The sequence below is a fragment of the Micropterus salmoides genome, unplaced genomic scaffold (genome assembly GCF_014851395.1).
Source record: "Micropterus salmoides isolate LMB-PRFRI ecotype aquatic unplaced genomic scaffold, ASM1485139v1 Ms_hic_scaffold_2, whole genome shotgun sequence".
In the NCBI taxonomy this organism is placed as follows: domain Eukaryota; kingdom Metazoa; phylum Chordata; class Actinopteri; order Centrarchiformes; family Centrarchidae; genus Micropterus; species Micropterus salmoides.
This window is the reverse complement of record NW_024041150.1, coordinates 14546146-14668041: the sequence shown is the minus strand read 5'-3', so window position 1 is coordinate 14668041 and position 121896 is coordinate 14546146. Positions and strand designations below refer to the sequence as shown.

Here is a 121896-nt window from a genome sequence, read left to right as displayed (position 1 = left end):
AGTCCATGAATTATGCATGTATTCAAATACTTCAATCAGTTAAAACTGAAATGCAAACTTAGTGGGGAAAAAACTGCTGACAAGGTCAGATCAACTGAATTTTCCTGGCAAATCTCTACATTTACACTTTTATCCAGTAGTGCCATCTACTGACTTCAATTGAAAATAACATTTTAATTAACATATTTATTTCTCATTGGATCTGATCAAATGATGGAACTTCATCTTCAGAATTGATTTGAATTTGCACTCAGTGCCATAAAGGCTGAGAAAATAGGCCTACATATCACTTTAATGTCTTCAGAATGGTGCCTGTGCCAGATGGTGATTAGCTTAGCATAAATAGCTAGCTTGGCTCTGTTTAAAATATGTTGAAACTATAAGCAAAAAACCCTCCTGCCAGCACTTTATAATACAATATCTTATATTGACTAACTATGTTTGCCAAGAAATAAACTACCCCTAAAACATTTTCTTTATGTATTTTTTATTGAGAGAAATACATTTACAATGTTACATCTCAATTTGTCTTTTTTTTATCCACACAGTGAACAGACAGAAGAAAAATAAAATAAAACAGCTCAAAACAAAATAAAGGTAGACAAGAGTTATTTTGCAAAATAACCTACAAATAATCTGTATTGTTTAAAATCAAGACAACTAGCTAACTGTCAAGCTAGTGTTCAACTGTTAACTGCTAATTCCAATTAAGAATCACCTCTAAAGAAGCTAACAGAAGATTTTGTTAATGAATTATTCATGAAGACCAGAAGCCAAATTTAATAAATCAGGTAAACTGTACATAGTTAATTTTATTAATCTGTCAGAATCCCCTGCCTTGATATCTGTATGTAAGTGAAAGTGTTCTGATTTTATTTCTCAGTTTGAATGAATGCTGGATGCCTGTTGCCATTTGGTTTTTGTCTGTTTGTGTGCTCCTGCTTTCTCTCACTCTCTGGTCTCTCCTTGCAGTGGAGTTATGGGCGTCACTGCTCCTGGGGTTGCGGCTCTGACCTCATCTCAAATACCCACCTGACACTAAACCGGCAGCAATTAAGGAAGAGCCTGATATCCATTTGCCGCTGGATTGTTGCGTCATCTACTATATTACTCCTGACTATCCAGCCTACTATTGCCAACCTGCTAGTTTTTGCCTGCTCGTATGCCACTTTGCTCATCCGCTCTGAGAGGGATAAGTGATCAACCGAAGTGATAAAGCTCTCTGTTAACCATTTTGTAGTAAACATGTAAAGAAGAACACTAAAACAAAGGCGGTACCTTCGCACACCCAAATTTTTACTTTGACTTTACCCATGTTTGCTTAAATCCCTTTTAAATTAAACATCATGATTGTATAGGCTTTTAACAATGACTTTATCATCATAGATTTTACAATAATGCCAGGATCTGGGCCTTGTTTCACAAAGATAGACTTTGACCACGGAACAGGAGGCAGGGCTCAGTACTTCAGCAAATTCATCTGTCAGACTCAGGATAGCTTCCTTAGTTAAACGAAACCAACCAAGGACGTCCTCATTGTTGTATATTTCTAGTGGGTTACTGCGTCCCTAAAAACTATTTTTCCTTCTCAGAACTCTCTCCACAATATCAGCAGCAAACCACAAATTATGAGCCATTTTCCCTTTTTTGGCTGTTTGTAATGTAACTGACTGTTACTGATGGTTACCAAGGTAACATAGGATCTTAGACCTAGCCTGGGGGTAAGGTGTCTAATAATTTTTTGGTCTAAACTTATTCAATCTTTGATTTTGTGAAACAGTCTAACTTGCATTAGACTAGAGCAAATTTCAGACTGGTCTAACACTACAGACCAGCAGAACAAATAGTGGTTAACATTGTGAAACATCACAATGTGGTTAGGTTTAGGAAAAAAAACATGGTCTGTGTTAAAATTACAATGTTACTTACGTGGCTTAACTTAGGTAGCGTTTCTTGCTTAACTTATGCAATTTACGCAACCTAATGTTGGATTTTTGTTTTACATTGGAAACAGACACCAGTCTCCTGGGTGAAAGTCCGGTTGATACACCCCAGCCACCTCCTTACTTGGACTATTGCACTAAGGGGCTCCCCAATGCGTTACAAGCTGACGCCAACAGGTCTTGACCATATGTCCAAATGTGATACTTGGGAGTGAATACATGTTGACGCACATAGGATAAAACTACACACTGCAAGGCCAGATGCTCATTTTCATTCCTGATTTTTCTATGTTGAATCTGTCCCGAGCTGCTTCCTCCATCTGCCACAGCTGAAGACAATCTCAGCTTGCCGGCCCTTGAGATTCTCCAGTTGTTCTTCTAGGTGCTCGGAGTAGTCCACGGTGTCCTCAAAGTCTTGCAGCAGGACCCTGTTCCCAAGCAGTCCACAACACTCCTTCAACCTCTGGTTGTCTCTCTGCAGGCTGTTGCGTGCCTGCTTAGTCTTGGTCAGCAGGCCCCTCATCCTGGCCACCGTGGCATCCACCTTGACCAGCTGCTCTCGCTTGGCCTGGACCTCCGTTTTGCTCCAGAACAGCTTCTCCTTTACGTTTGACAGGACCTGATAGAGCATAAAAACAACAACTAACTAACTACGCCTAACTGAAAATCATATTTTGTGAAACAACTACAGACTACTTTTTCAACCTACCTCCAAGCTGCTGCTGATCTTTTTCTGCATCTTTAACGATTCCTCATTTTGCTTTTCCGTGTGTTTTTTCAGCTCCAGCCTCTCAGCCTGCAACTGCTCAAACTGGAGCTTCAGAGGGTCCCTGGTGTGTTCCTCTCTGTTCCAAAGCTCTGCCTCCAGCCTGTGAATCTTGGTCCTCAGCTTGATGTGGTTGAGGCGCAGCTTGATCAGCTCGTCCTGCCGAAGCTGCTCTGCTGCCAGGGTTGACTCCACTTTGGCCTGAGCAGCTTGTTTACCCAGGCTTAGAAATGTCACAGCTAAATCACGCTTCAGTGCCACGAAAGCTCGCCATTCATTTTCCACCTAGGAACAAAGATGAGACAGTCTGATGACCAGCACACCATAACACACACAATCAACACTTAAGGCCAATGTATGCATCTGCGTTGAGTCTACTCCGTAACAAACGGCGTAGCCACGTGCTGTCATGAGCATTTATACTTGTGCGTTGGTGTCTGCCTCACTCTGTAATTACTTTCTATGTTCCACTGTGTTGAGTTGGTGTAAAATACTACAAACAATGGCAACTGAAACTGAGGTATCATGTTGGAGTTGGAGCTGATCGATGTTGAACAGCAGTTACTTTTAGTGAAACTGCTAAAATGCAAAAACGAGAGAAGGCGGAGGGAATGGTATGGATGGGTTGTGGCAGAACAAGGACAGGCCGGAAATGCAATGCTACTAAGCCAACCTACCAGAGTTCTTGCAGTCTGCGTCACCATGACGTGTAGTAACATTTTTGGGGAGGTGCGCGTCAGTAGGGCTCCAGTTTACAAGAAGGCTATGGTGGACCTACGGCATTGATTCAAGGCAGAAGTATAAATTGGTCTTTATTGGGCACGCTTAGGGTTTTTTGGAAGTCATATGAAAATGCAGGCAAGGACTAATGTCTGTAAGAGTACTTGCAACAGTTTCAACTTTATTTTCTAATAAGGTACACTGGGTTCCAAATGGTTTAAAATTTCACAGTTCTTTACAGACATTTTAGTTGTATTTTGCAAATTGCTTGTTCCTAAAGCATTACCCTGTTTGCATATTTCTGAGAGCAGTGTTTATATGATTAAGTATGCATGTCACATCCACCCAGCTCACTGCATAACAGCATCTGTAGACCCCTTGTACTCCTTTTCCTTAGAGAAAAAGGAGACCATTTACAGCCCCTGGAAACATGGTTTGAAATCTTAGGTATTTCTCTATTTAACATTGAATATCCTTTACTAAATAAGAAGCAATCAAAGTTGAAGTTAAAAAAAATACGTCCTAGTTATTATCATAGTATTATCATAGTTCATCATCATCACAGTTGTTATTTAATCTACTTCATCAGGGCTGTGTGGGTGTGATTTGATCAGATTTGATTGATAAGAGCTGGCAACATACTAGGGCTGAACAAAAATAATAAAAAAAAAAACTAATTGCGATAATTTTGACTGATATTGCAATTTCGATATGATTTGCGATAATCATTTTTACATCATTATTCTAATTTTCATTGAAAAACATATTTAAAGGTTCAATGTAGGTTTAGTGGCATCTAGTGGTGAGGGTTGCAAATTGCAACCAACGGCTCACTCACCACTCACCTCTCCCTTTGCAAGCGCGTAGGAAAAGCTACAGTGGCCGTCACGCTCTGTACACTCTTGTGCTAAATAACACGCGTGGTCTTCTGTTTGTTCAAATTTCACTTCTCTTCTTACTTCTAACAAACTGGACGACTACTACTACTACTTCTTGTTCGTGTTCTTCTTAACTATCCAACCTAGCGATGAAACGCATAACTAGGTTTGTCATGACAGTATTTAATTAAAAATGGTATTTTGACACACATTCTGCCTTTAACAAATATTGCGCCTCCTGCAATTTGAAAATTGCAGTAGGCTATATTGCGATTTCAATATTATTTCAATTAATTGTTTAGTCCTACAACATACACAGACAACCACACGACAGAAATAACATATGTGTCATGACATTCTTCCAACTGAGCCCTGCCCACTTCAAACCAGTAAGAGGAGCAAAAGTGAGATCAGAAATACAGAAATCTCGCATATGAAATATCACTCACACAGCACTTTTTTTTAGTATGGATAGTGACATTTTTGGGTGTGAATTTCCCAGTGAGAACTTACAAGATAATCAAAACCTGCTTATAATTCTATAAATAAGTATATTTTATGTTTCAATTCAAGTATTTACTTATTTGTATTTTATTATATGAATAAGTCCTTAAAATGGAAATGTAAATTTATGAATAAACTCATTTTGTTAGCGAAATGGAACTTTTACTATACATGTTACTTTTTCCGTATTCAAATTACACTTCTGCCAAAGGTGGCTTCTTGTAAACTATGCATATACTTCAGAAATATTATTACTTTCACTTCAGTTGATAATGCTGCATTGATATACTAATACATCACCTCTTAGATTAGTAGTCCTAAACTTTTATTAATGCTAGCCCTAATGTTTTTCTCCAATTACAATACTGCTTATCTGTTTTATTTATTTAGCTTATTCAATATTATATTCTTAATCTTGTTATATCATTTGATTATAATATTTTGTATTATAACAACACTTTTGTGCACTTTCCAACATAGGAAAATTTTTAAATTCTTTTGTAGAACAAGCTGCACAGGCCCTGACAATAAGACCAACCATGTCCAGCTTCTCCTGGGACTGTAACCTCAGCTCCTCTGCCTGCTGCTGAGCGGTCTCTGAGTCAGTGGTGAGCTGCTGCTTCAGGTGAGTCAGGAGGTTAATGTACTTCTCATACTCCTGCTGCTGCTCCGACACCGGCATCATCCTCTCCAGCTGGGCGTCCTCCCCGGCCTTCTTACGGAAATACTCTGCCAGCTTCATCTGCAGGTGGCCGCTGTGTTGGCTGGCTTTATCTCTCTCTTCACACAGCTCCTGGAGGAGCTGCATGTATTCTTCATAGTCGGTGTCGACTCTGTCTGCAGGAGCAGCGGTGGATTGCTCTTCTTCCGCCTTGTCCTCCTCTTGTGTAGGACTGGTGTTCTCTCTCTCCGGAGTCTGATGCAGGCTGGAAGGTCCACTGTAATCATGACTGTTGATCTCAAAAACAACACTCTCCTCATGGGACATTGGCTGTTCATTGACTTCATTTATCTTTACATCCAAGTCTTCACTTTTGGTGATGTTGTCCACACCAGGAAGCTCGTTTCTACTGCTCTCTTCTGCTTCTCCAACAGGGGCCTCTTCATTAGATTTCATTCTTTCAGAGTTTTCTTTATCAAGATCTGATGCAACCATTTCAGCTGGGACACCTTCTTTTTCCTTTTTAGCAGTAACAGGAGAACTGTCTTCCTCATTTGATGAATCCACTAACACCACCCTCTCTGTGTCATTCTTCACCTCATGTTCTGGTTTTTCGTCCATTTTTCAATAGTACCATAACCCCCAAAAGTATTATTTAATTTGTCTTTAGCTTTAGGGCTCGTGCACTTCTCAAGTCAATGAAAATGTTCGTTTTGTTTCGGTTGTCCTGGAAACTGGATTCGGGAGCCAATCAGAGGCGCCCTGAACCCTGCTCATGAATATTAACGAGCAGGATGTGAGTAGGTCGCGCTGCAAGGCTCGCGCTGCGCAGGCGCGCAGTTCTGCCTCCAACAACAAGAAGCAGGAGCCAGGCAACATGGCCGACCTGGGGAAGAAGTACTGCGTGAACTGCCTTGCAGATGTTACGAACCTGCGGCTTCGCTGCACCGACTGCCCCGATATCGAGCTGTGCCCGGAGTGCTTCTCGGCGGGCGCAGAAATAGGTAATCACCGGAGATGGCACGGCTACCAGCAGGTCGACGGCGGTCGGTTCTCTCTCTGGGGTCCCGAGGCAGAAGGAGGATGGACCAGCAGGGAAGAGCAGTCGCTGCTAGATGCCATCGAGCAATATGGATTTGGAAACTGGGTACATCACATTTTAAGTTACTTAACTTATAGAGTCGCTACTATACACTAACATACACATACAGTACTGTTATTTAAAGTACTTAAAAGCTGGCTGGTAGCGATAATAATAGGATAACGTTAACCTTTATGACAATGAATTTTCCCTGTAACGTTACCGTCGTAAAAAGTTGTACGACTGAGCATTAACACGATAATAACGAGCAGGATAAAAGCTCCCACAGTATTTTTATGCAGTTTAAATTGAAGGCACAACGAGGCTTAATGGTGTCACATTAAGAACAAGAGCTCACAAGTAGTAGGCCTAACCAAAAAAGAGTGCGCAACGTTAGTGACTTCAGATAGAGAATTGATAGCTTAATAAATGGGAAAATGGGTTATAACAGCAGCCAACTCACATCAAACAACATACGGACACTCCAGGTGGAACATAATAAATGTAACAAACTAAAATGTTTTACAAGGAACTCAGCTAAACTCAAATTTGGACCATACTCTAAATGTTTGCAGTGTATACTAATAGTGTTTGAGGTTAGGTAGTTAGTTGTAACCTGTTACCCTATATTGAAGGGTAACAGTTTATATACACCACGAACAAATATAAATCCCTGTAAATGGAATTTATGGCCTACATAACATACTTTAACATTAGACATTAGATGTAAGCTTTATGAAAACAGTGTTTTTTAACAATTACTTACTGATGAATTCTGTATTTTATTTTTTTCCTTGCAGTTTACTGGATAGAATTTTAATTTGATAGGGAAAATGCAAATTTCCCTGAAAGATTAGCTATATTTAAACCCAAGTGAACATTAATTCATCATTAGTTGAGTTGACTTTACTGCACTGGTGAGCTCATAGTGCAGGACAAACAGGACAACATTCAACACAGCAAAACATATTGAAGTACACAAAAAATACCATGAATATTAACATAAACTAAAAACAAAATGCACATTAAAGTGATAAAAGGTTACGATTCAAGATTTGAATAATGGCGTATTGAACTATGCTAAATACCAAAAAGAATTACCAAGTAAAACATAAGCCTAACTTCAATTCAGTTTTATTTATATATCGCCATTTCATAACAGAAGTTATCTCATTGCACTTTTCATATAGACAACACTGTTTTAGGCTGACAAATGTCACATTTCATGCGTCTTCATTAGAATTTATAGTAACTATCAACTGAATACTGTCTCTTTCCCTATTGATGGTATTAAATAACATATTTATCTCCTGGAAACTTAAACACTAAATTTTAAATTTTTTTTAAAACAAAAACAGTTCAAAGCTCAAATATATGAATTTAGATATTAAAGACAGAAAAGCACTTGAGTATTTGAATGATGAATGAATGAATTATATTGATGAAAATAATATTGATTATCAAATTCTTTTCTTGATTAACTCATTTATGACTTTTTCAGCACTACTCTGGTTTGTAGTCCAGTAAATAAATTTATGAACAGCGTACTGTTGTATTTCTTACACTGTGCTCATTAGTAACAACTTCCTATTCATGTTGTCTTTCAGGAAGACATGGCCGCTCACGTCGGAGCGTCCCGAACTCCTCATGAAGTCATGGAACACTATGTCACCATGTACATCCACGGGAACCTGGGTAAGGCCTGCATCCCGGACAGCATTCCCAACCGTGTGACCGACCACACCTGCCCGAGCGGGGGGCCCCTGTCGCCCAGCCTCACCACCCCTCTCCCTCCGCTGGATATCAGCCTGGCTGAGCAGCAGCAGCTGGGCTACATGCCGCTACGTGACGACTATGAGATTGAATATGACCAGGATGCAGAGAAGCTCATCAGCGGGCTGTCTGTGAACTATGACGACGAGGATGTGGAAATTGAAATGAAACGCAGCCACGTGGACATGTATGTACGCAAGCTCCGAGAACGGCAGCGACGTAAGAACATTGCCCGAGACTACAACCTGGTACCGTCGTTCCTGGGCCGGGACAAGAAGGACAAGGAGAAGGACAAACCTGGAGCGCTGGGAGTCATAGGCGGTGCTGGTGGCGTGGGTGGGGCTGGAGCTGGTAGTGGCACAGTTGGATCAGGTTCTATGGCAGCAGCGGGATCAGGTTCTGTTCCAAGTACACCCAAAAGAAAGATCACCAAGGAAGAGAAGGATCAGCGCGTCAGGCTACGGGGGCTCTGCCAGTTTATGGCCCATCGAGAATTTGAAGAATTTTTTGAGAACATGCATAAAGAGCGTGTGCTGAGGGCCAAGGTGCGGGAGCTGCAGCGCTACCGCCGCAACGGCATCTCCCGCTTGGAAGACTCTGCCGAATATGAAGCAGCACGACACAAACGGGAGAAACGCAAGGAGAACAAAAGCGTGGTCACTTCCAAACGGGGCAGCGGCGGAGGAGGCGGGCTTGGCTCCGGGATGGGACTCGGGAGTGGAGCTGGAGGGGGAGGAGGCGTTGCTGGAGGGTTGGGGGTTGGAGGCGGGATCAAAGAAGAGAGCAAAGATGGGGAGTTTGCCGCCATCGAGAATCTGATGGGCTTTGAGCTGCTGTCAGACAGGGAGAAGGTGCTGTGTAACTCTCTGAACCTCAGCCCGGCACGCTACCTGACTGTCAAAACCATCATCATCAAAGATCACCTGCAGAAAAGGCAAGGCATCCCGGCCAAGAGCCGGCTGCCCAGCTACCTGGACAAGGTCCTCAAGAAGCGCATTCTCACTTTCCTCACAGAAAGTGGCTGGATATCCCGAGACGCCTCTTAGTCGTCCATCTTTGGTCAGGAAGTCATAAGTTGATGAGCTGATAGCTGGCAGACTGGCAGAACTACTGGTTAGTCACCATTTTTCAAAGGTGACTATGTGAATATGTACATTGCAAAGAATGAAGATGACCCACTGGAAAATAGTATATTTTCATACCAGGGTTAGGAACAAAAATAAGCCTATATTTTTACATTTCGCCAGGGATAGGGGTGAAAACAACTTGTATCCATATTGTTACTAATGATGACAACTACAATGCAAACACGTATTTTGTAGTTGCAGAGATATTTTAGTGTATTGCAACAGGTTCAACGAAGATGTCTATGGAGAAATCTTATTTTAAATCCAAACAGCAACTGGGCAAAAGCCATTTCATGCTGGAAAGCATTACACTTCCTGGAAATGTTTAAGAGTAGTTATTTTGTGGGTTAGTGTTTGAACGTATGGCACTGATGGGTGAAATTATCATGACCTAATTTTGTCAGTTTTGTTAGGTTTCATCAGTAAAAGCTGGACTTTCCAGCAAGAGCCAGCTGTTTGAATATGCTGTCATTTTAAGGCCATCATTTCCTAGAAATTGTCATACACTATCAGTAAACTCTGATTTCTCTGACCTATTTTTTCCCTTCTTACTGTCTACAAGTAATTTAAAGAAGAAAGGGTTCAAGCATCATTTAGCTTTCTCTGGAAAAAGTACCTACTGCTGCCTGAAGGCAGTTTCTAGCGGAGCGCAACAGACATAAGACATAGAGCTAGACCAATAAATCAGCCAGGCCGATATATTCACTGTTACCTTATCACAAATATCAGTATTGGCACATATTTCGGCCACAAAGTAACAAAAAATATCAGTACAGAAATGCCAAAGAATATGTTAAGAGATCATTTAGAAAAAGTGTTTCAGGTAACACTTTTCAGCTGTATCTTGGTCGCATCTTGGTTAATAGCAGAATTTTAAGGATCCTAAAGGAAATCTGATCAAATAACCTGCCATCTGTCTTCACATTTGCAACATTGAAATGTTGCTAAATCCTGATGTGAAATAACCAAAACTGTTTAAACTTTGTTAGCAAATAGTGAGTTTATATAAGATCCTTTTTACTCATAGTGTGAAAGTGACTCAGGGTCTTTAATATTTCCATATAAGTATTAGCCTTAAAAAACTGTATTGGTCATACTCTGATATGAATGTTATTTACAGGTTTTAGTTCGCCTCCTGCCGTTAGTATGGAGGAGAAAGGAATTTGGCCTGGAAACCCTTTTAGTTCCACAGAAACAATGTAGTGCAGCTTAGCACAGCTTTAAATGTTTTACTGTCCGCATGGAACAACACAGTTAAAGAAGCTGAATGTTTAAGGGCATTAACCAGTGATACTCAAATGCCGATATACAGTTCCAAGGTTGTTATTTTTTGTGTGTATGCATGGTGGGCTAATATTACACCTCTTTATCTTTTACACTTTCTCCTCATTGTGTGCTCAGCAGCCCTATGGTTGACCACTTCACATGCACACAGCTTCCCACTACCTGCTCCCCCTCGGTTGCTTATTATTTTACATTACTTATTGTTTGTCAGAGGTAGCTTCACTTTGTCTTGAAGGCACTACTGTAACAGCAGCACTGATCACTCATTATCATTTTCCATATGAAGTTATTGAATCAGCTGTCGTGTGACGGCAGGAGCAGGAGCTCTGATATCCTACAGAAGAAAGGCATGTGAATGTGTGGATGTTACCAAAGTGGAATATGTGCTTGATTCATATTCCTTTGTCTTTTTTGGGGGGGTTGTGGGATGTAAGTCATGAGTGGAATTGGTTCTGTGGTGGTAGGCGTTGCCTTAAAAGTAGAGGTCATAAAGAGAATTGGGGCTCATCAGTCTTTCTTAGTTATATTTCATCATCGTGGTGTACCATTCAAGTCAAACACCAGAGCTGTTTTTTAAAGGTTTACTGGTGATAGTCAATTATTGCAAACAAATCCCATCAAAAGACCAAAACCAACAATGAGTTGATTCTACTATCACATTGTTGTCTGGTTATCCAAAGCCTGATACATCTTCTTCCTCTGTGCCAGGGCGCCATTGTTGTCCAAAATCTATTACGAACACATGACTGAGCCACACTGTTGCACTGGATGTTCATTACCATTAACAATAGTTTATTTTGACTCAGTCCCAGATACACCATCTTGCTGCCATAACCACTCACTAAAGCAACAAATGTGGATTCATCCGTGGCTTAAAATAGTCCCCACATCAAATGCACGTTTTCCTCCTGTTTGAGTAACGTTTGATTAAAAACTACAGTGACCAGCAGTTTTAGAAAATGAATGAGCCGCTACATTTACATGACCCCCTCTTCTAGATTTACGTCTTCCATAAGAAACCAGTGGGTTTGAGGGGGACTAATATTTTATTTTCATGGGATTTGTTAACAAGATAAATATTTAATATTACAAGCTTTTTAATAATAGAACCCTTTTATCTAAGTGTTTTTCAGTGAATTCAGCTTTTGTTGTGTTACTTGACGCTGGGCCTTAGTGGTAGATGATTTAGAGAACTGCTGACCTAAATTATGTGGGAAACGTATTATCATCTTTCCAACATTCGTAGTGCGTCACCGCCGGTGCATAGATCTGCTTCTTGGACTCTTTCTGCTGCACATTAATCCATTAACATGTTCCGATTGGAGTTAGATGTATTAGTCAGCTGTCGTTGGTTTATTGAAGATGCTGATTGAGCAGTAAGCCAAACATTTAATTTTGAAGCTGGGGGGGGGGGGAGTATGAGCATCCTGTTTAGCATTGTAAAATAAGACATAATAAGCATTTTTTTCAGGTCAGAGGTCAGCTCAAGATGCCGAAGCGCCTCTGAACCAGAATGTTCTAGAAATACGTCGCTAATTTCCAGGCTGTAGACCAAACAGCGATGACCTAGAACTGTGAGTGGAATTTGATGGTTCTCCTTTGTTTGAATATCACCTTTTGTTTATTCCTTTAGATAGATATATAATGTGATTTCTTTTCAATTCTTCTTTGAGATTTTGACAGTGGCATCGTTCTCCATGTGCCACCAAATTTTCCACGTTGTTCCAAAATTGCGTGTTTTGGTAAATATGTCTCACAGGAAAATATAGGAATTGGATTTTTTTTCAGTATGGGGGGTGGCAGGGTTATTTTTTATTAAGGGGATTTTGCTGACTTTACGTCACCAAATGTAAATAATTTTGTAAGATAAATTGGAAAAAAGGAAATATAATTACTGACCTGTGAAATGTACAGTATTTTGTGTCATGGACATTTTTATAGCTTTTGTAATAATAAAAAAAAAAAAAGATTTTGGATAATAAGATTACAAAGAAGAAGCATTTTCTGAAGCTTCGGGTGTAGTGATGGCATGCTGTTGAGCTGTCTTTAATCTTGTTACTGGTCTGATTCTGTAGAGCTGTTTTGTTCCGTTACTTTGTTGACATGACAAGGTATGTATCAAGATTTATTAAAAGTGCAAATACTTTATAATTCTAAATAGTCCTGTTTCCTCTTTAATCATTTGCAGAACGTGCAAACTTTAAAGGGAAAAACTAATCATATCACCAGCATGTTAATGTTATCCTTTATTTTTTCTTATTGTCAGCAAATTCTGACCAAATCATAACGGTGACAAACACTTTATCACTGCAGACGTCTGATGTAAAATAAACAAAGGGTTTATTTAAAATGTACAGCCTTGTCCATCTCAGAAAAGTGAGTACACCCCTCACATTTTTGAAAGAAATGATACTTTGCTACAATGAAAAGTAGTGAGTGTACAGCTCAGTGTAAATTTGCTGTCCCCTCAAAATAACACATCACACAGCCATTAATGTCTAAACCGCTGGCAAACAAAGTGAGTACACCCCTAAGTGAAAATGTCCAAATTGGGCCCAATTAGCCATTTTTCCTCCCCGGTGTCATGTGACTCGTTAGTGTTACAAGGTCTCAGGTGTGCATGGGGAGCAGGTGTGTTAAATCTGGTGTTATCGCTCTCACACTCCCTCACACTGGTCACTGAAAGTTCAACATGGCACTTCATGGCAAAGAACTCTCTGAGGATCTGAAAAAAAGAATTGTAGGGTATAAGAGAAGAACCTGAAACTGAGCTGCAGCACAGTGGCCGAGACCATAGAGCGGTTCAACAGGACAGGTTCCACTCAGAACAGGCCTCGCCATGGTCGACCAAAGAAGCTGAGTGCACGTGCTCAGCGTCATATCCAGAGGTTGCCAGCATTGCTGCAGAGGCTGAAGGGGTGGGGGGGGTCAGCCTGTCAGTGTTCAGACCATTCGCTGCACACTGCATCAAACTGGTCTCCATGGCTGTCGTCCCAGAAGTCGCCTCTTCTAAAGATGATGCACAAGAAAGCCTGCAAACAGTTTGCTGAAGACAAGCAGACTAAAGACACGGAGACCAAGATAAACTTATTTGGTTCAGAGGGTGTCAAGCGTGTGTGGCGGCAACCAGGTGAGGAGTTCAAAGAGAAGTATCAAGCATGGTGGTGGGAGTGTTGTGGTCTGGGGCTGCATGAGGGCTGCCGGCACAGAGGAGCTACAGTTCATTGAGGGAACCATGAATGCCAACATGTACTGTGACATACTGAAGCAGAGCATGATCCCCTCCCTTTGGAGACAACATGATAACGACCCCAAACACACCTCCAAGACGACCGCTGCCTCGCTAAAGAAGCTGAGCAAATTTACACTGTGATATATAAATGTACACAGGTTGTACTCTCACTGCTTTACATTGTAGCAAAGTGTCATTTCTTCACTGTCGTCACATGAAAAGATATAATCAAATATTTACAATAATGTGAGGGTGTACTCACTTTTGTGAGATACTGTATGTATTAGTGAATAAAAGGGGGGGGGGGGGGTTGCATTCTCTCGACTATTTTCAGCTATGGATTAATCTACATTTTGTACTCTAGCAAGTATTTCTGGCACCAGGAGTGGCATATATTTGATTGAGTCAAAAGAAACTGTGTGTGGTTATAAAGGAACAGTGCAGCAGTGTGGCTCGCTCAGAGGAATAAGATGTATCAGATTTTGGATACACACACACACACACACACACACAGTACTTGTTACTGCTGGGTTTGATCTTCATATGGGATTTGATAGGATATACTGCTTACGGGCTTTATTTATAGTCAAGATAATGTGTAAAACACTATTTTCATTGTTCAAATCTGTCTGTATGACAAAATTGATACAGAATCTCACTCAAGTCCAGTCTTGGTTTTATTCAACATTCAATACTGTATATTTAATCTAAGTATATTTGAAAAAAGCAATTTACAGTCTTCTCGTGCCAGCAAACATGAGAGAAACATTCGTTAGACTCTTGGGGTGGTTTTTGAAAGAAATATGTTGCAACTGAGCTTTCTTTTGTCACTGCTTTGATCAACAATTTAGAAGTCATCATGAAGGAATTTTGACACTCTTATTACTCTGTCGTATTTCCAGTTAGGGGATAATCGGGCTTTGGGTGATATATAATGTTGCCACTGATTCAGTACACTGGGCTCCAATTTAAGCATATTTGTTTACATTTTGGCAAAAAAATCTCTTACAGGTTCCTGTTGACAGTGTACACATTATGATTATTTTGCTACCGAAAACTCAAAAAAGGGGTAACTAATACCTTTATTGCCTCCATGAGCTGTCACAGCCACTGCTGCTGACAGTGTACATACTACAATAACTAACTTTGCAGTACATTTATATTTTTTTTATTTCAAGGTGTGTGTAAAAGACAACACTAAACCAACAAGATTTTATCAGTTTATTCTGATTCTGTGACAGTTTGGACAAAAGGTCCATAATAATTATTCTAATTGTTTACATATGAAGCTGTTCATTGTCCAGAACTACTGGCATCCAGATATTACCGGAGTCTGACAACATCCAAATGAACAAGAGAAAGAATGTATAGGCTTTGGGACGTCCACCTCAGTACAAAGTAACATCTCAACTTTTCTTCAGATCCTCAAGTACTGTTCCTTGCTTTCTTCCCACAGAATGAATTTAAACCTCACAAACAAGAAAAGACAACTGAGTAAAGTTGAAGACTGTTAGGGTTTTAGGGCCAGCAGTTCAGAATCAGAATGGCTAAATTTGTGGATATTTGACTTCATAGCTCACCAGAAAAACTTAAAATTAGAGGGGTTTATGATCACTTGTTACTTTTTTTGTGAAACATATTTCACCTGCTTATCTTCCAGTTAACAATGAAAGCCTCTGCATGATCCGGTGAGTTCTCTTCCCATCTCTGTGAGGCACCTTAGGGTGGGGGGTAGGGCGAAGACAGACTTGTGGGAAAAGGGTGAATTGACCAGTCTCCTTTATCTGAGGCCATCCATTCTGCAGCCAAACAAATCCCACTTTGTCATAGTTACATCATCATTTCTAGGGGGCTTTAGCCACTCCCACCAATGCTGGCCTGAGGGTGCGGCCGTGAAGCTTGTAACCCACTTTGGTTACTACGGCAACGGTACCGGGCTCCTTGCCCTCTACGGGGGCGTGGAAGAGGGCCTCATGCTCGTAGGGGTCAAACTTCTGGTTGTCTGGGTTGAGCTTGACCAGGCCGTGCTTGGTGAACACCTTCTGGATCTGGACTTCGGTCATCACCAGGCCGTCGTACAGGTTCTTCAGGTGGGGGTTCTGGCTCGTCACCTCCTCCTTGGGCACGCTCTCTGTTGCCTTCTCCAAGATGTCAGCCACCTCCAGCAGGTCCTTACAGAAGTCCTGGATCCCTGGTGATGGAAGGAAGTTAGAACATTATTCAGCATGCTATAAATCTCTGACTGCATGTCATAAATATGACGCATCTATTCAGTCTGGTCACCTAAGTTTCCACATGATGACACTTAAAGACTAGGAAATGTATATGCTCTTCTACGTAACGCTAACCCTATTTTAAGCAACCCTAACCCTCTAACACTATGAAACTGCTGAATAGTGGCCACAAGTGACAATTATAATGTATTATATCGCGATAATTATTACAATTTTATTGCCAAGCCCTAGGTTTACCTATGACATGCTAACATGAGTTAACACAGAATTAAGCCATGAAGTCAATGAAATGACTCAGTAATGTCAGTTACACAGCAAGTTTATTAACATTAGCCACCTTAAGCTACAGGTCATACCAGACCACGCAAGCCTGCAGTAGCTAAACCCCCGAGTGTATTTGAGATGGTGATATTTCTTCTTTCAAAGGTTACACTGTCTCTTTAAAGTCAGAAGCAGGCACCTTACCTATTCAGTGACAAGCAAAGTGTGGTATAATATAAAAAAATGTGCCTGCAGAACGTAAGTGCAGGAATGGCATTTCAAAGGACGTTTTTCTGAAGTTTTTGTTTTTACTGTAGCTAAAATAATAAAAAATAAAACATTGCCAGGTTGATATCTGACATTTGCAATATATAATACAGAACATTTAGTACCCCCAGTATCCGAAATCTAGAAATAAAAACAACTAAAAGTTACATCGCCTCACTTTAAAGCTTATGTCTAATAACAGGAATTAAGAAAAAATTACTCTAATAACTTCCTAACACTGAAAAAAAACCCTCACAAGCTTCTTATAAAAAAATTTATCAGGTGCATTCTGCCATTCAGTGCAACAGGTTTTAGGTAAAGACACAATTTAGTCAAAAAGGCTACTGTTGCCCATTTGTGATATCTGGTGGCTAGAACATGCAACAGCAGAATATTGTCTCTATTACACATTATTCTCAGTAGGATTTATTCATGGTTAAGAGCCCAAGTTTGGTGGTGGATCCTGTTGAAATATAGAAACCTGTAAGAGCTAAAAATGGAGAGAAGTCTTTACCGTATAATTTAGCATCTTCTATCATCTTCTGACTCCTTCTCCTGAGGTTCTCTGTGTCTGCTAAGGCCCGCTTGTACTTTTCCTGGAAAGAGCACACCATGGCTTAAAAAACACAACAATATGCAATGAAGTTCTGGCTACAAACTGTGATTAGCTACGATGTCTGTTAAGTACTTTTTTTTAAAGGTGGTATTGATAAAAAGGGAACACAATGTCAAACAGTTGTCTTCCATTTACAAATGAATGCTGTGTGCAGCCACATTATATAAGATACTCTTCTAAGACCTTCAATTTGAGATATCGTTAGTTTAGCTTGAACAAAAAAATAGCTCATCTGTATATAAATTTGTGGCTCAAACCACAATGAGGAATCTTTCCAACGGCCAGCTCTCTCATTGCATCCATTTTTTTAAAATCAAAATAGGGCTCCTGTTATTTTATTGCCAATTAATCTGTCAAATCTTTTTTTCTATTAATCTAAATTTATATATTTTGTAGGATCTCCCACTTACATGGATGTAGAAGCTTCACAAACATGGTTATGGTCAAGAAAATAATGCTTTCTGGCAAGTTCTTCATACTACTGTCATTATAAGATTAATATCAGAATAATGCAGTAAAATGATTTAATAGTTCTCCCTGCATGCTCAACTCAAATGACCATGCTCCACTGGAAGTGACCCCATCTGCAGCCATCTCTGACTTACTGTCATTTCCTTGAGCTGCTCCTCCAGCTGGGTCTTCTCCACCAGGGCTTTCTCTGCTGCAGTCTGCTCTGGCTTTTCAGCCTCCTCCTCTGACCTATGACCATTCTTCTGCTGGGTGGCTGTGCATAACAATCGCGGACACGCCCTGGGTGGGAAGGACACATAACAACAACAATAATAATAGTAATGCCTCACTTGCCTTACTTAATTATGTTATGACCAATATTCAGACCTTGAATCAAATTATTAGCCTCTAGCGTAGGTACTCTCACTATCCAGGCTTACATGGGCAAGTCAAACATTTATCTGCTGTTTGCTAACTATTTCAGCCAACTTATTATTTCTCCTCACATACAGTTTACCTTCAAAACATACATTATCCATCTGTGAGATAAAACAAACAGTATGTCTATTATCACGGCTTGAACATTGTCAGTTGCCTACAGATATGTGCATGTGTATACAGACGTCTGTTGACCTGAGACTAACAGTCAGTTTAATGTAAATTAATTTGCAATTTTGATAGTTACTATAACACTGCATTCGTGAAGAGTAAAAAACTGATGGATCCCGCTGAAGCAGTGTACACAGTATAGTACTGAAAGATAATAGTGTCCTCAGCTAAGTGAGTCACTAAATTGTATGATTATATACTATATTGTACAATATATGCATTATATGGTAGGGGGGAAATTATTAATGAGTGGAGAAATATAGCAAATCTGTTGCTCCCATTCAGAAGCAAGGCTCACTGAGTGCTTTGAGGATTAAGACTGATGTGAATTATTCAATGTGGCTTTCACAGTCACAAAATCCTAACATAACTCCTATAGGAGATTTTAGAGGAGGATATTGATCCCATCTGCAACTACTGTAACGTTACACATTATTTTACTTCTCCAGAAATCAGGGTATTTTGGTTCTTTGTCCAGACTTGCTAATTGATACCACAGACAGCTTAATTAGCCTAACACTACTGTCAGAAGTAACATTACTTCCTAAGAATGTTATGCAACTACCCTGCGTGACATTCACTGATAAACGCCCACTTAGCACATAAGTTAGCTCAACAAGTGTAATTTTGTTAGAATCATTTGCTGTAAGTAGTAGAATAGCCTACTTATGTCATCATACAGTGTACCTACCGAGGCATGACGCCAAACTCCATTCACAGATTATTCATTTCTGGTAAAAAGAGTAAGTCGCTCGCTAACGATAAAAGGAAACGTCAATATATCACTTTTATGAATAGAGTTTAGTTCTCTCCATTCAAGGAAATACTAACCGAAGTCAACGCATTATAACACGCTCTTTAGCTAATAAAAATTAAAAACCTGAGAAACACCTAGCAAGCAGCCTGAAAGTGAGCATGTCTCCCTCTCCTCATCATTTAACGGTATGCTACGTGACGTTATGTCATCATCCTGTTTCTGTCATGCTGGCAAAGACACACGCTGGTTAGGCTTTTTTTTTTTGCCAGGTTATCCCCAAAACACACGCCTCAATAGTCATTTTAAGTCTGTATTTATTTCTGTATAGAATGAAGGACCACGGTCGGTTAACGTTAAAGATAACGTCGCTAGCTGCTTACTAAGCCGTACACTGAGATGACAGGAGCGCTCCACCAAGCCGAGCATTGCTGTAACAGGCACATTTCACTCAACACAGTCGATAGTGAAGTAAGTTACCTTATTAGCGCAGGCGAAGCTACACATGAGTAGCTCTGTCTCACTGCTTGTAGACACCACCGCGCCATTTTCCACTGTGCTGTACTGCTGCTAAAGCCTCCTTGCAACACACGCCGAAGACCCACAACTGTGATGGCAGCAGCGTGAGGTCTGAACCAATCAGGAGCCAGTCAGAAGAACACATCTTCCAGTTGACCAATCAGATTCACAGAGGAGTTGTAGTTTGGTTGAGTAGAAGTTAAAGGTGAATGTTACACATGTGACCAAGGACATTTTTTTTGAAAAGCTTTATCTAACAGAAGGTTACTCCTCCCTTGGTTATTCAGCTCGAGTCGTGTTGTAATATTCTACTGACATGGGGCCTCATTTATAAAACTGTGCGTAGGGTTAAAAGCTCATCACAGCCACATACTGGCACACGCGTTTAGCTCTAATGCATAGGCAACGAACATGTGATAACAATATATGAAACTATGCACTTATACTTGCTCGACTGAGGCATCAAAAACGGCATCAGTGTAAACGCCATTTGCCCTACTGTTCACCTGATTTATGAGAATACATTTTATAGCATGCATTGGTTAGGCTACAGATCAAATGAAATATAATTTCAGATTAAAGTGTAGAACATAGCCTATTTGAGGTGTTCTTTTGCAAAAACAGATATCTGTGTTTGTGTTTATTATCCCAAATCATGGTTCTTTTTGTGTGCAGGGAGTATCAATCAGACAGGTGTTGGGTTGTTCTGGGACAGAGGGACTCCATCAAGCCTCTTAATGTCAGGTTGTTCGTCCCCCCAGCGTTTATGTATGTAGAAAGGCAAACACTCAGGCATGAACAGGCAAATAAATCTCAAATATGCATACATACACACACACACACACACACACACACACACACACACAAAGTTACAGCAGGCTCCCCATGCAGAGCGAGCATAATTAGCACACTCGTTAAGCTCATCTGTATCTCTCTTCAAAGGAGATTGATGCTAATGGTTAGGATTTAGCCACTGGCACCAATTAGGCCAAAAAAATATCCTAGCTGGAGAAATTAATTTACAGCAAGTCAAGGGAATAAATGCATTTTATGCCCCTGCTCTGAGCACAGAATCCAAAACGAATGCTTTCATTTACTCTCATGTCAAATCAAGTTCTGTTTCATCACGTTCAGTACCTGCCTCCTGGTCATCACATGATCCTGGGATTTAAAGGAGAACAAAGCCAACTACCAAAGGCTTCATTCACTGGGCCCCATAAATGTCTGAACCAAATTTCATGATGATTCATCCAACAGATATTTCAATCTGGACCAACGTGGTGGTCTGACTGAAAGGTTGACATTGCCGTCCCTACAGCAAAATGCAGCTAGTGTGGTTTTTCAGGTTTTACTGCCGAATCTCGTGTTACCTCTGACAGAAATACAGTCACTGGAAAAGGAAGACGGTGGGTTTAGATTAAAGAGCATCAGACCTTGTGATGATCCACAATCCAGATCAACCGGACCACAGCAGTCACGCTTAAAGTTTAAAGGAGAGGAAAGAGACCCGGGACAGGAGCCATGTTGGCCCAGCTTGGACTTAAGGCTGCTGCTAAAGGTGCGGTTTGGACGAAATAGGACTCACGTTGTCCAAACAACGGAATTTAGCGAGACTGTTGTGCCCACATCTTTACAGAGACCTGCCCCATCAGCATCCAGGATCAAGCACCTGGCTGTTGGTCCGTGTTCTGAGCTTTCAGAGCATGAGGACTCCGGCAAGATGAGAGGAGGTGAACTCTACATAGGTGATGCTAGGTGTTCAAACGCAGTCAAGATGGACACTGTTTCCCAAAAGTCAGACTTTTGTGTGTTGCTGCTGTTCAAAACATACACAAAAAAGATGTTCTGGTTACATTGTAATACACATTTAATTAAGTTCTGTGTGTAGCAACAAACTTTATTTTCGTTATACAACCTTGTGTTGTATAATGACAAATAAACAACATTGAACCTTGCACTTTGCAAAAGAATTTAGTTGACAAAATGTCTCCACAAGCTCCATTCAACTTGATGGTGATGGTATCACACCATCTTCCCCAGCATATAGAGCAGTCGTGGTATAGATGTTCAAATTACTATTCCTTTGAGGAATTTTGATGACATTGGCTTTACTTTTTGTTAGCTGTTAATTCAATTCAAAATTTAAAAATTTTTTTCATACATTTCATTAAATAAGTTAAAAAAACGGTAAAAGTTGTTTTTGTTAATAAAAAATAAAATAAAATATATAAAATATAAAAATTACATAAAAATAAATATTAAAAATGAAAGTAAATAAATAAAACCGTAAACAGCCCATGAATCAGGCCGCTGTAGTGCAGACGCTAAGCAGAAGAGTTTTAGATACAGATCCAAACTGAGAGAGGCAAGGAGCTGCTAAGTTAGTCAGCAATTTGCCAATCTCAGCTCTGGCAGCTTTACACTTGTCTTCCAGCCCTGGTTCCTCAAGGAGGAACTTCAGAGTAGTGTCCACCACCTCTGGCACCAGGTTTTGTATTTCTGGCTCACAGAACAGTTGCAGCACAGGAACTAACTCTGACTGGACAACATAGTCTCTGGGCTGCTAACCAGCATAGTCTTGCTAGTAGACAGAGTTTCAGAATACCCCGTATTTGATTGAACATAGCACAAAGACAACTTAATAAATGTTGAAGCTTGAAATTTTAATGTTTTTTTAAACAATTAAGCCCATTTTGAATGTCATGCCAGCAACAACTTTCAAAAAAGTTGGGACAATGACAACAAAAGACTGGAAAAGTTGTGCAATGCTACAGGCATAGACCTGGTAGAACATCTCACAATTAATAAGGTTAACTGGCAACAGGTTTGTAACACGATTGGGTGTAAAAAGAGCATTCCAGAAAGGCTGGGTCTTCATGAAGAACTCTGTGAAAAACTGTGCTGCCAAATATTGCAATCATTTAAGAATAATGTGTATCAATGTAAAATTGCAAAGTATGCAGAGATTTCATTGTCTACAGTACATCATAACATTAGGATTCAGAGAAACAGAAGAAATCTCTGTACTCAAGGGACAATGCCGAAAACCAATAGGCTATTGGACGGCCGTGGACTTTAGGCCCTAAGACGGCACAGGGTTCTGTAGTGGACATCACTGCACAGGCTGAGGAACACTTCCAAAAACCAGTGTCTGTGAACAGTGTTTGTTGCTGCATCCACAAATGCAAGCTGTTACTCTACCATGCAAAGAGGAAACCGTATATAAACCAGAACCAGAAATGCTGCTGCCCTCTGTGGGCCCAAGCTCATTTAAGATGGACTGAGGCAATGTGGAAAACTGGCCTGTGGTCTGACAAGTCCAAATATGAAATCATGGACCTCACGTACTCTGGACTAAAGAGGAGAAGGACATCCAGTTTGTTATCTGTGGCCAGTGTAAAAGGCAGCATCCGTGATGGTACGGGGGTGCATTAGTTGGAACAGGTAACCTGCACATCTATGAAGGCATCATTAAAGCTGAATGATATATACAGATGTTGGAGAATCATATACTGCTAAGTAGAAGCTGTCTTTTTCAGGGACAGCCTTGTTTATTTCAGCAGGATATGGGGTTTCAATGTTTTGCATATGATTACATATTGTTTCTGTTTACATTTCACACAGCATGCCAACACTCAAGCTTCCTCCCACCATCCAAAGACATGCAGGCTGGGTTAATTGGTGTTTCTAAAATTGTTATTAGGTGTGAGTCTGAGTACAAGTGGTTGTTTGTATATGTGTGGCCCTGGGATGGACTAGCGACCTGTCTGTGGTGTACCCTGCCTTTCACCTGATGTCAGCTGGGATTGGCTCCAGCCCCCTGCGACCCTGTACACAGGATAAGAGGTTGACAATGGATGGATGGATGGACAGTGACAGCATGCCAACTTTTTTTGGAAACAGGATTGGACTTTGCTTCCATTGCAAAGGTATTTGGTATTCACCTTGCGCTAAAGAGGCTCTTTTTCAATTCCTTTGCCCTAATCTTGATGACTTTCCAGGCTGGTTTCCAGCTCTGAAACTTCATAAGATGTTCAGTTTTGCCCTTGACCTTCTTGTCACAGAAAATACAATGATTAGGAAACAACAAGGTATAGTGCCTTCAGATCAAACTGTCTGAGATTTGTGCAGGCATAGGGAGTCCTTTATCGATGATGATGATTCACCACTGTGGAAGCGTTTGATGCTTGTAAATTAACCAATGAATCTTTTAACAGTTTTGATGAAGCCAGTTGTATCCAGTTGTGTCTATAGGCAAGCCCTCCAATGCCAATGGTCTCTCGTCACAAATATCCTTCATACATTAGTGTGATGTGACAACTTGCTTTGCTCCCCATGCATTTTACACTACGGTGCACTGTGCAGTCATATTATTAAGGAAAAAATATGCAGATAATTAATTTGAAAATGCATGAGATTAAACTATGTATGGGCACTTAGTACTTAAGGACTCAGATCAGGTAGTGAAAAAACATGACTAGGAAATCCTTCAACAGACACAGTTTAATGCTTTCCAGGAGTCATTTTGTGATCTATTGATTTCTGTTGCCGTTTGTCTAGCGCTTCGGTAGCACTGTCATCTCACACCAAGACCAAGTCCAAGCAGGTCAATTTAATGCAATTATTTTTGTCTTGTCCCCATGACCTTCAGCAGGATAAACATTTATCAAAAATGAAAGTTACTTTGCAGAGAAATGCAGAGGACATTTACACTGAGATTATATTAATATTCCAACACTAATACATTTTTTCTTAGTCAACATTTTGTATTTTAAATTTGAAATTTTGAGAGGAAGGAATTAGAAATCTCCACTCCAAGTTATCTATTAATCTTTTATAACAGTTTTTATGAACCCAGTTGTGTCCAGTTGAATTCTAGATAGGCAAGCCCTCCAATGTCTACCATGTGAAGGGTATTTGTGGGTGAAGGTGCTGCTTCAGAGTCTGTTATCGCAAGTAGCATGTATATATGATCCCCTCTCCCTTTGTTCCCGCTTCAAGGCATTGAAGGAAGTAAAATTACCATGTGGAAAGTTTTTACAAAAGTTGTGCCCTCTGAGGTAAATAAAAAGACAAATATAGCTGTGACCTAACATTGTTTGGCTTTGTTTTGCTTTTTTTTGTCCTGAAACAGAGTCAAGATGTGTTTGAAACCGCATGGGACATTATATCAGCTTGTTACCTGGCAGAATCTTAAAATAAACACTTCAAGGATTAAGAAAAAATCAGTGGAGAAAAAAAAGCCACCCTATGCGTGTACCTATGTTACCATCTATTATATAAGTCATCAGTGTCTACTTAAACAATGTTTTAATTAGCATAATAACTGGAAAAAGAAAACGACCAGCCTATCGAAATTTGACTCAAGATGAGTAATCCAATAACTACAACAATAATACGCGTGTTATTACTATTATCTTCTTGGTTATTTAAACCACCAAAATAATTAGTTATAAGTTTTTTTCCACCAGTGACTGAAGTTGGGGGTAAAAAATGAAAGGCTAAATATGTTATATATTTTTTAAAAACACTGTATGACGCCATTGCTGCGCGACGGACCTGTGGTTGACATGAGAGCAAAAAATCTGCAGTGATCCGGCTCAACGCATCCTTCCTACCTGTTCAAATCGACATAGATTATTCCTGTCGATTTCACGCAAATCATTGACTACAATCCACCGTTTCTTTTAAATATTTGCCTTTTATTTCTCTGAACCGGAAGACCTTAAAGAAATCAAAGTTCGCAAGGAGGTGACATCTGGCTGCTCGACACCTTACTTCATTGAATGAGGGTTAACACCAATTAGCAATTGTTTTGGTTCGATACCCACACAAAATTAAACACGCCCAGCTTTCAGTCGGAAGCAACTGGACACAGTCATTTAAATCTGCAGGTTAACGGTAAGTATACAATTGCGACATCTACGTTAGCTATGAAAGAAATGCAGTAAGCCGGGGTTTTTTATTTTGTTGTTGCTAACATGGTTTCTGCCTACCTAACGCGTAACGTTAGCTAGCAAACGACAACATGGCTAACCAGCTAACCCAATACGTTAGCACGGATAGACAACGGATTATTGAAGACGTCTGGTTATTTCAGGTTGTTGCTTATAGTGGTGCAGTGGCTTTGGCATACCACAGTTACTGACAAAATACCAGTTGCTATTATTATTTAGGTTTAAGTGGTGAAACTATGACGGTGACGCTGCTAGCGCTCAACGCGCATAAGCTAGCTTTGGTAAAGACTATTTCCTGCACCGGAAAGTATTGTTCTCATCATAGAGCAGCTTTTCTCAAATAACTATCTCCTGCACAGGACACAGGTCGCATCAGATGTTTCACTATTAGAAAAGCTATGTCACACAGTAGCTCAGTTATTCTCGTAGCTTTTCTTTAGTACACTAATTTAAATCCACTGTGTAGCTAGCAAGCTAAATTACACATCCGCTCTCCGACCAGGTGCACATGGTAACAAGAGTCCCGGTGTTAACGCAGCGGTTCTTGTTGTGCATGTGAAAGGACAGAAACATGCTGTTTTTAAAAAATAAATAAATACTGAAGAACGTAGTTAAGCATGTGGTTTGCTAAACGCGTGAACTCTGTCTCATTAGCTAATAAAACGAGAATGATTCAATTCCCACCATAGCAACCCAATGGTGTTGTGAATGAACAGATATCAGTGTTCCGTTAGTAGGCCATCGGTCTTTATCATCTTCATGTTGTGTATTTCTTGGAAAAGTGATGCCAGGGCATTTAGCCTGCCACAGGCTGCTTCTGTGAAAATATTACTTTTAAATTAAGGCATACAGGTTGTCATTCCTGGCAGACAGTAGACATGTTTTTCACATGACAAACTACATTTGACGATGCAGTCCACTGCTGGATTACAGCTAAAATATTAGTGTTCACATCTTCTCCTGGTTGGTTTTGTGATTACTGAATCACATAGTAACTGTTGGAATGTCGAGGTCAGACACAGGGCAGAAACTTAATCAGTGTCAGGGCTTCTTGTCCCCACTTCCTCACATTTAACATAAGTTAATGCAGTTTTGATAATGGTTTCCCTAAAGGCAGCCGAATTTACATGATTTTCTGTCCTTTTCTGTCAATAATTATATCTTGTTTAATTAGGGATGCGGCATAGAAATGTGATTATACACATTGTGGTTACATGTTCATCTAACACAGTTTATTAACTATTTATTAATATTTATACTGTGTGTGTGTGTGCGCTCTTTGTCCTTATGTGCAATTCTATTGTGAAAACCAGTGGAGGACTATGGAAGTGGGAGACCCTAGTACCTAGGCCACTCTGCATGGGCCTTAAAATATAACGTATGTTTTTGGGGGAATTTAAAAAAAAAAAAAAAATAGAAAAAAAGATTACTCATCACAGAAAACTCTACCGTGATTGCCATGATGTGGCGTGTGGGACACGTAGATTTGGAATGATACACCAGCACCACCCACGGCACACTTTATGTAAACAAGATTATTGAACATTATCTATAAGAATAGCTTCAGTAAAACAGATGTAAAACAGAACAAGGGGAACGTGTTGCTCTCAGGAGGAGGTGGCAAGAAGGAGCACATATTGGCATCCTGGCTCTGGCTAAATCTACATCTGTCCACTGCAGAGACACCATCCACAACCTGGATGAGTGACTTGTTTAAATTAGTGTATTAGTATTTTATAATTGTAACATTAAATAAAAAGTATGTTAATAGTATACTGGTAGTATAATGTTCAAATATTAATTATATGATGTACTCTATTCATTATAATTTATATTAATAATTTATTAATAGTATACTATATAGCTTACCACTAGTATAATGTTGATCCCCTAGGAGTTTCATTTTTGAGTTCTTTTCATTAATTCAAACCTTGTGCAAGAAAAAGGGCCTGTATAATGGTTAGTCTCTAATTTGTTAATGCTAAGTACTAACTTGCTGATAATCACAACCCCTCATGCAGAACAATACGTTCAACATTTGAAAGTTTGCTGTAGCATGTTAAACTGTTTTTAAAAAGGATCTATTATGCTTTTCCATATTTTCTAGCACATCTATAATGTTACAGTGTCAGATGTCCATGTTAAACCTGGCCAGAGCTTTACATTATGAGGTAAAAGTATTTAAAAGAAATCCCCGTGGGCCAAAACCTCCTGTGACATTGACGAGGTCATCTGCTATATATAAAGTTGACCATGTTTCAACAAAAGGTACCCGATTTATAGCTAAATGTCCAGCTTGCCAAACCCAAACCTTCTTTTTCTTATCCATATTGTCTTTTGTTTTATGGCTTCAACTGCTGAAGACGCATCTCTCCTGCCAGTCCATCTATATTTGAATGATTAGCAGCAGGGGTGGGAGGGTGGAAGATTACGCACACTGTGCTTGTAAATAATTCTTCCGGTTCGTACATATCTATTTTTAGGGTAATATGCGCGTGATATACTTGCACTGTAGAGCAATGCTTCTGAGGTATTTGCACTGTCTTTAAGACACAGAATCGATGCTGGTTTAGTTCAGGCTGACGTTACTGTGACACCGCAGACTAGTGTCCAAGCTTACAACAAAACTTGGTCACTCAAAGCGATGTGTGAGCTGACTGTATGGTTACACCTCCACTGTGGTCTGTTTGTTGTTTGTAGGTGACGAGCTGGCGCAGGTCGTGGGTTGTCCGTGGATAATGCGAGACAGTGGCGGTAGCCTGGCCCAGAACCGCTGGCAGGGAGATCTGGGTCTGACTGCTGTGGGGCAGGACGACACAGGAGGAGGTAGGCATTTTGCTTGTGCTTAATATTGTTTACATTCTAGCTAGGCTTATAGTATTAATCATATTATTATCGATATATCTATAGCACTCACTTCAACATACATGTTATTTGCACTATTCAGGCACAGACTACAATATTGAATGTTACCTATAACCGTGTGTGTGTGTGTGACAGCAGTGTTGTGACAGTGGTCCAATAGACGGACAGAAAAATACTGTTACACTGCAATTCAGCTGAGGACCACAGTGATTTTAGAAAGCTAAGGTTCAAAAAAATGCTGTGATTTTTATGCTAAATGTGTTAAGGCTATTAAATTACTGGTGTTTCATGGGAGCGGTGGTTAAAATATAATTCATAAATAAGGCACTTGCCAAGCATAGAACACAAAGGGCTTTCCAAAAGAAACAAAAAATAAATAAATTGAAACATAGCAATAAAACAAGGCAAGATCAGTTTGTCATAATTTCTATGCATGTAAGAGATGATTCATAGATAAGTTATAGCCATAGACTGCGCGTCTTTAAAATCAGATTTCTGCCGTGAGGAGCTTATTTGTGTATGACATTATCGCTGTCTGTCATACCAGCTAGATCATCGCTGAAAATGTCCCAAAATGTCCTGAGAGTGGGACAAGAGTGGGAACCCTGAAGATATAGCATCTGTATAAAACACTACATTTCTGCAACTAATGGTTGGGTGCTAACTACTCTGCGTAATGGCGATAGTTGAATGTAATCTTATATGAATCATTTTTGCTGAACTTCACAAGCATTTACTTCTTCAGTTCACTTGCCTGGAGCAGGTACAAGCAATGGTTAAATATGTGTTTCAGTCCTCTTCCAAGTGAACTGCATAGCACTCTGTAATCCTGTGATGAAGTCATGGGAAACCACCTTAACACAATCCAAGGAGAGATGGATCGAGTTTAGCTGGACTTGAATGAAGATGCTTCTTCAGTTCTAACTGACCACCTTTAATAGTCGAGCATATGTACTGTTCAAACCATGTCAGTGAACAATGAGGACAAAAAACGAAACAACAAAATAATCGTTCATTAATTGTAATTGAGGGAAAATTTTCAATTAGAGGTGGGCGATATGACAAAAATATCTTATCACAATTCATTTTCATGTTGGTTTTTAAGACTTTTTTTTAAGTTATTGGTTTAAAAGAGAAAAATAACAACTTTATTAAATTGTATACAATGTAGCCTAATGATTCATTCAAACAACAAATAACTGCTTCGTTTTGTTCTTATAACATTTTAAAGATTTTAATATGCAAATGTTTTAAAAACACAAAGACAGGGAAGGACTTGAAGATATTGACTGGCGTTTACAGTAGCCAATAGCGCTGTATGTGTGTTACGCCCCCACCCCATTCTGAGCAGACTGGTTCAGCTCTCATTAGCCATGTTTCCATCGTTAGAAAAGGTTGATGGAAACAGCAAAATTCAAACAAAATACTTAATTTCGGTAAAACCTTTTTACGCTCGCTTGAGGTGGTTTTTGCCTTTGTCGAAAAAGATTAAATGGGAGATGGAAACACTTTTCTGATGTAGCGAATGCACCTCTGATGTGGCTGGTTAACGTTCATTTGTGCTGAGAAAAGAGGTGGATGCAAATCTGGGCAGGTAGCCTTCATCATCTGTTCTGCCAAATTATGCATTCACCTCTTAAAGGTAGCAACTTGCCTGCTTGAAACACATTCCTGAGGACCCCTCTCCATTTTTCTTAGATCAGTGGCCATCAGGTTCATGCAACTAGTTTTGTTTCTGGTTTGGAATCAAATATAATATTATAAATATAATATCTTGTTTATTACAGCCATGTGTAATGTCAACTACTGACGTAACTGCGCTTGCCGTAGCCTGGCTTATTCGCTCCAAACCAGCTGATGGAAACGCACTTATTTCCCAATGTCTTATTTTTTCTTTTTATGCGACATTTCAAAAGTACGCTTAAAATTCGCATGACAATTGGATGGTAACAAGGCTACTGAGTGAACTCTATGGCCGGACCGGGACCCAACACAGCCTCCGAGACTGGCAGAGGCCAGTTTAAGCTGACTCTGGACAGCTAGCTTGCCCGGCTAACAGAGCTAATTAGCTACAGATACAGTTAGTAACGTTAGCTGTTTGCGGTTTAGCAAAAAGTAAATGTATCTGTTCTTAAAGAAATGCTTTAAATCACCTCTGCACTGTATTCCCTGTTGGTCTATGGGTTTGGTCTTGTTCATGCCGTGTTCACTGGGAGACTGCTGAGCGAGGTTTCATTGACCGCACTCACTGACGTTACCCTGGCCTAAAAACCTACAGTTCTTGAGTAGAGGTGTAATTTTAAACACTAAAGCTGATGATACACGGACTGGAGAAGCCTCTTGGATGAGAGTCGAATGTATCAAGTAGTCAAGTCCAGTTGCCCTTGAATCAACCTTCCTTGGATAGCTATGACTCGGATGACTGAGAATCTTGACAGACACCTTCGCCCAAAAAAATAATGGGAAGAGATGGGAGGCATAGCATTTATGATTTAATTTTGCCTGATGAAGGTCTAGCACTGAACTGTTCTGAGCATGTATAACCTGTTCAGATATTCAGGTAGAAATCATTTAATGAGTAGTTGCTCAGGTGAATTGAATTTGTGAGGTGATTTTACTTGAACACTTTACTAATTGACAAATTGTTTGGTATAAAAAAATATCAAAACATTGAAAATTTTCTGTCTGTCAACTTATCAGTGTAATAAATGAATTGTTCCAGCTCAAGCTGTGTTCTGCAACAGTGCTTTTTACGGTAATGTTTTGAGTACATGAGTACATACTTTTAATTACCTTTTGCTTACTTTTTATCTGGTTCATGACCAAGACAGGATGTATTCGTTGTGTCATCTGACTTGCAACACCATCTAGTTTGCAAAGGTGCCCAAAAAAATTTCACCATCTCAACTGATGCTCGCATTTATCTTTAGGTTATCTTATGTGAATATGAATATTAGAAAATGAAACATTTAAATTGTAACTAATACAGACACACCCACAGTTAAAGTTATGAGGAGTATAAGGGTTAGGGTTTGATGACATTTTATCCAATCACATCTGAATCCTTTTCAATCCCTTATCAAATCCCTGGCTCCTCCAGGCTGCATGTCGAAGTGTCCTTGGGCAAGATACTGAACCCCAAATTACCCCTGGTGGCTGTTCCTCCAGTGTATGAATGTGTGTGAATGGTGAATGCGATGTAGTGTAAAAGCGCTTTGAGTGGTCGCGAAGACTAGAAAGGCGCTATACAAATACGGAGCATTTACATTTACGTCTGTTGCACCAACCAAACTTAAGCCTAGGCTTAACTACGCCAAGCAATCAAATTCAATAACTAACAAGAAGAAACAAACATGGAGACAGATAACTGAGGCAATCTATCTAGGTTTAGCTTTCAGAATTCAATTCAATGTGCTTTATTGGCTTGAATGTTTCAGTTAAACAATGTTGCCAAAGCCGTTTGCAGCAAAATCACAAAGTTTTACATTTGAACATAGCTAGAATTAATCCAATCATGACCATTCAATTTAGCAATTGTAAGTTATAACAAAAATAAAAATACAGAAAGTAAACTACAAACAAGAATTATCAAGATTTAACCTGACATGCAGCGAACAGTGCAACAGTTCGCTGAGACAGTCGCTGTCTCTCAGGTTGTGAAACATCCTTATCCTTAACTAAAGTAACTAAACTAGAACTGAAATGGTCAAGTCACTTAATCATTTAGTCCATCAACAGAATCATAATCTGCAATTATTGTAATTGATTATTTGTTATTGGTTTATTGAGTTGCTTTACAACCAAACATTTCCTAGTGCCAGTTTTAATGATGATGATATGCTGTTTGAACTTTATCTACGAACTGTCTGCTCTTATGTCTAAGTGCAACCATTTGTTTATTTGTATCTTAACTGAACACAGTACTTTGTTACATGAAATGAACTCCAGTAGTATTTGGGTCACAATGGCACATAGTTGTACACAGCTGATAAGTAATCATATCTCATGTTTGTGTTTAGGTGGGATCCCTGGAGACCACCTCATAGTCCCAGTGTCAGGCCACAGTGTACCCAGCCCCATGCACCTCAGACTGGGGCAGAAAGAGAAGGCGTGGACAGGCGAGTACGTAGACAAGGAGGATGGGATGGGTAGGATTGAGCCAATAGGTGACGAAAACTATCTGGACGGGGAGGAGGAGGGTGAGTTTGAGGGCGAGGTTTGGAATAACAATGAAGATGAGGAAGAAGAAGAGGAGGAGGAGTTGGAAGAGGATGGAGACCAAGTGGAGGTGGAGTGTGAGATCCCAGACTTTCCCTCCCAGTCCGCCCAGCACCCTCATTCACAACAATACCAACATTATGGACCACAACAGAAGCCAGAAGAAGGCGGTGATGTCCCTGTAGAGGATACTGTCTCCCAGGCAGGATCAGGGAACTTGTTCAGGTCCCACCTCAGCAGGTACAGGGCTGTGAAGAGGCTCAGGCGCTGGCAGCGTTTGCGATCTGGAGGCCTTGGATTTCGGCTCACCCAGCACTGGAAGAGCTGGCGCCAGCGGGCCCAGTGGGTATGCTCCCAAGGGCACCGGTGGAGCCGGAGAGGGCAAAGGTACAATCTGTACGGCAAGCAGAAGAAGATAAAAAGGTTTCAGCAACCGCCGTACACCGATGGAGAGGACGAGGGCAACCATGGGAGGTTCATTGAATCTCAGAGAGGTACTGACATAAACTGCATTTACTTATAAAGGCTAGTCGATGTGGACAGAATAGATTGACTCTTCTATATTTCTATTAACAAATCACATGAGCCTCTTAAAATACTCTCATCATAGTGGGTTTGCCAACGTTACACCCTTCAGAAAGCTGAGAAAAGCCCAAGTGGCTTTTGGGTTATTGTGACTAGATAAATATAATGAAGTTGGAGTTTGTGAAGGTTTATTTCTTTACTTAATAAAATAAATATTGCTCTTATGTAACGTCTAGTTTCACCTGTGTTAAAGTACAGCAACATTAGCAAACTCATGTCCTCCTTCACAGCCCCCAGTGCCTTTTCCCCCAATTTTCTTTATGGAGATTTCACAGATTTTAATCTGGGTTGTCAAAGTATCGAGTTTGATACTTGAGATTATACCATGACACAACATTTTACCTTCACCAGATTGCTCACTTGAAGTCTAAGAATCTTCACAGACTAAAAAATTTGTGTGTGTAATTTCTTTTTCTTTTCTCTGGCAGATAAACAGATAAATGGCTGCTCACCAGACAAGCAAGAGGACAGAGGGAGACGGGAAGTGGAGGTCAAACCAATGGAGCTGGCCCTGACTGAGGAACACGTGACTTGTGTGACAGGTATTCATCAAAGACTGAGGCCTGTTAGCTTATGTTCGCTATTGGTCAGATCGATTTAAAGCTGTTGTTTGTTTTGTTTCTAACAGGATTTTGTCCAGATTAGGGTGTTCACATAATTTGTTATACCTTTTGATATTCACTCTGAAAAAACAAAACACTAGTTAGACAAACAGCACTATGCCAGTGTGGCTATTTTTGGTTATTTGTTTGCTTGTTAGCGTATTTTTATTATATATTTGCTGTTATGTTTCATTTTATATTATTTATTAGCACGTTAGGCCTAGACCCAACGTTAGCCCCTGATGGTTCCATTTTCTTTTTGCTAAGATAATATTAATAAGGCTAACACTGTCATAACCATGATGTAATTAAACTATTTGCTTTTTGATTTGTTAGCTCAAATTGACCTAGGTTATACTTATGATGTAGTCGAAACAGAATGCTTGCTACAATAGCCTAATGATGTCGCTTGAGAAGCGGGCAAATACCAAGCTCACTGGAAATGACAGCTGCATTGCAATTACCTTGTGAAAGTTTTTCTTTTAGTTGAGTTATGAAATCAGTTATTTGACAAAACAGCACCTGCAAAAGCTGTAAAGAGCATAAACCACATTCATATTTACTAGCCCCCGACACCCCTAGGGGATTCATATCTTTCTAACCCCTGATGACTTTGCGTCCCTGAATTCTTGTCCTGCTGTTTGTGAAGATGATGGTTTAATTAAAACGTCTTACGGCTTTCTTGTGTCTCGAAGGTATTCTTGAAGAGTCTCTACAGCACTATGGCAGTTTGATCCCCATCCATGTGGACGACATTGTGGAGAAGCTTCAGGACATCTTCAACGAGAGCTTCTCACAGCCACACAGGTCAGTGTTGTCCAGTGTTCTCCTGTGGGTCATGTCCTGCTAAATGGGCCATAGAAAATAATGGAGCGACACCAAAAATGCACTTAAATTAACTGATTTTATCTACCAACACAAATGAAAATGCAAAAGACATGAGATGTAGATGACAGTATAGTCAGTGGGTGTGGGGAAGTGTGGTGTGGTGGGCAAACTAATAAAGGAACCAAGCAAAACTCATGCAGCTTTAATAGTGACTGGGAGTACTGGGTCCAGGTGCTCCCAGTCAGCCCAAATGGACAGCCCCTCTTACCAATTACACAAACCTGCAAGAGAGGAACAAAGTCCCAGTGGGATCCACAGCAATAACTAAAATACAACCAGGATAAAGTCATGTGAAAAGTAAACAATATGACTAATAGATAACATACTTGCCATCAGGATCCTGTGATGTAGCTATGCTGCCCATGGATAAAGAGGCAGAAAGGACATAAAACTTTAACACAACGATACATCACACAAACACACAGGGCAACGAACCCTACGATATCTCGTCTCACATGTAAAATGTTAAGAACAAAGTGACTGCAACACAACAGACCAACTTATCAAGTGTGGGCATTTCAGGGTCTTTATGGACCTCCACAGGCATACCTGCACTAACATTCACAAAGAGACTCAAAACCCAAATCAGAGCCAACACACACGTACACATACATTTTGCTGTAGGCCAAGATGGAGGCCAGGGGTCGACAAGTGAATGCTCAGCTGGTTCCCCATTCACAGGTTTTTTACATACAGGTGCATCAAAAAGTTGATTTATTTCAGTAATTCCATTCAAAAAATGAAACTTGTATAATGTATACATTGATTCCACACAGACTGATATATTTCAAGTGTTCATTCCTTTTAATTTTGATGATTATAACTGACAACTAATGAAAACCCCAAAATCAGTATCTCAGAAAATTAGAATATTGTGAAAAGGTTCAATATTGAAGACACCTGGTGCCACACTATAATCAGCTAATTAACTCAAAACACCTGCAAAGGCCTTTAAATGGTCTCTCAGTCTAGTTCTGTAGGCTACACAATCATGGGGAAGACTGCTGACTTGACAGCTGTCCAAAAGACGACCATTGACACCTTGCACAAGGAGGGCAAGACACAAAAGGTCGTTGCTAAAGAGGCTGGCTGTTCACAGAACTCTGTGTCCAAGCACATTAATAGAGAGGCGAAGGGAAGGAAAAGATGTGGTAGAAAAAAGTGTATAAGCAACAGGGATAACCGCAGCCTGGAGAGGATTGTGAAACAAAACCCATTCAAAAATGTGGGGGAGATTCACAAAGAGTGGACTGCAGCTGGAGTCAGTGCTTCAAGAACCACCACGCACAGACGTATGCAAGACATGGGCTTCAGCTGTCGCATTCCTTGTGTCAAGCCACTCTTGAACAAGACACTGCGTCAGAAGCGTCTTGCATGGGCTAAAGACAAAGGACTGGACTGCTGCTGAGTGGTCCAAAGTTATGTTCTCAGATGAAAGTAAATTTTGCATTTCCTTTGGAAATCAAGGTCCCAGAGTCTGGAGGAAGAGAGGAGAGGCACAGAATCCACGTTGCTTGAAGTCCAGTGTAAAGTTTCCACAGTCAGTGATGGTTTGGGGAGCCATGTCATCTGCTGGTGTTGGTCCACTGTGTTTTCTGAGGTCCAAGGTCAATGCAGCCGTCTACCAGGAAGTTTTAGAGCACTTCATGCTTCCTGCTGCTGACCAACTTTATGGAGATGCAGATTTCATTTTCCAACAGGACTTGGCACCTGCACACAGTGCCAAAGCTACCAGTACCTGGTTTAAGGACCATGGTATCCCTGTTCTTCATTGGCCAAACTTGCCTGACCTTAACCCTATAGAAAATCTATGGGGTATTGTGAAGAGGAAGATGCGATACGCCAGACCCAACAATACGGAAGAGCTGAAGGCCACTATCAGAGCAACCTGGGCTCTCATAACACCTGAGCAGTGCCACAGACTGATGGACTCCATGCCACGCCGCATTGCTGCAGTAATTCAGGCAAAAGAAGCCCCAACTAAGTATTGAGTGCTGTACATGCTCATACTTTTCATGTTCATACTTTTCAGTTGGCCATCATTTCTAATTCATTCCTTTTTTTTGTATTGGTCTTAAGTAATATTCTAATTTTCAGAGATACTGATTTTGGGATTTTCATTAGTTGTCAGTTTCAATCATCACAATTAAATGAAATAAACATTTGAAATATATCAGTCTGTGTGGAATGAATGAATGAATGAATATAATATCGAAGTTTCACTTTTTGAATGGAATAAATAAATCATGGAATAAATCAACTTTTTGATGATATTCTAATTATATGACCAGCACCTGTACAATTTGCCTCAGCCTGCTGTTTAAGTACCAACTCTGCGTTGGGGACAGAAAGTGGGCAGACAAGGTTTTGCAGCGGAGCAGTTGGAACAGACAAACACAGACATAGGCACCTGTGTCCGTCAGGATGAAAGGAACCAAAGATTTTTCACAGGCACGTGTTTTATTACTTTCTGGAAGAGAAGCAAACCACTTTCTTAAAAAAGTTGCATAGGTGTCCTCAACCAGGGCTGGAACTTAACACCCGCAAGCGCCAAATGTGGGTAGATTTTCCGTTTGGCGGCTAAATGTTGGAAGGCTACTTGTCACATTGGCGGCTAAATGTATTTGATACGATATCCCCAAATAATATCTATTTGATGCAGCCTAACAGCAGATCAACGTTGTTGTTTGTTGTGTGTCGCAGTTAAATTGGTCCCTGCTGTACCAAGGGATCTTTAGGGCCCGTGTCCACCAAAGCTTTTTTTGCCACCTGAAAACACCAGCTACTCTTCTGAAAACGCCCAGCAGGGAGCGCTAGTGGGTGTTTTTGAGACGCAGGGTTTTTACGTTTGGTTGCTATGATACATTTGTTGCAAGTGGTTCTACCTCACTTTACCGGATGTAAAAATGTCAACACAGAGTAGAGTCCTTCCTCTGTCTGAAGAGAAGGCTGAAGCAGGTAGAGAGCGAGAGGACGGACTTGCCCTATGTGGGTTCATGAGATTTTGTGGGCGAGGAAACATCTCTGCGAATACCACCGCTTAGTCCAAGAGCTGAGGTTCGACAAGTCCGGTTCCAGGATAGTGATCATTGCTACAGTGTGGTATTTGTCCTGCCCCTCCTATTTGTCCTGTGATTGTCCAGCTGAGTAAAAAGTGACAGTGACAAACGCAGCATTTTTCCCAAAGTTCAAAATTTTTAAACTTCCGGCGATTGGGGGTTTCCCTTATTTTTAAATCCCATTGTTAACAGGTATGGTAATGTTGGACATTTACCAGGTTTAGTAACCAAACCAACAACACATAAACTTCTGACAAAAAGGAGGCTCAAGCAGAACAATTATTAATTGTTGAGGAGACTTAAGTTCAATGATTTAATAAGCATCTTGTAAGGTTATAAAAAAAATTACTGTTATGTCTTAAGTACATTTAATAGCAATAAAATCAATATGGCATCTTCTTTAAATTTGTATTCGACATATTACCTTATTATCTCAATTAAAGGACTGAAACAAATGTGTACGTGAACGTAAAAAAGGCAAGTTATTTTGGCGGGTAAACGATAAGCTTGGACGGTGTATTTTTTTTTCGTCTAGCAGTCCCTTTGGCAGACGAGCCAAAAAGTTAATTTCCACCCGTCTTCAACGCTCGGGGGGGCCCCTTCTGACCCTGCATACAAGGAAACTCACAACCCACTTTTGGCAAAGGAGCGTCGGCAGCAGCAGGTCTTACATTAGCAGGTCTTACATTAGCTTGTTTTTTTTTTTAACTGCAGTGCACATCAGCCAGCTTTCCAGTGCTGTTTTTGACAAAAGTTAGATATTTTCTCACCCTACGGTGTGACCTCCTTGTTCACATGTGTCCCTTCTGTGGAGGCACTGCTTGCCTGCCTGTCTGTTCACACGTGGAGTGCCATGTGCCACTATTGGAGCCAAGTTTCCCAGATTCTGATAGGTTGTTAAATGTCATTTCAGTGTTGATTAATACCAGTGGTTAAATTAAATATTAAAAAACGTTTTCAAATAAATTCAATGAAACAGATGAGCTGCAGCGAGACTAAACTAGATTATAGTCAGTTGACCACTAGAACAGCACACAATTTAAATGTTTTTAAGCCTAACTCTAGCACTCTTGAAGGAAGATACCCCAAGAAGTCAGAATGCACGCTGGAACGTCTCTTAACTTTTCATTCATTCCATATGCATATTTGACATTGCAAATGGGAATTAAATTATAAGTCGCATTGTAGGTTATAAAAGGCAGAATAATTCTACATAGTGATGGCGAGATGAAGCTTCATGAAGCATTGAAGCTTTCCATCCAGTTGGTTCACTCATGGGCCGAAGCTTAATGGTGCTTCATTTGCTCTAGTGTGTCATCAAGTGGACAATCAATGTAAAACAGGAAAAGTGATTATAATGGAACCACGGCTTTGGTGTGTGAAGCTTTGAATTGAATAAATTAATGAATGATGTTTGATGCCAATACATAAATGATTAACTTTTTTAATTAATAAGGTGTCTGTGTTTATGATACAAACCAAGTAACACAAGCACAGTCACATCATAACCCTCTCCCTTGTTTCCACTTTCCCTTTTGACCTTGTCATTGTGACTTTAGATAATACAGACAACATTTAATTCATTTTTATTTAAAATAACTTTTAAGATGGTTTCTTTTTTGTAGATTATTATACCTGCTTTAGAAAATAATTGTTAGGGTAATATGGGGTAAGAGCCCCTAGTTTAATTCTTACATAAAACACAAAATGTCAAAACTGGCGCTAGTCTTACTCAACTAAAAATGTCCTCTGTTTCATCACAATTTTTGAAGTTATTTGATCAAAGCAATTCTGACATAAGTTGATCAAATATCAAAAGTCCACAAAATGTTGTGGAGGGTCCGTTGCATTTTGCTGCTCCTTTGGAATCGCATGCCAAACTCTCAAACCATTTCCTGAATCAGTCACGTAGTACGACTGGCTCGCGAGGCTTCGAACGTCACCACATATGTCACCAACACAGGCTGATATGGTGGGTGTGTCACAGGTGTTACCAAATCAGTGGCAACAAGTTTGTAAACACAACAGTGTTAAGAAGGCAGGGAAATGCAGCGTGCTTGCGTACAAACAGTGTGTTCAGGGAACCACCGTTAAAGCAACAGATGTTTTGATAACATGCAGCTCAGCTGGAGGAAAAGTCCAGAAGACAAGTTGTGTTTTTTTTTCGGTGACTTTATCCAGCCTAGCCTACAGCTACTGATGGAGAAACTCACTGAAGCGGACATACAGGGAGAGAGAGACGGTAAAGCCCCTTTTCCACTGCAAGGTACCAGCTCTACTCGCCTTCTTTTGGTTTTCCATTGTGTAAAAGTTGTACTTGTACCTACTACCAGGTACTTTCTTCGTATCACCTCCGTCTTATCTGTCTTTACATCCTGAGTAATGTTGAAACGTTTTTAAAAAATCAAGAGACAGCTGTGTGTGCGTCCCTGGTGTGTGTGTCGCATTGAATATTACACCGCGGCAGTTGTTTGTGGCGTCGCTATGACGAGCAGCTAGATTGAGGGGTACTATCTGCAATGGAAAACGGAGGACGGCCAAGTTGAGGCAAGTTGAGCTGGTAATGGAAAAACGGCATAAGAAGCGGGGAACGCTGACGTGTTTGGAGCGGAGACGTTAGGTCTGTGAGAGGGAAGAGAACTGAGGGAGGCGAGTGAGTGATACTTAATACCCCCCCCAGCCTGCTTAGCAGAAAATGCCAATATATTTTATACTGGAATTCTGCCTAACAGTACCGGAATATGACTTTTTGGCCATATCGCCCAGCCCTACTATGTACGCGAATGAATTATGTAAATAACTTTCTAATGTGTCCATGTGTTCGACTTGTTCCTCTTTAGGAAAGCAGTGGTCCAGCACCTAATACAATCCTTCCAGCGTTCTTCAGGATCGGCCCTGGCGAAAACATTCAGAGTCAACTACAAACGCCATGTTCTGACAATGGATGACCTAGGCACTCTGTACGGACAGAACTGGCTCAACGACCAGGTACAAAAGTACACACTCTAAAACACTATGGCCTTAAAACAATAGACCTTTTTCATGGCATTTTGACTTGTCATAGCACATAGAATTCATGTACTGCTACTTGATCCTTAGGCTCCTAAGGATTATTAAAATGTGTCTGGAAAGCAATGACGTGCCAAAGAATATGCTGTCACTTAAAACGTTGTCCTGGAACTATGAAAGATGAATCAGTTGTTCATAAAAGTAAACTGCATCCATTTGGTATCCCCGCTCATCCTTTGGAGGGTTGTAGCTGACGAGAGGGCAAGATGTACACCCTGGTCAGTCAGTCAATTGGCTGACACGCAGAGATGGACAACCATTCACGGCAATAGAAAGTTCAGTTTAGAATGAACCTAAACTGCACGTCTTGTCTGGGAGGAAGTCAGACAAAACCCACAGAGAGAACGCAGGCAGGATACATTTACATCATTTCTACTTTCCCTAAAACATTTGCGCTATTATAATAAATAATAATTGTCACATATACAGTTATACACAGTACAAGGTGTTTGAAATCCATTCTCTGCTTTTAACCCATTCTAATTAGCAGCAGTGGGCAGCCACTGTGCAGCACCCGGGGAGCATTTAGGGGTTAAGGGCCTTGCCCAAGGGCACCTTTGCTAGTGCCCAGGAGGTGAACTGGCACCTCTGCAGCTACCACTCCACATTCCGTACGACTGGTCCGTGCTGGACCTGAGCTGGCCATCCACCTGTTCTCCACGGACTGAGCAATTGCCGCCACTTAATGTGGCATTGCTGAAGAATTGATGATGTTTTGAAGGCAAAGGGTGATCACACCAAATAATGATGTGATTTAGATTTAACTTTTTTCTGGCTCACTTTGCATTTTGTTAATTGATAAAAAAATCCATTAAAATGTCTTTACAAAAAATGGGTTACAAAATGGGTTAAAGACCCATTTTGTAATTGCTGCTCACTGATCAGAAAAGTTGTGAAAAGTTTCAAACTGCCTTTACATATGGAATCTTTCTTTTGCTATTGTTTTTATTCAGGTTATGAACATGTATGGTGACCTGGTCATGGACTCAGTGCCAGAGAAGGTAAGGAAATAACCAATGATGTATTATAGGGGCTCTTCACTGATAAAGGGAGCTTTCCAACGTCTGAAAAATAGCCCTATCAGGTTGGGCTTGAGACATCAAATTCTTGAAAGGTTAGCTTATATTACAAACTCAGGTTGTGGGGTGTCAAAGATGTGGGCATTTAGGATGCAGGGGATGTGTTGGAAATGGCAATCCAGCATTTCTCCATCTTGACTTGCGGTTTAAGTCAGATTAAAGCCACATGCTGCATTTTCTGGGTTCCAAGCACATCGTTTGACATAAGCTTTGTACAACTTTGTTCACACATGATGACACTACTGCTTTAAGACATTACAGCCCCTTTTCAAATGAATGTAACTCATTTGATTGTCAGTGTGTCTCACCTGGAATTACATGGAAGTGTGACCGCAGTACTTACAACCTGAGTGTGTTTTATTGCTGGATACATTTACGTTGATACATTTGGCTTTTATCTAAAGTGACTTACATTTGAGGGACAACATACATGCATCAATAAAGTAAGAGATCTACAAGAGACAGGAAGAGCAGCAATAACTACTACTAAGAGCGATTGGCGTGTAGGTCTCAATACCCAGGGGAAGCAGTGTTTCCCACAGGATTTTAAGGGGGCTTTCACACCTGCCTCATTTAGTTTGGTTGAATCACACTAGAGTTCGTTTTCCCCCTTGATGCGGTTCGTTTGGGCAGGTGTGAATGCAGCAATCGCACTTGGGTGCGCACCAAAAGCGGACCAAACAAGCTTCAAACACTTTCAAACAAACTCTGGTGCGGTTCGCTTGTGGTGTGAAAGCAAACGAACCAAACACAGGATTTTATGATAGCAGAGATGTGATCTGAGCATTATTTCCAAAGCTAAACCACTAATAAATCCATCGTCTGACCGTGAAATGCGTTCAGCGATCTTATAATTGATCTGCATAAGCCGCTATGTTTCTGAAAATCATTTTGTAAGGTATAGTCTACTTGTCATGTTTTTCCAAAAACCCTAAATCAAAGAATAGAATAGGTAAATTCCCTAACATGTTGTTGTTGTTGTTGTTGTTTTACTTATAATGGACACATGTAATATGTTTTATACTTTAAGTGAATTTCATCCAATTAATTTTATTTCCATACTGTTTAGATACCTTATTTTGAAAACCGGGCCTTGTCACATTTGTATCCATGCGCTAAGTTCATTAAGTCTAGAGTCAATTTGATAAATAATGTTGCATGTGGTTCTCGTATCGCATAACATGGAGACTTCACAGCTTCTCTTCAGGTAGAACTCTCAAACTGCAACACTTGTCTTTGTAAAGAGAGAGAAACTGACAGGATAAAGTTGCTAACCTGCCTGTCAGCTCGCTCTGGTCCGTTTCAGTGGATTTACCATGAAGGCTTTAATACGTTTGCACTCCAAATGTAGGCGCCGCTTGCTTAGTCGCCTTCTCACAAACGAGTGACAGAAACAGGCCGTTAACGACACCGTAGTTACCTAAGAATAAAAGTGGTTGTCTCGAGTCAAATGCCAAAGTGTGCGAGCTTACAGTAGCAGCGGCGCAAAACACAACTTTAGAGGTCTGAAATGTAATTATGAGAAAATATTTTTGGTTCATTTCTGAAACTGTGGCGGAGCAAATTAGACTATGGCGGGCCGCCGTGGTCTCGTTAATTAATGGGAAGCACTGGGAAGAAGTAAGAGTCAACAAACAGTGCAACCATTACAAGAGAACTGTAAGGAGATAGAAAAAGAAGAAGATGGGATTGGTGAAGAAGCATTAGTGACTTGGGGGGCCATGGGGAGCCAGTGTAGGTTGTTGAGTTAATCGAAAAACAGAAGCGCTGCCGCCTTCTCAACCATTTGTAGGGGTTTCACTGCACAAGCTGGAAGACCCACTACAAGTAGTTCAGAATGAACAGAAGGATACATGGATCGTTTTTGGATGCATTTCGAGAATGCATTATTTCAAACACGGGTGGGTGGAAAAGTAGCAAGACACAATATGAACATCTGGGCTTATTGGGATATGTGGCCCTGCTCGTGTCACAGTCACAAGGTAGATTTTAGAATCGCGTAGTAACAGAAGGATATCTAATTGACAGTGGCTTTATTGAACTACATTGAAACCCAAAAATAGTGATCACAGTACCAGGCAGAGTTGGCCCTGTGTGTCTCTAATCTGTGAAGATGAGCCATGTTTTATATGCTCTAATGTCAAGACAACGTGCATTAACTGATTCAGGTATTTAGACCTAATTTCAATACAGCTACAGTAAATGGTAACTCACTTTGTGACTTACAATTTGTGAAACCCTGCCTTTAAATCAGTTGTTAATTTAGAAATTGGGGATTTAAAGTAGTTTCATTATGTTTCAGTTATTTGAAGAAACACTGTCTTCAAACATTGTTCACCATTTTACTATTTTAAAAAGCTCCCTATTAGACATTAGCTGTTGAAGAGTTCATGATGCCATGTTTTATCTCATGCATGTTTTATCTCATGCTGTCATCTACTCTATATCTTTTTCCTCTGTTCTCTTCCTCAGGTTCACTTTTTCAACAGCTTCTTTTATGATAAGCTAAGGACAAAAGGCTATGAAGGAGTCAAACGATGGACAAAAAATGTAAGTGGCTGTCACAATCTTCCTGCTCTTTAAACTTTTCAATTAAGTTGTTCGAAGAATTTTCTTGAAGTTATGGGTAGTGCTTAACACATTGTCTTTTTTTATGTTAATATATAGCTATCTTTTAATTTTAATTTAGGTCCACATAGAGATGTAAAATTACTGTAATGGTAGTGGGATTGATACAGACACGAATAAAAAATAATAGTAATAATAATGATAGCAATAATAATGAAAATAATAATATTAGGACTAAAAATAGTAATTTTAGCAGCTAATATTGAGGAATGCGGTGCAGCAGGAAGCCTGCAACCACAGATCCAGACCCCACACCTCCGGAGGCAGAAAACTTCTGCACAGTAACATGCATTAATGGGATACAAATACAAACAAATCCAGAGGGAGAGGAGAGGGAGGCTCAGTGCATCATGGGAAGTTTCCTGGCAGTCAAAGCCTATAGCTGCATAACTAAGGGATGGTTGCCCACCTAAGTGTGCCAACAGACATGGCATCTGTACCAGCTCTTTCTCATCTGCATGGTTGATTACATTGCAACGGCTATGTGGAACAATGCTGACTCCACTTTCTCTGTATTTTTAAGTGGTAGGAGGTGGTGTGGAATTAATTTATTATATAAATCTATATTATATATGCATAGCATAACACAATTTTATTTATATCTGTTGTCTCTCATTTTACTTATTTGTCCCTCGTCTCTTCTCGCCATACTTTCCTACCGTCAGGTTGACATCTTTCAGAAGGATCTTTTGTTGATCCCTATCCACTTGGAGGTGCACTGGTCGCTGGTCAGTGTTGACATACCTCGTCGAGCCATCACTTACTTTGACTCTCAACGGACCCTCAACAGACGCTGCCCAAAGGTAGGACTGGACAGCAACACCAAGCTTGTAGATAATCTTTAGAAATTAAGAGACCCTCTGTGACTGGACTATTGTAATGTGATTTACAGGTAAGCTTTCTGTCCAGGCTGCCTTCATGTAACTGATCTGATCTACAGATACAAGATCAATGGGACATTCAAACGATTCCCATCTTAACCTTAAAATAAAAAATAAAATAATGTCCCAGCAAACAGTCCAGCTGTAGCCCTGGTTCAAGTGGGTTTAACTTAACATGATAATATAATATAGTACTTTGGAGCAGTCTTCAGTCTGTTTAATTGTCTTAATTTCTAATCATAGTGGGTTCACTTGTTTTTATGTTATCAAAGTGTTTTCTTTTTTTTATAATGAAATCTTTAGTATCATCATTTTGTGTCACTGTTAAAAATAAAAAAAACAGGAGCCTGTGCCCTCTGTGAATCCTTTTCTGTTGTTGTTTCCAGCACATTTTTAAGTACCTGCAAGCAGAGGCCATCAAAAAAGACCAGCAAGACTTTTTGACAGGATGGAAAGGCTTTTTCAAAATGGTGAGATACTTTTTTTATTCGACTTTGACACAGATTTAGGTTACTCATTTCACAAAGAGTTACGTTAGTCACTTTGAGGAAAATTGGGTTTCTGCATGTCATACATTATTATGGCTGTGTTTTGCATTTCAACAATTGTACCGTGTGTATGTTGCAGAATGTGGGTCGTCAAAACAACGACAGTGACTGTGGGGCTTTTGTGCTGCAGGTGAGTGCGTCATGTCTTTGCCCACCACGTGCAGATGAATGTGAAACCTTGTGGTTTTTAGCCTCACATTCAAATGAATATTGTGTAAGGGCGGCACAATTAATTATATTAACATCTTAATTCAGGCCTCTATGTGATCTCATATCCATTCTCCCAACTTCACAACACATCTCCAGCCACTCCAGAGGCTACGGCTTTGACTGTGCAAGCACTTACCCTACATCTTGTGGTATATTTAGCTAACTCAACCAACACTGACATGCCAATTTGGGGAAGTGTGCTTTCCCTTCCTAATGGACCACCATGTTTCTGTTTGTGGGTAGGCCAGCCTACCCCAGTGAGTGGCCCTTCAGTAACTTTGTCAGCCAGCAAGCATGTTAAGCATCTATGGAGCGGGTCGCTCAGCACTGCAGAAAGACACACGTACTGGCTTTTTTTGCGGACTGTGTGAATGCACTATTACAAATGTGTTGTTGTGAATCTGTTCTTCCTGTAGCACAAAAACTTTATTTTTTTTCTTTCCCTCCTCATTTCTCCTCGATCCACGATCCTGTAGTACTGCAAGTGTCTGGCATTAGGGCAGCCGTTCAGCTTTGGCCAGCTGGATATGCCCCGGCTGAGGAGGCAAATGTACAAAGAACTGTGTCACTGCAAGCTCACCCTGTGACCCATCACCCTCATCCCAGCCCACCATCTCCACCTGCTCCCACCCCTGACCCTAACAAGATGGAGGGACAATGATGTAACAAGAAGAGGACACGGGGAGCAAATGATTGACTGGAAAAAGAGAAAACTTTTCAAAAACTTTTGTTTTTCTCTGCCAACATCCAGAGAAAGTACTCCTTCTGTTGTAGGTGGTGTCATTGTTTTGCTTTGTTTTGTCTCTCTTTACTTCCCTCTCTCCACCCTTTGAAAACTTCAATTTAATTTCCATGTCATTGTTATTCCTTTGTGGTTGACAGAGGCCAAGACTAGCTTCCGTTTTGGGAATGTGCTAATCATCCAACCTATCGTAGTCCAGTTGTGTTTTTCTGAATGGGAGCATGAAGAAATATCTAAATAATCCAGTCCAGATTAAAGCTTGGTCAAACCTGATTTATTACGGTCATGTAAGATGCCTGAGCACTGACTGCAGGGGTAGCATGGTTGGATGGCAAAATTATTTGAACCAGTCTGTGTAAGCTTGTGGTTAAATTGTACCAGTGGATCTCCATGCCTGCCATCCATCCAGTCCATCCAATATGTTGTGACTCATTCCAAACATCCAAAGTATGAAAGCCGACATCTTTAAAAAGCAACATAGAAACATAAAAATACACTCCCCCCATGCTACAGCCAATCTTGTGTTGACAATGCTATCCAGTCAGCACTTAATCATTTCCACTGTAGTGATGTGACATTTCCAATGTATAATATTTGTTTAACAATTTCCTACAAGCTATTTAGATGTCAGAATCAGAATTTACACATCTGTGGAACACACCACATATTTACCCCTTAGCCCGGAAACGTCCTCTGCCTCCATCACTCTTCCCAGTTATAGATATAAAGAAAAAAAAAAAGAAATCTTCATGTGTGGAGACTGGATCTGCATCTGTGGATCACCACCTAAACAAGCCAGAGTGACACATTGGCCCAAAGAAGGGGTATCTTTACATTGCATTAATCTTTTTCCGTGTTTTATCTCCGTCAGTAAATGTGTTGATATGCTTATTGCTTTAAACAAACGGTGTTAAAAGGAGGACTACTAATTTGAGTTATTTTCAGAGTTAAGTACAAAAGAGATCCTCTGGTTAGTATTTCTTTGAACGTTTTAAGAGCCATTTTGGTGAGGACCACGACTGCTACACACAGATCCAGTATGTCCACAGTGGAGTTACAGTACCCTCCTCTTCTTTTTATAATGAAAGAAAACTTTCTTGACAGCTGTGTTTTTGATTTTTTTTTTTTTTTTTTCGAACAGGAGTTGATGCAACAGAGTTGACAGTTTTATATATCTTCTACAATGCATTATGGTTGCTAAAAATAAAAATACACGGCAAACAAGTGGTTGTGCATTTTATCACTGCTAATCCATGGGCATTAGCTAGGTATGCTGACATGATTTACATGTTCTCCTGTGTAGTACGTTTGCCAAAGTACACAATTAGGGTACTTTCACATTGAAATATTGTACATTTTATTCACTTCATGTATCTGACACGTCTAGTTACAAGTTACTTTGCAAATTAAGATTTGATATAAAAAGCACTTGATGGGCTTGAAAAATATGATGCATTGTCATTGATTAAATTATCCAACAATATATTAAATGGTTAAAATGATCTCTCACACAGTGGGCTGATACGTGAATACCACATACCGTCCGGCCAGGAGACTCTTTGTTGCATGTCAGGACCCCCCTCCCCATGTTTTGTTTTCTACACTGACTTTCAAATGAAGGCAAAATGGCTGTTGTCCTTTTTGTTGTCCTTTTTTTTTTGTTTAACAGCATAAGAGTAATAGGAAACAGAAAAAGAGAGAGGGTATGTCATGACATATGACAAAGGTTCCCATTGTAATCAAACTGTGAAAGTGGCAGTCACACATGCGTCTTATTCAACCTCTAGAATATTACTGAGCATGCAGGAATGACTTTCTTTTTAAGGTGACCCACAACTTCTAGTTCATCATAATGACTGAGTATGAATGAAGTGCATGTCCTTTAAGACAAACTTTTTTCCCCACTATCATCCCCCATCAATGCATTTATTCAGCATTAGCAGGGTTGGCGTCAGGGCAGGGCAGACCACTCAACTGCAGTCACCGAGAAACTTCACACAGCCTTTCTCCTCTGTCATCGTCTTGCTGGATCTTTCAGCAGGTTTGCTTGCATGTGCCATCCGGCCTCTGCAGTGCATCCAGATTGCAGCAGCCGAGCTGGTCTTTAAACTACCCAACTTCTACCACTCTACACGGCTACTTGAATCCCATTCTAGACCCTGGTACTTGCCTACCACGCTGCAAATGGTTCTGACCCCCCCTACATACGGGACATGGTCAAACCATACACCCAGCTCCGTCCACTATAAGCTCTGCTACTGCCAATCGGCTTGCTACTCCCTCACTGCGACCCTCGTCAGATTGCACCATGGTCTGTTAGAAAACTGTCTCTTTCTATCTTTTATTGTTTCTAAATGGATTACTTGAAGCAGCGTTTTCGATGAAGTGGGTTTACTTGCATGATTCTTGCAATTTGTTGTTTTATCCACATGGTTGAATGCGCTTGTATTGTAAGTCACTTTGGATGAAAGTGTCAGCTTGTTACATGTAATGAATAGTACGTACGCAGACTGGTGACGACAACAGGAGATCATTTATTTAATTTATTTTTTCACCTTTGTTAGTCTGGGAAGCTTCACTGAGAGCAATGCTCTCTTCTTTTAAGAACACACTGATTATACTCATAGTGTTGCACATTCACGCCTGAAGCCGCCAGGTTCAACCACCTGATGGCTGGCAGACTTTGCAGCTTCGCTGGAGCTGTTGGGGGTTAAGGGCCTTGGTCAAGGGCACTTCAGTAGACTGGAAAATAATCCTGTCGATCTAGGGATCGAACCGACAATGTTCTGGTCACAAAGTTTAGGCCACCACTGCCTAAAGGTTAGAGAGATAGGAAAATGGACTGCACTTACAGAGTGCCAGACAGCGCTACGCCATCTCACATTCACTAGTTCTCATACACTGAGCTAATATTTATACACACTAACAAATTGGGAGCAATTTGATGTTCAGTATCTTGTTCAAGGACACTTTGACATGAAGATGGGGACTGAACCACCGGCTTTCTGATTAGTGAACAACCTGCTCTTCATTCTGAGCCATCATCAGGAACCGCTATGCTATGACCTTTACAATCACCAGTGGGGGGTAAATATTGGGGTGTGTCCAAAGTTCAAGAATCACATAACTGTAACTCATACTTATTGTAACTACATAACTGTAACTAAGTATAAATCCAGTCAAATGACATGACTGGTGGGGAACATGTTCTGTCATGTTAGTGTATGGATGCTGTTTCTTCTCCTAAAGGCAGAGAGGGAAATGACAGATAGTCTGAACGACTGGTATTCTTTGTATATATTTAATATATTCAAATGATACCGCTCTTAGTCCAACAGAATTATTAATAAAAAATGAATAAATCAATAAAGTATTCAGTAGTTCTGGATGTGTGGAGAGGGCTTTGAAACAGAATTTAGTCTTAATGTTGGGACATAACATTTACAGAAAATATAATTAGGTTTGGAAACTAAAGCTGGGTACTTCTTTGGTACTGACCAAAATGTATTGGTCTTTGATCAGATAGTTTGTGATTTAACTCATTATTTTGCCGTTTTTAGACAATTTTATATTGTGTGTCTATGGGCAGCTTACTTTGACTTCAATATTTCTAAAATCCTGGTTCGTACTGTAAGTGGAATCATTACGCTACAACATTTATCATTCATAAGGCTGGCAGCAGTCTAATGAATACCACCTAGGAACAACTGTATCATATTCCAAGATGTTCCCTGCTCCCTTCACACGAAAAACTGCAGGAAATATGGTTCAACAAACCAGAAGAAAAATTCTACCCTAGGGTTCCGCCTTTTTTCTACGTTGACAAATGGCTGAACTGAGAATGGGAGACCATTAATAGTACGTCCCGGGGCATCCCGGGTGAAAGGGGCTTGCTTACCTCTTAAACAGTTTGGTTGTAAAATGTAAACTCCGCCCGTCTGGCATGCTAACGGTAACACAATCGTACGTTACTACGGACAGTACGACCCGCCTACTTTTATTTGACGTACACATAGGCCAATCACAAGCCTCTGTGGGAGGGATTATAGATAAATGACGGCGTTCTGTTGCAATGAGAAAGCCTCTTTGTGTGTTGTCAACGTATATAAGACATTTCTGCCGCAGTTTCTTTCTTTGGAATAATGTCGGCTGAATATGATAATAGGTGAGGAAACGTTTTTTATGGTCGTATGGGTGTTTTGTGTTTCAGCGTTGGATTTACTTGTATGCGTCGATATGTTTGTGTTTGAAATGTTGTCTTCGAGATGTAACGTTAGATATTGACCGAGGTATTCCGGTGTTTCTGTGCTCGTCTAACGCTAAGGCCTGCCGATAGCCTGCCTCATACTAACGTCACAGGTCTTAGCATTTAATAAACCGACACGGTGAACTCCGGATAAGTTATATTTAGTTCTGTAATTTGTAACGTACAGGTTTGTTTCGGGTGGCACGAATGATGGTGTTCGTTGTTTTTAGTCTTGAACGTAACTGAAGCAAATTAAACGGCAACCGGCGCCTCTGGTAGCACGTGAGGGTATGGTATAATGTTAACTAGGCCTTCCTAATTTTTACATCAGATGCTGCTCTCGTTAAAAACTTAACATTAAATATAAGGGTATATAAGTAAAAAGGAAATCTCGGCTTTTTAGAGTGGACGAAAGCTCCGAGTCGGTTGTATTAATTTGAAAGATTTTCGTTATTTTCGTACGACGCACATGGTCGTAGTAGCGTTAATCGGCGGCTTGGACAATGCCGGTAGCGCAGCAGTAGGCCGCTAGGTGCTGTTGGAAGCCTTTGGCCCGAACACTGCTCTAGGTGAAAATGTGTACTACCTTTTTGGAGAAACAAATACCGGGTTTATGTCGGTGTACGGTGTCAATGGGTTCCGCTGACAAGGCAAGTCTAGTAAAAGGCCACATAAAGACGCGCAGGGCCTGTTGGCTGTGGCTAACGTTATAGCGGGCCGGGGCTACAACCAGCCGAGCGTTTCTCTTGACGTTAATCGTCATAACGATAGCACGTTTAAAACTGGAGTAAAAACTCGAAATCAACAATTCACAGCCAGGTCACGGTCGGTCGAAGATCAGTCTCATATTGTGAGGTAGCAAGCTTAAATCGTTGTGGTTAGTTTTTTTCCCCCCGTCTACTCGCTTCCGACTCTCCAGCCCTAACAGGAGAAACGACCATCTTGAATGTATGTAACGTTAACGCTTGTAAAAATGGCGGACTCCCGAAAAGACGCCTGCTTCGAATCACTCAGATAAAACGACAAATATAATAAATTATTTTGTTGTTGTAAAGTCACAATCCTGTAGCCCAAATGGGGCGTTTGTCGTGTTTAGGCGGTAACGTATAACCATGAAATAATAACGGCGACATCCGACAACAAACTAAAGATATTAACCAGAACACATGTACTGTGTGGGTTTTGTGTCAGGGAACAGTGGAGATAAAGGGGGAAATGGAATTTTTATTCATCCAGTCATCACAACATGTCAGTAATCATGAAGGGAACAGACTGTCCTAGTGTTTCTGGGTTGGCCTTAACTGTCTAAATCAGTCCCTCAAAGCTTAGTCTTTTTGATAGGACCTCTTTAAATTGTGTTCTGATGTGGTGTAAAGTAGTAAGAAGTCAGGGAATGATGCCATGACCTCTTTTGTCTCTTCATTCACAGAGACAATGGCCCAGAGGGCATGGAGCCAGATGGGATCATTGAGGTGAGTCCCCTGTAACTGCTAATTAAGATAATAAACCCCTGCCCCACTTCAGTACAGTAAAGTTTCCTGCCAGTTAATGGCCTACATGTGGACCATATGAACTTCTGTTTTCTAAAGAGGTGTCTGAATTCGTTTTGCCCTGTTTATCTTACCCCCTTCAGAGCAACTGGAATCAGATCGTGGACAGTTTTGATGAGATGAGCTTGCGCGAGACTCTGCTCAGAGGAATTTATGCATATGGTTTTGAGAAGCCTTCCGCGATCCAGCAGAGAGCCATTGTCCCTTGCATCAAGGGTAAGTAAGGTGTAACATCTTACAAAAATCTCAAAATGGCTTAGTAAATATACCATAGCATACATGTCCAATGACTAAAACACTTTAATTTGTCGCGTGGTCTAGTTCATGCATTTCCTTCATGGATCTTGGGGGGGGCTTTTTTATGGTAAATGGACTGTATGTTTATATGCTGATGACAGAGGCTACCATGTAAAGTGCCAACTGCTTTTAGGAACAAATACATGTGGTGAAACAAAATGGCTTTAACAGAAAATGCTGGATACAAAACTAGCTGAAGGAGACATTACTGCCTCCTACTGGAGTAGAATGAAGATAACAGTCAGGCCTCTTATTTTTACACCATCTTCACAATAATTTGGCTCCACAGGAATCAGAATTTCAAAGTTTACTCGAGTCCCCAGTTTTGACCAAATATTTGATCTTTTCTAGGGGAGTGTCTCCCTTCTGGCTGCTGACTGCTCTGTCAGCGACTAGCCCATCACACTGGATGGCAGTAATGGGGGTTGTACCAGTGTCTGGTTCAAAAGTAGTTTAGCTGGCTTCACTAGTGTGGATACTAAAAGCTCTGCGCCACTCTTATCTCAGTTTAAATCACCCATGTCTTTTTTTCAACTAGTTTTTGCATTTGGGTTAATTTGAGAACCCAGACCTGGCTTACAAAAGTGCCATGCTGTCATCCTGTGTTGCTCTGTATAACGGTTTAGCTAAGTGCGATGATTCGGCTGGCAAAACAAGATCTACGGGATGGTCCTCAACCGAAAATGTTACTTTAAAGGGGGCCGACCTAAATGTAATGACCAAAAGCTTCATTCTGACAGAATGGCAGAAACATGGCCGGTCCAGTTGGTGTTCATGTGTTGATGATAAATATGTAAATTCATTTAACTTATGATGGCTCAATATTGTAAATGTGGCTGCACAGTAGAAGTATGTAAAGCATTATTCAACTTGTTTTGGGCAGCAGTAGCTCAGTCCATAAGGACTTGTCTTGGATGCAAAGGGTGTTGTGGACCAGTCGATATGTAGGCGGAGATGTAGCTGGAGAGGTGCCATTCACTTTCGGGCTCTGCGGCAGTGCCGGTCTGACAGTGGGGACAAATCCCCAATGGATAGATGGTCATTGATTCTGAACCATAGCAACTAAAGTTTGATTCGACTATTTAAATAAACAAATTGCTAAACAGTGATATGTATATACTTATTTTTAGGTTACGATGTGATTGCTCAGGCACAGTCTGGCACTGGGAAGACTGCCACCTTTGCCATTTCCATCCTCCAGCAGATTGATGTGGAACTGAAGGACACCCAGGCTCTGGTCCTGGCTCCCACAAGGGAGCTGGCTCAGCAGGTAGGCTCACACTCAGACACACACAAACTGTACTTGCATTCAAAATCTTAATCTTGTCTTTGCATATTTCAAGTATTGAACCTAGTTTAGGAGCATGTTAACATGGCTTTAGATAACACTCAGCTGTCCTGCTGAATTTGCTAGGCTGTGTGTGGGTTTCTTAACACTTGGAAAACAAGTTTTGAAGTGCGTCTTTTCAAAAACACATATCGCATGTGTTATAGGATATGAAACGGACTTGATCCTGGCTGAGAGTTGCATTTGTATGTTCAACGGTTTACTGCAGAAAAGTCCCGTCAATCTTTACTGCGCGCATCACTGAGCCCTCCACAAAACACACAAGTTTGTTCAGCAGCAGATGGAGCCATTTGCCCTGCGAGACCTCATTCCTCATATCGCTCGCTCTGCATGGCCATTGCCTTGCCAAAACCCCACCCCATTCACAGCTACTCTTCTAAGAAACCCCTCCAGCATTTTGTTCCCCAGGCTTCAGATAACACAATGAGCCTGGAGCTTTTGTGAGTTCACAGGTTTTCTGTACTAGATGTTGTTCCATTGCTGGTGTTTCTCAGCCATTACATTTGCAAAACTCATTCTGAAGATATTGAGCTTGACAGCGGGGGACGGGCTAGTCAGCCAAACTGCAACACATTTCAAATGTAGTATTGGACTGTAGATCGCTGCTTTTTTTTTTTTTTTTTTTTTTTTAAACCAACTTAAGATGAGCTCAGACTTGTCATGTATCTGCACAGTATTCCATGACTTAGACATGGAAGGTCAGCTCGTCACTCGGCAAAACTTCAAACCAGCTTTACAGTTGAGTGCACTTTAGGTGGTCAGTGTATCCCTGCTGCTGACACGCCTGCCAATGAATGCTAACACACTGTGGGCAGAAAGGAAATGTTTCTACACCAGTTTCAATTCTTATACAAAAATGTACCACACACCTTCTTTAGTTTCTTTCACTGAACTAAGACTGATTTAACTAATGAAAGATGTGAGAATTTTCAGTTGACACACTCCCGCCTCTGACAATATATAAAATAGAAATATATTCGCCCAACTCGAGTAGCTACACTCAAAGGGAACTGCTGTATAGTGATGAAACCCATGCGTGTCAGCTGACTCTGTAAGCCCCTGGTGTGTTGTGTCTCTGGTCGGCGTTCTGCTGGCTTGAGTCTTGGCACATCAGGGGTCCAGAGGCATGATCATATCATTACTTCTGAATACAGCACCACCACACTTAACAGAAATTACCTGGGGGGGGGGCAGGGAGTAAAACTTAAAAAAAGGCCATGCTATCCTGGAATTTAAAAAGATGTCTTCTAATGGCAACATGTACTCATTTGCCAAGCTGTAAATTGCTTTAACCTCAGTCAAAATGCATCATGCAGCCCTTGCATTGCCTTGTTTGCATGTTTTGAATAGCATTGAACGTGACTCAACAAATGGTGGTCTGTTTTTCTTTTTTTAAATTCAGATCCAGAAGGTGGTGCTGGCCCTGGGTGACTACATGGGTGCCAGCTGCTATGCCTGTATTGGCGGAACCAGCATTCGCAGTGAAGTCCAGAAGCTGCAGGCTGAAGCCCCACACATCGTGGTGGGAACCCCTGGCCGCGTCTTCGACATGCTGACTCGCAAGAACCTCTGTAAGTCAAATACTAAGTTGTCTCCCACTTCACTTATTTAATTGAAACAACAGTTTCTCAAATAATTTCCAACTTATTTGCTGCCACACTATAAATAAAATCCATCCAAAGTGGGGAGAAGGAAGATTGTTGTTAGTTTAGTAGTTTGTCAAACCAGCCTTCCAGCTTGGTGCACAATCGGAAAGGGAACTGCTGTATAGTGATGAAACCCATGCGTGTCAGCTGACTCTGTAAGCCCCTGGTGTGTTGTGTCTCTGGTCGGCGTTCTGCTGGCTTGAGTCTTGGCACATCAGGGGTCCAGAGGCATGATCATAAATCACTACTTCTGAATACAGCACCACCACACTTCTGATGGAGAGAAGTGTTGAGTCCTTACAGCAGAATAGGATTTAGAGAAATGTCTGTCACAGAAGCAATGTGACTGAAGTTCAAGGGAATGTTAAATGTCTTCAGTTCTCAAAGTGAAAACGTATATTTATGTAAAGTCAGTTGCAAAAATCAAGTATTGGCAAATGTCAACAATGGGTCTCTGCTGTAATTGACACATCTAAAGATCTTGATGTCGTTTTGAGCTCTAAACAAATCAAGAAAACCCTTCTGAAATGTCACACAACAATGAGGATATAAAACAAGTGTGTGTTCTGCTTAGCTTTCAATTTTCTTTGTTGTGTTTAACCCCCCCCAGCTTCTAAGCACATCAAAATGTTTGTGCTGGATGAGGCCGACGAGATGCTTAGTCGAGGGTTCAAGGACCAGATCTACGAGATCTTCTTGAAACTGTCGAGCAGCACGCAGGTGAGAGCTGAATATATCTCATACTGAGAAACCTTCAGAAACCATTAAAATTCTCAAATGGCTCAACTTTCAATTGGCTTCAGATTTTTGTGCATTGCATCCTGTACAAGACTGCATAAGGACATTTGTACTTCAAATGACAAGCTTCCAGTGCTGAGGGTTCTTTTATTTTTTTAGGTTGTCCTCCTCTCGGCCACCATGCCAGCTGATGTTTTGGAGGTCACAAAGAAGTTCATGCGTGAACCTGTCCGAATCCTGGTGAAGAAGGAGGAGCTGACCCTTGAGGGCATCCGCCAGTTCTACATCAATGTGGAGAAAGAGGTGCAGGAACATTTTCCAGTTGATACGAACTAAATTTTACTTTATCCTCATTCTGGTGTCTAAAGTTGGTATGCTTGACTAGGGTACACTGTATTTACCTAGGGAAAAGTAAACCTTAAGTACACTCAGTTGCCAGTTTACTGGGTGCACCTAGATAAGACTAATGCTAAAGCGGCTTGCAGTAAATCCTACCTTCATAAGGGCTGTAAATCGGTTGAAACTGCATCCTTGAGTGCTGTGGAACTGTTCTGTATTATACTGTTTCATTGGAGGGTAGGCTGAATAACAGAAGTGGCTCTCTGTAGGCCTATTATGCTGTACAGTGTACCTTAAACAGCAGCTTAGTGTAACTTTCCTGGATCTTTGAGGACATGCTGTGAACAAACTGAGCTTGCTTGAGCTGGCTGTATCTAAACTGCTGGTGGTCCTCAGGAGTGGAAGCTGGACACGCTGTGTGACTTGTATGAAACCCTGACAATCACACAAGCTGTCATCTTCATCAACACAAGGAGGAAAGTGGACTGGCTCACTGAGAAGATGCACGCCAGAGATTTCACCGTGTCTGCTCTGGTAAGAGTCATGTCTACATACACTGAGCAGAAATGCTTTGAATCCAGTCCAAGGCCCCGTCCTGTTAGTGGCCCAAGAACTGCAGGCACTGAACACTTGGGGGGGGGGGGGTTGATTGTAGATCTTAACACTTCAGCTGAAAACAGTTACCACAATTGGCAGACAAGTTAAACGCACTACTCGGATGTATACATTCCCTCAGTTTTGCCAGCATCAGCAGTCATTTGATACTGTTCACCTAGTGTACTGTAAAGTAATCCTGGGAATGATTGCTAAAACCAGACATTACAGATTTTGTTTCATGAGAATGATAAAAGTAAAAGCTCTTCAGTGATGCTATTGGATCACTGCTGTAAAACTTAACATACTTAAAGTTTTCAGTGTAGGTTTGTCATGTCAGTCTCTCCCCCCTCTTTCTTTCAGCATGGTGACATGGACCAGAAAGAGAGAGACTTGATCATGAGGGAGTTCCGCTCTGGCTCCAGTCGAGTCCTCATTACCACTGACCTGCTGGTATGTACAATAACCTGAGTGCTGATAAAGGTATGAGCTAGAAAACAGTTTGACCTGCTGACAGTGTCACAAGCACAACGTGTGTGTATACAGGGAATGATTAGGCTATGCCACTTGTTTGTGGTTTATTTTTGCTTGCAGTAGGTTCTTTATCTGTAGTGGGTCAGTGATGTTGTGTATTTAATTTTGAGGTTTGCTTTCTTCTTAGCCACCCATCCTCACAGCTCTTGGCGAAACCCAGGCTAACAGCATTATATTTTAGTACATATGACATCTGTGTGCAGTCCAAGGTTCCCTCTCCTCCCAGCTGCAGTGTTGGTGAAGGACTGATTGTTCCTTGGTAGAGAAACCTATCTGTCCTCCACCGTGGCTGGGTTTAAGTCCTTGACTCACAACTAGTGGCAGTTTACACTCAGTCTTCATTTTATCTTTAATGTTTTGGAGTGGTTTTGACTGGTACACAATTTCCTCCTTAACTGGGGTGCGCTGTCTTAAACTCGGAACAACTAAAATAACAGTGTAGCTTATGAAGAAGGCTGAAGTTTCACCTTCCGGCTGAAAGGAACATGGGTGTATAATCCATGGAGGAAAACAAACCACTGTGGAAAAACTGTTAATATACAATGTATAGTTGGAGCTTTTCATTTTTTAAAGCGATACTAGGTGTAATTGTATTCAGGTTAATCACATCTGGATATAGACTAAATTTAATGCTGGCTGTCAATGGCCCTGTTTGGTTCTGAGCTTTGGCTCCTTGGACTGAACAGAAATGGAGCCTGAGGTTAAAGTGCTGCTTTAAAGCTTCAGAAATATTTTGGGGTATCAATGCATTGTAGACGTGATTAGTTTGCACCCCCTCCTGTGTGTAAATGCTGTATGTATACAATGCCTATGCTTTATATTGACTGGTAACTGTGTTCCTCAGGCCAGAGGTATTGATGTCCAGCAGGTGTCCCTGGTCATCAACTATGACCTGCCGACCAACAGGGAGAACTACATCCACAGGTAAAAACACAACTTAATGGGCTGATTTGACATCTATAGTGGACAGTGGCTATAGATAATACCTCCAAACAACCTCACATCATTCTTTTAGCCCCTGACGTATGTTTTGGATCAGTTTCTGATAACTGTTTTTATTAAATTGTTTGCTGCCCATCTTGACCAAGTACCTGGCAGATGTAGTATCTCAGTGGCACCGTATTCTCAAATATATTTTGATGTCTGACTAGCTGGTACAAAATTTTGGCATCTGTGCAGTGGTCAAAATTACGTCCCCAAAGGTCTTCTTGCCACAGACAGGCTCAGTGTTAGGTGTACCTGTATGATGTGAATATGCATCTTCAAGGTACTTGTCTCTTGCTGCCTGCCATTTGGCACAGCCAGATGCTCTTTACTCAGTAAAGTGTGTGTGCGGGTTATTTTTTTTTGACACTTTCATTTAATTTTTTTCAGGATTGGTCGGGGTGGTCGTTTCGGAAGGAAAGGAGTAGCCATCAACATGGTGACTGAGGATGACAAGCGAACCCTGAGGGACATTGAGACGTTCTACAACACCACCGTTGAGGAGATGCCCATGAATGTGGCCGATCTTATCTAGAAGAATCCACACGCCCTTCGTCCACACCCACCCCGCCTATTTTAGAAGTCAAACGTTGTTTCTTATACAATCTGAATTCTAAGAACTTCCTTTTGCTAAATTCCACCCTGACTTTACCCTCTACACTCTAAGGGAAGGAAGAATGCAGCCATTATTCCTTCCTAACCTTTGTAAATTTTTTTTGCCGTCTTGGAAGGATGAGTTACTGACTGCCTCATCAGCTTGCTGTAGTCAATTACCCACATATTGGCACCAAAATTGTCCCTGCAGCTAATCCCCCGCCCCCAGTTTAACACATCCATTTGAACACTTCAGACTGATATTTTGCAAACTGAGAACTTAAAACGAATGCATTTGTTACTGTGTCCCACAAGTGCAAAACATGACTGCGTTTCCAAAAGCACATTTAAAATAAATAATGAATATAACATTTAAATAAATAGCTCTGACTGTCAGGATAAGCTTGTCATAAATTATCAACTTGGCCCGATTGATAAAACACAATGCTAATATGATGATTGGCGCTTTTGTGAAATGTGGCTGTGATTTGCACCTGCACAGCCGGTCGCCAGGTGCTGCACCGCCGGTGACTGATAGATGAGCGGTTTAGACTGCAGTTCAGTTTAACATAACAATGATCGAAATGAAGTGCTGCATTTTGACCGATCAGTATTTAAAACAACCTTCAGTGTACTTAAAAACAGCCTTTAACACACATCCATGATCATGTTAAGAACAGCGGTTTTGGGACTAGCGTACACAGGGCATATTCAATAAAAAGACCTGTATAGTAAAATCCATCATGAATGAGTTGTTTACCATTTTGATCCTTTTACTGCTGTTTCATATAATATATATAATTTTTATTTTTTTTTGTATTGCTCTTGTACATACTGCTTGACTTGTACAGTCACGTGTGCAGTAGCATTCAGTTGGAGACTGGTGGCCACAGATGTTTGGAGGCAGAAACAACGGTGAGTTCTGTGGAGGCTGCCTCTGGACCACGATGACCCGGTTGGATTTTTCATCTTAGCTGTTTTTTTTTTTTTTTTTTTTTTTTTTTTTTTTTTTTTTTTGTTAATCTAGACTTATTTTTAAACTACTTGGGTTTTTTTTTTTTTTGATAAGATGGTAGAAAAGTTTTGTAACCTACCTCGCCAAATTGTTGGGAGAGGGGCCGTCTGACATGAAAGGACCAAACTACAGATAAAATATACAGAGCCCCCCCCCCCCCCCGTTCTACTGTAAGCGCCCTCATTAAAATGCTTGTCATCATGGGGTTGGGTGTCTGGTTTAGGAGAACTGTCATGTTTTGGGGTGTATAGTCAGTGCTATTTTTTAAAAATGAATTTAAGGAATTGTTAACCTTTTTTTCGGACAGAAACAGTGTATCAAGTTTTCTACATTGGATTCTGTATAGTATTTATTTTAATGGTCTTAAAAATAAAGGTTTCTCCTTTTTTAACAGTGTAAACTGGCCTCTGCATTGTTGAATAGCATGAAAGCGCTTACGGCCAAATCCTGTGTGGAAAGGCTAGTATGGAATCGATTTATACACCATGTACCAGTTGACAGCTCGAGCAGTGGTCCTTTTGGACCGACACGTACCTGTGCTGCGAGGCTGTCTGTGATTGGCTGCCGAGTTACTCTGACACCTAAACATAGCAGTTTGGTCCGACTCCCGGCGCTGACAGGCAACTAACCACGGAGGTTAATGGGAAGTATTTGTGTCTCGGCTTAATTTGATTGAACCGAGTGACTATTTGTGAACCGTGAAACAAACTAAATGCCCTTCATTCATGTCACGACTCTTAACTGACTGGTCATTTCAGCCGCTTCATCTTAGTCCGGGACGGCAGCAGTGTTCTTCAGTCTACAACATTTTAGCATGTCATTACGGGATGTTGTCTTGCCGCAATAAACATTACATTTTATGGGCCTGTCGGTGTCATGTCCATTCAGTTACACGAGCGTCCTGATCATAAGACAGTCAGTAAGACAGTGTGTGCAAATGTAGTACAGAAACAGCTGATCCTATAGAAGCCGCGAGGAAATAAGCAACGACCCACAAAAGCAAAGTAAAACCTCCGGGAAGGTGGTAGTGGTACCGTTTTTGGTGTGGGTTTTTTTGGGGGGCTTCTGAAGGTTGTGTAACAGAAGTTTGAGAGAGAACCAAAAGGATGCGTACAGAGGGAGAGGAGGAGAGAAGAGCTCAGTGCATCATGGGAAGTCCGTGGGGGCATGTCAGAATCATGTGATGTGAAACAATTTGTTAAAGATGTTCCCGAAAATAGCTTGCAACAAGAAACGTTAACTAACAAATAACGTGCCTTGAGAAAAACATGCAATGTAACGTGAATATAGAATAAACAAATGTGTATTTTCCCAAAAACTGAGGCTGAAGGTTACTGCATTATAGTCCAATACATTTTTATGTTTTGAATTATCACCTGCCAGTTGAACTCCAACATAATTTGGTGCCGAAAAATTCTCCAGAATGCGGGAGAATAAGTGGTTAATGCTGGAAATATTCCGAGGGAGAACCTCCAGATTCCCCAACTCAAACATTTCAGCATGAATATTTCTTCAAAATAATGTTAAAATGTGCACGTGAGTTAAGTGCATCGTCACTCCTCAAATCTGAGCCCTCATGTCCTCACAAAGTGATGTCCATGCCTGGCAGTCTAGGCCTATAGCAGTCTAGGCCTATAGCAGCATAACTAAGGGATGGTTCAGGACTCACCTGAGCCAGCCCTAACTATAAGCTTTATCAAAGAGGAAAGTCTTAAGCCTACTCTTAAATGTGGAGATGGTGTCTGCCTCCTGAACCCAACCTGGTTCCACAGGAGAGGAACGCTCTGGCTCCCATTCTACTTTTGGATGTTTTTGTAATCTAGCTATATATTATAAAACTCAATGTATGCAGTTCTTTCCCAGTATAAATCAAGTGCAAGTTTTGTCCTTTTAGCATTTGCAAAATGTGAATGGAGGCAAATTAACTAAACTACTGCACAACTCAATATTCAATTAATTGCCAAAAATAACAAGATAATATAGTATTAAAAATTCTTCATTTATTAAAGGTCTCCTAAAGTCTTGAAAGGTGGACCAATTTCTGGACGGCCAGGACTGATTTCCTTCTCTGAGGCTTGATCAAACTGGACTCGGGCTTTAAAGTCACTAACACTGTCACTCCACTAGAGGGAGACATTGTTCTTTCTTCACTGTCGCAGGTTTGTTCCGCTTCCTGGCAGGATCCCGGCCTGAAAGCATCTCAAATAAAAATGCAGGTTCACATTCAGGAAGCATTTTATTCTGGTGGAACTTTTATCATTTAGCAGAACAATCAATGAGAACCTTTTAAAGTCGTACAGGATCGAAGCCTCGGAGCTCCTTCCCAGCAGTAAACAAACAAGCACATCCTGAGAGCTCTTTCCTAACAACATAATCATATAGGCTTACTGTCACACACCATGTTACCATGGTAAATGGTACATAAATCTCTCTACTCCTTTATGTAATGTTGACCAGAGCTTAATTCTCTCAAAGCAGCCAGTTCCTCTGGGAAACAGAGAGCTTTGATATCCGTTTTTAATAGATCAAATACTGTGGAAATGATTGTTGGTCTTGCTCTTTTGTCCTTGTTCTCTTCATCTTTAAAGTTGATTCACAGTATCGACTTGCTATTTCACTTTGGCTTTGGACAGGGCGGGTTTTGATATAAATGTAAATGTGGAGTCAGAAGTTCCATCACTGTTGACGTCTCTCAGCCTTGTTTATTGTATATTTAGCCTGTTTGCCAGATGTCTATAATGTGTTGCAGTGAAATGTCACAACCTGCACTGTAATCTTGAATTCACCCCACCTTTCCATTCATATTTAGACTGTTGCCATTTAAGGGAATCCTTGAATTTGCTTGGTGACTGGGTGCGTAACAATACACATAAACCTTTAGAAATATATAAAATATACAATTCACAACATATACAGGTTGTAAAAGATTGTTGTGGTGATCTACTTGAAAACTTTTTTTAGCATCCATAGTCACCATCAGTTTTATTAGTGAGTCTAGTCCGTTAAATGTAGTTTAGTCAGAGATTCTGTACCGAAAAGGACCCACAGTTATTGGCCAAGTCCGTCAGAGGATACATGGGATACAACAAGTAGGTGTGTGGTTCAGCAATATAGCTATCCAGACAGTGATAGATAAGGAGAGATGACAGGAAGGGTGTCTGTTCGATTTCCCCACTGACAGGATGAATATTGGTGCTGAATGGAAGAGACTTCAAACTTGCTGCTCACTAACCAAAAGACCAGACTTTAATTGTACTGGGAAGTTTCTGGATCTTAAGGTCACCCACCTAGTTATACCCATGACTGGTTTATACCCATATATATATATATATGTTTTAATTTGTAGCTCATCCCACAATATTCTAATTTAGGAACCTGGGGCCTCATTACAAAAGAAGAAACATTTCCTAACTGCTTGTCCTATCTTATCTTAAGTTTCAAAGATCTTCTTCCTCTTACAGAAGCAATTGCTAAACTCTTGCCTGTTTCCCCTTAACATAAGGATTCCTAACTACAACTGTAAACTCGATTCTTCAGTCTGCACTCGTCCTGTCCTGTCTGTATCTGTGTTTAGCACGTACATGAGACTGTATGCTTGACAACAGCTGTCTTGCTTCACATGTCACTGGTTTGCAAGCTCGATATAATGGACAAGAAAAGACGGGCATTCAATTTTAACCCCGCTTTCTTCCCAATTATTGGCCCAGGATAAAGATTTGAATGGACGTAACATGTTGGTGTCTTGGCAGGCGATATATATACCCATTGTTACATGGTCCAGGAAATCATCATCATACAGTTTGAGTAGCCTTTCAATCTAAAGATGTCGGTTGTCATGTTGTTCCCTGTCTTCATTGTAATTGTCATACAGACCTAACCACAGTGGGGCTGCCATTTTTGGCAGTTATTTTGAATTTTGGACAGGGTCTATGCCATCCTCACCTAGATTTCCTAACTTTGGAAATACTTCAGTTAGTGAGGTTCTGTAATAGCTAAATTGTATCCTAAGATAAGATAGGATTTTTTTTTTTAAATGCAGCTAGGAAACATGTTTGTATAGATATGATAGGATTTCAGACTTTGTTGTTTTCAGATGTTTTTGTAATGACACCCCTGAGTGGTAGTAAAGTACAGCTGGGAGTTATGGGAGTATTCTGATCAATAGTCTAAAATAGTCTGTACATGTCTAATAGACCGGTTTCTTATGAATGATATCCATATCAGATGATTCCACTGGTCACACTTTACATCAAGGGGCAATGTTCAGTGCCACTGCAGGTAGTGTATAGAAGTAGAAAGTAAAGGTGTGGCGGTCTGGGTGGTGGATGCGGGAGAGTTCTCGTCAAGTCGCAGATGGTTAGGTTTTTAACATGAACCACAATCTTTCCCTGACCGATTTTAAAGTTGGCAACAGACGTCACAAAACTTTGTCACTGAACGTAATCTTTTGCTGAACTGAACTGAGCATCGCCCAATGTCATTTTGATATGTACAGATGTGAGTGCGTGTTTAGAAAATAATCCATAACTCTGATCTTATGGACCTGTGTTGCAACATATCTCTCCGCAATCAGATTCACTAGTCTGTTGTCAGGTTTCTTTCTTGTTTCCCAGTGGGATGTAGTGCTGAACATTGTCCAGAGAATGCTGAGGTAGTTTGAATCAGTGGATGCTCAGGGATGCGAGATAAAATGTGAGTGTGACAAGAATAACTGTTTTATTACTGACGGATGCTGGGACACTGACCTTCATCTGATGCTCTGTAGAACATTTGGGTCTGTTGATGATGTCATCTTTTGTGTGTTAGGATTGAATTGTGTCCATCTTTTTTTCATACAACGCAGGGCCAGCGGGTTAGATGTTGTTCGGCACCCCTGTATCAAGGGAGCTGAAAGTTTCAAAAGTAATTTTGTGAGTTTGTTGTATTTATTTCATCCCATCTAAACTGCATCCCACCACAAACACTCCTCAGACACACACACATACGCACACACCACACATCCCATGCAGGTTAACCCCTCCTAACCTACCCGGTGTCCCATCCATATGACATCCATCCAGCCTCAAAACATGTTACGTCTCCCTGCTTTTTTTTTTTTTGTCCTGCCCTCAGCCTAGGTGGCCCTTCTTCCAAAAGCAAGATACCCCGTGCCCATCCCCCAACTGCCCAACACACATGCACACTCCTGTTACCACTCCACCCCCTGTTGGGTGCTGGATTGTGGGGCTGAGAGAAGGTGGTGTGGGATGAAGGGGGGGGGGGATTATGCGAGTGTGAGGCTCGTAAAGGGCCTGCCATGGTCTTTCTGTTGTGTGACGGATGGCTGGGAGGCTGAACAGACCTGTTTTGCATGAGAAGAGAAGCCAGCAGAGGGGAGAAAAGAGGTCTATTCAATGAGGCCTGTCACCCAAAACCACCCTCCTGCACAGAACTCTAACACCCCACCCCTTCATCATCCATCCCTTCATCCTTTCGTCCCTCCTCCTCCCTTGTTCTCCATCTCGGTCTCCCTTTCTTCCTTCATTTTGTGGCTTTCATTTGCCTGTCTTCACTGCTTCTTTCTCAACCTATAATCCACACCCCACCCCCACTCTGCTGCCCTCCTTACTTCTTGATTTCATCCCAATTAATTTCTGTTCATTCAGATTTTCCCTCCTTTCCATCAAGCTGTTTTTACCTCAGTGAGTTCCATAACATTTGAATCCTCTCATTACTTTGTGGCTGTTGTGAATGAGAAGCTATAATGGAAATGTCATTGTCAAAGCTCTTTAACACTAAAATAAGTCATGTGACTTGATGCTCTGACATGCTGACCGAGTCCACATTTGAGTCAGCAGGAGATATGGCATAATTAGGTTAAAGCTGCATTCACCCATTTTTATCCACTACCGAGCAGAAAGATCCAAAACAAAACAGACGGATCTACAGGCACAAGCCTTTCACGGTCTCTAAAGCTGATATGACGAACAGATTAAATGTCCACTTACACATTGCTCAGCAGACACAGAGCAACATTAGCATTCATCTGAAGTCTTATTTGTGTCTACCTGATGAATGTTAGTTCAATATTCACTCTCCTTTTAGCTCTGCTTTGGTCTGCAGCAACTCCTGAGAAAAATATCTGGCTCTTGTCTGTCTGCTGTTTGATGCTGGGTAGGTACCAAACAGCAGGCAGAAGAGGTTTAAAACTGTTTTTTGAAGTGTATGAGGTACTTATCCATAGTCAGTGCCGTAGATGGTGTTCAGCACGTTGTCCCGGCATGGAAGCTAAGCAACAGGTAACAGGCTCTCTGTAACAAAATAACAACAATGATAACCTGCATTCAGTACACCATTTACTGTGTACTGTGTCCTGCTCACAGGAAAGACACAGGAATCATTTCTACTGGCAGGACATGTTTATATTTTTATTCTTTATCTGCATCTGTACTTACTGATACTCTGATTGTGAAGACATTATTGAAGAACCCAGAATACGAGCATGGCTAAATGTTTCAGGGAAACTTGAAATGATGTGACTCATATCAAAGCCAACGTTCAGGAGTGATCAGCCTCACATGTGACTGAATGGAAATGAACAATGAACACAGAAATCGGATATAATACTTGTGAATGAGACACAAGAGTTTATGTTACTCCAAAGATGTGATGTCTCAGGTCAGTACGATCAGCTGCAGTGTCCAATCAATGACTGATATCCGATGGGTGTGTTGACCAGTAAAAGACTTCTGTGAGGCCTGCTCCCGTGTATCCTCACTCATGGCTCCTCAGAGTTCCCTCCTCACTCCTGGCCAGGCCAGAACGACTTCCGGTTCAAGCGAGGATCAAGGAGCGCGGAAATGTCAAATAAGAGACTTTGGATGGTCCCTATGTGTTCTGTTCAGATGCTGTCCAAGTAACAACAGATTTGTCTGCCAGTTTTCTGTCACAGGTGATACTACAGCAATAAAAGCTGAACAGAATAGGCGGAACATTCACACCCACATAAGGATTGACACGCCCACCCTGGCAGTGTGGGCCACAAAAATGGCAGAACACACACCACTGCATTATTTTCAGCTATTACTGTCATTACAGTTTACCGCCATATAACTAGAGGCCAAGAAGTCCCATGTGACCTGAAAAATATCTTCAAATGTGCATGCAAGCCAAAGAACAGCTGAAAATTTTGGTAATTTTGAATGGACTGCATCACTTGTAGAGAGGAGGAGTGTGCAGCAGTACACATGTGAACAAAACCCCACATTTTATTATTAAGTGGGAAAACCAGGCAAACAAAAGCCCAGTCGGTCAACAAGATGGCCATTTCTGTTAATCAAAGCTGGGGTTGGCGTTGGGAGGACTGACGAGGGACAGGACTGAAAGCTGCTGCTGTCTTTACTTCACTTAACTAACTTTGACAAGTAAGCGGAAAAAGGACATTTTCAGCCACCACAGAATGGAGAGAGCACAGCTCTGTGGTGACGGGAAGGGAGGAGGAAACCCACTGCCATGTTGACTTTTATGCGTGTCTGATGTGACACACACAAAATGCAAACACGTGCACATAAGCGTAAAGTAAGAGTGTGTGAAGGCACAAAGGGAGAGGAAAAACTCTGCCATTCCATCTGAAGCCACAGAAGCTGACACACAGATGAAGAAAAGCTGAGAGTGTGAGTCGTTGCTGAGTTGTTTTTGAAAGAGGAAAGCCAGGGGAGCGGAGAGGAGGAGGAGGGATTGGGCAAGGTTTGGAAGGGATTCCATACAACGTTGTCATGGAGATGGAAACGGGAGACTGGAGCCTCACAATTCCCAATTAGTCACAAACAAATGGTCACAAACATCCACACCTGCAGCATGCACACATACAGTAGATCTGCATAATACACTCCAACTGACAGAGGAAAACTCCTCTGGTAAGATGTCCCACAAACACACACACACACACACTAACACCTGCAGGACACAAGTCATATTTTCATTCTCAGACATGAACAATCAGCGCCCATCCATCATCATTCACTTGCTCACACACACAAATGCATGCATTTGTCAGAGAAGTGCTGAAAAATCTGTCTCAATCTTCCAGTTGTTATGTGAATAATTTATAAAAGTATGTATACAGCCCACCATCACTTTGTAGGCTATCACAAAGTGAAGCCTACAAAGTTATTGCGGCGAATACAATGCGTGTACAATGCGTGTAGTGTAGTGTAGTGTAGGGTTGTGGTTGTGATCAACAGGTGAAAAGTGATGCTGAACTACAGTATGTATAAATTAGTATAGGTATCTACAGCAGAACTTCCATTAACCCCTTGCATCAAGCAAGGAAAAGAAGGTGCAACCTGACAGGAATGTTGGACAATTCAACAAAACCCTGGATTACGTTCAGCAACAACGATTTCATACAGTGACAGTATTAATTGTTGCATTCTACAATATTTGCCCATGGCATTTAAAAATAAACAATCCAGGGCCAAAGAAAATCTGAAAAGCGTGGTTAGCTGTCAGTCATCCAGGTCATAGTTATCCAAGGAAGGTTAAAATCAAGGGCAACTGGACTGGTTGAAGATACTCAAAGACTTTTCGCTTCTCATCCAAAAGCTTCTTCATTTCTGACTGACTGGACCCCATCACAGCAACAGTCAGCCAGGAGGAAAAAGAACTTAAGAGAAGCCGAACCGCTCAGGCGGAACGTATCAGCAGCCCTTTCCAACATAAAGCCACCCCCCTTCAAATCTTACCATCCAAGAAAAGAAGGCTGTGACATCACTGCGCAAGGATCCTAACACCACTATCCTACCTGCTGACAAAGGAAGATGCACAGTGGTCTTAGACACAGCGGACGACCATGCCAGGGACAACACACTACTCAGTGACACTAATACATGAGAGACACTGAGGTGGGACCCCAACAAAGGATACAAGAAAAAGGCCATAGGATGTCTACACCAGCTACAGAAAGAAAACATATGACCCGTGACCCCTATCTCCCATGCATATACGCTCTACCCAAGATACATAAAGAAGGAGTCCCCCTCAGGCCCATTATCAGAACTGTCAACTTCAACATTGCCAAAACACCTCACCTCACCACATCCAAAACTCCATTGACTTTGTGAACAAAGTACGAGGACTGAAACTGGACCCAGCTGAAACCCTGGTGTCCTTTGACGCCACCTTTTTGTTTGCATGCATCCCCACCATGGAGGGAATAGATTGAAAGGACATGACTGCTACAAGGCAATACCCTGGACAACAGAAGTAGCCACAGCCCAGACCAGATTTGTGAACTACTGCACCTCTGTCAGAACGCCACCTATTACAGTACAAAATAGGATTCTACAGACAGAAGCACGCCTGTGCCATGGGCTCACCAGTATCTCCTACTTTGGCCAACATTTACATGGAAGATGTAGAAAGCAGATCCCTGAACTCCTTCAGAGGAACAGCACCGAGCCGCTGGTACAAACATGTGGACGACACATGGGTTAAGACTTAAAATCCTGGAAGTGCAAGCCTTCACAGAACACATCAACTCTGTGGACAGTAACATCAAGTTCAAACGAGAAGATGTTCACAACAACAACAGTTTGGCCTTCCTGGACGGTGACGTACATAATGAAGAGGACAGAAGCCTGCACATTGGAGTATCCAGGAAACCTGCACACACAGACCACTACTTTTCGATTCCCACCACCCACTGGAGCATTGCTAGGGGTCATCAAAACCCTGCACCACCGAGCTAATAAGAAGGAGACATTTACAGCTTGGGGATATCCAAATGGGACCTTTGTGAAAAAGGCCACAAGATCCAGGAAGAGAGGAAAAGAAGAGCAAACGCAACAACACCGTGATTCCATACGTGTCTGTATCAACAAACACCACATCCTGATGTATTTTAAACCCAAGAACACACTAAGAGTCCACCCAAACGCAAGAAAAGCTATCTAGTATATGATGTCCAATGCAGTGAGGAACGCACAGACTTGTATATCGGGGAAGCGAAACAACCTCTGTACAAACACATGGCCCACCACAGAAGGGCCAATACCTCCGGCCCCAGAGATGTTAAATAGCTGAAATTTCCTACCAGTCAGGCCCCATCCACACTACTACTTTTTCATTTTTAAACGCAGACCTTTTGCTACGTTTCGCACCTCCCATCCAGACTATAACGGCGAAATCGAAGATCTAAAACTGAGACGTTTGACAACACCGCTGACCTCGTTTTCCTTTTAAAACTCTGGGGTAGCGTTTTAGTGTGGACAGGCGAAAATGGATGACTTTTAAAAAAATGATGCAGACACTCATGTTTGGTTTCCTGGATGGATCTTATCAGTCATACAAAGCAAAAAACAATGCTACTGACAGTGTTTATGTTTAAGTATTTTTATTAAAATATTTTGGACTTGTCACACTGTCACAGTTATCCTTTGTCTTCTGCAGCTGCGGAGTAGACAATCTGCTTCCTGTGTACGTAAATGGCCACTAGATGTGCGTTTTCAGTCGGTTTTACCCAATCGTTCTCATCAACATGCCTGTTACACTGAAAAACACCAGTCTAGATTTGTTCATCAACAAGAGCTGTAACACACTGGTTTGTATATCCATCTGATGTAAAGTTGTACTTGTGTAGACCAGTGAGTGATCAACTGGTGAGTCAGAGATCAGTGCATGGGGAAGCGACCAAAAACTTTGGCACACTCAGCTGTTGCTGGTTGACATGTGAGGAAACAGGAGAAGTTCAGTAAACGCTATTGTGTTTTACAATGTAACACTGAATACTGAGAGGAACAAATTTGCTTTCTTTCAGCTTTTGGAGGGATCTGATGATGTGTCTAGTCTCTGGAGCAGGACAGCTAAGTCTCTGAGGAGCTCGGTGACAAAGTCTCTGGTGGGCTAGACATGTGAATCTCAGGGAAGCTGGTCAGGTGAGTTCCTGGAGAGCTGGACAACAAAGTCAGCACGTTGATCAGCTGACCTTCAGGGGAGCTGCACAGCAGAATCTCGGGAGTGTTGGATAGCTGAATCTCAGAGCTGGCCAGATATCTGTAGACTCACAACCCTGATCCTAATCAGCTGACGTGCAGGCTGGATGCTAGGCTGGAAATTAGCTGGCTGTTGGAGACACAAGACACACCAGGAATAATAATTTCAAAATAAAACATAAACTAACACAATTCAAAACACCAAAACCATAACAGAAGCAAATTAATGAATTAATGAATTTAAAAAAAGACAATCCATCTCTTTAGTCCATGAAAACACCAGTCATCAATATGTTCAGGGATGCAATCAGTGATGGGCAAAGATGCATCATAATGTATTTAATTTATTTTTGTACAAATTACAGCAGTCACGCCATTTTTGTAATTCAAAAATACAAAAAATACTTTCCCAAGGTACCGTGAAATGACTTTGCAAACCTTCTTTCTATCAGCCTATTTTATCTATCACTGCACAAGTACACTGACTCAAGTACACTGACTCAGCTGATTAACTGGGCAATGTTTGAGAGCAACAGCTAATCTCTGCCTAATGAGTCAAGCGATAAATCTGACAGGCAACCAGTTAACAGATCAAATATTCACATAACCCTGTGATCACCCAGATGAAGGTTCATTTTAAAGTAACCAACGGTTAAATGTTTCAACAGTTAACAGTTTGCTTGGTAATGAAGAGCCTCTGCATCATCTGAGTTAAAACAAACACAAGTGTGGATGGTTTGACCAAATGCTGTGTGTGCAAAGTGTGTGCATTTAACAAGTTACATCATTTTGTGGCATTATATTATAATTTTGTACAAAAACTCTGAAACGCTTTTTTTCAGAGCACAACCAATGAAAACTTAAGGTTGAAAGTAGCATGCTAGCGTTAACTGTGAGAGCTGCTACTCGGGTCAAAAAGTTAACATTATATAAATTGGTAAATGATTTAACCCAGGCTGCTAAAATAAACACCAAAACTCAGGAACAGGAACTGTTATGATGGAAAGCTACACGTTTCTCACCTTAACCGGATCTCTACAAGTCTGGGCAAATTACTGAGCAGGCAACAATCAGAGGCGGAACCTAGACTTCTCACAAAGTATTTTACAGTATTTTGAAACTACAAAATACAAAACACACGTAATTTGATACTAAATATGAAGACATTTTCATTAAGCCAATCAAATACAAATGACAAAATCCTATTTTGTATTTGAAATACATGTTTCATAAAAACTGCCCATTCCTGTCTGCAGTGATAAAGAATATACATACATGTGCAACTGGTAAAAGGATGGATTTACCCACTACACCACTGAAGTTAACTTGCTGAGACAGCATGGTCCTTGTAGTTTTGGAGAACACTGCTGTTAACAAAGACTCTGGCAGTCATCAATACTCGTGTAAAGGGAAATGTCTTCAGCACATCCATCTAAAAAGACGGTCAGGCTTCTCAAAAGCTTGACTTTAAAGAACCAACAATAAGCATATTATTTGCAGTTAGTTGGACAAATAAAAATGTGTTTGGACTAGTTTACTTAGTGTTAAAGGGGGAGGGATATTTTGAGGAAAAGCAGTTGCAATGTTTTTTGCATAATCTTGGAATAAATAAAAGTAACAAATCTAACAGAAAATACAAAGTAGGGAAACTGTAATCTCATGTCAGTGAACAAAAGATACACCATGACTGTTATGAACTCAAGATTTATGCCTATAGCCTGCAGAAGATAACTTTCATCTATTCTATTTGCCCTGGTAGTATCTGTTTGATTACCAGTCATGCAAAGTGACTGCACTAGGACCCTTATGGGCCCCAAAAGCTGCAGGTCGTGTGACAACTGATTTGTAGTAATTTGATTAATTGCAAATATGTTTAGATATATGAACCGCTTAAGCACAATAAAAGATGGAAAGGTAAGGGCAGGTGCTGCATTTTTAAACTTACAGAGGGGTGCTATGCCAACATCTAGCCTAGTTTTAAAACTTTTAAACTGTTTGGTTTCTTCTGGGACTCTAAGAAAAACCATAATTAAATTGCAAGTTGTAGTCTGCAGTCCATGCTGTACCTGATGGGCACCTAAATACAACTTGAAGAAGTGGTGCATGGGTGAAAAACTAATTTTGCCCTGAGGTCCTCAAAGGGGTTAATCTGGTCTCAATATAAAGACATCTGTGCTTTTATGTGGTGGTCTAGGGCTCCAGATACAGGATGTTTTTTCTTATTAAGGCATGAAGATAAGAAGATTGTTTATTATATTTGCAGTTTCCTCTTTGTTTTTTGAAAAGTACAAAAACCATCTCAGAGATGCTGGAAGTCAGTCAGAGTTGGGAGTGCTAATAGAAACTAGGTCTGGATAATGACGTCATCCTGAATGCTGGGCGATAGTCATGGTTTTGCTTTAATTTGAATGGCCGGGATCATTTGTATGTAATATGTGAAAACTGCCTCAGCTACTACACAGCCAACGCTGGACTAATGCGTGGGAACTGACGGGAGAGGAAGAGGGAGCGAGGCGGCACCTGGACGCAGGCGAGAGATGTGACCCATGACTTGCTTAACAAGTTATTCAGGGACACTTGTGTCTGTTCATACTGAACCTCTAAAACACCTCAATGTACTCGCACGCGATAGAAAACCCACCTGCTGCGGTCCTTGTAAGACAGGGGAAAACATGAAAAACTTTTTTTTTTAAATGCATCCTTGCTGGTTTTGCCTGGGTACTTCCAGTGTCCATGCTTTGCCTGGGTTTTAAATCTATTTAGCTCGCCTTTTATGGAAAAATTTGCAATACAGGGAAACCACGGAACTTTGAAAAGATGTGGGAGTCATTCAAGGACTTCTTGAAAAATAGCCAACACAAGAAGCCTACATCATTTTAAAATAGCCTAATAGTTGATATTGGGTTTATTTTTGCAAATTGCAATGTGATTACAATAAGTAGGCTAATAGCGCAATACTTTGACTATTATATCACTTTTAGTAACCTATATTTTGTAGTTTTAGCTCGTAATTTTCTAAAATGTAAATGCATTAACTGTACGGCTGTAGGTAGTGGTCCGTGTGGGTTCAAAGGACTGACTGAGCTGATTTTTACTCTCTCTCTTTGTAGAGAACTGTGTTTTTAAATCCGATTTTCACATTTGAACAATCTGATCAGTCTAGCTGATGATAATTGATTATTAAGATACTGGTTTCCCCTGGAATGCCTCTCCTGTCCCCGCCCCCGCCATCAACAAGTGTCTTTTCAGTTGGAAATGCACGTGCACGGACTGAAGCTTTGCGCTCTCCCATTGGTCCACACCCGGCCCACTGCACGAGAACAGGGGAACTTTTGGAGTGAGCAGGCAGTTGTGTTCAGTGTGTGAGCTGGCCGACTGACAACAAGTGGTTTTCCGCTGAGAATTAATCCAAAGCACTAAGGAGAGGCAGCGGCTGATTTTTTGTATATCTTCAGTAGCTTGTTAAAGTAGGCCTAATGACTGCCCCAATCAGTCTTATAATTTAAGAAAAACTGGTCGTTCGTTGCCTTCTGGTTTGTCTCCCGGGTGCGTCGTGAGTAATTAGTTAATTTGGATCACCCGGCGCTCCCGGTTAAACCTGTAGGGAAACCTGCCAGGTGGACGCGACGCTGTGCGCTTCGACCAGTTTGTAAGTCAGCTTAACTTTACTTTCTGATTCCGTCCAACATGTACAGCATGATGGAACACGAGCTGAAGCCGACCGGCCAGCCTCTTTCTCATCAGACCTCCCAGGGAATGTCACCGGTCACCGGCAACATGACCGGGAGCATGGGCAGCAATGGCAACTCTCACCCGAGCTCCAAAACGGCATGCGCACCTGGAGGCGACCCCATGGATAAAGTCAAGCGGCCCATGAACGCTTTCATGGTCTGGTCCAGGGGTCAGAGGCGCAAGATGGCCCAAGAAAACCCCAAAATGCACAACTCTGAGATAAGTAAACGTTTGGGAGCCGAATGGAAACTCCTGACCGACGCCGAGAAGCGGCCCTTCATCGACGAGGCCAAGCGGCTCCGGGCAGTCCACATGAAGGAGTACCCCGACTACAAATATAAGCCACGCCGCAAGACAAAGCCGTTGCTTAAAAAGGACACTCAGGTGGGCAAGTACCCGCTGTCAGCGGGGAACCTGCTGGCGGCGGCGGCGCAAGGCCAAGGTGGTAGTCCGAGGATGGAGAGCTACGGCTGGGGCCCCACCGGGGGGTACGCCGGCATGCAGGGCGAGGCGCTGGGCTACACACAGCAGCTACACCGGTACGACCTGTCCGCTCTCCAGTACCCACCTGCAATGTCGGCGGCACAGACCTACATGAACGGAGGCAACTCGTACAGGTGAGCTGCGTCTGTTGGGAGCCACAGTGTGTTTACAGGTCTTAGTGATCCCGACACGGTTATCAAGTTGTACAATTAAGTAATAACTTCCACGGATTGTGTAACAGTTTGGCTTCTTTCTTTTTTTTAAATCACGCTACTTGCTGGTGGAGGTGAAAATAAAGTGCGGCCTTCCACAACTGCCTAATTTGCAAGTACAATTCGAAATACACTTTCTAAACGATAACTTTGACCCTGTCTATGGAGTGTTTAACTGTGCTACTCAAACTATTAGGCAAACGGACAGTCAACTGTTTTCATAGCCTATTCATTTATATTTTTGTCATGGACCTGAGGCAGTTTTTGTGGTTGCGAAAGACAAACTATTGATATCAAAAGTAGCTATATGCTTAGTAAAGTGAGATGAGCCCCCCAGCCCCCCACCCACCCCAAAGAAAGCCATCAAATGTGGGCACTTAACATGCTCTGTAGGGGATCCACCTCCATCTGCATCAGATACAATCTGGCACTTTTTTTTTCTGCTTTCAAATAAAACTTAAAAGGTACTGAACAGAAGGCCAATATTTTATTACATAACCTTTCCAAAAAAGATGGATCAAATAGTGTGAGCACTTTGCACCATTCTCTCCTGATAAGTCCAAAGTACATCTTTAAATAAGTGGGAAAGCATGTGCAGAGATCAAATAGCAGTAAGCCACTTAATTCAGGTCAAGGCATTTAAATTATGCATTTTTACATTGCTCATTTAAATTGAGCTTTGATTCTTATGTAAATAGGGTTCTCCCTCACCACTTTGCCTCGGCAGACCTTGCTTTTCAAAACTAGTTCAAATGCAGAACAAGGCCATAACTACATTTGTCTTATATTAGGGCAGCAACTTGAGATTTTATTCATCCTAATTGATTAGTAGCTTGGGCTATAAAATGGTGAAATGTTTAAGTGTTTCCCAAAGCCCATGATGATGTCCTCAAAGTTCTTGTGTTTTTTTCCCACAACCCAAAGATATTAAGTTTACAGTCAAAGAGGTGTAAATAGAAAATATATAACCAGAAAATATCTACATCGAAGAAACTGGAATCAGAAGAATTAGATTTTGTTGTTCGGTTTTTACTTACTTACAAAATAGTTGACGATTAATTTAATGGGTTTAATCACTGCAGCTCTATTCTATACCTTTTCCACATACTTGCGTGGGGTGTCTTTTTAATTTTAATTTTTTTTTTTTTACAAATTTGTGACTTGGTCTAAAATACACCTCCAACTACTCCAATTCTCAATCTACAGAGTGCACCTGCTGTGCAAAAACTGACTTGTAAGAAAGCACTGAAATGATACTTTTAATTGGGTAGGAATGTTGAGCTAAAGTACATTCAGCCACAGAGGAACTCTGCATACGATAAACAACAGGCTTCAGTCTGTTGCCTACTTGTTATGCGTGTGGTGCGCTGCTCTGGGCTGGGTCCTGCCTGGAATGTTGATCAGTATGACTTGACAGCAGGCAGGACTGCTCTGTGTGTGGTCTATTACCCACAAACCCCTATTCCTGCTCAGCCATTGTCCCCAGTTACATTTCTGGTTCTGCCATCGGTCTCATGTCCCTCAAACTACAAAGATTGAACACACAAATGTTCAGGTGTGAGGATAGATGATGAACTTTATTCCAGTGTCTGATAACTTGGTCCTTTTGACTGATGACTCAACCTCCAGTGTTAAAATGCAAAAACCAAAAGTATAAAAGGTTTTCTCCCGCAGGTGAATCATGTAAAGATTTCCTAAAAGATGTTTTGATATGAGTTACTTGCATGTCAACTTTAGATGTCAAACGCTTTCAGTCATGTTGGCCAAACGTGTTGATGCCCATCCTTTCCCACTGATTAACAGTAACAGGTCTGACACTGTTTTCCAAAAGTTGACCAGCTATTTGGGATTTAAGTCCTATTATCCTGTTGTGTCTCCTCCTGACCCTAAATGCTGTTTGACTGAAAATGGAGACAGATTTTGAAAATTAGAAAGCAAAAAAAGAAACAAAATCATGTGGCAAAGTTTTTTTTGTGGATTCATTGTTACTCTGTGAAAACATACCTGACATGCTCTAAGGCTGTGATTCCAGTAGAATCACCCACCCAGTTTTTTTAGTCTTACCTGAAGGTTAAATGCTCGTTTTAAAAAGAAATGTCTTCCCCCACTGAGACCCAGGTTTATTAGTTTTCATTCGGCAAATTAAACCTGATGTTATGACGGTGATCAAGAACTTTGCAGAGCACATCACGGTACCTTTTTAAAAAATATTTAATTCTTTTGTGGTTTTATGTTATGTTTTTTTTTTGACTGAATTTCCAGAGTTTGAAGGTATCATTGTAAACTCGGCTAGCGTTCTTCTGCAGACATGCAGCGGTTACTCTCCCTGATCTGTCTCTGTCTCAACATGTGTGTGATGAGGATTATTATTAATCTGCCTTGGGTTTGAAGACACTACAGGTGTACACCTTCTCTCTGCCTATTGTATAAGGAGCAGTTTGGTTAAAGTTTACATGGGTTAAAGGAACCTGTTTGTTGGCATTTTATTTTACTAACCTAATTGTTAAAAGCCATGTGGATGAGAGATGGCTTTCTTAAATTGGGTAAAGCACTAAAAGAAACTCTGTTAACACAGGGAAAATTCTGCTTAACATGTGCATATGTTTGTGATAAAATGCAAACAGGAGCCCATTCAGTAATGACCTAAAGTCCAACAGCATCCTTGTATAAAAGTCAACTTCAAAAAATGGGAGAGATGTCTGATTACTTCCTGTAAATGTGGAGTAAAGACATTTACATGTGTGGTCTGATGTCTCCCGCTAACCAGGTGTGTGTGTGTGTGTGTGTGTGTGTGTGTGTATATTTTTTAAATTCTCAGATGGTGTTTAACTTGTATTGTCTTCTCCCCACAGCCCCATGTCATACAGCAGCAGCCCCCAGCAGCCAAGCCCTGTCACAATGTCCATGGTGAAAGCAGAACCACTGTCCCACTCGCCTCCAACAGGGACGCCAAACCACCACCGGGGTCCTTTGCAAGGTGACCTCAGGGACATGATCAGCATGTACATTCCTGGACCAGGAGGGGATGCCGGTGACCCCACAACAGCACAGAGGGCCTACACTAGTGTCCAGCAGCACTACCTCAACGGAACCGTCCCACTCACACACATCTAGGACTGCAGTAGGAATCCTGTAGGCGTGGGGGGGTGAACTGAGTGAGAGCACCACAGATGCTTATGACGCACAGCTGGCTGGACAGGAGATGAATTCAGGTGTGGGGAGGAATTTTAGAGTGGCAAAGCAAAGAGACACAAGATGTTACCCCCTTTCCCCCCCTGTATTCGATGAGGTTCCACATGTGCCTACAATTACAGATGCACAACTGATTGAAAAGTTCTTGTCTACCTCTTTGGTGCCACATCAGTTCAGATAAATGCCACACACCCACCACCACACTTGCAGAGCTGACACCCCCCCCCCCCCCCCGCCTACCACTCTCCAGCAGACGTCTCTCCATGAAGGACAGCAGTGAAGACAGGCGCAACATCTGTTTATTTTGTACATATTAGGAAATGTTGTTTTGTCTTTTTATATGTTTTAGAACTTATCCATTACAAGTCAATACTCTTTAATACCACCCTAAACACTTGTGACACTGGCACTCTTGACAGTTCATCCATACCCAGTCAGTGCCAGGGGACTGGTGCAGTTAGTGGATTTAGTCTTCTGCTGTTTGACCACCAAGCCAGTCCCTACAGAGACAAATGACCTGGCAACCTTGTGCCCAGGTGCCATGGATCCCAATCTCTCAGCTGGTGACAGACGACAAATCACCTGCTGAAGTGCTCTGGTTGTCAATTATCTCTTGTTGCTGCCCTGATGTGCGAGCGGAGCTGGTGAACAGCTGGGTGCCGGTGGGGAAACCGGAAAGGAAATGCACAACGCGAATGACAGAGCTGTTTTTAAAATTAACTCTTTATTTTTCTATTTTTAACTGAAATCCTGCTGGATGACGTGAAAAACACCTGTTGGACAATTGGCACTGCATCCACAGGAAATGAACAGAATACACTGCCTTCGATGACTTGTGGTTTTGCTTGGAATGTAAAACCAGTTTAGTTCTACATTCAGTAGGTCTAGTGTCCTCTGGTCACACCAGATCACTGGATTGACAGTTTTTGAGTCTGAGAAGTGGTATGATGCTGTCTTTGCTGCCTGAGTTTTTATAATTGCTATATTTAGTTTTAGTTTTTATCTTTTTTTAATGTAAATGTTCGGATGCGGCGTTCTGGCAGCATCCAGAGTTGCTATGTGTATTCATTGTCACTTTGCTCTAGGCAAGAGGTATATTGTGTTTAGGCTTTTCAGTAAGTGAATGAAATGTAATATGAAATGCTACATTTCAGTTGAGGAGTTTTATCCAAACAGCAGATGAGACTTGCAAGTTATGTTCCACCAAGCAAACTGGACTGACGAACGTCTTCCAGGCATGTTTGTTAATGACCTGTCAATGGTTTGTGTTTTGACTACCAGTAAGAATGTATCATAGTAACGTTCAGATAAAATCTCCAGCAAACCTTCCATCTTGTCACAGATAACGTAACCTGTGGTTAATTATATCATACTAAAAACAATCCTTTTTAATCCTGGTTCTCTCAAACTGACTCTGTCATGTCTAGCCTGCTGTCAGTTACTAGTGCTGCTGTACTGTCATTTTCTCTGTCTAGCCTGCTGTCTGGTTACTAGTGCTGCTATGGAGCTAAAGGGAACTTTTATTTTCAACCTCCAAAAACAGAATATTGAATGTGCTAGATTTATTCAGATAAGTTCTTAACTTTTGAAGCATTCATTACTAAACATGCACTGGAAACGGATGCCCTACTTCTTGAACTGGGAGAGCAGTTCTATTAAAGTGATGCATGAATGTTTACAATGCTACCCAAGTATTTGAAAACTTAACTTTTATACTGACTTGTATCTCTATTTTTAGAATGAATGATCTTGTATGTAAATGCTGCCATATACTAGTTACTGTGTGTAGCATTCATGTAAATGTACTGTATACATTTTTAGGCTCTTATACTAAGAGTCTTGATTCCTTTTTGATTAAAAAAATATTTGTTATGGCATTCATAACAATATTAATAAAAAGTACAAATCTGTTTTTCATTAATGTCGTTTTTTTTTTTTCCCACTAGTCATGTAAAATGTTCAAAAGCAGTTAATGACTGAAATTCCGAAGGAGTTAAGTTTAACACAATGACAAAAGTACATTCAGTGGCCAATTTATTAGGCACACTTGTACAATGTTTTAATTCAATCCAATACAGCAGTGTGAACAACTGTTCATTTGACACAAGAAAATCCCAACTCAAGGCCCACTTACCATTTTCCTTTTTTGAGCTTATCGTGTGGTTCTCATCAGCTGAATAAGTATAATCTAATTCTTCAGGTTTTGTTTACATGTGTTCTTTCAACTGCGTGTTGGATACTGCTGGTTTTGTACTATACAAAAATATGCATTATATTGAGGTGTTTCAAGTCCAATTACATACATGTGGTGGCAGAATATTAGAAACAACTCTCAATATACATGCAACACAGTCCAGTACAAGACCAGCACTAATCATGACCCTTGAATTAACTCTTCTGACTGCATCACCCAAAGCTGAACATTATCTTTGTCAAGGTAAAATGTACGGCTGAGCTGCTGGATTGGATTGCATTAGATTATACAGGCATAGCCTACCTAATTAAGTGTAAGTAGTGTTTAGCAATTGTTTGCTAGTAATATACTGCCTTAGAGGACCAAATGGTGTTTTGTTAGTTTTATCTCTTTTAAAAAAAACTGCTGATCTGTTCTCACATCAGGCCAGAGTTTGAGATTTTTATTGAATGTATTTTTCCTACCTTTCAGACGATCATTGCATTAATTTTCAGATCACTTGAAAATCAATTGGTAAACTTGCTACCAACTTTTATCAAATCCGCATTTTTGTTTTTTTGTATGGTCAGTATACAACTTCCATATTTTTCCATATAGGCCTACAAACTGTAGCCTATTATAGTCTAATTGTAGTCATATTACAAAGATGTATTTTCTGATATTATTGCTAACAGTTTTATGCTTATTACTGTTAAATATTTACTTTCTCAGAAGACCCAATTGAATCACAGCCAAATCATTTCCTCTCCCCCTCAGGTGCATTGGAAAAGCTGGTTATCTGCCTCACCGCACCTTAGTTTTGGTGTTTATCAGCTGTTGCTTCAAACATGACCTCACCCATCCAAACCATTATAGAAAATAAGAATGGCATAGGCTAACAGCAATCAAAATCGACCTTTTTTCACTTTCACAGCGTCTTCACAGGCGGAGCCGTCAGCGCTGCCCGATGCCGCTCAGAATAAAACGGACAAAAGTGAACATTAGCAGGACAACATGAGTCTAGCAAGGATGGGAAGATGTGATGGGTGAGGGTGAATGGGGGGCGGCAGTCTATAGGACAAGTGCCTAGAATGATTTAAAGCTCGATTATTTACTTTTTTATCTTTACCCTGTTTAAAAATTCACTTTCTCCGTTCCCCTCCTCCTGCATTTAACTCCCCTCCCTCCTCCCCCATGTCTCTCCACAGAGAAAGCGGGTGGATGGCCCGTTCGTAATTGGCCGTGTCGGAGTCTCATTGTCCGGGGCTTTTCAGGCCGCAGGTGCATATAGTAAAGCCGGAGTCTCCGCCCCTCCCCCGGGCGTCTTTGTTCCCTGTCCCCGCTTCCCCCACTCCCCCGCCGGGCAGAAAATTAGGGCTGCTTTTTGGGGCTTCGTCCTCAGGCTTAACCCTTTCACCGACCGTCGCCTTTCTCATGGAAATGGGAGAGAATCCCGCACTGGCTAATCGGTCACTGAGGGGAGGGGATGGGATGGGAGGGAGTGGGGAAAGTATGAGGGCACCAGGATCAGCAAACAGAGAACAGATGCAAACCAATAGCTTCCCAAATTATATCTGAATGTGAGGGGGTGTTGGTCTGATACATTTTAGTTAAATTATAAAACTTGTATATGGTTGCAATGGTCAGTTGTGTATAGAGAAATATCTAGTGATGTCATTTAGTATAATTATACTACAGCCTAGCACCTTCTTGGACCTGGATAACTAAGGACTCCAGCAGCCCCCATTGGGAACTTCCTGAGCCCCTTAAGAATCCCTGGAACCTCATTTGGAACTCTCTCAAGGAACCATACAGACATAAAGCAGGGTTCTTCTATCTAAACCAAATGTGACTCTAAAATTTAAATTGTTAAAACAATGGGTGGGCACAGTTAATATACTAGATAGATACTGCTGCTGTGAAGCGTTATTTTCAAATGTCTTAGATAGGCCTATAGTACTAGTGAATATGTAGAACTTTGTCAATAATAAAAAGTTACAATAGCACCTTCTTTTGGTGAAGTGTGTTTAAATACAAGTTGAATTTGACAAAATAAGAACATTGCTTGTTATTTAACTATAGCAGTAGATAGAGCACATATGTGGGTTGTTATAGCTGCGGTGGGTAGGGTGGGGTAGGGAAAGCGGTGGGTGGAAAAGGGGGTGGAGGGAGTGTCAGTGAAAGGATTTTCTGGTCCAATACATCCCATCACTTAGCAACAAGCAGTGAGGCTTCAACAAGTGGTTGCCATGGATCTGGCGAGAGTGACTTAAAAGTCTCTACAAAGAGCCGTGGTCAGCCTCTGTGAGTGTGAGAGTGCATGTGTTAGAATCAGGTGGTGGAGACCAACAGGATTTTTTTAAAAGTCTGAATTAGCATTTACTTTGGTGACACAATCTAGTGATAACATCCATGTATTTGTGTTTTTTTTTCCAGCGATTGGATTTGAAACCCAGCTCCTCTCCATGCAAAGTTAATTTATGCTCACTCACTGGCAGGTCAAGCTCTCATTCACTGGCTGCTGTTGTCTCTTTCTTCAATGAGAATTCCAACAAGTGAGAGGAGGAATTAGGAATTATATCAACACAAAAAGACAGGAATGAGTTCGACAACACTGCTGCAGGAAACCGCCACTTCAGAAGCAGTCATGGAAACGCCGCCTGGATTTTAATGATAGTACCTGCTGCATTCCTCCAGGAGCCCAGACACAACTCTTATCTGCGTGCATAGCAGGACAAACAAACTTATACACACACATGTATATGCATGAACAGTAGAGCCAGAAAAGGGTTGCAGATCAAAAAATAAATAACTAAAAATTCTCAGAGCTATGAAAAACTCAAAACTCTCTCACTAGATGCCCATGTACAGCTGCACATTCACACACATTTCTGTTTTATCCTCTTCATCCTTGCATGGTCCTTACATAAACTCGTTCCCTCACCACTAGGGACTGACTGATGTTATGAAAAGCATGGGGATCCGGTATCCGTCCAAACTATCCTTTTTATGTGATAGTTATTTGGTTCTGAACATAACAAGCTAAACAAATCCACTGAAGCTGATCTCAGCTGAGTCAGACATGAATGACAGTTTCATTATCGTCACTCCTTGCAGCATATTAAATATTATAGTTGGTGTGGTGAGCTGGCAACAAACACTTGTAGAAGACACTATAAACAAAAAGAAGCAACTGGTTCTTTTTTTTTACTGGTGTTTCGAATGATTTGACCAAATCAGAGAATGTAGTCTTTCGTCCCTGTGTGACAGTGATACTTTCCAAAACACCTGCATCTGAGATAGTTGGAGGTGCGTATTTCTATGAAAACAAAAATGTGACATGACATAAAACATATCTTCTCAAAAAGGTTTGTTAGCTACAGTAATAACGTCTCCTATGAAAACATCATTGATATTTTTTACAACTTTCATATCTCATTCATTATCTGTTCATAGTGGCCTCCCCTTATGGCTGTCCACAGGAGGAGTTATAGTTGAAAAATAAACACAAAACATAATCAACACTTACATTACACTTAAGTGTGTTATTATCAGTCATTTATATACCACTTACGCTGCTTACTTATCGGATGATCAGTAGTCTGACCATAGTTTACACTGGGGACGCTGGGGACATGTCCCCATCACTTTTTGAAAGCATAATTTGTTAAAAAAAACATTAAGAAAACATGCAATGCAATTAAAACATAGAAGAAACAAATGTGCATTGTCCAAAAACAGTAACTTAATCTATAAAAACAAAAACAAGCAACTGATTATAAAATGACCCATATACGCGCTTCCACCAATCAGTAACTTTAACAATTTCTTGACACGGTTTCTTTTTGGCCAAGTTTTCCGTTCTCTCCCTGTGAACATGACAAAAGAGGAGGGAAGACTAAATCATGCCTGCATATGTGTCGCCTCAGCAGGGATGATATTACATGAGAAAAGTTGCTCTACAGGAGAAACAGATCTGAAAGCAACACAGAATGCCTGAGATTATGTTTATATATTTTGAAATATCACCTGCCACATGAATTTTTTTCCTTTTACATAAATATTGGTGGAAATATACATTTCCACCATAAATTGGTGTAGAAACCTTCACCAGACTGCAGGAAATGAAGTGTTTATTTACCAAAATTTCCTGAGGGAGGTCCCCCCAGACCCCCCGCTTGAAGATATCTTTAAAGCACTATTTAAGGATCTTTTCATCTCATTCTTGTGGACTTAATATCACATATGGTGATGTGTCACAAGCTAAGTGTCTCTTCACACCCCTAACCACTTTTCAACACAAAGTGACGCCCTTGAGTCTGAGTTAGACAAATTAAGAAGGCATTTTCCAAAGTTAATCTTGTTAGTACAAAACTCCCTCTTTCTGTTAGTATCTGAGTGCAGCTCAACAGAGAAACACAAAGTGTGTGTTTAGACATAACTATCTTGCTTTATTTATTTTTTGTATGCAAGAAAATCAAGAGCCAGTGGAAACCGATAAAGATAAAGCAGATTATAATTTAATTCTGATTCTAAATAGTTATTAAATTAAAAGATAATGTGTGGATGATGTGAATATTATTCTAATCTTTATCCATGTCCTAATAATAACCCTGAAGTTAAAACTGGTCAACAGAGAGTGCTGCAGGGATACACACACACACACACACACACACACACACACACACACACACACACACACACACACACACACACACACACACAGGCCGATGTAGAAAATTGCTGTAAAGTAAGAATGCCGTCAAAAAAAGATTATGTTTATCAATTAGCAAAATACAAAGTGAGTGTACAGAAGTAAAACCTATATTTGTTGTGACCACCCTTTGCCTTCAAAAGAGCATCAATTCTTCCAGAAACATTTGTACAAAGTCAGGGGTTTTGGAAGCATATCATCAGGTGTATGTGAAACAATTACACCAAACAAGGGCTAATGATCATAACTTTAGTGTGAACGCTGAAACACAATCATTAAGTGAAACAGAAACAGCTGTGTAGGAGGAATACAACAAGGCGAGGAACAGCCAATCTCAGATAACAAGGTGAGGCTGCTGAAGACAGTTTACTGTCAGAAGTCACACACCATGGCAACACTGAGCACAGCAACAGTACACAAGGTAGTTATACCGCAACAGCAAGGTCTCTGCTACGCAGACATTTCAAAGGAGACAGGGGTTTCCAGACGTGCTGTTCAACAAAACGTGCAACATTGAGCACTGTTGTTGACGCAGTGGTCGGACAAAGAAACTTACTGCAGTAGATGAAAAACATCATGCTTACTTCCATTCCCAATCTGAAAATGTCCAGCAGTGCCATAAGCACAGAGCTGCTAAAAAACAGTGGGACCCTGGTCCACCCATCTACTGTCCAGAGAAGTCAGCTCAGAAGTGGCCTTCGCGGAAGACTTGCGGCCAAAAAGTCATACCTCCGACATGGAAACAAGGCTAAGAGACTCAACTATTCACAGAAACACAGGAACTGGGATGCTGAAAATGGCAGCAGGTGATCTGGACTGATGAGTCAAAATTTAAAATATTTGGCTGCAAGAAGAGTGTCTGCAGGCAACAGTGAAGCATAGTGGGGGTTCCTTGCAAGTTTTGGGCTGCATTACTGCAAACGGAGTTGGGGATTTGCTCAGAATGAATAGTCTCCTCAATGCTGAAAAGTACAGGCAGATCCTTATCTATCATGCAATACCACTAGGCAGCCATCTGATTTATTCTGCAGCGTGGCAACAACCCCAAACATACAGCAAAAGTCATTCAGAACTATCTTCAGCATCCAGAAGAACAAGGAGTGCTGGAAGTGAAGGTTTGGCCCCCACAGAGCCCTAATCTCAACGTCATCGAGTCTGTCTGGGATTACATGGAGAGAGAGAAGCAGCTGAGGCTGCCTCAATCCAGAAGGACTGTAGGTAGTTCTCCAAGATAATTGGGCCCACCTCTCTGCAGAGTTCCTCCAAAAGCTATTTAATGTGCAAGTGTACCTGGAAGAACTGTTACTGTATTGAAGGAAAAGACTGGTCACACCATGTGTTGCTTTTTATTTTTTTCTTCTGTTCACTCATGTTGCATTTGATAATTGATTAAAAAAAAATAGTCTATTAACATGTCTCTCTTTGAAAGCATTGTTAGCATTTTCCCACACCAGCCTAAAACCTTTGCACAGTATGTAACATTAGTTCAAGTCATACAAACCAATTTGTGAATTTGTAACCTTTAATAGCGATGTTGTCATGCATTTAAGATATTAATTTTAATTCATTAAACCTGATTGTGTATAAAAATGGATCAGACTAAATTTTTTCAGTAAAACTTACGGCTTCTTAAAAGCTGTCATTCATCAGTTTCCTATGTTCCTATTGGAAACTGGTGATTTGTTTTTTTTTACAAAATAAGATAGTTACTAGTTATAAACGAAAATTTTAATGTAGTATTTATAGGTTAACATTTTGCATAGATCTTAGACGAACGTAAAAACTCAAAAGCTGATGTTATGTGCTGGTTTTTGTTTGGACATTTGGTAAGACAAATGTGGAACATTCACTGAGAAACTAACTATAATTATCTGCACACTGAAGCCCACTAGTAAGTGTCATTTTTTGCAACCTCTGAGAAGGTCTTGTGGGTATTGCACAGGTATTGTGAGGCTTACACTGTATATAGTGAGGCAAAAGTATAAAAACACATAATTGATAAAATTTTCTTATTGGCCAAAAGTTCATTCAATCAGCTGATTGTTTCTTTTATCTCACAATATAATCCTCACAATGCCTGTGTATTTACCTGAGGAAGACCTTCTCAGAGGTAGCAATGTTGCAAAAAAATTATACCTTCAATTGGGATTCCTAACTACACTGATAAGACATTGTTTTTTATGTTATGCCCTTTAATCCAGCACTTTACCAACTGGTATGATCAGCTTGTCAGGTTAGAATGTGAAATCTAACATTTTCAGTCATTAGTAAAGACAAAAGGAGTGCAAATGTATAAATAGAATTTATTGCAATGCAAACCATACATAAAAAAAAAAAAGTAAAATGACATATCACAAATGTGGACAATATTTGAATCTATAAATGTAAAAGTAAACACATTTATTCAGATAAAAAACAGGCTGTAACAGCTATGCCCAGCATGGGCCCAGACAGCTGCAGAGTCCATGGGGTGCTAGGGAGAAAGGGGGATAAAAGAGGCGGCAGAGGCAAGGATTGGAATAGTGTTATAGCTACAGAGGTTTGTTTTTTCCAACAATAATGAACATAAATAAACTCAACATTATGTTTAGGCGTAACAAAATGGTTCCTGCATTTGGAGGCGGCCTTTAAGGCAATTAACTACTGTAAAACATATCATTTCCCCTAGGTGTGAAATGAACTCCATCTTTCATAAATAGCCCAGGAGTGTCATGTCTAATGCGGGGGTGCTCAATCATGGCACCATTTAAGCTGTATACAAATGTAGCCATAACACTGTTGACAGATTTCCTGGCCTTGTCAAGCTCCATCGGATCGGCACAAGCCTTCAACCAGCTCCTTTGGGTGGCAGATGAAAACATAATCTTCATGCCAGTATGCTGGAGGTGAAGTTTGATTCTTCTCCCCTGTGTCACTGTGAATGGATTTTAGGGGCGCTATGATGCAGGTTTCCTAGGTCAAGTTAGGGTAAAGTTTGATGCTATTCTGATGCTTTTGATTGGTTCTCATGTTTGAATTTGCAGAGCCACCTCTCTGCCAGTTAAACTGCCTCTGAAGCTGTCTTTTGAAAATGGTGAACAGTTGAAAACATTCATTAGAAATTTAGAAAAATTATTAATTGACATAGTTACACTACTTTTACATTTTACATATGGTAACTTGTAATTGGTAAACTATTATATTTCCAAAGTTACCTTCCCAACACTGCACATCTCTTTGTTCTTTTGTTTGGTACATTTTAGTTTTTTCATTTGATGTGTTTTGCTTTTGTTTATCCTTTAAAGAACTGCTCGTGGATAAACACACTGTTTCTTTATTGTTGTATAAGACTGAATACATCTCTACCCTCTTCTGCGTACAACTCCAAATCCAAGTTCCAAATTGATAGTTTAGTATAGAGTGGTGCCCCGAGGTATTTTTAAGTTAAATTATATTATTAATTATTAAATAATAGACATAATAATAATTATTATGTTATTTTATGCCATTTAAACCCTAATTCCCAGCTCTGCAGTTCCTCAAATTGCCACATGAGGCTGTAAAGTAAATCACCATGAACCACCATGTTGAAATGCCCAACTTTACAGCACAAATAAACATGTTTACAGTCTGGTACAAAAAAACAGTTTTGGTCTCCATATTAATTTCCCAGTTCATACTTTTGTATAGGGAGTGATTTTTTCACCCATTTAGATTATATTAAGGCTTACAGTTATGCATAATTAACAGCTAGGTGCAGTCCTAGCCTGTTGCTTTGTCACTGGTAGTCTAAACAGGTCTGAACCTTCCATTATGGTAAAAAAAATCTCGCTGCTCCTCAGCTCCACCCTCTTGTTCAAATACGTTCAAAAAAGCTACAGTGTTGTTTGCTGGTATGCAGGTGAAGGTGGGTGGCTGCTGGCATGGCGGCTTGCCACTTCAGTTGTAATGAACAACACCCTGAACATAAGATCTGCTGCACTGAGTCAGCGTTACGCTGTGCAGCTGGTGGCATGCAATACCAGGGTGGGACTGAGAAGGCACATGTACACACAGAGCTAGGTCGACTGGTTCTAAAGGTATGATAAGGATAATTTTGTCTGAAAAGAAGTAGAAGTAACATCCTCCATTAGTGGAAGGAGTGACGACAATCTTCTACTAGAGTACAGTGTTGATGAAAAGAGGCATTTTAGAGTGGGATTTAAAGAAATGAACTAAAACACAGGAGTGTCCTCGCATCAGATGCCTGTCTCTCAGAATGAGGCAGACCGCCATGATGACCAGAGGGGCTGTCACCAGATACAGGCCTACTGCCACTAATAGGGGGAAGTGTTTGCTAGGCCATGACATACTGATGGACGGATAACTCTAATGAGGTGAGGAAATAGGATATGCTGTGTGTGTGTAGAAGGTGGGGAGAGGCACACCCTGAGGTGAAGAGAATGTGGATATGTGGGAGGAGTAACTGGCTGAAGGAGTGGTAAAACTTTTTCTGTGCGTGTACCTGAAAAGGTAACCAAATATAATGTATGTGACCATGGGTGTTTGTTACTTTCATGTGAATCCACAGAGACTAAGAATAATAGCAGTAGCATATAGGAAGGGCTGAATTAGTAAAATAATGTTACCTGTGGTTAACAAATGTACAACATATTTATGATAGCAGGATGGTTTATGGCTGGTTTGATTCATAGCAGACTCACCACCACAAGTGTCCCGAACTGCGTCAGTGCTATGATAGATTCTCCAAGTGTGTGGAAATCTACTGATGGGATGAACAGCATTCTTCCAAAAGGCCCTTGTAGTTTCATGTCGATAACACTGCAGTGGCGTGTGTTCTCCTGTTTGTAATTAATAAAAATTATGTAATATTCTGCCTACTCTGTTTAACTAATGTAGTCAGTTTTTAAGTAATTGGATTTTACTTCAGTATTTGTAGTTTATGTTACTTAAAACTTATACTCTACAAAAGCGCATTGCATTCACCAAAGAAACTTTTTTCTCGTAATTATGCCATCTTTTCTTATAATAATGAGGATGTAGAAATTATGAGACACTGGGAAAGGTGCCACTGCTTTGCTCAGTGGTACCACTGCACAGCCACAGAAAAGATAAGTTATCAGCTTGATACTTCTAATACACAGAGGCTATCAGTTAATGGACATTTCGTTGATAGAAGGTTTCTAGATAAAGGTTTTACCACAACGTTAACAGACTAATAATCATCTTGTACTTACACTTGTACATCCTGATCTGGGAGCTGTAGAATGGCTCAGGACATCCATAGTTTCATTTTCATGTTCAGAGAGGAGATCATCATATATCTTTATCATTTCCTTACCTAACCACTAAGTGACTAAAGTTAAAATGTTATGATGTGAATGTTTTGCAAGGTCTTTCTACTTAACTGGCAACTGAATGTGTTTGGAGAACAGACTAATTAAAACATTGTAAGAATTAACTACTCTGTGAAAGTTTATTTTCATAGCAAATCTGCAATGAAAAGAAGCCAGTGGCAAAAAAACAAAAAGCTATTCCCTATGTAAAGGATTAATTATAATAAATAATGTTCATTATGCTATGCTAAACTCTGGTATGGCTTTTTAAGAAAAAACAGCAGTGGAGCGGTGAGCCTGGTCTGGGGCTGAGGAGGGAAGAAGGACCTCCTAAGATGAAACGTGGCAGGTGATCGGGCCTAGTAAACACACCTATCTGTACAATCTCTGCTCCACAATCAGATATGAGCCAGTCTGCAGCTATTCTGCCCTCCCCTCCCAGCCTTCATCTCATCTCTCTCATTAAAAGCAGTTTTCTTTTCTTTTCTTTATCATGAAATGCTGTTGTTGATCCCAGGCAGCCAACCGCCTCTGTCCCTTCTCTGAACTTTGGCACGCACAAATTAGGATAGCGAAGAAAAGGTTGATGCAGTTCATGCAACACAGCCTCTGGCATCCATACTGAACCTCTAGATGGTTGTAAACAACTGCGTTCTGCAGCAGATTAGATTTTATCCTTATTCCTTCCAGCTAAATTGTTATCGGACCGGATACAGTAATTCACCTGCGCCTTAGGTGGCGCAGTTCACAACAATATCCAGTTGAGGGTCTACGTTTTGCTACCCTCAAGTGGCTTCTATTCAGCCTCCAGCTAAATCTAACTATTTTTCTTGGTCTCTGGTCAAGTGTTTGAGCATGTGTGATCTGTCTGAGTATCAAAGTGGTGACATTTCCTAGGGAGTGGTTCACCAGGGGAAGCAATGTAGAAACGCTGTGTGCAAGCTCCATCGGGTGATCCGTCAATTTTGTTTAAAAGTATATATTTGACTCTTCTCACATTTCACCGCTCTCAAAGTTCATACAGTTGGTTAATTGGTCTAGTTGGAATGGATTCGTAGAAACATGCCTTCTACCACCACAGCCAACAGAAGCGCTACTCCTCTGTCTGATACGACAAAGCCAGGATTGTTCTGGAAGATGACAGATTAATATTGGGGTAAATCGATTTCAGTATCATTGTAAATGCATAGAGTATGAGTTATAATATATGTTACAAGTTGTAAACATAAACCATGATCTACAAATAGATTTAAAATCCATAAACAAACTCTTCATGATCCACACAAGTATAAAAAAAACCCCTACAATTATATTCAAAATCCACAAATAAGCACATCCAGGGTTCTTCCTGGCTCAAAATGAGGCAGATGTGGTATCATCCTGATCATGTCCACACATTTGCATGTGTGCCATGCCTTCAACTGGCTCAGCCAAACACTTTCACAAGCAATGTATTTAAAGAGAAGAGAAGAAAATGATATTGCAATTGCATATTTTATAAAAAAAGGTTAATTTACACAGTTAAAAAGCAAGATGTTCAAAACAAATAGAAATTTAGTTCTAGATTTTATTTATAGTTCACAGGTTCCTCTTGCAGTTTAGCTAATGGGAATTCTGGTCCCAGTAATATTTGTTCCCATTAAAGCATGTCACATGACACGGTTAAGCTGTGTCTGATAATGAGAACATCAAATTCTGATAAACTGAATTTCTGTGGCAAAATATTATTCAGACAAATGTAGCTCTCCTCCTGTTTTTGAAGCATTTAAATTCATTTTAGCTTTTTACATTTTAACCTCATGAAGTAACCCTCTGAAGTAACATTTTTACAAGACAGCATAAAACGTTTTATTTATTATGTTGTTTATTTTACCAATTGAAAGGATTTGATTTTATCAGTATATGTGGAAGTCATGTTCTCAAATATGGGTATTGCAATGAACTACAGATGTCTGTTTGAACTTTTGTATTCGATATAGTGGAGGAAAAAATTGATTACAAAAATGTAAACTTTATTTCCTTACATTCCAACAGGGTAAACAAATGCACCCCGGCTTTGTAGTTGCTGTACAGGAGGCATTCAGCCACACAAAAGCGCAGAGAGCAGTGTTCACAAATGCCATTTGGAACTTGCATTTTTAAAGGCCTGCTGGCTATATAAAAATATCTCACAATATGGAAAAACACTTTTGTTTTTTTTAGTGATTATTTTGCTATGTGAGACATTACTAGCGGAAACACTGTCATATTCTATCTGTAAATTGTTTCACATTTGTTTTCAGAATTTTGACACTACTGTATCGCTGTTTACCAATTACATTTTCTACAAATGCACTCTCACAATTTGCAAACAAACATAGTCTAACTTGTATTGTCAAACCACTGTTTCAAGACGTGTGTACAAATTCTGTACAAAGCCCAGCATTGAAGTGTCCAATCTGTGTTTATGGATCGCTTTGCATTTGTCTACAAATCACTTTAACACTAGTTTGACTACGTGTGACAATGATCCACAAATGTAGTCAGCCACTCAGGGGTATTGCTTCTATAGGATGTCACGTCCACTCAAGAAGGTCTTCTAAATAAGAGCTGAAACATGTCAGAACATGTACATCATCGACTCTGCATCTAATCCTGTGTGGACTTTCTGTTTGTTTTCATGTGCATAACTTTAAGTGCAGAATAAGTATCCCCCGTTCATAGTTTGGTTGGTGAAATGTGCCTTTGTACAGTTACATACTATGTATGCTGCCGTACCACAGTCTGTCTTGTACTGTATAATTGTATAAATGATTGTGATTAGTGTCTGTGTATTGCTTCCCTGTTGCCATCACCACACTTGAATGAAGCTGATGTCATCTTAAATTATGTAAAGTAGTAGAGGACAAATAGTCCACAGCTATCACTGTGTTTCTTCCCATTGTTTTGTCCCGTCTGCTCTGTCACACTCTGTCGTATGTCTGCTTTCTGAATAGTAATGTAGCCCACTTCCTAAAGACACACCATGAATTTTATTAGAGCACTTAGTGTAGTGTGCATTTGTCCTGCAGGTGGCGCAAACTTTATGTGGGTCAAGGGCACCAGAGCTTTGCCTCTGCTCTTTAGAGAGTAGGCTGTTAGATACGCAGGAGACAAGTCAGTGAAGTTGTGCTTACCCTATGTATTATAAGTACCTACCTGCCTTTCAGAGGTTCAGGTAATAAACCAAACAACCATCCAACTCTAAATATGGTGTGTGTTTCATGTTTTTATGTTCTGGTGGGGGCTTTAATTTGAATAAGCGGTGGGGTTTAGGTCCCCATGAGGGCTTTTTGAGGGTAAGACTTTTCCTCTCCCTAATCAATGTGTTCTGGGTGACTTTTTCTTTAGGGACGTTTTTTATACAGTGGTGTAGGAGATATTTAATTTTTTTAGTTGGGCAAAAGTACTAATACAACACTACAAGTAAAACAAGTAAAAGTATTATTAGTAACAGTTCCTTAAAGTATGAAAAGGAAAATGACATTGTACAGTAAAAAGATCATCATGTGTTTGTAGCGTTGCAGTCCTGTGGGAGCCACATATCTCCCAAAAAAATCTACTTATTATGAGCTCAGAAAAAATCAGCATCAGATGTTTGATTTCGGGTAAGCACAAACTCTCAGGCTTGTCTCCTGCAGGTCTACTCCCTGAAGAGCAGAAGCATCCCTTGGACTCACATGAAGCACGCTCCACCTGCTGGACAAATGCACACTACACTTACAGTGGGATCACACCAGCCTTGATTAGTCTGATCAAACTGAGCCCTGGAGCATTTATCCCGTTGGTACGGTTCGTTTGGGTTGGTGTGAACACCGGACTCGAACTCTGGCTCAAACAATTGTTCTCTGGTCCTCATCGAAGGGCTGGTCTCAGACTGCTGTCAAGTGAACTCTGGATTGGTTCATTTCTGGTGTGAACACCATTCAAACTAGTAACGGGAGGAAGTATACTATATGTGTCATTTCATTGGTTAATTTTTTTTTTTCTCATCCTGTTTTGGTGAACTAGTAGCATGTTCACTACCAAAGTGTCGACTAGCAGAGGACAAACCAAGAAACTAAGCATGATACAGACACAAATAGCAATCATTTCTACAGTTAAACAGTACAAGAGACGGCGGGAGAAACAGGTTTGCACAGCATGCTGCAATTTTTCCGGACCGCATAGCAAGAGCAGAAACGGGACTGCAGCATACATAGTGAGTTATTAAACTGTATTACAAAGGCACACTTCATCAACTATGTAGGGGGGATAACAATTCAGCACTTAAATTATCAAGCCCTCACAGGATTAAATGCAGAGTAGATGATGTACACGTTGTGACACATTTCAGCTCTTATTTTGACTTGGCTTATTGAGGGGACGGGACAACGCATAGAAGCAATACCCCTAATTGGCTGACTACATTTGTGGTTCGTAGTCACACTCTCAGTGGTAAACCACTGTCCAAATAGTTTGTAGACATATGCAAGGCAATCCACAAATCCACTGTGATCCACAAACACAGATTAGATAATGCTGAGCATTGCACAGAATTTGTACACACGTCTTCAAACAGTGGTTAGACTGTGTTTGTTTGCAAATTGTGACAGTACATTTATAGAAAATGTGATTGGCAAAATAGTGAAACAGTAGTGTCAAAATTCTGAAAACAATCTACAAATAGAATGAAATGACCCTTATGCACAGACAAATTCTTTAGTATTTATTCAAACTCTGATTTTCAAGTACAAATCACTCATTTCTATTTGTGGATCATGATGTGTTTTATTTGTGGATTTTAAACCTATTTGTAGATTTTGTTTTAAATTTATGGATTATGAAGTTTGTGTTGGTGGCATGGTGGTGCAGTGGTTAGCACAGTCACCTCACAGCAAGAAGGTCGTGGGTTCAAACCTGGTTGCCCCGGCCTTTCTGTGTGGAGTTTGCATGTTCTTGGGCTTCTTCCCACCATCCAAAGACATGCGGCCTAGGTTGATTGGTGACCTTAAATTGTCCTTAGGTGTGAGCATGAGAGGTTGTTCGTCTATGTGTGGCCCTGCGATTGGACTGGCAACCTGTCCAGGGTGTACCCCGCCTTTTGCCCGATGTAAGCTGGGATTGGCTCCAGCCCCCCGCGACCCTGATAAGTGGTTGACGATGCATGGATTTCAAACAACAATATTTTCAACTAATTTCTTAACCTTTTCCTAACCCTAAATATATGTCTTAAGGTTACTTGATTATTTATTGGTAGTATGATAGCTTCATTCTGTCCTCACTCCACTTGTTGTATCCTAGATTGAGTGTTTAGACTCTGAGTAGATAATGAAGTAAAACAGGTAAATGTGGAGACTACATGTCTGACCAGAAAATTGAAGTGATCAGGTATCCTATTAACCCTTAAAGGAATGAAACCGTCTTTAGTCTTACTGCTCTATGCCTGTTTCTAACATGACAAAAGTTAGAAAATGAAATACAACCTGCATTCTGTAATAATACTGTGTTCTGTGTTCTGCTCAGGGGCACAGGACTAACTTCTACTGGCAGAACGTGTTTATTTGCATCTGTATTTACTGATATACTGATTGTGAATTCATTATTGAATAATCCAAAATATGAGCATGGTGATGGAATGGAAATGACTATGATGTTAAAAGTATTTTTGCTGACAGACTGACTCTCTGACTTTAATTGTATCGATAAAGTTAAAAGGGGAAATAACAAATCATGAAAAGAAAAATCTTTTTAATAAATGAAGAAATCTGTTTGTGGTCCTTTGTTGTTCCGACCTACAATGAACACAGATTCATATCTAGATGGTGAATCAGAAAACAAATCAAATATAAAACTCAGGAGTGACACACAAGTTTAATCTGTCTTCACTCTGGAATGAAACTTGTTGTGATGTATCAGCTCAGTACGATCAGCTGCAGCGTCCAATCAATCAGTAAAAGACTTCTGTGAAGGCTGCTCTCAGGTATCCTCACTCATGGCTCCTCAGATCACTCCTCACTACTTGGAGCACCAATAAGAGCTTTGGGATAACCAACGGAACCAATGAAGGCTAAGAGTACTAGCCCATTAGAGGCTGAGTTGCCAAAAATCGGATGGCGCCTTTGGAATGGCCTACAAGGTGGCGGACCAGAACAACCTCCGGTTCAAGTGAAGATCAAGGAGTAAGGAAATATCAAATTCAGAAGCTTTCATAGGTGTCACAAGTAAGTGGTAATTTGCATCATATTGCACACATTTTCAATGATGTCAGCCCATAATGTCACCTAACAGACCATAGAATAGACCGTACAAATGTAGGAGCTAGTGTGGAATTATGTTTATGTGAAATTATAAAACAACTAATCATTCTTTACATGCATCCAATGTCAAAACTGTTTCAAATCAATCCCCCCCCCCCCCCAAAAAAATGATGAAAAAAGTGATGATAAGGATAGTAATCAGGGTCCCTCAATGTGAAAACTGTCAATGTCAAATGTCAAATGTCAACATGTCAGTGCACAAACCATTTCCAAATATTTTAAACACACCAGTGTGAACATAGCCTGATTATAATTAGGAAAACTGGAACAAGAGGAATGTAATAACGGTGTTTTGCACAGCGGGAGTCTGTACCCAGCAGTCCTGCTCAGAGCTAAACATCACCAATAAAACCAGCTAACTGTCAATCATAAAGCCAGTGGGCCTACGTGATCTGCTGGGCATGTTGCATTCACATCCCAACTTCCAAGCCTATTGTTTGTCCAGCAGATTCCATGTGCCACACTCCCCAGTGGCTCTGTTCATGCATTTCAATTAGTTCTTTAACGTTTTGAAGACACCTCTTTGAGAGTGTCTGGTGCTAAACTTTAATCTTAGAGCAACACTCTTCTTAGCATCTGTCCTTTGCCTACTCTCTCTTCTTTTTCTTCTTCTTTTTGCGTTCTGGGGAGCTGTTCCAGTAGTAGAGGACCTGCAGAGCGATGATGCCGTTACAAGTTGATGATATGACGTAGGTGAGGGCCATCAGTGAGTCTCCGGTTTCCTTTAAAAAGACAAGGCAGCTCAAAACAATATACATGTGAAATGTGTACACAAATTAATCAGAAAATAACTAATGGCATACATTAATGTTTACATTAGTTAGCTTAGCATTTTTGGAGGCGTTAAAACATAGTGAATTTACTGGATACTAGGGCTACCATAAAACTTTGATTAATAGCCCGGGCATTTATTAGCTAAAATCACTGAATTGACCCTGCCTTTAATTCCTTTTGCACAAAACTGAAATAGGCTAATATGAAACAAGTTTATTTATTTCAAATAGAATATTACTTTTATAAAAATTATCCAATAATATCAAATACAAGTTATTCATTTGATCTGGCTCCGACAGACGGCTTACGCGCTTTTATTTTGAAGGCAGCAACGTGATGAAAACAACAGCACGGTGCAGGATGAGAAAAGTGTGGCAGAAGTTAGCAGACAGAGAGCAATGGACTTCACGTGACAGGATTCACAACTTGGATTAATTTTTATGAAAGGCTGTTTTGATTCTTTTGATCGGTGGACCCTTTCAGACTAAAGGAATATAAATAATAAAGGAACGGACACATTCGGACTTAATGAGCACTTCAAAGATAATGGGAGTCTGCACTTTTCTTTTCCTTTTCATCAATAGAGTTACCAGTTACACTGGTAAATCTATAAGAATTAGACTTTGGACTTGTTGTTTTCGTTAAATGAACTGAATGATTGAATTGTGGAGAATCTAACCATCTAACGATGTGTAGCACGTCCATACTGACATATTGATCATACGTTTCAACATTAGTATTTGTATGCATGATCCAAGCAGCTTAAAGCAGGCAACCCGGCGGAGTTCAAGAGGTTTTATCCATCTAAAGAACTTAGCCAGGCCAGGTGTTTAATGGAGACCTGCGTTTGTTTGTCAAAATGTGTTCTCACACCAGGCCAGTAAACAGGGATAGGCAGCTATTTGGGACTCGGCTATTCATTTGATCAGCTGGGAAATGTATTGTCACAAAGCATGGAAAGTTGACTTTTTAGAGGTGCGTGGTTCTTACAGATGAGGTTCACTACAAACATGATGATTTTATAGAATATGATGTGTTGCTGTAGCTTAAACTATAAAGTAGTAAAAATGAGCTCAACTGTAAGCAGCTACAGCAGTAACATGCAACGTACACATTGATGCAGCAATATTATAAATCCAAACACGTAACATAAAAACACTGACTGCACAAAAGGTTCTTTTACTTTTGATACTTTAAATTAAATTTGGCTGATAATACATACTTTTACTTAAAGTTTGCGGGACAAATAAATGTGAACGAGTTTACACAGTAATGATTAAGTGTGTAAAATTTCCATGCTGGCAGACAGGTAGTGATGTGTTTTATGCCAGCCAGCAATAATTGGTTTGCCAGAGCTGCAGCAACTCATTATGGCAGAGCCTATACCTCATAAGCATGTGTGGACAGTGTTGTGTAATTACTCTCACTGTCAGAAGGGGGAGACAAAAGGTTCCACACTGCAGGTTTAAGTAAGGTTTGAATGCAGGACTTTACTTGTACTCGAGTATTTTTAGTGTGGTATTTTTAAGTAAAGGATCTCATTACTTCATCCACTGCTGAACATCTCACATCTTTTTCAGGCTTTATCAGATATTCTGTCAGTCTGGTTTTTAAAGCCAGTTAGGAGAGCTGGATGTGGATCTGTTCCCTGGTTGTTTGTTGATATCTTCTCTGCTCAGTGGTACAGGTGGTAATGTCCAGACTACATCAAATGTTTATTCAGGTGGAGTGTGTGGGAGGGTCCTTTATTTATTACATATACACATACATACATACATACATACATACAGTGCAAGAAGAGTAGCACTGATCATTTTTAAAATGTCATCCATCAGTCATATTCCAGACACAGTCCTCTTACCTGTAGTGAGGTGAAGATGCGGGCGAGGGATCCAGCGAACAGCAGGAAGACAGAAACCGCAGACAGCTGGCCAGTATGCCCATTACAAAAGTTAGACCATGCCTGGATTAGCTGAGACAACAACACACACTGTCAGTCTCTTTGTGTTGTGTGTTTCTGTTGGTGCATTAGTAACTTTTCTTTATGTTAGTATAGTGGTTTTCTTTCTTTAGTATATATTCATTTACAATTTGGTGAATTTGCAAAGTAGAAAGTCATTTTGCATTTGTTCCTGTTTGTACTGTAACAATGGAAACAGATAACAATCACTGGATTACTGTTAATACTGATTAGAACATCTACACGCCATAATGACAAGTAGGGCTGGGCGATACGGCCAAAAATGTTAACACGATAAAAAATCATATGATTCAATATCGATAATTACCACGATAAATGTCAAATCATTATTTCCTTCAAGTTTAAAGGCGGACTGGTGCTTCTCAGTGAAAATTGAAGAAACCAGATGGTTAATTGTGCTTTCTTTATGGTCAGAACAAAACAGTTGATGCCAAACAGTGGATCACTTAACAAAACAGGAGGCAACACATTCAAAACTATTGTGATAAAATCTTTTTTCACCAAATAAGTAAAATAAAGTGAAATCTTAAATAAATATCTTAATTGCTAATTCATATATATACTGTACATTCACTGGAAAGACTGAGTTCTGCTGATTCCAGTGGTCAAAAAAACAGAGTTATGACTCTGAGAACAGAGGAGTACTGTACATTTTAATGCTAATTGTGTCACTAAGGTACACTGGGTTAGGTCACAATGTGACCTGTTCAAGACGACACAGATTTCATCATAATGAAACTAATCTGAAACTCATGACAAAGAAACAACCTTTTTAAGTCTCAAATAAAGTCTCAGTTATAAACACAAGGAGATGGCACTGACAAAGACTGAAAACAGTTGGTTAACAACACAATAAAGTGTTTGAATTATTTATTCATTATTATTAATACATCTTTGCCTACCCTGCTGATGATGATGGCTGGCACGTTAGAGGCCTGCATGGAGGTAACCACTGATATGGGAGTGACTGGAGACAGTACGAGGACCAGCAGGCCAAAATACACGACCAGAAACAGGAGACCTGGGAGAGCGGAAACAAACACTGTAGCTGATCTGAGGGCCAATGTCAGAGCGGCAAAGGATATCTTTTAGACTGAATCTGGGTTGGAGTTTTTCTGGGGCTTCTGTAGAGTTTTATTTCAATGTAAAAATTCACATGGGTTGTGTGGGTTGAAGATGTGTGAATCTACAACCCAACCCACCAAATTCAATTACAGTCCACCTTTCGTTTGAATGCACAATGATTCTCGATGCATTACATGGCTACTTTCTCATCAATTAACACAAGCAGTCAGAAAAATCTGAATCTTTTTATTTAGAAAATGCTTTCAAAAACCTATCTATAATATAAAAAACTGCATATTTTTATGTTAGAAAAAACAAATCATAAATCCTTCTGCAGTGTTACAAGTTTGCTGTAATCAAGAAAAATAAGGTTTTCACACAGTAAACAGGGCACATCCTGAATGTGGCAAACATCACAAACATGACTCTGAACACAGCAGACAACAGGAATACTGAACAGCATCAAACTAGTAGTTTATATAGTGGTGTATATAAATATACTGCGGCTCCAGGGTCTTCAGCAGGTGGCAAGGACTCTCTACAACCAAGTAAGGCCGTAGATCCTTAGCTGCTCTGAAAGCTGCCACAGACTGGGTGATGCTCTTCCCTCGCTCAGAGTTAGATGGCTGATTAGCTGGCCAATATTCTTTGTATAACTTTACAACTTTATTGTCCAGCTGAGGCTGGAAAAACAATTAACCTTAAGTAGAATTAGGAAGTAGTAGAGTTATTTCTACAGTGACTGTGCAAAAGGCGCAGAAGCTTAAGTAAAAACAACATGCTTTATCATTTAGTTAATACAAACTGCATGCAGGATGCACTTAACCTTACCTGAAGGAAAAACGGTTGTTGCACTGCTACAGGTCACAGAATCTGATGGGCCATAAAACACGGTGTGATACCGGTGCTAGGCTGAGGAGGAGCACTCGTCCTTCTCAAGTTCTCCAAAAATGCCACAAGTTCTTAACTTTAACGTGATGGATGGTGGATAAATATTTAAGCAAGGGACTGTCATCGTACCCACTGTCATCAGTCCTGCAAATATTGTATTTTGTAGTTTCATTGCCTTTAATAAAGTGTATTCACATTTTGGAAAGTTAAAGTTAAGGCAGTCCTGGTTTGTAGCGTTTGAAAGAGGCTAAAGAGAGATTGTGTGTAAAAGATTCACACAGGGATTTGTTGGCCGCAGAGCTAACGAATCTGGTTACTTTACAGAGCAAAATGTAACTTGAGACAAGGGTTGGGCAATGTCTACAATGAATGGAATGGATGACGACATCGGGTGTGGAGCACAGTCTTATTAAGGTGACGTGCTCACTGGCTTAGACTTCACTGGGTAAAAACTTGGGAGCCTATGACGTTACAAGGATATTTTACAAGCACAGACCAGGTGAACCAACAGTGAACTCACAGAGCGCAGATGTTGGTTTCGGTTGTTTGATAGGCTATGTCATTAACAAACCGAAATGCAGCGCAAATGCTGAAAGTCAGAGAAACAGAGAGAGAGACAGAGAGAGGTGGGGCAAGCCTTGGTCTTAAAATTAAGCTAAAACTTGACTCTGAGAGATTGCTGAGTTTCAGTTTTACCTCTGCTGCTTCTTCCTCCATAGTGCTGAATGAGGAAGCCTATGGTGACCGTTTGCATCATGAGGAACAGAGCCTCGCCCCAGGCACTGAGGGAACATTCAGCAAGTTACTTAAATTGTTTCTCAATATGAAACCAAAAGGTAAAGCACTTCATCTTAATCAATATACAGTGCAGTTATATAGTGATTACAACAAGTCAGCTTGCTCTATGTACATTCTAACCTGAAAGGGAACTTGTTGGCGATACTGTAGGCCATTGTTCCAGTGATGGCCAGCAGCTCCAGCAGCACAGACTTGAAGCTCAGCCCCTCAGCACTCTTTGCTCCCATTAGCTTTAAGATCTGAGGCAGCTTGACTGCAAACAAGGGAGGAAGGAATGTCAAAGTAAACATTCAACATTTCATATAATTTCTGTAATAAAAAAACAATCAAAATCCCAAATTTCTTTTACCAGCGGACTTTGACTGCAGATAACATTTCTAAGTTATAAATAGCCAGATATGTTTTGAGTATTTTGTTCACCCGTCCATTTTCTATATAAAACTTTCTAAAAGCTTCCACTGTAAAATAAATTTAAGTACAAAAAGTACTGGTTTTTCCTTTCACAGGACCTTTTAGCTGATTAGTTAAGCTATTTATTGTTGAAAATTTTTCAACACTAATGCCAATATGATACCTAGGTACTGATACCAAAACAATACTTTAATATCCTACTTTAAGAAATATAAACATATTTTTAACAAAACTCAAAAGAAGCCAGTTCCCAAATACTGTCTACAAAGGTAGCTGCACCCAAGAACTTAAGTTTAAATACAATCTAACCCTGGCAATATCTGGATTTAAATCTTGAAGTAAGTCAGATTATGAATCTGACCAAATATTCATTGTCAGCTTTCAGTATTTGACACTTTTGGATACACAGTGTTATAGACACATTTAGTTGTTTGTGTTAAATGTGTAGCAGGCAGGACAGGCAGGGAAAGCACTAAGTCCAAACTTAAGGAAATGATAAGCAGAATCAAAATGAATGTTTCTGTCACACTGTAACGAACCAACACCGGCCGTCTGATGGAATCATATGGCTTTAGATTTGATTTTCTTCACTTCACAAAAAAACGCCAGTTCAATGACCAGACCAGCAGGATAAAAGGATAAAGGATAAAGTGAAATACCAGCACATGCCTCTCCCTCATTATCAACCACTAACATGCCCTTGAGCGAGGCGATCCAGAAATGTTGCAAACTGTTGCAAAACGTTTTGAGATTGAACTCCCCCCAGATGTAGTTGTGCTGGGCAGCTTCCAGGTGTGTGAGTGTCGTCAAGGTGTTACTGCAAACGAGAGCTGGGCTCTCAGTGAAACTTCCCTGAATAAATATATATTCTAAATAACTGGAGCTTTCATTATGTTATGGTTATGTTATTGCATCATCACTGCAGTTGGAATATCCTCAGAAAAAATATACTACAACACAATTATAACTTTAAAGCTGCTGCTGATGAATGATTAGCACCAAACAGGATGAAAATTATACTCAGTCTTCTATACTTTCGATGACCTAAACTTCCTAACTTGTCTTTAGTTTTCATTGACTAAACCTAGACTAAAACTAATGACTAAAATGTGATTAAAATTGAAAAAAACTTTCATCATCAGGTGCTCAAATAAAGACAGCCATAAAGAGAAGCGGAGATGAGGTTTACCCATTACTGATCCCAGGATGATGCCGATCCCCAGGCCTTTGCTCAGTACAATCTTCAGACATGGTACTGGATCAAAATGTTATAAAAGAAAATACAGATTAGCTGTTTGTCAAAGATCACATCAACTCACACACACACACAAAATCATTACTCAGCGAATCAAGAGGAACAGAAGAGATGAGTCTGCAAACAAGAGAGAAGTGTAACATAACATTACTTGGTATCATTAATTCTTCTACAGTATCTCACAAAAGTGAGTACACCCCTCACATTTTTGAAAGAAATGACACTTTGCTACAATGTAAAGCAGTGAATGTACAGCTTGTATAACAGTGCAAATTTGCTGTCCCCTCAAAATAACACATCACACAGCCAAATTTACACTGTTATACAAGTTGTACACTCACTACTTTACATTGTAGCAAAGTATCATTTCTTCAGTGTTGTCACATGAAAAGATAGAATCAAATATTTACAAAAATGTGAAGGGTGTACTCAGAGTCAGGGATTTTGTAGGCATATTGTCGGGTGTAGGATTAAACAATTTATACCAAACGGGTGTTAATGGTAGGGCTGGGCAATAAAACAATAATGAGAGTTATCGCAATATAATTTTCCTCTATAACAATATAATAACTGTTCAATATATCGTCAATAAATATTTGGTTTAATTCATATGAAATTTCATCATAATAGTTTTGAATGTTCTAAGTCAGATTTGTGAAGTGATCCACTGTTTGGCATTGAGTGTCACATTCTGACCATAAAGAAAAGTTTAACCACACAATTAACCATCTGGTTTCTTCAATTTTCACTCAGGAGAAAAAAAATCTGAAAGAAATAAAGATTCAAAGTTGTGAAATAAACACAGACTTCACTTAGACTTAACTCCAAACCAGCTTTGAAACATCCTGGTTCTGTTTGTTCAGGCTTCTCACGGTAACTTATGCTTTTCAGAGGCACATTTATGAAACCCCACCTTGTCAGTGAACATAAACCATGTAAAGTTGGGCATGAATGTTTCCAACAAAACAAAAGGGTTATGAATGTATTTAGCAGGAGACAGGTTGCTTAATTTCTCTCAAATAAGGTCACCAGGTTTGTCTGCAACATAACTTACATTTTGAATTGCGTTCATACAAACAGACCAAACGACCACCACGACCACGACTAGACAGTCCAAACTACCTCTTATTTTTAAATCAAAAGTGGAATCTACATTAAACAAATGCAGCTAGTTTATTATCAGCATGACGTTACACATTGAGTAACAGGCTATCGTTGCATCAAGTGCCATTTCGATTGTTACAACCGGTGTTCAACAAAAACGAGCCACTTACCGTCCAAGAAGTTCAAATTGAGAAAGAACTCGTCGTAACATGATTCGGGCATAAAATATGTCAACAAAAGCCCTTTAAGAGGATCCATAAAAGACGAGCCTTCATTCGAAACTGTACTCTCCGCCATTATTGAGGCTACGTGTCGTCTTCTTCTCTGTCTTTAATGGCGGGTGGCAACAAACGTTTAAGGTGCATTACCGCCACCTACTACGCAGGAGTGTGGGCCAGAGTTGCCCGCAGTAAGAAACAAATAAAATGACTTAAATTCTCTTCGTTGTTCGAGTTTCTTTTAAAAACTCAAACAAAGCATTATACTTTAATCCCTCAATGCTAAATACATTCTTAAAATTCAATACTATTCTGCCTACTTTGGGCTTTACTTTATATTGGCTGATTCTTTCATCCCACTGTTTTTGCCAGGCAGTCATGATATTGCTCTCTGTATTACTGCTCTAGCTTCAGCTTTACTGAAAGCTACCTATACCTATACAATTCTGTCCTGCTTCAGAGCTTGTCTAGCCATTGAGTCTCCCATTTTATTCTCCACGATGCTCCTATGAGCTGGGATCCACAAAAATCTGAATGCTATGGGATGACTGCAAAGATACCACGCTGATAAGTCTGAACAATAACTTTTTAAAAGCTTTTTCTTTATCCACTGTAAACACAATAGTTAACATGTTGACTGTACTGTTTAGTGGTCTGGTGTTCTTTCCTTAATATTTATATTGAAATCTGGGATAACAAAGTAAATCTAGTCTTTCCATTCTTAGGTTACTTTGATCCATTTGTATATACTGGAATAAATGTTTATGTGTTGGTCTTAGTCTTTAATCAACTATATACCAATTTCCCTTTCCTTTATCTTTCTTTCTTGTTTTGTAAATGATTTCTTCTGCCATTTTATTTGCTACCCAAACAAGACATTCTTGCAGCATAATCTCTAGTTTCTGAATTTGTAAAGCCTGAACCATCAAATAATTTCCTGAAAATCCAGAAACTGGAGTGTTTATTATACCTTTTAAATAGCACTTTGCATGTATGAGTTTTGTTTTGTATCTATCTAATCCATCATGTCGTAGTCTTTAACCCTGTTCATTGGGACTGTGCCTATTTGGTAGAATCACGTCTTTCAAGTGTTCCACAAGTGGAACCGACGTAAATGTCTGCAAAAACCTTGCAATTCTCTACCGCTGGAAGGGTGGAGGTCATTTTCAGGACAATGTGTCAGTGACACCAACATCAGATTTAGCTTGGTCTGGATTTTCTGCCCCTTGGCAAACGTCAAAGATATAAAGAAAGCAACTCTGACCAGCAGATCCCCACACCTTGGAACCCCACTTGTGAAATTTTGCTAGCGAAAACACACAATGTTGCAATTTGCCATTAAAATGCACCATGATTTCATCAACAGTGTGACATTCTTCAGAAGGTATGCAAAATAGTTTGCATTTGTTTTTGTAACCATGGCCTGAGTTTCCAAGGTTTATCTTTCTTAACATTATCAGACCTATTAGGGTTGTCCTGAAAGTGAATCAGTGTCAGCAATTTCAGAAATCACATCGGGGTGCTTAGTAGGCTCACACATTGGGCATCTGTACTAACCCCATGTGCATATACCAGAACTTGCTCAATTTCATTGGCAGTTGTGTTCACTGACTTTCCTTCTTTCTGCAATTTCCTGTTGCATTTCATCAGTCACACAATCTCTGAAATACATGTATGGTGCCCAGACAATCCTGGTCAGCTAGTCATCGATCATCTTGACACAGCAGGACAACACAATATAGGCAAAACATATCTCTGTTTCTACTCTAAATACATCTAGTTATGTTATTTTAACCTTTAATTGCTTTACTTTAATAATCAAAAGAGTGTATGTTGTGTTATGGAATGCATAATGAATAAAATGCAATAAAACTATGATTTACAGATTTATAAATAAATGACCTGAAATAGGCTAACTGCTGTATCTAATTTCTTATTTGACACACATTTTCAACACGATTTTGCTATAAAATCAGTTATGAAATAGTAAGTAATTATACTTTGCATCAGTATCAGTAACAATTTGAATGTTTTTTCTCACTTTAAGTTGGCAAAAGTATCCTTGCAAAAACACATATTGGTCGCTGGTCCATTTTAGCTCCACTCTGCCCCCTGGTGGATTACCCGTGCACTGCAAGCTTTATTTTGCCTGGTTATACACCCGCCGATACAGTAGGTGGCAGTATGCATCTCTTACAATGCTTTGGACTGAAGAGTGGCGGCGGCTGGAAGGTTCTTGTCCAGCTCCCGCAGCTCTTGCTTGTGAACTTTGCTGACATGATGGGGACGGACAGTAAAGTGGTCTGTGGCCAGGTACAAACAGTCGCTCTCTCAGAGTGTGAGTCGGACTTCCCCGGTCAGCCGTACTCTGTGTCCGTCCTTAAAACCGGATACTGTGTCTCTCAGACCGACGGGACGTTCAAAGCCGATGGGACCATCACCCTCATAACAGGGCCCAGGACTATTTTGGTGGACACCGGGGGACCGTGGGACCGGGATTTTCTCCTAATGAAACTGAAAGAGAGAAGTCTGGCACCGGGAGACATTAACTTGGTCGTGGGGACTCACGGGCATTCAGACCACATAGGAAACCTGAGTCTTTTTCCATCAGCGGTGGTGATTGTAGGATATGATATCAGTGAGGGGGACACATACCGTCCCAACAAGCTGGCAGAGGGACATGCTTACACTATTGATGAGCATGTAAGTGTCTGTCATATTGTAAAGTTACATCCTCGCGGTCAACACTGTGGATTTATTGGTGAAAGAAGTCTTGCCTAAAATGACCAAAGTACTCTGTTCCAGTTCGAAAAACAGAAAATGCCCCAAAAGGTGTTGTATTCTTAAAACTCTTGAGTCTAAAAAGAAACCACTGTAACAAAAAACTCCTCCTCACCTAGGACAGGAAAAATACCTTAACACACGCCATCAGTTTGTCTCTTCACCCCTACAGTAATTCACTGTGGTGATAAATGACAAAATTAAAATTATCAACAGTTTTTAGGCAGATGATTTACTGCTCCATCCGGGCCACATCAGACAGTGATAATCACTCTGCTCCGGCACCTTGGATAAATGTGTGACTTCAGTGAGTAGCTACATGTGATTTTTTGTAAATGTTTCATGGCCATGCTGAAAAGAATAATCTCACTTTAACTGAGAAAAAGAGATGGATGGTGTAGCTGAAGGTTTAGAAGCTTGAACTACTGCACTGCAGTTTGAACCTCACGCTGCATGACTCTGTAAAGCATTTAAACAGTCATCCAGGATTTCCCCCTTATGTTAAATATATTTACAATGTATATTTACAAATATGAGATTTATACACAAGTGCAACTGTGCGCATATTCAGGATGTGCAATTTAGTATCACTTGCAAATATTGAGAGTTGGTGTTTAACTATAATGTAATGTCAGTCACATGTCATTCAGTCTCCTCTCCCTGCACACAGGAGAGTTGTTATGTATTCTGATGGCAGTGGGTAGGAAGGACTTCCTGTAACGGTTCTTGCTACAGTGGAGTTGTAGGAGTCTCCAGCTGAATGCACTCTGCTGCCCGACCAGCAGGTTGTGCAGCAGATGTGAAGTGTTGTCCATGATGTTGAATAGTTTGTGTAACATTCTTCTCTCTACTACCAACTCCAGGGGCTCCAGAGCAGACCCCAGCACAGAGCCAGCCTTCTTTATTAGCTTGTTCAGTCTCTTGCTGTCACTGGCTCTGATGCTGCAGCCCCAGCGGATGGCCGCAAAGAGAATAGCGCTTTTGACAGCATCCTGCTGCATACATTAAAGGACCTAAGCTTCCTTAAGAAGTAAAGTCTGCTCTGGCCCTTCCTCAGTGTTGTACTTCCAGTCCAGTCTGTTGTCAAGGTGCACACCCAGGTATTTAAAGTTCTCAACCACCTCCACTTCCTCTCCTAGAAGGTGAATGGTGTTCAGTGTTGTTTTCCTGGTCCTCCTAAAGTCCACCACCACCTTCTTCGTCTTTGTCACGTTTAGGAACAGGTGGTTGTTCCTACACCACAACACAAAGTGGTCAACCAGATCCCTGTACTCTGTCTCATCTCCACCGTTGATACACCCAACAACTGCAGAGTCATCCGAGTATTTTTGGAGATGACAGGACTCTGAGTTGTGCTGGAAGTCTGAGGCGCTTTCTGCTGGGGAGAAAGATGTTGATGTTGAGGGGTATGGGGTGGCACTGTCCTGATCACTGAGGAGGTGTGAGAGGGAACCGGGTGTGGGGTTTGTGTGACAGGGGGCAGCTGAGCTGAACCTATTGAAAAACACATTCAGCTCATTAGCTCTGTCCAGGCTTCCCTCAGCCTGATTTTCTTTCACCTTGAACCTGTGATGTTGTTCATTCCTGACCACACCTCCCTCGCTTTGTTTTGCTGGAGCTTGTTCTCCAGCTTCTTCCTGTACGCCTCCTTGCTCTCCTTCAGACTCACTGTCTTCAGTGATTCAAGAGGGGCAAGATGCAGTAGCCTAATCAAGGTACAAGCGGGCTACCGTAGATTTACTTATCATTTTACAACACAGAGTTGTTTTACACGATGAAGTTGTAGGTGCCTTCGTGCGACTCACAAAAAGCAAAAGTTAAATACAATAATAATATACTCTAGATGGTTGGATAAATAACAAGTCTCAGTAGATCGTTTAATCACCCCTCCAGAGCCCTCCTTTTTGACTCATTTATACACATAAAAAGTGACAGAAGTAGTTGTGTGAGAGAGAGTTCAAAGTTCAAACTGAGTATTTTACATCTGAGCAGTTGCAGCATAAAGTGGCTGTGACTGTAGGGTCCAGAAAGATAAAAGAAATTCTCAGACAGAGCCACCCCAGCATTGGGATAGTATCCATAAAATCATCTTTATTAATTCAAATAGAAATGCTTTATATATTTTAATTAACAATTAACATGACCCACCATTGGGCATTTGTCCAGCTTTAACTGATGTTCCAGTGATTGTATTACTAGTTTTGTCTGCTATGTGGGCCATGTGGAACCTGAGGATGGCTCAATAGCACTTTCTCATGTCCGATACCAACAAAGCAAGTATGTATGTTGCTTTATAGCACAGACCCCAGCAGAAATCACATTGTAATTTCGTTTTTTGTGAAAATAAATTCAAAAATTACCATTCCCTCTAAAATAGTGACTCATCACAATGTCTGTCAAAACAATGGCATTATGATTTTTGTTTTATTTTTTTGCAGATCGTATTAAAATGTGTAGAATTTTAGTCAAATTAAAATAAAAAGGATTAGACTGCCTAAAACTAACGTGGACTTTTGGTCTTAGGACTTAGAATTAATCTAAAAATAGCTGGCAAAAGTAACACTACATAGAGGAAAAGAGACTTTAAAAAAGAAAAAAGAGGAGTCAGACTGTGACTGAACTCCGTAGCCCTCAGCCTCCTGACAGTTTCAGTTTTTACACAGTCTTCTCTCTCCCACAGGTATCTGTAGTTCCCAGTCCAGGCCACTCCGGACAAGATGTCAGCGTCCTGGTGAAGGGAACCTCAGCGGGCACGGTGCTTGTTGCAGGGGACTTATTCGAGCGCTGTTCAGATGAGGACAGCTGGCGCGATCAGAGTATGAACACTTCAGTTCAGGAGCTCAGCCGCCAGGAGGCGCTACGCATTGTTGATGTCATCATACCAGGACACGGACTCCCGTTTAAAGTCCTCAGGAACCGATGAACCCCAGAGCTCAATGCTGGTATGTGAGGAAGTGACTTGATTGACTGCAGGTTGAGTTTTACAACTTAACGAGAGCATAATGTCATCATACTTGACTGTTTTCCCACAGTCTGCTTACTGATTAACACATCTTCACGTAGAGAAGAGCAGCTCCTCGTTTACCAACCAGCTCATATGGCTGTACAGACAAAAAGAAAAACTTGTAAGAGATTTGTAATTATAAATAAAATTTCACTTACAATACAGTATGTTGGTATGACTCCTGACATGTACTGAACCATGCTGTATTCACGTCTACATCCCTGTGATAAGGTGTGAACGTACACCACTGGAGGTCAGCTAAAACAGCATTTCATCTGCTGTTAACTGCCTGTGTCTCACTGTGCTCAGAATTTCCACCCTAAAATGCAAAATGGGTGTTAATACACGTCAAAGCATGACGAATTTGAATGTGAAACACTATAGTGAAACATCGTGCTATTAGTTGTGTGTATAAGTAAAATAACACAGTCCCTCTGCTGCCCACAAATGTAAGTAATGCTTTTCAGGAGAATGTTTTTTCATCTAAACTCTAGTCTTTGGAAAAATGACTTTTAGTGGGTGGGTAAACACAATCCACAGTCATGAAATGTCTGTCATGTCTTTAACTAAGCAAGAGGTTCTCTGTTTTTGCACATTCTCAATTATTAGAATTATTTTACTTTTACTCCTGTGTCTGCATACGTCCTCATAAAAGTCTAAGACAAACTTGTGTGTGATGTGAGAGCATCATTAAAAGGGCAAATATTCCATACAAATGACTTACTGGTCAGTCTCTGCAGGCTGATTTTCATGGGTACTGAAATAAACTGAAATCAGCAGCTGCCTGAAAGGTAGAAAATGAATATATGAAATGATGCTTTGAAAAAGTAAATGTAAATTAGTTGGTTGGTAGTGACAACCGTTCTTAAACTAGCAGTTCCTGATTGCCAGAACTGACGTATCTATATGCTCCTGGGCGGTTGGTGTTGCCAGCAACATCAGGAACCAACATGCCATTAAAAAAAAAAAAAATTCAGACACAAGAGAGCAGCCTGTCCACTTATCCTCTGTCTGTTTGTTGGCCAGGTGCAATAATGCCTAAGACAACTGACTGTCATGTCAAGATAACGCTTAACAGAAAAATCCATAATTATTAACTTTCAAAAGCAAATATTTTGCTGTCTGTTTAAACACTGTTCTTTTTGCTGTTGACTCTCCCTTAGAAATATAACAACAAAGTGCTGCTCACCTCGTCTCATCTTTACCATTTGTGACTTTTGTCATTTCTCTATCTCAGTTAGCTTCTCAGAATCTAAAGCTCTTCAAGTGTTTTAAAATATAAAGATATTCAAGTGAAATAGCACCCAAGCTACCAGACAGTTGTTTGCTGAAAGTAACTAAAATAATTGTCAGTTGCTTTCACAATGTTCCCCTTTTATTATTATTATTTTTTGTTATTTTTTTTAATTAACCTTTATTTAACCAGATCTCATTGAGATTTAAAACCTCTGGCCAAAGAGACCTGGCCAAAATAGCAGCATATTGACAAAGCACAGTTACAAATATGAACACGAGCACACGCACAACAAAAGAACAATTAACAAGACCCTTACGATACATAAATAAACAACATTAGACCACTTACAAATACAATTTATACATACCGTAAGTTTTAAGGATTTAGTTATTTTAAAAGCAGTGACAGCAATTTATAGCCTCTACTTCCAAGTTGTTCATGGGGTGTTTAAATTCACCAAAAGCGATCAGATTTTGCAACTGCAAATCAGTCTGCAATGTGTTCCAGGTGGATGGGGCAGCATAAGTAAAGGCCTTCTTAACAAATACAAGTTACCGGAGCGCAAATTATAGGAACTGATGTTGCATGATATATAAGTGCAAAGATAAGAGGGGAGCATATGCAACATAGACTTGTAAATAAAAGTGAGCCAATGTATGTGCCTCCTCACTGATAATGAGGGCCAATTTGTCATTTTGTACAAAGTACAATGATGTGTTGATGCTTTACATCTAGTCACAAACCTCAAAGCACTATGGTAGACAGTATCGAACAAAGACAAACATCGGCCAGGCTCATTCTTATAGAGGTCACAGTAATCGAGTGCAGTGAGAAAGGTTGCAGCAACCAATCTCTTGGTTTTCCAAGAAAAACAAAAAAAATAAATCCTATTTTTAGTTTTAACTTTTGTACCAGCTTATCAATGTGCAACTTAAAAGAGAGCTGATCATCAATTAATATACCCAAATATTTGTACAATTGGACTTGTCCGATCTGCTCACCATGTATAGTTAAAAATACTTGGAAGACTTACTTGCAAGGAATACTTGCAGAGACTTCTTATTAAATGATCATATGTATCTGTATTGATACAATCTTACCAATGCCATTTAGCAGTAGACGATTTGTAGTTAAGAGTAAACCATCCTTCCACCGAAAAACTTCCTTAACACCTAGACACTTCCCACCTAAAAAGATCACTTACACAGATATGCTACCATTACAATGTTGAAAGATTTTTCTGCCTGCACGCAAGCACACACACACACACACACACACACACACACAGTTCACTGTACCTTTGAACTGATGTTGTTAGTGGTTTCAGTCATCCAGGAGAGGAGTGCTATCTCTCACGCTACATTTTTATCAGTGTCAACACACACCTTAATCAATCAATCCATCACAACCGAAAACTACGTAGATACAAGCATTATGTACCAATAGTCAACATCTATTCAGCTGAAACAGCACAGTTTAACTCTTCATTGAATCTTGAAATGTAGTAGTACACCCAAGACTTTTACTATTGTGCAACAACAAAATATATTTAGAAGAAAACATAATGGTGGCTGGTTTGTTTCTATTAATATTGTGAGGGGTGTAAACGTGTATGTACAGTCAGGTCCATAAATATTGGGACATCGACACAATTCTAATCTTTTTGGCTCTATACACCACTACAGTGGATTTGAAATGAAATTTGAGGGTATTTACATCCAAATCAGGTGAACGGTGTAGGAATTACAACAGTTTGTATATGTGCCTCCCACTTTTTAAGGGTCCAAAAGTAATGGGACAATTGGCTGCTCTGCTGTTCCATGGCCAGGTGTGTGTTATTCCCTCATTATCCCATTTACAAGGAGCAGATAAAAGGTCTAGAATTCATTTCAAGTGTGCTATTTGCATTTGGAATCTGTTGCTGTCAACTTTCAATATGAGATCCAAAGAGCTGTCGCTATCAGTGAAGCAAGCCATCATTAGGTTGAAAAATCAAAACAAACCCATCAGAGAGAGAGCAAAAACATTAGGTGTGGCCAAATCAACTGTTCACTGAACATTCTTAAAAAGAAAGAACACACCAATGAGCTCAGCAACACCAAAAGACCCGGAAGACCACGGAAAACAACTGTGGTGGATGAGCGAAGAATTCTTTCTCTGGTGAAGAAAACACAACATTTGGCCAGATCAAGAACACTCTCCAGGAGGTAGGTGTATGTGTGTCAAAGTCAACAATCAAGAGAAGACTTCACCAGAGTGAATACAGAGGGTTCACCACAAGATGTAAACCATTGGGGAGCCTCATAAACAGGAATGCTCATGATCCAAAGCATACCACCTCATCAGTGAAGCATGGTGGTGGTAGTGTCATGGCGTGGGCATGTATGCCTGCCAATGGAACTGGTTCTCTTGTAGTTATTGATGATGTGACTGCTGACAAAAGCAGCAGGATGAATTCTGAAGTGTTTCGGGCAATATTATCTGCTCATATTCAGCTAAATGCTTCAGAACTCATTGGATGGCGCTTCACAGTGCAGATGGACAATGACCCGAAGCGTACTGTGAAAGAAACCAAAGAAGTGGAATGTTATGCAATGGCCAAGTCTATCACCTGACCTGAATCCGATTGAGCATGCATTTCACTTGCTGAAGACAAAACTGAAGGGAAAATGCCCCAAGAACAAGCAGGAACTGAAGACAGTTGCAGTAGAGGCCTGGATGAAACCCAGTGTCTATGCGTTCCAGACTTCAGGCTGTAATTGACTGCAAAGGATTTGCAACCAAGTATTAAAAAGTGAAAGTTTGATTTATGATTGTTAATCTATCCCATTACTTTTGGTCCCTTAAAAAGTGGGAAGCACATATACAAACTGTTTTAATTCCTACACCGTTCACCTGATTTAGATGTAAATACCCTCAAATTAAAGCTGAAAGTCTGCAGTTAAAGAACATCTTGTTCGTGTAATTTCAAATCCATTGTGGTGGTGTATAGAGCCAAAAAGATTAGAATTGTGTCGATGTCCCAATATTTATGCAACTCCAGTGACCGCAGCAAGTCAGTATGGAAGAGTCTATACGTCATAAGCATATGTTGACAGTGGTGTGTAATTACTCTCACTGTCAGAAGGGGGAGACAAGTTCCACACTTACGGTTTAAGCAAAGCGCTTTGTTGCTTAAACCTTCCACAAATGGGACTCTGGATCCTGCACTTTGTTAGCCCTAACTCCACCCTGACCACCTCACAGCGACTTTATGTGAGTATATAAATGTAGCGCTTCATTCATTCAACATCTTCCCTCTGAACATTATCCAGCAGGGTACCCGTGGGGTCTTAAAAGTATTAAAAAAGTCTTCAATTTCATATTCCAAAAAATAAGGCCTTTAAAGTATTAAATTTCAAGTTGGTGGACGAGGCTAAGGACAGTGGCGCTGAGGTTAGCACAACAAGCGGATTGAAGTGCAAGTCAGTCACAGTGTAATTTATACGTAGGTGACGGCGTAGGCTACAGGGCTACACAGAGGCTACGCCGTCGCCTGACGTGCACCTCCTCTAAAATGTAACTATACGTCGAGTCGGCGCGGGCCGTAAGCACTGTGATTGGTCGGCTGGGTAGCCTCGCAAGGCCTCCGAGCCGACCGGAAGTACCCCGTGCTTTGAAGTAACATTTACTAGTGGCCAAAACGGCGGCTGTAACACAGTGAATCAATATATTTGACCATCGCAACCCGAGCGAAATGACTTGTTTCGCTATCAGAATTGGCTCCAGTCGGTCGGTAACATTTGAAAAGGCTACAACTGCCAATTTTACCCCCATTTACGTTAGCTAAACCGGAAGTTAGCCTGCTCAGCCGGCAAAAGTCAACACAGTGGACGCTGTAGCACTACTAAAATGTTTTATTAAATTCACGTAACTTTTTCATTATACGGCAGTGAAGTTGGTATTAAATTTTATCCTAAGTGGTATAAGTCTTTTTAAGTCTTTATTTAGCTTTGAGAATCCTGGGGGTACCCTGTCCAGGCAGTGATTACGTTTGTCAGCACAGTGTAAATTGGAAAACAATTTAGTAATTTGCAAATGTCCTTTCCAATAGACAATGTTGATTGAGCAGAAAAATACAACCTCTATAATTAATATAATTTAAATAACAATACTTTAATTTCATTTCAGTCATTGTTGAACCTGTGTATGTAAATTCCATGTCCTTTTTTCCAGTTTTTGCAGCAAATTCTCAGCAAAGTCTAGCCAAATTTACCTTGCAGAACACAGGAGTTGCTTGTGCCTCAGTCTGTTTGTTTGTGTTACAGTGTGACTTTGGTGTTTTTAATTACCCGATTAAGGCAGCGGTACACCAAAGAGGTAAAGTTTTTGCTAAGGGAGTCTGGCGACAAGAGCAAGATAGCAATTTTCTGGTTAAACAAAACCAACATCTAAATCTCTATTGAGATCATTACTATAATGTTGTCAGACACTTAAAATAGCAATCTGAGCCCATCAAAAACAAGCACTTTAGTGGATGTACTAATAATTCGGCTGTACCCTAGCATGTAATTTGTACATCCAAAAGACTTCCCATTGGTTAAGATTCCTTTGTCTGTCACCTTTTCTCATTGAAGATGGGATGTGGTCAATACCAAAGCCTTGTAATGTAGAAGGGTTACTGTTGTGTGGAAGTCAGTTTACATTACCTGCTCAAGATTCAGTAATGTAGCCGTCATGCACACGTGTTGTGGCCTGGGTATGAGTGCCACCTGACTTAGAACTATTTAAAGGGGCTATATGTAAGTTTTTGATTTTAATAAATCTAATTTTTATTGTCTTATTGTCAATGGGCTCAAAACTCACATAGAAATGAAGCACACGCCTGTTTTCTCCGTTGGCTATTATCAGCCACTATTCTGCTTTTAATGTAAGGTCTCCGGGATTCAGCTCTGTGCGCGCTCCAGAGCCTCTCTCTGACTACAGCAACAACACGGCAGCTAACGACATGCAGTCCACTAACACCATAAAACAACCGGCTCACAGCAAAACACAGGCTCCACGTACGGATACAAAATAACAATAAAGGTTTATGTGCTGAAGCCCATCAGCTCCTGACTGGTGAACAACCTGCAGTGTTTGACAGCGATGTGCTCATGTGTGTTTCTCTGTCTGCAGAATCAGGACCTGATGTGGCCCATTCTGCGTCCAGACCTGCCACACTGCTGCGTTTATATGTGTTTATTTCTCTGTTCCTCTCTGTGCTGGAGCTCTTTAAGAACTTGGTGTCTTGATCCAGATTATTATTAAATTGGTTGAATAAGAGTGTGTTTATTCATATAGTGTATATAGCTTATTATTTCAATATATTTACTGCACATCTGATATTTATATTTTACTCATGGATAGGGACGTAAGGCTACTGTATGAATGAGCACTTCAGAGATAATGATAGTAATTAGCCATATATGGCTGGTCTGGTTGTATACTACTCAGGAAAGATTGTGAGACAGTTCATTTTAATGAACGAGATTTGAATGAACGAGTCTGTCAAAAGACTCGAACTTGCCATCACTATTACTCAGGTACACAACTTCTCCACCTCTCAATCGCTGTAACAAACATGACCCGCATAATATACAACCCAGAGGAAAAGCCATCCACTAACACTACAGTAAATTTACTTACTGTGGTCTTTATTATTATTATAAAGTGTGACACAATCTCGTTCAATGTTCAGCCCAGCTCACTACCCGTTTCGTTATCATCCAACACATTTAGCTGTGCTGACATTGCTGAGCCTCTGGTGAAAGATACACAGATAGTAAAGATAGCTACTTAAAGCAGCAGGCGAACTAACGATGTAGCACGTCGGCTAAATGCAGTAAATGTAACATTATCATGTAATGAGCACATGGATTAGTTCAACCTGCAGCTGATAAACCTATTGCTGTAACGTTGCAGTAGGGGTTTACCTGAGTTTCCAGCATGTTGTGTGAAGCAGTCTCCCTGTAAGTCTATAGCCGCTGTCACTCTGCCTTTTTTTACGGGAGGATTGTGCCAATATGCGGCTCGCTGTGCTGAATGAAGTAACATTACGGCGCCGGTGTTGAGCTGCCTCTGAGACGGGAACGTTGAAGTAACAGAGCCTGATCATGTCTGTGTGAAAAGCCACAGCCTGCATGCTGGTGTTTCTGCGTTTATTTTGGTATTTCTGTTCGAAAGTGGTTGTGTTTCGGATTATGCTCGCTCATGAGTTCAAGCGAGCACGCTTACGAGCACATGCCTGGTTGCAGTTAAAACCGGACCGCTAGTGGCAGCTGGAAACTACATAATGCCCCTTTAAGTGTTCATTTTAAGTCATTTAAAAAGTTTTTTCACCTGTGGCATTGCACTACATTATCCAGTGTGTTTCTGTTTACTCATTGTAGTGCTACTGCCACTACAATTACTACAACTCCTTAGTACTTATTTCTGTGGCCTTACTTTAATTGCCTCTCTGTCATTGCACTTTGTATTTCCATTACTTGTTATACCCTTCTTATCTTCCTCCTTCTCAACTCCTACTGCACCCATAACCTTCTGAGGAGAGGGATCTTTCGCAAAGGATGTCCCATTTCCCCCCTTCTGTGCTAATTATGATAACACACTGCTTTATCACCTTAGTGTGGATGATGCTGTGGCAAGTTTGTGGGTGTGTCTCATGTGTATCAGAAGTGGTAGTACCAGGCACAAACAGGAGATATTTATAACCACCTTAAAGCAGTGTGACTAATAAAACCTCATAAACTTCACCTGTCACACTGTTATGTAATCAATCGTCATTTGGGAGGGGCAGGATAGTTCCAAGTGAAAGACAGGTTGTAATATTTATGGAGTAAAAGAAGAATATTAGTCTATTGAAAAAAAATCTGTTGTTAATTCATTTTTTTCCTAATGGCTATTATACCTTATTAATAAACAACAATAAGGCTGTTATATACAAGTCTAAACTCCAGAGTCCATTATTAATTAACTTAGTCTTTTATTGTTTGTTCCTTCATGACCTTTGAAAAAGTGGTGTGACAAAATAACCTTGACTCATGGTCTAGTTACCAGTTTTCTAGAGTTTTCAACTGCATATCATGGTATCCAGAACCTCCACTGGTTCCCTGATCCAATTCGAAGTCCTTCGCCTCACTCATAAAGCATACCACAACCAGGCCCCCTCCTACCTCACTGACCTGCTCCACCACCATACTCCTTCCTGAAGCCTCTGCTCAAACCTCCTGTCTCCGCCACTCAGGACTAAGCGTCGAGCCTTTTCCATAGGTACCCGATCTGTCTGGAACTCTATACCTAAACACATCCATGCTCAAAAAACGAAAACCCTTCTTTTCAGAACAGCTTTTAATATATGATCAACGGTTGGGTGTTGTCTATATATGTGTTGCTATGGCAACTGGTAGCTGGGTTGTAGAAGCAGCAGCCGGTAACTCCTTCAAACATCGCTACAGTTTTGTTTTTTATCTGCTATTTCCGTGTTACCTCTGACATTAATACAGTCATTGGAAGATGAAGTCATCAAAGAGCAGCAGACCACGATCCACCCGGCCCAAACAACCAGACCAGGCGCCACAGCAGGTGCCGTGATCGCTCAGAGGAGAGGAAAGAGAGCCAGGAGAGGAGCCATGCTGGCCCAGCTTGGACTTATTCTGCTCATAAAGAGCCAGTCTGGACAAAATGGGACCCATGTTGACCAGACAATGGAATTCAGAGACTGCTGTGCCCACATTGTTACAGAGACCTGCACCATCAACATCCCGGATCAAGCACTCAGCAGGTGGTCCATGTTCAGAACTGTCAGCGCAAGACTCTGGCAAGATGAGAGGAGGTGGACTCTGTGTTTTACATCGATGATGCTTGGTGCTCAAACACAGTCAAGATGGACTCCAAATGTCAGACTGTTTATTGTGAAGATGAAACTTTCATATTATCATCTGGCCGTTGCTGATTACATTCACCCCAGATGAAAATTCAAAAAATGCACTGTGGAATGTTCGGGGTGTATACGTGTATGTAAATATGTAAAATGTGTTACCATATTTTAACATAGGCCTACAATTAATTATATGTTGTGTGTGTAGCATGAAGGAACTACAAATTTCTATTTCGTTTATGCAGCCTTGTGCTGTATAATGACTAATAAACCTTACCTTGTATCTTGTATAGCATATATAAATGGTAAAAAAACATGTGCGAAAACATGTACTGAAATTGAATTGTAATAACTGATTTTGAATTATAAGAACTGAATGTGAATGTATGTAGAAAGTTGAATTTTCAGTGAGGATTAAATACAGTTTCAGAGCAACTGAATCTAATGTCAAAATATTGCAATCAATTACAGGTTTGT

General features: G+C 40.5%; 8 protein-coding genes and 2 non-coding genes across 10 annotated transcripts; 7 read left to right on the top strand and 3 right to left on the bottom strand.

The window, feature by feature from the left end:
* Positions 1 to 532: 532 nt before the first annotated feature.
* Positions 533 to 6317, bottom strand: ccdc96 (coiled-coil domain containing 96). Its single transcript, XM_038730844.1, has 3 exons — positions 5350 to 6317; positions 2653 to 2994; positions 533 to 2562 (listed from the first exon to the last, which is right to left on the bottom strand). The coding sequence occupies exons 1-3, from the start codon at positions 6091 to 6093 to the stop codon at positions 2230 to 2232; spliced, it is 1419 nt and encodes a 472-aa protein (XP_038586772.1). The 5' UTR covers positions 6094 to 6317; the 3' UTR covers positions 533 to 2229.
* On the top strand, positions 6303 to 12890 carry tada2b (transcriptional adaptor 2B). Its single transcript, XM_038730843.1, has 2 exons — positions 6303 to 6619; positions 8161 to 12890. Exons 1-2 carry the CDS (start codon positions 6350 to 6352, stop codon positions 9370 to 9372), a joined length of 1482 nt encoding a protein of 493 aa, XP_038586771.1. The 5' UTR covers positions 6303 to 6349; the 3' UTR covers positions 9373 to 12890.
* Positions 12891 to 15175: 2285 nt separating this feature from the next.
* grpel1 (GrpE-like 1, mitochondrial) lies at positions 15176 to 19795 on the bottom strand. The gene is made up of 4 exons (XM_038731802.1): positions 19641 to 19795; positions 17953 to 18097; positions 17246 to 17327; positions 15176 to 16160 (listed from the first exon to the last, which is right to left on the bottom strand). The coding sequence occupies exons 1-4, from the start codon at positions 19706 to 19708 to the stop codon at positions 15814 to 15816; spliced, it is 642 nt and encodes a 213-aa protein (XP_038587730.1). The 5' UTR covers positions 19709 to 19795; the 3' UTR covers positions 15176 to 15813.
* Positions 19796 to 25266: 5471 nt separating this feature from the next.
* senp3b (SUMO specific peptidase 3b) lies at positions 25267 to 48234 on the top strand. The gene is made up of 12 exons (XM_038731526.1): positions 25267 to 25580; positions 28337 to 28462; positions 32521 to 33213; positions 33733 to 33846; positions 34602 to 34713; positions 40694 to 40841; positions 41876 to 41923; positions 44474 to 44551; positions 45295 to 45432; positions 45897 to 45980; positions 46138 to 46188; positions 46745 to 48234. Exons 2-12 carry the CDS (start codon positions 28375 to 28377, stop codon positions 46853 to 46855), a joined length of 1665 nt encoding a protein of 554 aa, XP_038587454.1. The 5' UTR covers positions 25267 to 25580; positions 28337 to 28374; the 3' UTR covers positions 46856 to 48234.
* Positions 48235 to 51066: 2832 nt separating this feature from the next.
* eif4a1a (eukaryotic translation initiation factor 4A1A) lies at positions 51067 to 61291 on the top strand. Its single transcript, XM_038731113.1, has 11 exons — positions 51067 to 51175; positions 52686 to 52728; positions 52890 to 53022; positions 54234 to 54373; positions 55854 to 56022; positions 56708 to 56817; positions 56995 to 57138; positions 57571 to 57708; positions 58132 to 58221; positions 59147 to 59226; positions 59677 to 61291. Exons 1-11 carry the CDS (start codon positions 51153 to 51155, stop codon positions 59819 to 59821), a joined length of 1215 nt encoding a protein of 404 aa, XP_038587041.1. The 5' UTR covers positions 51067 to 51152; the 3' UTR covers positions 59822 to 61291.
* Positions 55466 to 55604, top strand: LOC119913841. The gene has a single exon (XR_005446675.1). It is a non-coding gene; the product is annotated as a small nucleolar RNA SNORD10 (small nucleolar RNA).
* On the top strand, positions 56217 to 56355 carry LOC119913844. Its single transcript, XR_005446677.1, has one exon. It is a non-coding gene; the product is annotated as a small nucleolar RNA SNORD10 (small nucleolar RNA).
* A 13913-nt stretch (positions 61292 to 75204) lies between the features above and the next one.
* Positions 75205 to 81394, top strand: sox19b (SRY-box transcription factor 19b). Its single transcript, XM_038732487.1, has 2 exons — positions 75205 to 76214; positions 79145 to 81394. Exons 1-2 carry the CDS (start codon positions 75553 to 75555, stop codon positions 79404 to 79406), a joined length of 924 nt encoding a protein of 307 aa, XP_038588415.1. The 5' UTR covers positions 75205 to 75552; the 3' UTR covers positions 79407 to 81394.
* Positions 81395 to 97417: 16023 nt separating this feature from the next.
* On the bottom strand, positions 97418 to 106617 carry mpdu1b (mannose-P-dolichol utilization defect 1b). Its single transcript, XM_038731582.1, has 7 exons — positions 106453 to 106617; positions 105113 to 105178; positions 103633 to 103765; positions 103411 to 103496; positions 101661 to 101779; positions 100639 to 100749; positions 97418 to 98725 (listed from the first exon to the last, which is right to left on the bottom strand). Exons 1-7 carry the CDS (start codon positions 106577 to 106579, stop codon positions 98591 to 98593), a joined length of 777 nt encoding a protein of 258 aa, XP_038587510.1. The 5' UTR covers positions 106580 to 106617; the 3' UTR covers positions 97418 to 98590.
* A 2076-nt stretch (positions 106618 to 108693) lies between these two features.
* On the top strand, positions 108694 to 113241 carry mblac1 (metallo-beta-lactamase domain containing 1). The gene is made up of 2 exons (XM_038732432.1): positions 108694 to 109203; positions 111962 to 113241. Exons 1-2 carry the CDS (start codon positions 108778 to 108780, stop codon positions 112202 to 112204), a joined length of 669 nt encoding a protein of 222 aa, XP_038588360.1. The 5' UTR covers positions 108694 to 108777; the 3' UTR covers positions 112205 to 113241.
* Positions 113242 to 121896: the final 8655 nt, after the last annotated feature.

Coding starts and splice junctions, on each gene's coding strand:
- sox19b (XM_038732487.1), top strand. CDS start 75,553: ATGTACAGCATGATGGAACACGAGCTGAAGCCGACCGGCCAGCCTCTT. Junction 76,215..79,144: donor AACGGAGGCAACTCGTACAG/GTGAGCTGCGTC, acceptor TTCTCCCCACAG/CCCCATGTCATACAGCAGCA.
- mblac1 (XM_038732432.1), top strand. CDS start 108,778: ATGATGGGGACGGACAGTAAAGTGGTCTGTGGCCAGGTACAAACAGTC. Junction 109,204..111,961: donor CTTACACTATTGATGAGCAT/GTAAGTGTCTGT, acceptor TCTCTCCCACAG/GTATCTGTAGTTCCCAGTCC.
- senp3b (XM_038731526.1), top strand. CDS start 28,375: ATGCGAGACAGTGGCGGTAGCCTGGCCCAGAACCGCTGGCAGGGAGAT. Junction 33,214..33,732: donor GTTCATTGAATCTCAGAGAG/GTACTGACATAA, acceptor TTTCTCTGGCAG/ATAAACAGATAAATGGCTGC. Junction 33,847..34,601: donor ACACGTGACTTGTGTGACAG/GTATTCATCAAA, acceptor TGTGTCTCGAAG/GTATTCTTGAAGAGTCTCTA.
- eif4a1a (XM_038731113.1), top strand. CDS start 51,153: ATGTCGGCTGAATATGATAATAG. Junction 53,023..54,233: donor CATTGTCCCTTGCATCAAGG/GTAAGTAAGGTG, acceptor ACTTATTTTTAG/GTTACGATGTGATTGCTCAG. Junction 57,709..58,131: donor ATTTCACCGTGTCTGCTCTG/GTAAGAGTCATG, acceptor TCTTTCTTTCAG/CATGGTGACATGGACCAGAA.
- ccdc96 (XM_038730844.1), bottom strand. CDS start 6,093: ATGGACGAAAAACCAGAACATGAGGTGAAGAATGACACAGAGAGGGTG. Junction 2,995..5,349: donor CCCAGGAGAAGCTGGACATG/GTTGGTCTTATT, acceptor CTTTGTTCCTAG/GTGGAAAATGAATGGCGAGC. Junction 2,563..2,652: donor AGATCAGCAGCAGCTTGGAG/GTAGGTTGAAAA, acceptor ATGCTCTATCAG/GTCCTGTCAAACGTAAAGGA.
- grpel1 (XM_038731802.1), bottom strand. CDS start 19,708: ATGGCGCGGTGGTGTCTACAAGCAGTGAGACAGAGCTACTCATGTGTA. Junction 17,328..17,952: donor AGCAGCTCAAGGAAATGACA/GTAAGTCAGAGA, acceptor TGCTCTTTCCAG/GAAAAGTACAAGCGGGCCTT. Junction 16,161..17,245: donor AGAAGATGCTAAATTATACG/GTAAAGACTTCT, acceptor TTCCATCACCAG/GGATCCAGGACTTCTGTAAG.
- mpdu1b (XM_038731582.1), bottom strand. CDS start 106,579: ATGGCGGAGAGTACAGTTTCGAATGAAGGCTCGTCTTTTATGGATCCT. Junction 103,497..103,632: donor GCCAACAAGTTCCCTTTCAG/GTTAGAATGTAC, acceptor ATGTTCCCTCAG/TGCCTGGGGCGAGGCTCTGT. Junction 100,750..101,660: donor CAGCCATCATCATCAGCAGG/GTAGGCAAAGAT, acceptor TTGTTGTCTCAG/CTAATCCAGGCATGGTCTAA.
- tada2b (XM_038730843.1), top strand. CDS start 6,350: ATGGCCGACCTGGGGAAGAAGTACTGCGTGAACTGCCTTGCAGATGTT. Junction 6,620..8,160: donor AATATGGATTTGGAAACTGG/GTACATCACATT, acceptor GTTGTCTTTCAG/GAAGACATGGCCGCTCACGT.